Source organism: Magnolia sinica, chromosome 8 (genome assembly GCF_029962835.1).
Source record: "Magnolia sinica isolate HGM2019 chromosome 8, MsV1, whole genome shotgun sequence".
In the NCBI taxonomy this organism is placed as follows: Eukaryota; Viridiplantae; Streptophyta; class Magnoliopsida; order Magnoliales; family Magnoliaceae; genus Magnolia; species Magnolia sinica.
This window is the reverse complement of record NC_080580.1, coordinates 15077852-15222030: the sequence shown is the minus strand read 5'-3', so window position 1 is coordinate 15222030 and position 144179 is coordinate 15077852. Positions and strand designations below refer to the sequence as shown.

The following is a 144179-nucleotide window of genomic DNA, read 5'->3' as shown; positions in this document are numbered from 1 at the left end:
CAAAAAACAGTAGTTATTGATTATTACAGACCTTTTGTGGGCTACAGAAGTTTTGGATCAAGCTTATTTTTGTTCCTTCCTTTCATCTAATTTTATTTCACCTTATCAACAAGTTGGATGGTCAAAAAATATTATGGTGGACCCTAAGTTTTAATGATGGGTGTTTAATAACCACTATTTTATGTGGTGTGGTCCACCTGAAATTTATTAAAATAGATGGATGGCATGGATGTACAATGCATGCATCGAGGTAGGCTCTACCATCAGGTCCCACCCACAGCTGGTTCCAGGGTCGCAGCCAACTCCACAGCAGGTTTTATAAGTTTTCCATTCGTATAGCTGAAGCCATGGTTTGGTAATCTGGACCGTTGGTTTGTTGTCCACTGCTTTGGATGGATGGACCGTGCCTCTAAAAAAATAGCCCAAATCAAAATAAAAAATCCTGGCCGATCTTATTGAAACTTATTTTTCTAATTGAATATGGACCATTGCAATAACCCAATGATGGATCATTGAACCGGCTCACGCAGAGTGAAAACTTGGGTTGTTTTTCTTTTTGTCTTTTTTGGATGTTCTTGGCCTTATGATTCCCTTAAAATAATGAGGATGATCCTTACAACACTGATAGAAAAGGCCTATTTTGATGGACACCCTTTGGCTATTGGGGCTCCCTTTGTGGGGCCCACCATGATTATGTGTTTCATCCACACCGTCTATCCATTTTTTCATATCATTTTATGGCATGAGCTCAAAAATATTTAGATCCAAATCTCAAGTGGACCACATCATGGTTAGTAGTGTTGATTGAACACCCACCATTAAAAACTTCTTGGGGGGCCACAAAAGTTTTCAATCAAGCCGAAATAATTTGTTTTTGATGGTGTGGCCTACCTAGCAATTGCATATACCTAACATTTGCATATACATAAACTCCAAAAATCAGGCCAATCTGATACTCACATGGGCCAAAGATGTGAGTTAATTTGGAAGTTTCTTAGCCGATATGCATTGTTTTCGATGGTGTGGCCTACCTAACAATTGCATATACCTAATTTTCTACAAAATTTATAGACCTAATTTTTACAGTATCCTATCATCATTGTAAGACTAAGTTAACATATCCATACATCTTAGTAGGCCCCACATAAACAATTAAATAACATTTACAATAAGCTGAATGAGAGTTGTAGAAAAGATTTTTTTTTTTTTGATTTTTTAATTTTCTATCTTTCTAAAAGACACCCCTAAATATTAGAGTAAAATACATGAGGATATTAGATTTGAGATCTTTTTGTGATCTAAAGCATTTATTTAATAAAAATTTAAATGAGCAATGCCAAAATATAAAAATCTTAGATTGAGCATTCCGGCCCATATATGAAAGGCTATGATGAATGTCCCCATCCAATGCAAATGAGCCAAATTTTGAAAGACAATAAACAATTCAATCAGGACCTTTTATATCTTATCTACGTAACGTTTAACTTGAATCATTGCCAGACAATCTAATATTTAAAGAGTAAAGTCCCAACATATCTTATTACAATACATCTGATGTATTTGAGAGAACCCTTTAAAATCATTTTCTACAAATATTTGGAGTGAGCAACCAAAAACGTGACATAGTTCCACTTTCTAAACAAAATACATCGTTTATATATAGATATATGAGATAGCTAACCATTTAAAATAGGGACGTGGTTTGGCTAGTGACGCTGCCCTCAGCCTAGTGGCTAGTGGTCGGTGCTATGTGGGCCCCACCATGATCTATGTATTTTATACACACCTTCCATTCATTTTCACACGTCATTTTAAATATTTATCCCATAAATGAGGTAGATCAAAATCTCATGTGGACCACACCATAGGAAAATAGTAGCAATTGAATGTCTACCATTAAAAACCTCCTAGGGCCCACTGTAATGTTTATTTGACATCCAACCTGTATATTAGGTCATATAGACCTGGATGAAGGCAAAAAACAAATATCAGCTTGATCCAAAACTTTTGTAGCCCCAAGAAGTTTTTAATGGTGAGATTTCAATCAACACTGTGTGACCAACTTGAGATTTTGATCTACCTTAGTTTTGGGTTCATGGTATAAAATTATCTGAAAAAATGTATGGAGAGCATGGATGGGACATATACATCATGTTGGGGTCCACAGAGCACCGAGCCATTCCTTAAAATAGAGGTTTTATATGAACCTTTGGCAAATGAGTAATGCACTGGAGGAGTATACACCAACCTCATAGCACGTGTGCCAGCATGGCTCATGTTGCACAAGATCCAAGATTCTGAGTCATGAGGGACTCGGATTGGGTCCCTACTATGTATACGTGAAAAAGCCCTGTAGGCCCCACCATGATGTATGTGTTTTATTCTAGCCGTCCATTTATTTTGTAGGGTAATTTCAAGACATGAACCATAAAAAATAATAATAATAAATACTCTTTCATGGTCAGCCCTTAAAAGTCTTGCTAATCCCACATGCATGTGCAATAAAACTAATTACATGCCATACATGTCTCAACATGGCGCATGAGGGGTTTGAAATCAATCCATTCATTAGGCCAACATTGCTATATTGATACTCTGGACCAAGAGCCATGTTGATCCACTGGTTAAGCAGTTTGCCAAACAACTATACGGCTCGGGACTACTTGGCTATTTTTTGTGAGCCGATTAGGCCGCACCTAGCACTGTGGCCTTGATCGTGGAGCCCAACTTGATGTATGTATTCAGCTATTTTTTCAGCTTATTTTAGGGCATCGGCCCAGAATGAATCATATCCAAATCCCAAGTGAACCACACAACAGTAAACATTAGTGATTGGACTCTCACCATTAAAAACTTCCTAAGGTCCATCATAGTGTTTATTTGCAATCTAACTTGTTGATAAGGTCAAGTAGACCTAGATTAAGGGGAAAATAATAATTTGGTGGTCCACGAGAAGTTTTTAATGGCAAATCACTACTGTTTCCTATGGTGTGGTCCACCCGAAAAAATGGATGGATGATGTGGATATACCATGCATACTTCAAGGTCGGCTCCACAGTTAGAGCCACACTTTGTTGGGTGAGGCCAAGGCACACCTAATTCCCTCCCCATGTTTTCTAACCCATCCACATTCTTCCAATATTGGGCCGCACATGTTCTATTTGGAGAAAACATATATGGTCAATCCAATGTGATGGATGGATTGAATCTTGCACCTGTACATTCTAGCACGTGTGGCATGTATAATAGAAAACCAAATGGAAAAGACAATCCTGTTGGTGCCCATTCAATCCAATTAGGCCACAAGTGTAATGAGGGCTTAGATTGATTGTTTGTCTGAGAGTAATATCCGTGGGCATGTCATAGTTTACTTGACTCAAAAGTTTTGATTGAATTGATGGTGTCCCCTGCGTTGAGATGGATAAGTTAGATATTGGACTATATTATATTGGACTGTAATATAGTTATTGTAACGCTCGTGAAAATTTATTAATAATAATAATAAAAGAAAATTTTTAATCTTATCTCTATCTTATCTAATATTTTATCTTTATTTTATCTCATATTTTATTTCTATCATTAATTCGTCTACTTAATAAATACCCCTAACCCTCCCGTATCTCTCAAGTATCAAACCTTCAAATGATCCTTTCTTTTTATGGAATGTGTCGTAAAAGGAGTTTCACTCAAATTTAGATATTAGCAAAAAGACACCCTGCAACAATTAAGAAAGTGAGAGGATTTTAAAGGATTTAGATCGAGTAAGTTATTATCCGTTCTCTCATTACTCTTTTTTACATTTAATACAATTTGACTCGATTTATGCAATGAATGGTGTGGATCAACCACACGTTCATTGCATTGATCTGTGGGTATATCTGATGTAAAGATTATGGAAGTCTAAAATTAAATGCGAAGTTTCTTATTTCAAATATTAATTGGTGTACAACACAAATATTGATTGGTGTGCATTTAGTCGAATTAGATTAGATCTGTATGGATCATACGATCCATAAGGCCAAAATATACAAGATCCTTAACTCTCAGATTAATTTGACCATCGGATGGGCCACATTGATGAAATTTGAAAATGTTTAATAAGAAAAGCTTAGATTTCTGCAATTAGTATCACTTAGCATAGAAAATCAAAATGAACCATTGGTGTATGTGTGGTTAGATCCAACCACACCATTCATCCAATGCGTAGGTGCAAAATATGTCAAGACCTTAAGAAACTAGATAATCGAATCATCCAGTGGGTCACCTCGATCGATCGTTTGACATTCAATTTCAGAATCTTAAAAAGAAAATCTAAATTTTAATAATTAAATTTAATGAACATATTATATATGAAATTTTAAATTATTTGATCGTTTAAGGTTGGCCACCTAGAATGTTAATCAAAGGTGGGCCCCATCGTGTAATAAAATTAAATGAATAATAATATCGTTGATATAATTGATAAGATCTCTAAATTTAAACCAACCTAATTACCTTGTGGATTCTATACTACCAGACTTAGGTAAGTAACCCAACGTGTCTCATGATTCGTTGGAATTAAAATAAATTATTTATGATGATTTGATTAATTGATATACTGATTTGAGTATTTTGTTACAATATTGTATGACGTGGTAAATTATATGTTAATCTGTGCCAAATTGCATGAAATTATAATTGTACATTGAATTTATTTATCAAGACAAGTTTCTATAATAGTTACGAAAATAATACATTCATACATCATCTATCATTTATTACATTTACATGATGTATGGTCGATCCTAGGGGCCCTCCTGAGAAAAAATGTTGATCCTGGTAGAGCGTTACCAGATGCGGACTATGCCCAAGCTTACTAAAAGGTGGAAGCTTACCCAACGGGTGGATGCGGGTTAACGACCTCCAACCCAAATAGATGGACGATCATCCCATTTGATGCATTTATATGCCATTTGCATTCATATTGTTGTATATACATTTTTATATTTAGTACTTTGTATATTTTAATTGCTATGATTATGAATGATGCTGGGTTATTTTACTAAGCCTAGCCAGTATACCTTTTTATTAATGGAAAAACTATACAGAGCCATTAGCAGACGATGTGGTTGTAACATTCTGAATTTTTGCTATTTTGGATCGTAAAAAATCCTTTTATATATATATATATATATATATATATATATATATATATATATATATATATGGGAAAAGGTACTATGTGCTCGACCTCACGAGTCCGTCCCATAAGGTCGAGCTGTGTGGGCCCCACCGTGATGCGTTTCGAACATCTAACCCATCAGTCAGATGCATCATTCCATCGTGGGCCTAGGTCTCAAAAATCAAGTCAATCCTGACTTTTTGGGCCGCACCACATACAGAAGTGGGGAGGGGTCGTGCACCATTAAAACATTCATAATCAGTTTTTTGGGCCCACAGAGATGTGGTTTGCAAATCCAACCCATCCATTATGTGTGTCCCACTTGCATGAGGGTTTAGACCAAGTTTCAGCAGCATTCAAAACTCGGGTGGGCCCCACCAAGTGCTTTTATATGTTTTAACGATGTTGCACATGATTTTAGATGGTATGGCCCACCTGAGTTCCGTATACGGCTGATTTTTGGGATATCCCATAATTTAGAAGGTACCCATCAAATGCACGGTGTTGATGGTCGACACGCATCACGGTGGGGCCCACACAGCTCGACCTCACGGGAGCTAATCATGAGGTCGAGCGCATAGTACCTTTTCCCTATATATATATATATATATATATATATATATATATATACACACACACACACACACACACACACACACACACACCTAAAAGCCTAAATGGGCCTGCCTGATGGGAACTTCCGGTGAGGTTGAGCTGTGTGGGCCCCACCGTGATGCTTGCGACCATCAACACCGTGCATTTGATGGGTCCCCTTTAAATTATGGGATATCCCAAAAATCAGCCGTATATGGAACTCAGGTGGGCCATATCATCTAAAAGCATGTGAAGACATGCCTAAAACATATAAAAGCACTTGGTGGGGCCCACTTAAAATTTGGATGCGTCTAAAACTTGGTCTTAACCCTCATCCAAGTGGGACAAACATAATGGATGGGCTGGATTTGCAAACCACATCTCGATGGGCCCAACAAATGATTATGAATTTTTTAACGGAGGGTAGCCCCTCTCAACTTTTGTATGCGGTGTGGCCCACACAAGTCACGGATTGACTTGATTTTTGAAACCTAGGCCCACCATGGAATGGTGCATCTGACTGATGAGGTAGATGTTCGACAAGCATCATGGTGGGGCCCACACAGCTCGACCTCATGGGAAGTTCCCATGAGCTCGACCGCATAGTACCTTTTCCCATATATATATATATATATATATATATATATATATATATATATGTAAAACTATCCCACGTCGTCACTTACTGACCCTTGATGCTCGAGGTGAGCCTATACGTAAGTGATACCAATAAAGAACCGCCCAAATTTGATTAACCAAACGTATGAAGCCAACTAATCCACCTTATCACTTAAACCTCAAGTCTAGCATCGTGAATTGTTCATATAGGGTCCAAATCTATTCGACCCATCACTGACTAATCAAGACAACTGTAACTAAATTACAGATCTACCCAAAGCCGAGCCAGCTATGGCCTGGATCTTAAATAATGGACCAAGTCAACCTATTTACTTATTTAGCCTAAGAACCAACGGTTTAAAGTAATCATGACTAAATCATCACTTTCGCTAATTTCGAACAGGCCACACTGTGAACTTAGTTCATCCAAACCGCTCGTTAGTGGCCCGCTAGTTCCGAAATTATAAAATAATGTCCGTCTCTTTAGGCTTGATGTCCATCGCGGGTGGCAAACTAAGAAAGTGCCTAGAACTGCTCAACTTAGGCCAGAAGGCAAGTGCTTGAAACACGTGAATCCCATAGGCTGAAATCTGAAAACTTAAGTGAAATAAACCTTACACTCTTTGGCGAAGTTGTGACATTCCAACCGTTGAATTGTAATCAAACTCGGGCCATGAGCCAGGGATATTTTCCTGCTCATATCCGTATAACTAGGACCCTGATTGAATATGGGTGACCGTTGATCGCAAATCAAGCCCCCCCGGCCAATCGGGTCATCCATTTGCCACCAAACTCGAAACAACCCTTCATCTGATATGGGGCACATGCCCCATGACACAGATGGGCCAGGGGGCCACTGGGATGGCCCCAAAGACCAGAAATCTACCCACTAGGGGTATATATGTTAAAACAAGAGTTTCTAAGGCCAATTAGACAAAACTTCAGAGTATATTAGTCCCAAAATCTCTTTTCCACACTCCCAGACAAATTTTCCTGCAAGTGGGGAGAGAGAGGAGAGAATAAAGAGGGAGTAGAGAAAGAGAGAGCTCTAAGGAGCTGGAAATTGAGGAATTTCCCTCTCCTACCACAACCCCGCTCCGGAACTCACGACTCCACCGCCTAGAAGCGGTCCACCAGCAATCGGAAGATATCTATCCACCAATTTTTCAAGTCTTAGCACATTAATCCACATGCATGCACCCTAACATGTAATTCTATCGGCACGGGGCTTCGGCACACCAACCCGCGGGACCGACGCCCTGAGAGTGGCTTCACAAGCCGTCAACCCATTCCTAGGTGCGGACCATTATCCTTAGGTGACCATTTATCAAACAAATGCTAGAATTAATGATTTTCTATAAGAATTTTGTTATGCATTGTCACGCCCCAAACTCGGTAACCGAATTCACAAGGAACCCGATGGCCGGTTCTGGCCGCAACAGCCTCCGTAGTACCCCATTCTCGGCTCCTGAAGCAGGTTCCGATCCTGGGATCCTACAAGGAGAATTTTCATAATAATATAATCATTTCCAATACGAGCATACCCAAGATCATAACAAGTAAATCTGAGAATAAAAAAGGCACATATCACAAAATCCACTAAGAATTTAAACTTTTACAAGTTTACATGAGGTCTAAAAGGACATACATAAGATAATAGAAGAAAGAAAGGAATGATGCAATACTGGGTCCTCAAGCTCAGCTCTAATCCAAACTCTTCCACTGCGACACCTGCCTAGGATCTCCTGCACGCATCAATCGTGCATAAGCTTATGGAAGCTTAGAGGGTGGTGTAAGTGTGTGATAATAGTGCACAGAAGAATAATAAGAGATACAAGAAGGAGACATGCTCAATGAGAATATCACTAGCCTTACAAAGGCTTATCATGAATATGATGCAATGAGTATTGGACGCCATACCAAGGCAATGCATGAAGGGGCTTACATAACCAATACTAATGCGATGCAAGTAATGCCAGTGCTCATAACCAAACCGTATGTCAAGTATATTTCCAATCATAAGGAAATCACCGGGGTCCATTACACTGCTAGATGACTGCCGCTCTACAGACCCCGCACAGTCAAACGAGCGTAAAAGACCTCACTACCCGCTTGTGGACAACCAATCACCAGCAAGGCCTGACGGTAGCGGACCCATTCACGAGCTGGTTAGACTCAGCCTAGCAATGCCCTCTTACATCAGGCGAGTAAGGCCACACCCCTATCCAACCGACTACACGACAGTGGGAGTCGCGGCCTAATGGTATAAGGCCCTCGTGCGCTCATATATTCCACCCGGTCACGGCGTTGGAGCAGATCCTTGGTACCATGAAAGTTTTAAAAATTTCACCCATGGGCATCCTATGCACCCAGTATGCTCAAGTAACATTTCCGGTGTCCAAACATGGCCATCCATGATGTATCTATGGAGGCTACAACCCTGATGAAGCAAGGGTGATAATGCTCATATTATGCAATGCCAGATGCATGAATCACACAATCAACTATGCATCAATTCTAAGCATCCAACATGCTCAAGAGGGGATATTACGTCCCTCGGGAAGACAGCATGCAATGCCCAATGACACAATCATAACCACACACACAGTGTCATCCAAGCATACAATGATGCACATGGGCCATGAAGATGGGTCTAGGCGCATTATATGGCCATATACAAAGTAAATTACATTCCTCCTATCCAAGAAGGAATCAAGACTAGGTACTTAGACAATACCCATAAGGAATCCCACCTCTAGTGGGGGCCCATTTACCTGGGGTAGCCCATAAGACTAAGCATACAACTACGGGTCTAAGTAATATAGAAATGAGCCTAGCAACTGTCTAAGATAAGTATTCAATCACTTTTAAATACAATCAGACCTAGAGGGGTCCATAATGGGGACATTTAACCACCATTCCTCAAAAAGGCATATCTACCATGAACTATATGTATAAAAGGCTCAAGGCCTACATTTAAGATAAAAATAAAAGTAACCACATACATATATTCCTCATAATAGGCCATAAAAAGATATAATACCACTTTTAACAACATAGCTCTAAGAGGAGAATTAAAGCCCAAGGCCCAATTCCCAATGGCCATAGAATCCATGCATTAAGTTGGACTTGGTGGGCAGCCCGCGTACACAATATACGGCCCAAAAATATGTTTAAGTTTGGATGAAATGGGCCCCACTACATCAGCCCAATAATTAGCAATTTAAGTAGGCAATCGAGGGCCCAATACTATCCTTACCTCAGCCCACAAGTCCATCAAAATGGTGGAAGTCGGCCCAATGTATGGTTGGGCCAAGCTGGGATGTCCCTGCCCAATCTGGGCTCACTGGATGTCCCAAAATTCTGATATTAAGATGGTGGTCCTCATAAGATCACTAAAAGTGACCCAAAAGAATGCACTGATTAAGCCCAAGGATTATAAGAAAGCATAAGCATGTAACACGTACACAAGTTCTCAATATGGTGAGCCCCACAGCCAAATAAAGTTGTAACCATAAAATTGTACATCGAAGGCCCTTTGATAAACTTTTGGCCCATTTGACTTCCTGGGCCTGCTAGGGTCCAGAAATTAGTTGAGTATGTGGAAATAATCTCATGAAGGCCAACTATACTCACTGGGGAACCCCACCAGATGGAGAGTGTGTATATATCATGAAAAAATCAAGTGGGCCTGCTACTGGATTGTGAGTCCAACAGCAACCCAAGGCAGAGAGTGCTTCCACAACCGGGCGATCCAAGACTTGGACGGCCTAGACCAAACATGCATTAAGGTAGATTCCACATACATGCACATTGAGCCTTAAATAAATGGCCTAAGGTCTATGGTGGGCCTTTAACCACCCATAGAGAAACCTATGAGCTTACCTTAGGATCACCCAGGAGGACATCCAACCTCAACTGGTTTCCAAGAGGTAGCTCACCACTACCTATATAATGAAAGATCTAAGGCCTAAGCAATGTGTGGACTAGTAGGCCATACACCAAGCCCAACTCATAAGCCATATAGTGGGCCCTCAAGTAAGGTTTGGGCCCAACCACAAAGGTCATAATTCCACATATTGTGATGGGCTTCAAGGGCAGCCCAGTAATTCATTTACATGGGCAAGTTTCACATTTAACACAAGTGAGTTGGGCCTCACTTTTGGCCTAAGTACAGGGTCAGTTTAATGGGCAGCCAAGGGCCCGACTTCTTGTGTATCATTGCCCCTAAGCCCCTCACAATAGATAGGAGAGTATAGGCTCAAGATCAATGGGCCTATCCAAAAGAACTGAGTCCACAAGGCCTACTTGCTAACACAAACATGCATATACTATATCACATAATGGGCCCTAAAGAAATGGCCCAAAACAAAAGTCATCCAATTCATACATTATGGTGGGCTTGAGGGCAGCCCATAAACCCAAGAATACACATAGGCAAGGCATATACTGACAGTGTAGGCCTTACCACATCAGCCCAAAGACTTAGCAAGGCCCTACACACTATACATTTATGTGGGCCCCGCAAGTCAGCCCATAATTAAGCATTTCATGAGGGCATCACGGCTAATAAATACACACGGTCAGCCTGTAGACGGCCCGTTGGGCCCGTGAAACAATAAGGTCAGGCCCTACACGATCTTGGGCTCAAGAAATAGGTTTCCAGCCCATTGGGTCTACAAACTACCAAAAATCTGGTTAAGGCTAACCCCCAACATTACCACAAAGGTGGGCCTTAAGAGGAACTAATTATGCCCAAAAGTGTCTAAGGAAATAAGGTAAGGAGTGTGTGCAATACTCCCTTAAATCTGGTGGGCCACAACAGCTCCAAAACAATCAACTATGGAGTAAATTTGGGCCCCTTACTGGAATTTCAGCCCACCCACTTCCTGGGCCTGCTGGAATCCAGAAATTTATGTAATTCAGATGGGTTACCAGCCCATGGTGACCCACACATATCATAGTGAGTCCCACCGGATGAGAGGGGAATGCACAACACATATTAGAAGTGGGCCATGCCGCTGGAATACAGGCCCAGCAACAGCCCAAGGTAGGGGCGTCCCGTGATGGGTAGTCCTACGGGCCTGAGTATCTGGCCCAAAACTGACCCATGTTTGCAGGCCACACCACGATCAGTACAGGGGCCCGATGGCCATGAAAATTTACAAGATGGTCCTCCCATAGGTGGACCACGAATCCTCAAAATTTTGTGATTTTTGGACGGTCAGAAGTATTTTAATTAATTTAAATAATACAGACCATCAAGAAAATCTGGTGAATCGGGACACCTGAACGTGGTGAGTCATTCCAGCACTTGTCACGGTGTACACAGGGCTCCGTTGGTCCCAAAAATTTGTAGGTGAGTCCCACCATGGGTGGACCACCTCTCTGTAAATTTTCATAATTTTAGGATACTCAAAAGTATTTAAATTAATTTAAATAATACAATCTATCCAGGGTAAAATATTGCTGGAATATAACTGTCCTGAATTTGGGCCATCCAATGGGTGGGTTCTGGGCCTCCAAAATTCCTGAAATTTGGAACCAAGGTCCCTCATCAAGCCTAAAACAAGTTGGCATCCAGAAATATGGCCCACCTTCTTAGAAATTATTTTTCTAATATTATTTTTATGGGACTATGCTGCTGGACTGCACAGCAGAAATTTCTGGCAGTCCAGTATGTTGGTCCCCCCCTTTTGGATGCCCAAATAGGATTCCTTGGCCCTGAAATTATGTGGATAGGTCCCACCATAGGTGGGACACCTCTCTACAAAAATTTAGGATTTTTGGGATAGTAGAAATATTTTATTTAACTCATGAAATTCATGGACAGCAAGGTCCAGATTTTTATTTTTCTGCTGCAGCAATGCTGCTGTCCCTGACTTTAGCACCCCATTTGAGTGGGCCCAGGTCTATGTAAATTTGGAAAAATGCAAGACCAACCTTCCTATACAAGTATACAGTAAGATGGGGTCCACAAAGGTGGCCCACCATTTCAAAATCAGGCTGATATTTATGAGTTTCCAGCAAACAGTGTAGCTGGACAGTCCAGAAAATCTGGACCGTCCACCCTCCTTGGCCCACCCTTTTGGGTGATCAAATAGGGACATTTGAAGCTGAGGTTTAGCATACTTTTAGGTGGGGTCCATACCTCAAAGAGAAGTCTAAGAAATCAGAAAAAAGGAGACCACAAACAAGGCCTACAACACATACATTACAGCATAAAAAAATTCCAGCAATCTGGACAGCAACATGTTGCTGTCTAGATCAGCCCAAAAATTTAATAAATGGGAAATAAATCATAGATTCCATAAGGTGGAGTCCACCCTGATGTGTCACACAACTCCCAAGCCCAGCACCTCCCCAAGAAAATCCATAAAATCAGGCCCAAAGGCTTTCCAAATCAAGCAGCAAAACTAGGCGGCACAGTTGGGCCTGGGTGTCCAACAACTTGGGCCTGGATGTCCCAAAATTTAAAAATTCTGGTTGCATGGCACATCAGGTGGGCCACATAATCATTACATCCAAACCATAGAAAGTGGAGAAGAGAGGAATAAAGGAAATCTCATCAAGATGGGGTCCATGGAGAATGGCCCCATCAAGATCACATGCATGCAAGTGATGGCTAAAAAAAAAACCTATCCAAGGAGTGGTGGACCTTTACCATTGATGTGGTGAGTCCTACACTCTCCATATGAAGCAACAAAAGATCTATGAAAAATAAGAACCATGCAATCTATCCTACATGCTCACCCACTTGTTGGATCTTCAAGATTCTTCAACCACCATGCTCCTTAAGCTTCAAGGAAGGGGGTTCAATGGTGATGATGGATCTTTGATGGTTAGATCTAGGGGGAAAGAAGAGGAAAGATGGCTGGAAAAGTTCAGCAATGGAGGACATTGGAGAGCATTTGCAAAGAGGAGAAGAGAGAAATGAAGAAAGAGAGAGGGAGATGAGAGAGTTTCTAAGGTTGAAATGATTGCTTTCTTAGAAAAAGATGAGTTTTGAAAAGAGAAAATAATCATTGCTCATGGGATAGGGTGGCTCATCATTGCCTAGAGAAGGTAATCTCATCATGATTTTCTTGAGAAAAGAAGCCATCATTGCTAGGCTAAAGGTGGCTTACATGGGGAATAGTGCACATGGGGAAATGTGCAATCAGGTGGGTCCCAGCAAAAATGCAATCAACAGTCCAAATAATGTGCGGCCCATAACTTTTGATGGACATGCCAGATTTACGCATGAGACACGACGCTGGAACCGCGGCGACGATGCAGTCGCAATGGCATAGGTCTTAGGTCAATCCGAGTTGAGTCTACGTGACCAAACTCGAGGGTGACCGCAATCCCTATCCGAAGGTCGCGGGTCGCCGAAATTTGACCGGTAGGACCGCGGGACCAAAATACATGAGATGCATACTCATACACACACATGCACACATGCGAACTCAGGTCAGGTCTCACATGCATGTTGATTTGTAAGAAGTTTGTGTTGAATGTTATGGTTATTCCCATGCATGCCTAAATTTTCTGCAACTAGGAGTAGTTCACAATCTTTTATAGGATGCTAAGTAATCCATTTTTTTAGGTTGGCCATCAAATTTCAAGGCCTGTACAGGTTGCCCCACTGGTAGGGCCGCCCAATGACCAATCTGACCAATTTAAGTTGAACATGGATAGGCGGTAGTAGTTGGACTACATGGGATGCTTACACCCAATTTCAAGTGTTCCGCAGTTCACTTAAATCGAACGAATTGGCCCACTAATTAACCAATCATATTTTTTAACCATGTATGGTCACGCCTGCCTGAATCTGGAACACCCCCATATCCTAGAAAGGCCTACTGATAACCGTTAGTGATACGATTCCACTAAGACTCATGAGCTGAGCATGGTAAAATGGGATACCATGTCTAAGCTGTCGGCCTACGCTGGGATGACGAGCCTCCCCGTAGTGACTAGTGAGTAGCTAAGTCTTGGGAGCCGGGCATGGTAGAATGGGACACTGTGTCTGTGTTGTCGGCTTACGATGGGATGACGAGCCGTCCCATAGTGACAAGCGAGCACAGGAGGTGATAGGTCCTAGTTCGAACGGCCCCTGTCAAATTACTCGGCCAATAATTTCGTACCAGAGCACCATTCGAACGACCCGTGCATGAATGGAATTGGGTGACGAGCCCCTTTCCTTTGTATTGATTTGGTTTAATGTGACAAGCCTGCACCTTGAAACTGAGTGATCATACTCAGTGTTTGGGTAACGACCCATGCCGAGTTGATCTCTATGCCTTTAGGTATCATGTCTTACCTTTGGAATTATTAATTTATGAGATAGATGGATGATACATAAATTTAGATCATAGATTGCAAGCTCATAGCCGCTACGACTGCCCTGGGCTAAGTGATCTAGATAAGGTCATTAATTAAATAGAGGTGTTTCAGCTTCCCTAATCTTGCTAGATGAATGAACTTAATTAAAAACTCGGCTAACATGAATACATGAATATTCACACATTGCATTAGTTAGGTTTGCAACTCGACAGTCGAGGTCACCTTATGAGGGAGTGTTGGGCATTGCAAACGTTAGATGGTGTCGTTCAAGAGAGTGTTGGATGGCAAGGGCATGCATCATATCATAATAACATGCATATGCATTAATAAGAGTAGCTATGAATGTTGTGTTTGATGTTTTTTATTAATTGTGTTTATGGAATTGATAACATGTGTAACTTTTTGCTAATGGAACCCACTGAGTTGATCACTCACTTCCACTCTGGGACGACGTTTTAAAACATCAAACAGACACTTTCATATATGCAAGTACTAGGAACACAACGCACTGGACAAGGCGTCCATAGAATCAGAGGAGGAGCTCTCCTATTGCCAGCTCCTAGGTGGGCCACTATAGTTACCTTAGGGCCAGCGATGAGGTCATAGGGTAGGTTATTTTGTATATTTTTGCACATTTGTATTTTTTTTGAACTGTAAACTTTTCTCAGTTTTTGTCCTATGCTCTGGATAGACATATTTCACTTGTTAACTGATTTACTTCATTAAAAATTATGTTTATTTCAAGGTACATCGCATAGTCCATTTTAATTCTATGAACCGTTCAAATGTCAAGTGAAACGAATTGTAAAATCTTGCTTCCGCAAAGCATAAGTGGCACTTGAGATGTCGGGAGTCGAGTATCTCCTCGACCCTAGAAATTCAAGGTGTTACAGTAGTGCAAGAACCGGAAGGATCCACCGCACCTAAACATGACCCATGTGAAATATGGTCATACTTGTCTAAAGACAAAGTGACAACATTAAACTATTTCTAATTATTTGATTTATTTGTTAAAATAGTTTGATTAACGTATAATGCATATTGGAATTGATTATGAGATTTTAAGAAATTGTTTGGATTTATCTCATTAAAACAATGTGAGTCTATAATAAACATATTTATATTAGGATGATATAATAAATAAATGATTTTTAAGATTTATGTCATTTTAATGGTTATCAAGATTTATATATGCCTGGTTGATTAGTATTAAGTGTTATGTATATGTGATTAGAATTGGGTGGAACTTACACTGAATGTAATTATCACCTCTGATTAAACTGATCAAGGAATTAAGTTAATACACTTTGTGTACGAATTATGAACTGAAACTCGGGTTTGATGGTGCACACTCTGTATTCGGATTTTGGAGCGTGACAGTTATACTCTCAATAACCGATATGCGTTTCGTTTAGGCAATTTGTGAAAGGATAAGAGTTAACCATTTCGAATGAGTTCATTTTGCCTTGTGACAATAGACGTGTGTCGACGAACTTAAAGACTTATTCTTTTAACGTGATTCACTACTAAAGTTCAACAGTGAAAATAAAGAAAGAAAATATAAGCCGAAAGTAATCTTCTATTTATAATTTTTATAATAATGGTACTCATGATCAGCTTAAAGGGCGATGAACCGTTCGTTGCTCAATTCAAACCAAACTTCGTATTGAGACGATCGTAATGTGCGGAATGGACGTTTGTTCATCGCTTGATCGAAATCGAGCGTTGTGGCAAGACGACCGATGGAGGGCATATTTTCTACAATATGTTTGTCACTCGATAAGAATTAGGCTTCGTGGCGAGATGACTAATAAGGTGATAGTCTGTTCGTGGTCTTGATCGGAATCAAGCATGTTGTGAGATGATCATGAATCGCTTATCCGTTTGACATCTCATGTGGACCAAACTTCGTGGTGTGATCGTCGACAGAATCACCTATCACGTAATAGGAAAGCTTCGCAACCATCCATTTGAAACTGAGTGATCTTTCTTGTAATCTAACGGGATGCCATGGATAAAGGGGGGAGAGATAAGCGAAGAACTAAAATTAATTACGAGCTTCATCCTATGAGCAACGATGGGGCTAAAATAAAAATAAATAGATAAAAAATAAATGTCCATGGTGGACGGAAAATAAAGATGTGATTGATTGTAATGGCATCGGGCTTGGATTTCTTCGTTAATTATTGATTTTATAGGCTTTTGGGAGGCAGTGGCCTTACGTAGTCTTCATCATCGTGAAGGATCTAGATGTTCGACTGTGCAAATTTTCATGATTCTCCCACATAAGAGTAGTTCATCGCATGCAACCATGTATACAAGAAAAAGATTCTCACGTGCGTTAGTTGGAATCCTCACGTCTCTGAACTCTAGAATTGAAAAGTTACTGGAGTCCTTATGTCACTTGGATTTAGTATCTATAGAGAGCTGCTTTTGATAAGATTATGAGATTTAATGCTAATTAGAAATATCTTTTGATGGGATTCTGACATTTAATGTCAAAAGATAAAATCTTGTTTTATTGAGATTCTTTCTTTTTCAAATAGTACTTTTTATAGAAATCTAGCTTTTAATGCTCTCTCATGTGTATGTTTCTAACTCCTTTTAAAGTTGATCTATACTACAAAATAGTTGCCACGTGATTTCTTGTGTAAGTAATAATGAAGGATGTGAGTAGCATTTCCTAACCACGTAAGTGTGTCAAAAATGGTTATCAACAAACCCTAACTTTTTTTTGCCCATGACGCTTATCCGGCAAGTGGTCAATTTTTTTTTATATATATACTCACACACCACACACGCACCCACACACACCACAGTGGGTGTTTGGACCCATGATCTCATGTTGAAAGTCTTGTGAGTCTATCACTGAGCCATAGGGTCACAGGCAAGAGGCCCAAAATTAATTTATAAAGACTCTAGTCCACATTTGCCATGCATAGACAACGAAATGTCCACTTACTAAGAAGAATTAAAAAAAGGACACTGAGCGCGCGATTCTACCCATCGCATGAATGGTTGAAGCCAAATTCAATCCGGGGAAAGTGGAGGTTAGTGTCAAGTAAGTGGTCCAAATCTAATATGCAAAAGTATAAGTTTAAATGCGGTATGATAATGGTGATGTACAACTGTACTGCACTAAGGTGAGTCTTTTTACCTAGGTTACATCTTGTCATGATCAGAACTGTTCATTTTCTCATTCCAACCTTTTATACACACACACACTATGATGTTATAGCTGTGCTTAATTGCTGATCCTGATCTTTGGATATTGGATTGGAATATGAGCCATTAAATATTCATCTTTGTTAAGAATCCTTCGTTCATCAAATGTTTCTTTTCATGGCCCGGAAAACATAGAGCACAGAACATGAACGGTTCAGATCATCACTTTAGTTGCTCTCTGAGGTGGAAACCTGCCGCGTACCAAACTTTGGTGAGGTGAGGCGTACCCGAGACGCCAACTGCTTTCTTAATGGGGTCGCCGGAGCCGCCGTTAAAGACCAAATGAGGAATTGTAGGTACTCAGCCCGGGGCTTTCCATACTCCACCGCACTTTTGAGTTTTCCATTCTTATAACTGGGGCCATGGTTTTGGTAATCTGAACCGTTGGTTTGGTGTGCAATGCTGTGGGTGGATGGACCATGCCTAAAAGATAACACTCGAAATCAAAATCAAGAGATCCTTACCAATCTTAATGAAACTTTTTTTCTAATTGAATATGGACCATTGGTGTATTTCTTTCTTAGTTGCCTATTCAAAGGCCACAAGTTGAAAGGTTCAAAGCCATTTTGAGAGTATGTTTGAAAGGTTAAAAGCCATTTTGAGAGAATCATTGAACTAGTCCATGCAAAATGAAATCTAGAGTGGTTTTTATTTTTTCTTGATATTCTTGGCCTTATGATTCCCTTAAAATAATGAGGATGATCCTTATAATATTAATAGAAAAAGTCTATTTTAGTAACTCTGCATGTTGGTCCCAGTGTGGTTTTTTTTTTACATAATTCAACCTGGCCAGAAAAGCCACCCCACGAAAAAGCCAAATGCTCGGAAAAGATCCAATCCAATAATCACATGGGCTAACCATGTGAATTTGGAAGTTTCTTAGCAAATGCTCATTATTTTCGATGGTGTGGCCCACCTAACATTTATATAAGCCTAATTTTTAGGGCATCCCATCATTATTTTGGAACATGGTTGACACATTACGCATCTTAGAGGACCCTGCATAAATATTTAAATAACATTTACATGCATGTAAATAAGTTCCATGCATGCGAATGGAAGTTGGAAAAAAGAGGTGTGCTAAAATACGTCCCTGAATATCAGTGTAAAATACTCGGATTTGAGCTTTTTTAGTGATCCAATGCATTAATTTAATAAAACTTTAGATGAGAGAATACAAAAATAAAAATCTTATATTTAGTATTCCAACCCATAGATGAAAGGCTATGATGACTGTCTGCATTGGAAAAGCTGCGTGGGCCCCACCATGATTTGTTTGTTTTATCCATTGTTCTTTTATTTTTTCCATCTCATTTTAGGACATGATCTCAAAAATGAGGTAGATCCAAAGCTCAAGTGGACCACATTGTAGGAAGCGTTGGGGATGGTGACACGCAACCTTGAAAGCTTCCTAAGACCTACTTCGATGATTATTAGCCATCCAACCTGTTCATAAAATCACATAAAGCTGGATGAAGGGAAAACACAAAAACCAACTTGATCCAAAAATTTTATGGCCCAGAATAAGATTTCAGCGGTGAGCATTTAATCCCTACTATTTCCTATGGTTTGTAGTACACTTGAGCTTTGGATCTATCTCATTTTTGGGCTCAAGCCCTAAAATAATCCGACAAAATGGATGGATGGCATGGATAAAACACACGCATCATGGTGGGGCCCACGGAGCTTTAACCGGTACCGAGCTCCACAATGGAGGGGTCACTACAGAATCCAAGTCCAATTATCAAAGACCAGAAATAATTCAGTTGGGATCTTTTATATATTATCTACAGAGAGAATAAGCTGTTCACCGTATAAATGATTGCAAGACAATCTAATATTTAAAGGCTAAAGTCCAACATATCTTATTATAATGCATCTGATGTATTTGATCGAACCCTTTAGAAGCATTTTCTACAAATATTTGGAGAGGACCACAAAAAACATGACATAGTTCCACTTTCTGGTATATAAAAAATAACACATTGTTTATAGATAAATGAGATTACTAACCATTTAAAATAGAGGTTTTATATGAAGCTTTGGCAAAGAAACAATGCACTGCAGGAGTATACACCAACCTCTAGCACGTGTGCCAACATGGCACATGTTGCACAAGATCCAAGATTAGGAAGCATGTTATCTATTATTAAAGAATTTATTCATGTAATGTGTGTGGGTGAGGATAACGAATTGGCTACTCCCCTGCCACCAGCCCAATGGCTAGTGCTTTGTGTGCCACAGCATGATGTATGTGCTTCATCCATTCCGTTCATCCATTTTTACAGATCATTTTAGGGTTTGAACCCCAAAAATGATAGGAATATAATGTAAGAACTCTATTTAGTGGGCCTCACTGATCAACAGTCTGGATTGTCATACAGTTGGACTGGATGATTGAGTAGACCAGCGGGCTCCACTTCGTGTGATGCGCTGCGCGGTCTATCTGCGCAACTCTGCATACTAGGGCTGGAATGCTATAGCTGTCTTACGCAGAAAGCAGTTTGAATTGAACTAGGATACTACAATGTGGAGCGTGGGAGAGAGAGAGTTGTGATGGGTTTCAAACTCTCTCTCCATAGACTCTATATAAGAGAGCTGGGTCCCCAATCTTACACCACAGCAGAAATTCGAGTCTCATCTTGTGAATTGCAGAAAGGGTGTGAAGGAGAGAAAGATCCTAAGCTCTACAGGTTTTTTGGTATTCTTATCCGGCTTCCATGGCGGCGTCTCAGCTAGGTAAGCTATCCGACCCCTGATCGCCATGTCCCATGCACAGACAGATCCGTGGGCCTATTCCGTATATAGAGTAAGTCCCACAGTTGGTATTAGAGCCAATGTGCATAGGAATGGATGGTCCAATTCATCTATTTCAGATACAGATTCATTTAGTTAATTAGGGATATTCAAATCCCTGAATACAGAAATATTAAATTAGTGTTTTTCGAATCCCATATCTCAATATTGGGGATTTCAGTCTCATAACCCCAAAATCCAGCTTATATTAGGGATTTCGGATTTCAAACCCAAATTCAGAAATTAGGGAATTTTGGATTTTGATCCCCAAATCAGGATAATTAGGGATTTCAGAATCCAGATCCCCAAAATTAAGAGAATTAGGGTTTTTCAAATTCGAATCCCCAAATCCAGATTTCGAAATTTAGGGATTTCGGTTTTCGAAATTAGGGATTTTGGATTTCGATCCCCAAATCAGATTATTAGGGATTGTCGAAACCTTGAATCCAGTAAACCGATTAGGGATTTAAACCCAAATCCTAAATCTGCTATCATTGGGGACTTCGGTTCTGATTGTCCCCAAATCCAGACAGGGAGTTAAGGTTCTTTGATTCCCAATCCAATTGATACGGCTTTCTTCTCCAAAACTAGGATTGGAAAGAAATTCCTCAAACCTACCTGTGTCTTTGATAGTAGCGGTCATGGATCTCCCATCGACTGGCAACATCTCTCCCTTTCAGCCATGTCATTAGACTAGCAACCCATCGTCAGGGATGGCGTTGCCGACATTGGATCGGCGTCGTCCTTAAAGGAGGCGACTGGTTTTTTCGTCTGGTTGCAGATTCACCTGCGGTGGAGAAGATCTCTCCCTGTAGCAATCCTCATCGTCGCCTGGAGAGATTCTTCTGGCGGATGCTGGCGGCGGAGCTCTACAACCATGCGACTGGATCAGTGTCGTTGCTGGAATAATCCATCTCCCTTCAGCGGCTACTCTCAGACAGTTGAAGGTGACTGTGATTTTGGGAAATTAGGTCGTGAACAACCTCATGTGATAACGGGCACTCAGACCCAATTTCAATTAACAGATCTTGTTTATGGACCCGTATTCTGGACATACTCACTGGGCCTGACGCACATTCTTTTGGGCCCACTTCTAATTAAGGGTCCATTTATTTTCTATGATGGGCCTAACACCTGTTCTAGGCCCATTGCATGTACTCTGAGACAGTTGATCAAGTTTCTTTTTATCACCAGTGGGCCTCATCAATAGATTTTAGCATAGATGTTAGTTGGGCCCATTTCTTTGGACCATATGGTTCATATTAAATTCAGATCATATCCATGAACCTTGAAGTTTAATGGGCCCTATATCCATGGCCCAGTTGGGGTCTATGCCCACTTAAAATTTATTTTAGGTCCATTTTGGCCTCTTGTGTTGATCCTTAATTTAGGCTTGGGGTTAAATTGGGTCTGTCTAGCAATTCATGACAAGGAACCATCTCATGGGCCCACTCCAGTTAATTTTGGGCCCAATTAAGGCCTGATGGTTGACTATATGAAGCCCCTATTTTGGGCTCATACCAATTTTATTCAGCCTAACTCAGGAAATGTTAAATGCACATTTAATGCTTGAGGCTTCCATTTGGACCAATTTTGGAATCCGTTTCCTAGATCTGAAAGGTCTGTTTAGTTTAAAATAGGCATATAATCTGGCTCATTCACTAGATAGGACAATAAAGAATATGAAACTTTCACGTTTGGATCTTAAGTATTGGATCTGATCTGTCCATCTTATGGACACTAATGTAAGGATCTAATCATCCATCTATATCGTTCCATATCAACCGTCTATCGTGTGAATGTCAAAGACTAGACTTGTAATGCTTATTAATGATGACCAGATCATACAGAGTCCTGATTCGGCCCTATTATTAGCCCATCACCCATCCTTAGGAGTTGATATAGACCGTTGGAATATATTGTGTGAAACCTATCCACACGGTTCACTTCAAGGTTCCTTTATTTTCCAAATGGTCAATACCAATTAACTTATGGGCTGCATCGGACTAATATAATCCATTGAGAGGCAGGATTATAATCGCGATCCTAAGTCTATATTTATAGTGTTGGATTTGGTTGTGTTAGCCACCATAGTGACCTCAATCGATGAAAAATATTACAAGTACAGACTCGTAACATTGAGATAAGCGGATTGCATACAGTTGCGTTCACATTTTCATGCATACGGTAACGAAAACATAGACGATTACCGTTTGACAGACATGTGAACGGGTGAAGTAAATGGTGCTGGTAATGTAAAGCTGAAAGACTCATCTCACCCACAGGTGTTGAGTGTCTCAGATTTACATGACTGACATCACTTAACTTCATGTTCGGGAGGATCACTAACATGTTATTATTACCACCCACAGGAAGAATGATAATGATGTAACAGATTCTCACCAGGATGTGATGGCTGGGCCCATCTTCATCTTGGATGATTCAATTGTCGCCTCCCTTAACAACTGAATTGGTTTACTTTGCCTGATATTTAGTTTTATTCATGAATTTTGCTATGTAAAATAATCTGCCAATGTGAATATATTTTGCATTTAATTCCCATTCTAACCGGATACGATTATGTTCAATAAAAGGAGTCCATAAAGATAGTTCTGGGATGGTTACATTTGGAGATCACTTCAGAAAATTCTGAACTATCAAAACCTTTTGAAAACAGTCAGAACATTGATCTTGTAACATCAGGATATGTACCTGGACATAATGGAAATAGAAGAGGAAACATGGTTCTAATGAGGGATCCTCAGGATCTCACAGTCCTCTAAGTTCTTTAGTTGAAAACCAACCTGAGAATGGATCGAGTCGCAAGCGGACTAAAGGAGATACTTGCTTCTTTTACAAGAAGTCGAGCCATCAAAAGAAAGACTGCATAAAGTATAAGGAATGACTCATAAAGAAGAGTAATAATTCTATTCCAGTTTGTTTTAAATTTAATCTAGCTGATGTGTCAGTGGATTCTTGGTGGATAGATTTGGAAACCACTATTCATATATATACTTCTATACAGGACTTACTACAGACCAGGCCACCAACTGATGTAGAACACTCAGTATACGTAGGCAATGGTGTCAAAGTCAACGTTGAGGCAATTAGAGTCTATAAAATTAGGTTAGAGTCTGTTTGTTTATTGGATTTGGTAGATACATTTTGTGTCTTTTATAAAGCGCAATCCAGTCTTTATTTCTTGTTTGAATAAATTGGGATATGCATTCCAATTTGAGAATAAAGGATTTAGTATTTACCTTAATTCGATTAAAGTCAACACAGACTCTATGGTAAAACAACCTATGCTAGCAAGACTTTATTGCCTCACACGTTTATAATGTTAATGACTTGTATGGAAATAAAGTAGGATCCAAGCGAAGACTAAACTATGAGAATTCCTCTATGTTGTGGCACAGGCGGCTATGCCATATATCTCGTGAGAGATTAGACAGGCTTGTGTGAGAAGAAATTTTGCATTCTCTATACTTCTCTGATTATAAAGTATGCATTGATTGCATAAAAGGAAAACAAACTAGAATGAAAAAGAAAGGTGCAACCAGGAGTGTGGATCTATTAGAGGTTATATATACAAGATATCTGCGGACCATTCCCTACAGACTCATGGAGTGGGCACAAATATTTTATTATCTTTATAGATAACTACTCTCGTTTCGGGTACCTATACCTTATCAGTGAGAAATCAGATGCCCTGGATGCTTTTAAAAAATCTATAAGGCCGAGGTTGAAAATCAACTCGATAAGAGAATTAAAGTTGTCAGATCTGACCGTGGTGGTGAATACTATGACAGATATGACGAATCAGGACGCAATCCCGGGCCATTCGCTAAATACCTGCAGGATTGTGGCATTGTTGCTCAATACACTATGCCTGGTACTCTAGAGCAGAATGGATTTGCTGAGCTACGTAATCACACCCTTATGGATATGGTGCTAAGTATAGTCAGCAATTCAACATTACCAGAATCTCTGTGGGGTGATGCGATCAAAACTGCAGTTCATATATTAAACAGGGTTCCCAGCAAAGCAGTAAGTAAAACTCCTTTTGAGTTGTGGAATGGGAGAAAACCAAATCTCCGATATCTACATGTTTAGGATTGTTCTGCTGAGGCCAAAATTTATAACCCGTATGAAAAGAAGCTTGATCCTACAACCATAAGTTGTTTCTTCATTGGATACCCAGAAAGATCAAAAGGCTATCGATTCTACTGTTCTTTTCTCTCCATCAGGATTGTTGAGACTGAGAATGCTAGATTCATTGAGGACACTGAAAACAGTGGGAGCACGAACATCAGAAATTTTGTATTTAAGGAACAAAGGACTGTGACTCCTGTCATAGTCAATCCATATCACGTGGACATTAATGATGCAGTCGATTCTACAGTCACTGTAGAGTACCACGTAAAACCTCATATACAAACCACTGAGGAGGAAAATCAAGATCAGACCCAACAAGCTGAACCATCAAGAAGATCTGAAAGAGAGAGAAGGCCTATAAATCGAGACGATTACATCATATACTTACAGGGACACGACTTTGACATAGGGGTGGTGTAACGTCCTGAAAATTGGGGGTCGTGCATACGCTCGACTCCCGAGTTCCCAGGGTCACTTATAACCGATTTTCATTAATATGCATTTAATCCGTTTTAGTTGCGCAGCCTGGAATTTCCTGGAACATGAAACATAATCACACAAGTCTACCGAAATGAAAGAGATCTATGATATATACAGGTCCAAAAATATAAATGGGTCACACAGGGCGTTGCCCAACAGAAACAACAAAAGAATACTATATCCCAAAAATGATAAGGCCGAGCCCACTACTCAGCAATCCCGATCCTGCCCATCAAGCTGATGGAGAGTCGTCCATCAACTGAAAATAAGATGACTCATCCTCCTCGTCAAAGCTCACCTCGTCAGGCTCCTCCAGTCCTGAGTCACCTGTATCTATGAATGGGTCTAGTTGGTGTTTTAAAACACCGTCCCAGAGTGGGAGTGAGTGATCAACTCAGTGGGTACTATTAGTCTTAAGTTGCAACAAGCATCAATTATAATAAGAATTTAATGAAAAGTAATCAATCATAAACATCTATCAAGTCTTGTTAATGCGCATGCATGCAGGATGATATGATGTATGCCCTCGCCACAACATTCCCTCGAGCGACTCCATCTAACGATCGCGTATGACAACACTCCCTCAGTGCGACCTCGACTGCCGAGTCGCCAACCTAGCTAATGCCATGCAATGATGATGTTAATCGGGTTTTTAGTTAAGTCCATTCATCCAGCAGATTTAGAAATCTGATACACCCCACTTATCAAATGCCCTGAACTAGTTGCGAGGCCAAGGTCCCCAAATGTGTGAGGCAGAGACCCCGCGATCCTTGACCCCGTCGGGTTTTCCCCATCCCCAACTTCAAGCACATGGGGAGTGCTGAATGTGGGGTCGCTCGCGGTCACTATGGGGAGGCACGTCACCCCAGCGTAGGCCGACAGCTCGGACACAGTGTCCCATTCCACCATGCCCGGCTCACGAGACTGTGGATCAATATTCCATCCGGTATCGATGGGCTACAGCGGTGGTAGGGTGTTTCAGTTTTCATATATATGTGAGCAAACAAGGTTAACAAACTAGGTGGGTTAGCCATTGGACTAAACCGCACTAGCCCAGGCAAGTATGTGGCGGAGCGACATCGGGTACAAGCGACCCATGTAGCCTAACTACTGCCGCCCACACGTACTCACCCAAATCCATAGGTTTAGCCTCAAGGTGGTCCTACCAACGGAACCACCTTCGCTCTCCTCATGTTCCTGACCAACCCAAGGGTAGGAATAATGACTCATAGTATACCAACTACCAATGTAACATCAAGCATATTCATCACCATGTTCTCATGTTGCTCAACATACAATTCAAATTTCTCTAGCAAATAAACTATTAATATCATGAATAAGGTGTTTGTGTGTGGTGTAGGTTAGTGAGGAAGTTAAGCACTTCCTACACCTCAAGGGATCAATTACACAAGAACAATAAATCAACACACTAAGAAACAACACATATGAGAGAAAAGAAAATCAAACAAACATGAGCATGTAATCATCCATACACTAGATCATGAGAGGCAAGATTTAACATCAAGGAGAACTAAACATGTCATTCCATACAATCCAACAACATACCATTCCTAGGTTTCACTAGATTCTTCTATACAACATACCAAGCAAACAAAATCATTAAACTCCAACTATAATTGGTGCTAGGCCACCTAAGGATAATAGTCTGCACCTATGGATCGTTGAGATCTTGAAAAATGACCTAGAAATGCCAAACTCGATGTTGATCGGCCGGAATTCTAAGACAATGCACTTGCATGTTAGGATTTCATACAAATTCTAGCTCAACATAAAAGATTACAAAAAGGATGGGTACTTACTTCCCCAATCAGATGAAAATCACTTGTATTTGTGGATGTGGGATTTCTTGAGCAAAGGGAAGAGGAGTTTCTATATCTCACCTCCCTTGGGCCCACCTTTCTCTCTATTCTTCCTTCTCTCCTTCTCTCTTTCTCCTCTTTTCTCCTCTTTCTCTCTTTCTCTCTTTCTTTTCTCTAGGGCAAATTCGTATGGGGAGGGGGGTGCCCCAAATGAGGCCCTTTTATAAAGCTAGATTTGGTGATAATGGCCCTAAGAGTTGGGTTTTTACTATACTAGACCTATGAGGGTGTACAAGCCAATATACACCGTAGGATAGCTAGCCCTAATGATGATCTACGTATGGATATGATCGGCCCGCCATTTGAATGCGCCGATCGACAGATATGATAAGAAGTCTGATCAACGGTCACCGTTTCACGATCGGGTCCTAGATTTTTGTGGGCGGATGTAGAAAAATACATTAGACCCTCATCGTAAATTATGAAGAAATCTGACGGCTGAAATGTCTTACATTTCAGTTTCATTTACACGTGCCAGATTCTAATTTTAGCATTGGTGGAGCGCATCTGGCAAGTGCCAGATTTCACTTCTGAGTGTTCAGTGGGTCCGTGGTCCGCGATGGTTCCCAAGCCCAGTGAGATCTATGCTCCCCTAAATTTTTATAATTTTCTGACCTTCCCATGTCGCGGTATAGCCCGCACGGGCTGTTGCCAAGTGTAAATAGCCATTTGGCTTGACGGCCCGCACTTGGCCCAATCACAACCCGACCGGTCTACTCTAATAGGTCAATCCTAACTTAATTTAGTTGTGGCACCAAACCATGAGTAGTATAAACGAACGCTCCTGCGGCAAATCCTACATGGACGCCCCAGGACTCTGTTCTGGTTGGGCGGGACGTTACACTACACCTGATGTTCAAGTGATCGGGCGGATTCATTGGCTTCCTACGGTTGATTAATTGGACTGGTGCGGCTCTTTACTGGTACCACCCCTATATACACTGACATTGAGTGCTAATGGTTATTAAGTAATATTTAGGTTAATTAAATAAAAATAAAAATTGATGGATTTTAAAAAATCCAAAACAGTGAAAATCCAGGATGTTACAATCTACTCCCCTTAAAAACAATTTCGTCCCCGAAATTGCCTAAGGGTAGTAAGTAAAGGCTTCATTATTTCATTTGCCCAGGTTTGTTGATTTCAAGTTTATATGCATGGTAGGGTGTATACTATTTATGCTAGGCTGACTCATTTTATTTTACCCCCCTTAAAACTTTTTCACCCTGATGGTTTATTAAAATTTATTTATAAAGATTTAGATTCATGACGACGGTTTTCCTCTATCTAGAGTAAAAATATTTGTTTTCAATGGTAGACCAATACGGAGAGACGGTTGTAGTAGGCTTGAACCCGATACGTCGATCATCTACCTGACCAGGGTAGAAAGCTCATCGTATCCTTTCTTCATCCTGGTGGATTCTGGTTTTCTGCTCGACTAAAGCAGTGAGTCCATTAGTAGTCGCCCAGGATTGAAAATTGAGTCAAGTCGCGAATGCTTCACAGGTGTATACTTCCGTAATTCCGTAGTCCGATCAATATAAATGTTTAGGAAACGGCCATTATTGGAATGTTTAAATCTCCATTTATAAAGTTGTCCTTTGGGTCTTGGTCCGAAAGAGTTCTCATTTTAATTCTTGTCTAACTTAATGATTTAAATCTCCCACGGTGCTTATGGTCAAATGATTATCTTAAAAAGGTTTATAGTAGTATAAAATCTTATATGTATATCACCATTTCGATCTCATGTCTAGTGGGTTAAGAGCAGACTGCAATTTAGTTTCATAAATTTCAAGAATGAAGGAATAGTCAAAATTTTTAAAGTATTCTGGTGGTTTGAAGTGTTAATAATATTAATAAGGATGTAGTAAGGCAATCTACATACAAACATTTACCAGGCGACAAGAAAATTTCAAGGCAATCCATACATTCATATTGGATTCAAAGTACCATCATTATGGCCAGTTACATCCTATAGTATGAATTTATATGTATTGCTAAATACTCTAAATATAAAGGAAAAAAGAAAAAAAAACAGACCAATCGAGCAAATGTTCTAACTATCTTCAATACATGGAAGTAGTCCTAATTGATTCAAAACAACTACTAAATTTCTGTAAAGTTATATTACTATTCTTTTGGGTCGGACGAGGACGGGGATACCTTGTCCCCTATGCTGCGGCAAATTAAGGCTCAGGAAGTGATGAGGGTGATTTGGAGAGAGCTAATGGAGTCAATCAAGACTCAACTTCTGCTACAGCTCCAACAGGACAACAAAGGCAACTTATCGGTTGGAACACCTAGCGCAAGCTATTGAAGGGTCAGATCGCACCATCCAGGTCGATGTTTTGGATCCTCATTGGTTATGTGGACTACATAGCATCCTTGGCAACTTTTTTTATCTGGAAAGCTTTGGAGAATGGAAAGAAATTAAGGTTTGTAGCCACAAAACTCAAAGGGTATGGTCGTTTGGTGGCAACAGCACCAGTTGACCTATGAAAGGAAGGGAATGGAAAAGATTAATATTTGGGCTAAAATAAAGTTGAAAATGGACAGTAAAATATTGTCTCTTGATTATTATCAAACCTCATATAAAAATTTCAATTGCAACAATCTAATGATCAATCTAGGCCCAAGTATATAAGATCAAATTTACATATTGTTGACCCGTATTGATTTGCATGGGGATGAAGACGAATTGGTGGCTCATGTTGCTACTGATGAAATATGTTAAACATGAGTTGTTGAGGTTGCACTCAGTCCATTCACTTGAGTAAACCAATACCCAGAACCAGATCCACTAGACATTAGTAGCTATTCTTTCTTGCAATTACTCTTATTAAATCTCCTTCAATATATATATCTGGAAGAAGTACATGACACCCTGGTGCACTTATTCTATTTGTAATCTTTAGGTGGATAAATCTCCAAGCATCGACATATTCCTATACTCAGTTAGCTTTACTCCTTAGACCGTGTGCTTTTGGTATGTAATCACAATCACATTCTCTATTTAAGAGATATATATAGTCACTTGCAACACCTTTCCACCAATCCAAACAGCCCCTCTAGTGTTTTAGAAATAATCATTTCTCATTTCATAGCCAGTTTTGGTCGTGCTCACGTTTCTCCAATGATTAATTTACGTGAGCTCACTGTTATCATGTGTATTTCCAGAATTTATACAAAAGAAAAGACTAATGCCTCCTTTTTACTTGCCCTCTCCCAGGATCCTTCAACAACACTGGGCTGGTAGTCTCTTCTAAGCTGCCAAGGTTCTCTGACATGTATACACCCTCTGTTGCCGGTGCTGATCCGAAACCAATTTATGCTAGAAGGCTAGTCCAGTTCACAAGAGTGTCACCAAGTGGTTTACTTGTGATGGGGTTATTGTGAAAGGTCTATTCTGAAAAGATGTTATAAACCGATTGATGATTTTCCTGAAGACTCTCGAAAAACCAAATGAATCCAAATAGACTATAAGTACTAATATACAAGGCATGATTGGCCGATTAGGTGAAGTGAGGTAGTGGCACCATTGCCTTGAAATTTTTGACAGTTTGAAACCTACCTATTTTTCTGGAGCTCTTTGGAGGTTGCATGATTTACAGTAAGTTATTCTCCAAACATGGTTGAAAAGAAAATTGAATCCATAATTCATTTCTTCCCAAAAAAATATATATATAATGATATTAATAAACAAACACTTCGACACATAAGCAAACAAGGCATTATGATTCTCATCTAGTAAAAGAATAATGACAAAATAGTTGGTACATAAATAGTATTAAGTACAATGCACATCTTCAGTTAAAATTGTATGACAAGACTCATTGAAGATCATATTAAATAGAGGTGTCATAGTTGGAGATGGGTTTTGGAAAATAAAATTTGGAAATGGGTTGGAGGTGATGTTGAGTAAGATGAATTTGGGTTGGATGTGAGAAAGAAGAGATGAGTGTTTGTTGGAGGAAAGGGATTTGAGAGTGAGTTTGAAGAAAGGGAATTTGAGAATGGAGTTTGGAGTGATTGAGTGAATGAGTTTTGAATGGGTTTGAGAGTAAATGAATGAATGGACTGAGATTTTTAGTGAGTGGGTTTTGAGATGGGTATTTTGTGGGTTTTGGGAGTGAAAGAGAGTGTGGGTGAATGGTGTTGGATTTTGTGAATGGGATTTTGTGGATGGACTTGAGAACGGGATTGAGAAAAAAAGAAAATGGTTAAGAATCGGTTTAGGAAGGTGGTTTGGAGGTGAAGAAGAGGAGAGGGGGAGTTTGTAGGAGGAGAAGATGGATTTTGAAGAGATGGGTTTGAGGATGGGAGAGTGAGGATGATGGAGTGGGAGTAGAGGGAAATGGGCTCTACACATTCTTAATTTTTGAAACGTTTCTTATCATTTTAGTAACTGAATTATTTTTAAAATTTTTATAATAATTTATCATTAAGTTTAAAGTCATCTTACAAAATTTCACCTTATTCGGAATTGTAGATAAATTATTAAAATTCTATGAGTAACCACTGTCTGAAATTAATAATTTTTGAATAGTTGATAAAACATCTTAAGTTTAACTATATTATAATTTTTATTTTATTTAATTCTTATTTTTAGATAAAATTAGACTCATTAAGCTTCAATCTGGCTTTTGAATCATCTAAATCGGAGTTATAACAAAAGAGATATGAATTTTTGAATTTGACCTAAAATTGCAGAAATTTTTAGCGGGGCAACTCGGGCCCGGCGGGGTCACGCGGGCTGGGCGGGGTCACGCCGGGCCGGGCGGGGTCACGTGGGCTGGGCGGGGTCACACCGGCCCGCTGGAGAGTTGGGCGGGTCACGCCCGCTTGGGCGGGGTCACGCCAGGCCTCTGAACTGTCGATCTTTCGACGCGCGTATCTCACAAATCGGAATGAGTTATTTGACATGTCATATATGAATTTGGGGTAGGAGAAGCCGATCTACGCAATGAGCTTAGTAGTTTCACGAGATTCTTCTTGGTTAGTAGTCAAAATCTAATTTTTCTATAGTTTTCTCCATTTTCAGTAAATTTTCATTCACCCTTAAGTCTTCGTCCCAGAGCAGGTCGGAATTATCAAATTTGGCCCAGTATTTACTCATTTGGTCTAGAACGATGTTTTCGACCATCAAATCTTTCGATTTTCGACTCGTTCCTACCAATGTACCCGGGAAATTCAAGAATAGGGTGATGTCAGATGAATATTTAAAGAGATATATTGGAAAGAGAGATTTCGACTTATGCCTATTTGGCTAAGGGCATTTAATTGTACTAAATGGGGTTGCAATGCTACTCCCAACTCAAGATTTGGGAATGACATGTGGGGAATGGGTATGGGACAAAATTTAAAACTTATTTCATAGGCTTTGTAGAATGAGTCTTGTGTTGGAAGGTGTGATATGGAATTTTCAAATCCTATGATAATGAATTCTCAAGGGTAATTTGAAAGGAAATCCCAGAATTCACCCTTAATTGAATACATTCTAAGCAGGGTATCGTAAAATATGAGATATACTCATTCCAGGGACAATACCTTACACATGCATTTATCTTTACTCTCACAATTCCCTTCACCCTAATCTCACCTATTTCAGTTGGCCCAATAGTCCCTTAGGAATCAGGTGGACTAGAATAGTTAACTTTCCTAGTTAGTCGAATCGAGTCCTGCCTTCAAGTTCTCAAATTCTTATCTGGGAACAGGCCAAGGCACTATAAGACTCTCGGATCCCCTTCTCTAGCGTTACTACTCCCTCTCGCTACTGAACCCTAACACCTTGGAAGTTTCACCCTATGTCTAAGACTGCCGGTTCAGGGACTGGGGTGGTTCCTAACATTTTGTGGTTCCTACTGTGTTCCCTCTCAAGTCAGTGGACGCATTAGTGAGTTCATAACCCATGGCCCAAGGGATTGCAAACTATTACTCTAATACCATCTTGTAACGCCCTAGAAATTGGGGGTCGTGCATACGCTCGACTCCCGAGTTCCTAGGATCACTTATAACCGATTTTCATTAATATGCATTTAATCCATTTTAGTTGCGCAGCCTGAAATTTCCTGGAACATGAAACATAATCACACAAGTCTACTGAAATGAAAGAGATCTATGATATATACAGGTCCAAAAATATAAATGGGTCGCACAGGGCGTTGCCCAACAGAAACAACAAAAGAATACTATATCCCAAAAATGATAAGGCCGAGCCCACTACTCAGCAATCCCGATCCTGCCCATCAAGCCGATGGAGAGTCGTTCATCAACTGAAAATAAGATGACTCATCCTCCTCGTCAAAGCTCACCTCGCCAGGCTCCTCCAGTCCTGAGTCACCTGCATATATGAACGGGTCTAGTTGGTATTTTAAAACACCGTCCCAGAGTGGGAGTGAGTGATCAACTCAGTGGGTACTATTAATCTTAAGTTGCAACAAGCATCAATTATAATAAGAATTTAATGAAAAGCAATCAATCATAAACATCTATCTAGTCTTGTTAATGCGCATGCATGCAGGATGATATGATGTGTGCCCTCGCCACAACACTCCCTCGAGCAACTCCATCTAACGATCGCGTATGACAACACTCTCTCAGTGCGACCTCGACTGCCGAGTCGCCAACTTAGCTAATGCCATGCAATGATGATGTTAACCGGGTTCTTAGTTAAGTCCATTCATCCAGCAGATTTGGAAATCTGATACACCCCACTTATCAAATGTCCTGAACTAGTTGCGAGGCCAAGGCCCCCAAATGTGTGAGGCCGAGACCCCGCGATCCTTGACCCTGTCGGGTTTTTTCTATCCCCGACTTTAAGCACATGGGGAGTGCTGAATGTGGGGTCGCTCGCGGTCACTATGGGGAGGCGCATCACCCCAGCATAGGCCGACAGCTCGGACACAGTATCCCATTCCACTATGCCCAGCTCACGAAACTGTGGATCAATATTCCATCCGGTATCGATGGGCTATAACGGTGGTAATGTGTTTCAGTTTCCATATATATGTGAGCAAACAAGATTAACAAACCAGGTGGGTCAGCCAGTGGACTAAACCGCATGAGCCCAGGCAAGTATGTGGCGGAGCGACATCGGGTACAAGCGACCCATATAGCTTAACTACTGCCGCCCACACGTACTCGCCCAAACCCATGGGTTTAGCCTTAAGGTGGTCCTACCAACGGAACCACCTTCGCTCTCCTCATGTTCCTGACCAACCCAAGGGTAGGAATAATGACTCATAGCATACCAACTACCAATGTAACATCAAGCATATTCATTATCATGTTCTCATGTTGCTCAACATACAATTGAAATTTTTCTAGCAAGCAAACTATTAATATCATGAATAAGGTGTATGTGTGTGGTGTGGGTTAGTGAGGAAGTTAAGCACTTCCTACACCTCAAGGGATCAATTACACAAGACAATGAATCAACACACTAAGAAACAACACATATAAGAGAAAAGAAAATCAAACAAACATGAGCATGTAATCATCCATACACTAGATCATGAGAGGCAAGATTTAACATCAAGGAGAACTAAACATGTCATTCCATATAATCCAACAACATACCATTCCTAGGTTCCTCTAGATTCTTCCAGACAACATACCAAGCAAATAAAATCATTAAACTCCAACTGTAATTGGTGTTAGGAATTGGTGTTAGGCCACCTAAGGATAATAGTCCGCACCTATGGATCGTTGAGATCTTGGAAAACGACCTAGAAATGCCAAACTTGATGTTGATCGGCCAGAATCCTAAGACAATGCACTTGCATGTTAGGATTTCATACAAATCCTATCTCAACATAAAAGATTGCAAAAAGGATGGATACTTACCTCCCCAATCGGATGAAAATCACTTGTATTTGTAGATGTGGGATTTCTTGAGCAAAGGGAAGAGGGGTTTCTATATCTCACCTCCCTCGGGATGCCCTAAATGAGGCCCTTTTATAATGCCAGATTTGGTGACAATGGCCCCAAATGTTGGGTTTTTACTATACTAGACCTATGAGAGGGTCTTTCTAGCCTCTAGGGCCCACTATGGGGTATACAAGCTAATATACATCGTAGGATAGCTAGCCCTAATGATGATCTACGTATGGATATGATCGGCCCGCCATTTGGATGCGCCGATCGACAGATATGATAAGAAGTCTGATCAACGGTCACCGTTTCACGATCGGGTCCTAGATTTTTGTGGGCGGGTGTAGAAAAATACATTAGACCCTCATCGTAAATTATGAAGAAATCTGACGGCTGAAATGTCTTACATTTCAGTTTTATTTACACGTGCCAGATTCTAATTTTAGCATTGGTGGAGCGCATTTGGCAAGTGTCAGATTCCACTTCTGAGTGTCCACTGGGTCCGTGGTCCGCGATGGTTCCCAAGCCCAGTGAGATCTATGCTCCCCTAAATTTTTATAATTTTCTGACCTTCCCATGTCGCAGTATAGCCCGCACGGGCTGTTGCCAAGTGTAAATAGCCATTTGGCTTGACGGCCCGCACTTGGCCCAATCACAACCCGACCGGTCTACTCTAATGGGCCAATCCTAACTTAATTTAGTTGTGGCACCAAACCATGAGTAGTATAAACCAACGCTCCTGCGGCAAATCCTATGTGGACGCCCTAGGACACTGTTCTGGTTGGGCGGGACGTTTCACTACACCTGATGTTCACGTGATCGGGCGGATTCATTGGCTTCCTACGGTTGATTAATTGAACTGGTGCGGCTCTTTACTGGTACCACCCTTGTATACACTGACATTGAGTGCTAATGGTTATTAAGTAATATTTAGGTTAATTAAATAAAAATAAAAATTGATTGATTTTTGAAAATCCAAAACAGTGAAAATCCAGGATGTTACAGGTGGAAAAGGATCCTGAATCCTTTACACAAGTCAAACAAAGTGCTGATCCTTCTCGTTGGTTTAATGCCATGAAAGATGAGTTGAAATCCATGCAGGACAATAAAGTATGAGATCTTGTAGAGTTATCCACTGGAATAAGGCCGATTGGTTGTAAATGGATATTTAAAACCAAACGGGACTCCAAAGGTAATGTCAAACAATATAAAGCCAGACTTGTTGCCAAGGGTTTTAATCAACGTGAGGGCATTGACCCTAAGGAGACTTTCTCACCAGTATCTAAGAAAGACTCATTCAGGATCATAATGGCTCTTGTAGCTCATATGGATTTAGAGTTCCATCAAATGGATGTAAAGACTACATTTCTCAATGGGGATCTGAATGAGAATGTGTACATGTTGCAGCCCGAAGGTTTTGTAACTACTGGCTCAGAACATTTGGTTTGTAATCTTAAGAAGTCCACCTATGGGTTAAAACAGGCATCGCGACAGTGGTACCTTAAGTTTCATGAAGTAATTTCTTCATATAGCTTTGTAGAAAACACTCATATGAATACATCTACATTAAAACTAGTGGGAGTAAGTTCATAAGTTTGTTATGATGATTTTGTATGTTAATGACATTCTATTAACTAGCAGTGATACTAGGATGTTGAGCGACACTAAGAAATTCGTATCTCAAAGGTTTGAAATGAAAAACCTTAGTGAAGCTTCTTATGTCATCGGCATTGAGATTCGCCGTGACAAAACACTTGGACTGCTCAGCTTGTCACAGAGGGCCTATATTACTATGGTACTCGAAAGGTATGGCATATAAAATTTTACTTCAGGAAAGTTGTCCATTGTGAAGGGCGACAAATTTGGTTTATTTCAGTGTCCAAAGAATGATTTAGAAAAGAATCGAATGAAAGAATTTCTGTACGCATCAGTAATAGGGAGCATCATGTATGCTCAAGTCTGTACGCGACCAGAAATTGCCTTTGTCACTGGAATGTTAGGAAGATATCTATCTAATACAGGAATGCAACATTGGATAGCTGCAAAGAAAGTATTACGGTATCTTCAAATAACGAAAGACTTCGGACTCACATACAGAAGATCTGATCAGTTGGAGTTGATCGGATATTCAGACGCAGACTTCGCAGGCCGTGTTGACACTGAAAAGTCTACTTCATGATATATCTTCATGATAGTGGGAGGAGCTGTGTCGTGGAAAAGCGTAAAACAGTCTACCACAGCTTCATCCATTATGGAAGCTGAATTTATTGCCTGTCATGAGGCATCTAATCAAGCACTATGGTTACAGAGTTTCTTATCAGGTTTGCCGGTACTGGAGCATATCCCGAAACCATTGAGAATATTTTGCGATAATTCAGCTGTCATTTCCTTCTCTAGTAACAACAAGCATTCGTCAAGGTCGAAGCACATCGACATCAAGTATCTTGTTGTAAAGGAAAGGGTTCAGAATCATCAAGTGTCCGTGGAATTCATCGGCATTAAGCAGATGATTGTAGATCCGCTCACTAAAGGGCTCCCTATCACGTCATTTCAGGAGCATGTAACATCCATTGGAGTCATTGATCCCACAGATGTTTTCAATTAGTGGGAGTTGAGTATACTTTGATTTTCACAGACACTTAGAGATCTCGTTTTATACAGTTTGTTTGGATGATTTTGATATAAAGATTTGTTTCTGCTTCTTTATATATATGCGTAAATTTTGAGTAAGTAGAACTACAGTCGTGTCTCATTGGAGACATGTAAAAGTTTCAGGACCTCTTAAGGATAGGCACATAACATCACACTAAAGTGTGTAATCCTTATACCACATTTCCTAGTTCGTGATCTATGTCGTTAAGATTGAAAGTATTTGTGATGAATACCGCGTTTCGATACTCACTTCGCCTAAATGTTGTGATGACTACCGCGTTTCGATACTGACTGTCTTGATGGACCAGATTGAATAGCATTACTCATACTGTCCAATTGTTTTCATTGGTTAACCATTTGGATATTTTCTTAAAAGATCAAAACTTGTTTTTCAAAATAATTCTATATGACTATCATTAATGTTGTTCAATGAGGCCCAAGTGGGAGAATGTAAGAACTCTATTTAGTGGGTCTCACTGATCAACGGTCTGGATTGTCATACAGTTGGACTGGATGATTGAGTAGACCAGTGAGCTCCACTTCGTGTGATGCGCTGCGCAGTCTATCTGCGCAGCTCTGCGTACTAGGGCTGGAATGCTATAGCTGTCTTACGCAGACAGCAGTTTGAATTGAACTAGGATACTACAATGTGCAGCGTGGGAGAGAGAGAGTTGTAATGGGTTTCAAACTCTCTCTCCACAGACTCTATATAAGAGAGTTGGGTCCCCAATCCTACACCACAGCAGAAATTCGAGTCTCATCTTGTAAATTGCGGAAAGGGTGTGAAAGAGAGGAAGATCCTAAGCTCTACAGGTTTTCTGGTATTCTTATCCAGCTTCCATAGCTGCGTCTCAGCTAGGTAAGCTATTCGACCCCTGATCGCCATGTCCCATGCATAGACAGATCCGTGGGCCTATTCCGCATGTAGATTAAGTCCCACATATAAATCTCAGGTGGACTATACCACAGGAAAACAATAGTGATTGGATATCCACCATTAAAATCCTCCTAAGGCCCACTGTACTATTTATTTGACATCCAATCTGTTGATTAGGTCATACAGACCCGGATGAAGGGAAATAATAAAATCAAGTTTATCCAAAACTTTTATGGCTCCCAAAAAGTTTTTAATGGTCGATGTTCATTCAACACTGTTTTATGTAATGTGGTCCAATTTTTGGTCCCATAACATAAAATGATCTAGAAAATTAGATGGACGACGTGGGTGAAACACATACATCCTGGTGGGGCCCACACAGCACCGACCATCAACCATTGGCGGGTGGCAGGGTGAGTAGCCAATCCGTTTCCGTGGGTGAGGGACTCGGATTGCATAGTGTAGAGCACATCCACGAATTGGGTACTGTGTATATGTGGCAAATCTAGGTGGGACCCACCATGATGTATGTGTTTCATCTATATTGTCTATTTATTTTGCCATCATTATGGCACGAGCTTAAAAATGAGGTAGGTATAAAGCTAAATAGGACCACAACACAAGATTCACTAGGAATAATGAGGTATGTAGTTGAAATCTTTCTAGGCATTTATTTGCCATCCAACTTATTCATAAGGTCACATTAATATTAACAGAGAAAACACAAATATCAGCTTGATCCAAAACATATGCGGTCCCTAAATAGTTTTCAATGTTGAGCGTTTAGTCATTTTTGTTTCCTTTGATGTGGTCCACATGAGCTTTGGATCTGCCTCACTTTTTAGCTCATACTTTGAAAGGATCCGCCAAAGTGGATGTACAGTGTGGAGATGTAACATATACATCACTTTTGTTTCCTTTGATGTGGTCCACTGAACTTTTACTCTTGTACACAGTACCACGTGGGTGATGTGCTCTACACTATGGTATACCATCCTATCCGAGTCCTGAGCACTTGGACACTTAACACACCACACATCACTGGCTGGTGTGTGTTGAGGTCACCAAGTTCTGTGGGTCTAATCATGAGGTAGTATTATATCCAAACTGTAAATCCATTTTGCAAGCACGTCGTAAAGCTTGAGCCGAAAAACAATATAGATCCAAATATCAAGTGGACCACACTGCAAAACGTAGTGGGGGATTCAAGGTCTACCATTGAAATCATTTTGGGGGTCCGAGAGGTTTTGTATCAATATGATATTTGTCTTTCCTCTTCATCCAGGTATGTGTGAACTTATAAACCGATTGGATAGAAAATAAACATTATGGTGAGCCCTACAAACATTTTAACTGTGAGAATCATTGTTCCCGTTGCTATCGGTGGAGTAGTCCACTTAAGCTTTAGTAGTCCACTTAAGCTTTAGATATGACTCATTTTTGGGCTCATGATTTTAAATGATCTCTCCAAATGGATGGACGGGTTTGATATATGTCCCAACATGGAGTGATGGGTTTGAGATCCAATCCATCGATTAGAACATTGTTATATTGGTGCCCTAAACTTAAAACCGGATTAATCCATTGGTAGAGGTGTACACGAGTCGAACCGAGTCGAGCTTAGCACAACTTGACTTGGCTTGGCCACTAACTGACCTAAGCTCAAACTTGGCTTGGTTCAGTCCTTGAGCTTGACTGGCCAGCTCGGCTTGGTTTGGTTAGCACCTCAGGCCGATTCAAGCTGAGTTCGAGCCGATCTTGCCGGAGATCGAGCCGAGTTCGCCTATGCAGCATTTTCTCAAACACATGGAGTGCACTTTTAATTTCTCACTGTATGTAAAACAACAGCAGCCATTTTACAAGTTTTTCACCAAATACTTTATAGGCAAAATCAAAATCAAGACACAATGAGATTTGTTTCATATCCATACCTTCCTTGCCACCAACCGGCACTGCGTTGAGTTATTTCATTAAACACTTGGTGAGCAACATCAATATCAAAATAACTGAGTCACCAAACTAATTCAATTCGAGTTGGGTTTTTTTTTTTTTTTTACACACGCACACACACCTCCACACACTCACGCCATAGTGGGATTTGAGTTGGGGTTCGATCCAAGTTGAGTCAAGCTCAGGCAAACACGACCTTAGTTCAAGATGTTTTTGAGCTTAAAAATTCAGCTCAACTTGGCTTGAACTCAATTTCAAGCCAATCCGAATTGAGCTTTTTCGAGTCGAGTCAAGCAAGCTAAAGGAGCTAACTTGGTTTGTGTATAGCTCTATCCACCAGTTAAGTGACGACAATTTGCAAAACAACTACATGGCTTAGAACAACTTGGCTGTGCTTTTTACAGCAAATTAGGTGCCGCTCTGACTGTGGGGCCCACTTTCATGTATGTATTGTACATTCGCATCATCCATCTAGCTTATTTTAAGGTATTAGCCCTAAAATGAAGTAGATCCAAATCTAGACCACACCATAGAAACTAGTACTGAATGAACACCCACTATTAAAACTTTCCTAGGGCCCACCTTAATGCCTGCCGTATTTTATTTGTCATCTAGCTTATTGATAAGATCACGCATACTTCATGGGGGAAAAAACAGCAGCTTGATGCAAAGCTTTTGTGGCCCATAAAAAGTTTTTAATAGTCAACCAACGTTGTTTCATGTGGTGTGGTCCACCCGAGATTTAGATCTGCTTCATTTTTTGGGCTGATGTCCTAAAATGAGCTGTAAAAAATGGATGGTCAGCATGGATATACAATACATACATTAAGGTGGGCCTTACAATCGGGCCATGCCTAATCTGCTTTAGATGTTTTATAACCCATCTACCTTCTTCCAATATTGGGGCCCACATGCTAAGTGGACCAAATTTACTATTTGGAGAAAACATAAAAGGTTAATCCAACCTAGTGGATGGATGGGATCTTGCACGTACGTGCCATGCTGGTACATGTGTAGTGTGTACAGTAGCTTTATTGCAAACTCATGCATGTTTGGCAAATAACCAAATACCAAAGACAATCCAAACTAGTTTCGGCCATGGCTCTTTCATAGCAAGTGGCCCAAAATTAATTTATAAAAATTCTCGTCCACATATTTTCCATGAATGGGACAATTAAATGTCCATTTACTAGGGAGAATAAGAAAAGGACAGATATCCCAAGGAAAAAGACATTGTTTAAGCAATTCTAGCAGTTTAAATTAGTGGACATCCAATCGATGGTTAAAAGAAAAACAGTGAGTGGTCCAGATTCAATCGGCAAAAGTGAAAGTTAGTGTAAAGTGAGTGGTCCAGATTCAGTCGGCAAAAGTGGGAGTTGGTATATTAAAATGCGGTTTGATAAGGTAAGGTGCCACTGTACTGTATTAAGGGCTGCTGGATTCCATTCTGGTCGCATTTTATAATGATCAGAACCGTTCATCTTCTCACTGCTGCCATTTTTATATGAATCTATAATCTTATAGTTGTGCTTAGTTGATTATCCTGACCTTTCAATGTTGGATTTGAATAAGATCCATTAAATATTAATATTTCTTGAGAATCAACCCCTCAAAGAATTCTTCTTCTCATGGATTGGATAGCATATAGAACAGAACATGAACAGTTCAGATTATGTTTTAAGATGCACTCTCGGTTGGAAGTCTGCCGCGAACCATACTTTAAGGTCGCACTGCGGCCTATCATGAAACTCTCCTGACAAATGACTATAAAGCCAAAATACTCCGGTCGGGACGCCGACCAGCTACTGTACCCGACAAGTGAGTCTCTCTACTGAAGTGACGTCACTATGTTGGGTAGCCTTTCGCGACGTATGTGGTATATCCTGTCATTTATTTATTTGGAGAGATCATTTCAGGACTGGAGCTAAAGAATGAGGTAGATCTAAAGTTCAAGTGACCCAATCACAAAAAAGAATAATGCCCACGGTTACACTAATACCCACCATCATGTTTTTTCGATATCCAACTTGTTTATAACTTAACATGGATATGAAATCAGTGAAAATGCAAATATCAGCTTGATTGGAAACCTTTATGACACAGAAATTTTAAATGGTATGCAATCAATCCGCATTATTTTTAATAGTATAATCCGCTTGAGATTTTGATCTACCTCATTTTGTGTCATGCCAGAAAATGATTTCTTCAAATGAGTAGATGGTGTGAATGGAACACATACATCATAATGGGCCTCTATTGTAGTGTCACTTCACTATTAAAGTTAAATAAGCTCTATTATAATGTTTGTGTTATATCTATTCATTTATTCAGTTGTGCATCTATTCATTTTAAAGCATAAGTTAGAGAATAAGCGGATCCAAAGCTAAAATGAACCATGCTCTAGAAATCAATCATGACTGAATGCTGCCATTAAAATCTTCTCTTGGCCACATAAGTTTTCAATTAAGCTGATAATTATCCTGTTTTCCTTTATTTCATGTCTGTATTAACTTATTAATAAGTAGTAAACATTATGGTGGGCCTTAGGAAGGTTTCTTGATGGAAATCAATGCCTCATTGCTGTTTTTTGTGCTGGGTATACTTAAGCTTTAGATCTGTCTCATTTTTCTGCTCATGTATGGATTTACGCTGGGGATACAACACATACATCATGGTGGCCAAAAAAAACGTGGTGACACACGTGTTGAATATTAGGGCCGCTAATTAGGAGTGACCAAAATTTAATCTGGCCCACTTATATCGGCCGCGGTATGAGCATATGGTATAGACCGTTCTTCCTAACTATTCATTTTTCACATGCAACTGCGCCCAGCTGATGAAAGGACCGGCCTATTTATGGATCAGGGAATGTAGTCGGTGGGCCTGACATGATGAACGCCTCAGATGTCTTCATAGGCTTGCCACGTTGGCAGATGTGCTGCGACGCCACTTTTGCTCCTTATCGAGTCATTTCGAGTCGACGGACGGCGCGATGCCCGCCGTCAATGCCAGCGGGAAGTTCCTTTGGGCGTTTACTATATGGGGCCTACCAATATCTCCGTGAGAAATCCACTCCGTCCATCAGTTTCGACAGCACAAGATAAGACAGTGGACCGAAGATGATGTAGATTCAAAATTCAGGTGAGTCACATGACAGGAAACGGTAGAGATTGAACGATCACCGTTGAAAACCTCACAGGGCCATGGAAGTTTCTTATCATGCTAATATTTGTCTTTTCAGTTCATCACAGTGAACGTAACCTTACGAATGGTTTGGATGACATATAAAGGTCATAATAGGATCCATGAAGGTTTCCACGGTGGGCGTTTCCATTCTCACTGGTTGTCATGTGGCCCACCTGATTTAGGGTTGTCATATTTTTGTCAACGGTCCTATTGCCAGCTGTCTAAACTGATGGACGGAGTGGATTTCTCGTGATGTTCATGGTGGGCCCCACATAGGTTTCACCTACAAGAGCTGTCTGTAGGTGATGTATCCTTTTATCCATGCCGTTCATTCCTTCTCTTAGATCATTTTAAGGAATGTGCTCCAAAAAATGAGGCAGATCCAACGTTCAAGTGGACCACATCGCAAGTCATCTGCATTTAATGCAACCCAAGCTTATTATTTGGTGTGGTACATTTGAGCATTGTATCTGCCTCATTTTTGTGCACATACCTTAAAATGATCTGAGAGAAGAGATGGACGGTGTAGATAAATAGATACATCACGGTGGGCCTGACCACAGAACTGCCTGTCCGTGGCTAGGGTCCGGCGGCGTAGGACTCAATCCGCGTCCGTCCGTCCGTCGCTATTCGCCACCCACTGGGCCCACAAGCTGATGTGGTCCAATCATAATGGTGGACCAACCGTGATGTTTGTGTTATATCCACTCAGTCCATTCATTTCACCAGCTTATTTTAGTACATGATCCACGAGACGAGATAGATTCAAAACTCAAGTGGGCCACACCACATGAACTATTAGGGAATGGAAACAGCCGTCATTGAAACCATCATGGGTCCACCATGATGTTTATCTCCCACCAGGGGATGCAGATTGGGTACTATAGGCCGCTGCCAGGACAGACAAAGGACTCTGATAGCCATTTTGCTATATCATTTTAGGGCACAGGTCAAAAAAAAAAAAGTAGATTCAAGGCTCAAGTGGACCTCACCACTTTTGAGTTTTAGACCTCGTGTTTGGTATCATGCTCTAAAATGAGCTGATGAAATGGACGAGGTAGATCGACAGTTCAAGTGGACCACACTGCAGTGTTATGGCTCTCTTGAGTTGTAGATTTCTCTTGTGATGAAACGGACGAACGCAGTGCATATATGACAAATATCATGGTAGGCCCCACCAAGCTTGGGGCAGGCGTCCGAATTAGACTCCTTTGAGTCCACCCATTGGTGACTTGGATTCACCCGTGACCACATGGTACTGAAAAAGCTCTATAGACCCTACCATGATGTGTATGTTTTATCTGTACCGTACATTTTTATTTTTATTTTCCATATCATTTCAAGGCATGGTCCAAAAAATGAGATAGATCCAAATCTCCATTGGATCACACCATAAGAAACAGTGGTGATTGAACGTCTAAAGTGGATCCTTGAAATTTTGTAACGTTAGGCGTCCAATCACCATTGTTTTCTATGGTGTGGTCCACCTGAGATTTAGATATAATTCATTTTTGGGCTCATGCCCTAAATTAAGCTGGTAAAACTAATGAAAGATACATGCATTATGGTGGGGCAGCATTTCCACTCCATCTCTTCCATAGAGAGTGGGCGAAAACTAATTTGTTAAGATACTCGCGTGCCCGGACAAGGAAAAGTATTCCAAGAGAACGAGTGGTCCAAATTCAGTTGGGGAAAGTAGAGGTCAACGTATTAAAATGCGGTTTGATAGGGTGAGGTGTCATCGTACTGCATTAATGTGTACGGGCTTTCACTCCGGTTGCATCTTGTAATGATCAGAACCGTTCATGTTCTCACTTCTACCATAGAAAAAGAAACCATGATCTTATAGTCTTGCTTATTCATGATCCTGAACTTTTTATATTGGGTTTGAATATGAACTATTAAATAGTCATCGCCATTGAGAATCAACCGTTCAATAAGTTCTTCTTGTCACGGCCCGGATATCATATAGCACAGAACATGAACGGTTCAGATCATCGTTTAATATCCACTCTGGGTGGAAACGTGCCGCGTACCATGCTTTGGTGAGACAGAACCGCACCATATCATGAAAACCTACCTCACGCTTCAGTGGCCAAACGTGGTGAAACATGATTGGTTGGAGTCTCACCCTTTACAGTAAATAATAAATGTTACTTCCGTCAAAGCTATGTTATACATCTTTATGCGTTAGATATCTTCCTATTTCAGTAATACTCATGCAAGGGTATTTTAGTAATTTGTAGAGGATGGTTTTTAATTCAAGAGTAGATATGTAGAATGATCCGAACCGTCCATTTGTAAATGGTCCATAAAAAATGGTGTGCAGACACCGCTTATCAGATTCTATGTACCCAAGTGGGCTTTGATGAATGAATGGCCTCTCCTTAAACGGAGAAAAATGAGAGATGGAACGAAACGGTGGTACGTTGGACGTGCATTTGGCTTTAGCGGGGAGTTTGTGTGCTGGGTCCTTATTCTTACTCGGGTGTAGACTCTCAGGAGTTTAGTAATTTGCAGAGGATGGTTTTTAATTCAAGAGTAGATATGCAGAATGATCCAAACCGTCCATATAAAATGGTGTGTAAACACCGCCAATAGATTCTATGTACCCAAGTGGGCTTGATGAATGAATGGCCTCTCCTTAAACGGAGAAAAATGAGAATTAATTAAAAAAAAAAAAAACACAAAAGAAAGTTTGTGTGCTGAAAACTTAGGTGGAACCCACCACGATATTTGTGAGAAATCTACTCCGTCCATCCATCCTGTGAGCTCGTTTTAAGACTTGGAGACAAAAGGTCAGCAGTAGTGAGTGGGGAAATTCCCACCGTTGAAACCTCCCTAGGTTCAACAATAATGTTTAAATGCCATCCATACCGTTCCTAACGTCATTTTTACTGGGAATGAGCTGATAACACAAATATTACCCAGATTCAACACTTCGGTGGCCCCATCAATATTTCAACTGTGGATGTCCAATCCTCATGTTTTTGGCCCACTTGAGTATCAGGTCCGGCTCATTTTTAGTTCCATGTCCTAAAATGAGCTCAAAAAATGAATGGGCTATGTGGATTTCTTAAAAACATCGTAGTGGGCCCCACCTAAGTTTCCCTCGCTGGAACTTCCTAGTAAAGGCTTTTGCAGGAAATCCTTGTAGTTCGGATATGATTGAGTGACGTGGAGATAGGGAACACACTCTGCGCACCCCCAAGTGGGCATGATGAATGATGATTCTTTTTTCTTGCACAAAATGATGACTGATAAGCGGTATTTCCACGCAATTTTATATGGATCATTTATAAATGGACTGTTCAGATCATTCTACATATCCACTCCTGATACGGCATATATTTTAAAGAATTACAAATCTCATTATCTGCAAATTACTAAAATACCCCCAATGAGTATTAAAAATGAAATCGTATTGCGTGCGGAGTTACTCATTATGCTTTTATCGTACCGAGTAAACTTGGTTAGTCCTACAGTGAATGTTTATGGGTTATCCACGCCGTTCATCCGTTTTTCCAGATCATTTTAGTGGTTGAGCCGAAAATTGAACCATGCCCAAATCTCAAGTGGACCACACCACAGGAAACAATGGGAATAATGCTTCTACAGTTGAAACCTTGGTAGGGCCCGCAGTGATGTTTATTTGTCTTCCAACCTGTTCATAAGATCACACAGACATGGATGAAGGGAAAAAACAAATAAGAGATTGATCCAAAACTTCTGTGGCCCCCAAGAAATCTTCAACAGTAGAATTTCAATTCACACTGTTTCCCATGGTGAGGTCTACTTGAGATTTGGATAAACTTCATTTTTAGTCCGGAGCCCTCGAATTATCTGTTAAAATGGATGGACGGAGAGGATAAAATATGTAAATCATGGTGGACCCACTGAGTTTACTCAGTACAATTAGCGTGCTCATGGAATTGGATTAGGTGTGGCCATTACCGTGGGGCCCACCTTGATGCATGTATTCTATATCCACTCCATCCATCCGTTTTTTCAGATCATTTTAGAACATCAGGACAAAAAACAAAACATATTCAATCGTGATTTGGATTTGCCTCATTTTTAGGCTTATGACCTAAAATGATCTCGCAAAATAGATGGACAGTGTGGATATAACACATACATCATGGTTGGGCCACAGAACTTCACCACGTCAACACCACCGTGGTCGTCGCGGTGCACCACGCATTCCGCTCTGTTGAGAGGGCTGCTGATTGCCTGCGACAAAAGTTAGGTGGGCCCGTCGTGGTGTATCCGAGAAATCCACCTCATCCATCCATTTTTTTCAAGATCATGTTAGGACATGGCGCAAAAATGAAGCAGATCCAAAACTCAAGTGAGGCACATGACAGGAAATAGCGAGGATTGAATGTCCACTGTTGAAGCATTTGTAGGGCCACAAAAGCTTTTAATCAGGTTAATAGTTTTTGTGTTTTTGGTTCATCCAAATAGGAATGGCATTATGAACAGTATGGATGGCATATAAACATCACGGTGGACCATAGGGAAGTTTCAACGGTAGCCATTCCTCTACCCACCTTTCCCTGTCGTGCGAACCACTTGAGTTTTGGATCTGCCTCAATTTTTTTTTTGGCCATGTCCTAACACCATCTGACATAATCGGATGGATGGGGTGGATTTCTCACAAATATCATGGTAGGCCCCACCTACCTTCCTGTGGGAGTTCCCATGACAGCCTATATGGGGCATATTGCACAAAACTCAGGTGGGCCACAAGACAGGAAACTGTATGGATTGAACACCCAGCATTGAAACCTGTGTGGGGACACAAAAGTTTATGATCACACTAATATTTGTCTTTTCAGTTCACCTCAATAGAAATACGTTCAACGGTTTGGATGACATATAGAGATCATGATGGGCTCTGTGAGTGTTTCCATTCTCACTGGTTCTATCATGTTGGCTCACCTGAGCTTTGGTCATGTCTCATTTTTGGGCAACAGTCCTATTGTGAGCTTTGGGAAACTGATGAGTGAAATGGATTCGTCAGGAACATCATGGCAGGTGCTCGCCACCCATGGGCTCACATGCTGAGATCAATCACATGATGAGTGAAATGGATTCGTCAGGAACATCAGTTTCATCAGCTCATTTTAGGACGTGATTTAAAATAAGAGAGATCCTAAACTCAAGTGGGCCCCACTGATCCAAAATTAGAAAGTTCTCTCATGGTTATCACTTACAAGCCACACAATAAATTACAAAATAGAAAGATGAGAGAAGAGGTGGCAGACCCATTTGGGAAGTGTGTCCAACTGCTTGATAATCACACTAATGCAATAGGCATAGAAAACTTCAGACCCATTTCCTGAAGAAGAAATTGAAGCCATATAATCTCACCTGGGCCATCGCTCGTATGATGAATCGTGGTCGATGTAAGGCAGTGACTGGTCCACACGGTATAATCATCGCCATGCAAGCTTCCTGATCAACACAAATAAAAAGAATAGGTTGGGGATGTTTTTCGACTACATGAAGTTGTGAGGCATGTACAGGCAAACGTTGAAAGAGAACCAGTACGCAATCCCTCAGCATTGATGGCGACAGTTGGAGATACGTTTGTGGCTGGGGAGAACAAGGACCCACTTTACAATATGGTTTACTCAGAGGACTTGGACAGGACACATCGGCGCTCATTAAAGATAGTACGAGATGCAAAAGACATAGCATTGATGTCAACAACATTATGGTTAAAGAAGTGGGGTCTCAAGATGATTCTTTCAACTCCTTGATAAAGGGCCCGGCGTCTGAAAATGGGGTCCATGGAAAGCAGATGGAGTAATGAGTGAACTCTGTAGGGCCCACTGTGCATGTATGACTTGTCCACACTGTCGATCCGTTTTTCTAGATCATCGTAGGGCATGAACCTAACATTGAAGTCTATCCAAATCTCAAGTGGACCACGCCACAGGAAACAGTTGGGATAATGACAAACCTTCCTGGGGCCCACAGTGATGTTTATTTGTCATCCAACCTGTTCATAAGGTCACAAAACCATAGATGAAGAGAAAACACAAATATCAGTCTCATCCAAAGCTTTTGTGGCCCCCAAGAAGTTTTCAAAGGTAAAGATTCAATTCAGACTGTTTCCTGTGGTGCGGTCCACTTGAGCTTTGGATATGCTTCAATTTTGGCCTCATGCCCTAAAATGAGCTAGTAAAAGTGAAAAACGGATGGATAGCGTGGATAAGTCACATACATCAAGGTAGGCCCCACAGAGTTTACAAAGTACAATACCAGAGTTAGTACACAATCTGCTTCTGGGTCCACGAGGCATAAGGCCACATTGTGGGCTGTGTGGTAGCTTGAGCAATTAAGCAAGCAACAATCGTGGGCTGTATACCCGTCTGATAGAGATGACAACAGGGATAATAGATGATGATGGCATTGGAGATGTTTGTATAGAGTCTCCAATTCAAAGGCATTGTGTCCCATTGCAGAGAGGGACTTTGACCATGTCACACAGGATCCAGACCATGGCGCTCACGCCCCATCACAAGCTTCTAAGCCGAGGCAACAGATCTTGGTTTGTAGGAGATGGGTGACTACAATGAGGCTATTGCACAAAGCACAAAATCTATCAAAGTGATGTTCAAGGAGCTCCACTTCCATTCTGCACTACGGATATGGCTTGTATGCCTATGGGATGAGCAACTCCAATGAATACAGATCCTGCTCAGCTTAGTGGTAGACGAACTCTGTTTCAACACTAAGGTCATGGGATCGAGTGCCCGTGTGGGATGTGTGTGTGTGTGTGGGTGTCTGTGAAATTAAAAAAAAAACTACAATGAATATGACACACTCACAGTTATCCGGCTATGGATATGGGCAGAAATTATAGGTAGATGTATCTAGGATACAGATATGGGTACGGAGGTGCACAGCCACAGGCTCATGATAAAAACGCATTATTGCAAGCCTCGTAATAAAAAAATGCATTGCTATAAGCTCAAAATGTATAAAACCGTAAACACAAAATGCTAACAAAGAGATGAAAAGGACCGTAATAAACATGAAGGAATTGCGCTCTATGAAATAAATCGGAACTAATGCAAGAAAAAAAATAATCATGGCTGACAATAACAATGATTGTATCTACCAATATAGTAAGTCAACTCAAGGAGAAACATACCTCCATCATACATTAATCGAAGCTTAAGTTATTTTCCATGATTTCTATATTCAGCCACTTTGTTACTTGAACTTCAAGAGGATCTAAGTTGGAATGTCCTCGCGCGCACTAATAAGGATACTGCAGAATTACTATTCAATAAAAGATGTCTTGTTTCTGGGTGCGATGCTAGGCTCTGTATAGAAATTCAAACCGAAAAAGGAATTAAATCAGTTGTGTGCAAAAATTCAGAATGAACGAACAGGGAGAATAAAAAGAATAAGGAAAAACTCTAACATCAATAATAAACTCATGAAGCTCCTAGACTACAAGAAAAGGGGGCTTTAGCCTCGGTTCAAAATTGAGGCTAAAAAGGTTAAAAACTGAGGCTAAAGCCTTTAGCCTCAGTTTTGCCTCAGTTATCCAAACCGAGGTTGAAACCCCCGCGGCTAAAGGCTTTAGCCTCAGTTTTAGCAACCGAGGCTAAAATGACTTTCATAGCCTCGGTTCTTCAAGTGAGGCTAAAAGACCTTCTTAGCTTCAGTTTTCTCGAAATGAGGCTAAATCAAAATTTTAGCCTCCATTGTTTCCAATTGAGACTAAATCCAAATTTTAGCCTCGGTTGCCTCCAATTGAAGCTAAACCTATTTTTAACCTCGGTTCTCAACAACCGAGGCTAAAGCCTTTAGCCACAGGAATTTCAGCCTTGGTTCTCAACAACCAAGGCTAAATCCAAGCCTCGGTTACAAAATTGAGGCTAAAAATGTTTAATTTTTTTAAATATTTATTTAAATTACTAATCCATTCATTCAATCCACTCATGAAACAATCAATCATGAAAGCCATAATACCAACAAAATAGTTAACAACTCAATCGAACAATCAATCTCACTTGTTTACTATTTAAAGTTTTCAAAACAAACTCAATCAAACTATTACACAACATTAGGTTCCACAAATAATACAAAGTCACAACGCAAGATTTGGGTATGACTTTTGCTTGGATGATGAATAACTACAACTTGTTCGGTTGTCTGAAAGCATATGCAAAGAAGAAGAACTCACCATTAGCAATAATTTTGTATGCGACTGTCCATGTGTCAAATGAACACAACTCCCCGTGCTATCTTCCCTATTACAACCCGAGAAAGTGACTGAACCCAAAAACAAAAACAGAAATAACTCTTCTTTTAACCTGTTGGAACATCAGGTCAATGGAATCTTGGCAATGGTTAAGTGAGATGTGTGCAGGACCTTCTTGAACACATCTCACTCAAGTTTATTCAATGCACACGCCATGGTTCTTCACAAACTGTTTGATTAGGGACCTAATAGCTGACACTTCAAATGTGCTAGGAAGGTAATTTTTTTTAGTCCATGTATGGTGGAGCATACCAGTTCAATTGTGCTTATAACCATCCAAATCTCAGAGGACATGTAATTTTATGGATACTTGTAGCAGGAGAATAAAAAAAAGATAGATTCTGACATCAAAGGAGAAGCTGGTTGCAAGCCACCACTGTTGGGCATAGTTCCAATCTTCCTGAGAGATATGTTCCAGTCACAGACTCTAAAACATTCAGAGGGAGTGGCTCTAGAAAAGGACAGAGTCATCTACCACTTTTTTTCTATGATAAAGATAGACTCTGGCATACACACGCACACCCAGATTCTCTATGACTTATAAATTCCCAGATAAAACAATACATGCAAAAGTACCATCTAGTTAACTTGTATGACAGTACACCACATCAATTGCAAAATCAAGTGAAAAATTAGCAAAAAATCGCCAGGGATGATTATATAAGCTCTCAAAACAATCTGATTCTTCAAGAAAGTTTAAACTACAAATATGGATCTTGTAAATTAATTTTAATGCCCGCACAGCTTCCCATAAAGCAATATGAAAACCCAAGGATAACAAACATACTGGGAATTCACGAATCTTGTATTACTGGACTGTCCTTCCATCTGCATTCATAATGCCAATCCAATAAGCAAAATGAGAAATGGTATCCAAGATACAACATCCAACTTCGAAAAAGGAAAATGAAAAAAATATCTAAAACACTGCAATGGAAGCATAGTTTTCTTCAAAGCAAAACTACAATAAGGTTGGACATATGAACTTCAACTAAGATAATAAGATGCAGCAGAGTGGAAATAAACAATCGCAACAATTTTCTGATTATAGATGCAGTTTTCTCTCAACATTGCTGCAATTGTCTTTGTTTCAAGTCCAACTTAAAATAAATGCAATTGTAACTTGGAACATATCACTCACTAAATAAAGTGGGAATAATCCAATTTTGGATATCTTACTTGTTGGAATTTAATTTAAATCAACTGCACATCCAAATGTAGCTTAAGTTAAAAGCATGGTTGTAGAAACTGCTATAGCGGCCATTTCTTCAAAAACACCCATCTTAGTAATGGTCATTAATGGAAGAAATTGGAATGGTTGATGTAAAACAGATATTGTAGATTTTGCCGACTTTTCTATGTTTTATTTTCTTCAAATTTAACTGTTATAACAGCCATAACTATCATGTAATGGTAAAGGCTTTTAAATTGGATGTCCAAAGAGATAATAAACAAATGAAGAAAAATGAACTCTGAAAAGGAAAATAATGCAATTGAGGCTTTGTTCCCATTGGCATAAAATTCCTAGGACTTCTTTTGTTTAGTTATCTACAAGTTCATCTGAAACTGGGAAATATTCTAACTGATTTTAGGGTAGCATATGGTATTCTGGTTGGAATTCTGCTGATGGAACAAGCTTTTGAAACATAACCCCAACAAATTCAACTAAGACCATTTATCTACAAGTATCGGTTCACAGGAAAAAGGAAAGCTGACAATTTATAACTACAAAAGACAGAAAGGCAGTGATTTACTTACAAGAATCCAACAGCAATTTGGTTCTCATAGTTCAAACCATCAGACATTCCTAGATCTCCAAGGCGATCACCAAGAAGTAACACATTAGTTCTCTACTTCACTGAGGCATTGCCATCGTTTGGCTCGTCAGTATCTCCTAATTAGTGATGAAGTGCTGCAGCCATATCAAGAGCACGCTCATTTTTGTTCAGGACATGGATCGTCTTCCCTATCACCAAAATCAAATTGCAGAAAATACTTTGTTTAGAAATAAATGGAACAAGGTACCTTTAAAATAATAATAATAATAATAATAATAAGGGAACATGGTTACCTCAAACGTTATCCCATCTAATGCCATTGCATTGCTCACTTCTTCAACATTTCTCATATCCACAAAAGCAAACTTCTTCTCATGCTTGATGTACACATTAACCACAGCATTGCCTATAAAAGGAAATGCCTTAAATCAGTTCCCTTCTATATTGCATGACAAAAAGGTATGATCTCAAAATATGAACAGAAGAAAGAAACTGCAATACTAATACAATATTCCGACCAGGACCAGCACTGTTTCCTCCAATAGCAGACATAACACAGCTAAAAAATGTTGCGATTGTCTGTTACAAAACCAAAAGAAGAAAATGAATAGTTAGAGCATTTTAAAAACTTGGACTAGTTTTTGAAAGTTTGCTGATATCAGAAGTCAACATAATAACCATCAAGAGCACATCCTGTCACCCTTGAGAACCTAACATCCAAATGTATCCTAAAGCAAGGCATGTGGTATGGTATCTTGCAAGAGTTCTTGATGAGGTTTTTACTCTTCTGAACATCTCATTTTTGTTTCACTTGCTAGATATATAAGATTCCCTCTAGAAAACTACAAGTTTCACCAGTTTCCAATTTTAAAAAAAGTACACAATGCCCGATTGAGCAACAGAATGAAAATAAATTCAAACATGAAACTATTTGAATTTCCAAAACAGAAATAACAGAAGAGCTTCACAATAGATAGAATCTTTGGCAACATTCCTACAGCCTATTTAAATACCCAAATGATAAATAAAAATGCTCTTGAAGGACCATAAAAATAAGAGAAGCCTGAACCTCAGCAGTCAACTGAAGCATACCTCAACTGGGTCATGTCCCTCGTATGGTAATTCGCTTGCAGGGACCACCAGCAACTAACATTCCACAACCAGCAACACAAACTATAGTTAACAAAGATAAAATTGGAGCAGTTTAAATAATTCCCACACTTCCCACACTTGGGGATGATATAGCAAACTTCTCCCATGATGCGTGAGTCCAAGCCATATGTTGTCTGCACAGGATAATGGTTTTATTAGCAATAGCATGTCGAAAGCCAAGCAACTGCTCTGGAGCAGAAAAATCAAGAAAACAGGAGCCTGCCCAATGTGTTTCCTGTTTTGTGACCCAATCCAACTGATAAGGTGGATTTGTATGATTGATTCCTCTGAAAAAATCCAAACAAATCCTAATTTCTTTTGAGAGATGTCTAAACAGGCCCTTGTTAAAGAGATCGAAACAGATTTGACCAACCCAAGTTGTAAATCCAGCAGAGAAAGCATGAATTAGTTGAAGTTTCAAAATAAACAAGCATTTTCTGGCTTGTAATGTATAAATAGAAGTTAAAAAGAACTGTTAATTAGAATAGAAGTTCTAATTAAGCCTTCAAAATCAAGCCTCTGTGAGAATCAAACCTTTAATAACCTTTGGCTGAGAATCCATCTTGAAACAGAAGTAACAATCAACAAATTAATTTTCAAATCTATCAAGTGAAATTCATCATTCCATTCCACTTGCATCACAAAACATTGAACAATAAAGCTTCATTTATTATAGGCAAAAAGGTAATAGCATGATGAAACTACTACAGAAGAAAAAACTGAAGCTTCACCATCTAAGAACAGTACAATTCAACAAAGAAGGCTAGTTCCAATAAGAGCTACAAAATAGATCTCTACAAAAACGATTCATTCACTTCGCACGAGTGAGAGATGGAACAGATACTGGGGTGGGAATAGGCAAGTGGTGGTTTGCAAAATAGATGAGAAACAGGATTGCTGATGGGGGAATGAAAAGAAGTTTGAGCGTTCAGACAAGTCCATACAAAAATTGATACATACTCCAAGCTATTTGTACGAGTTTTCAGTCTGAAACTCACCTTGCAAGACGTATAGAAAGAAACAAAGTATGACATAATAACATCAGTTGCAATAAACACCAACAGCGAAAATGTATGCTTAAATTTATAATACAAAGGACAGATGTTCAATAATACATGAGTGTATTTTCCATTATGCATGCAAACATATCAAGATCCCTAAAGGCAAGCCTATAATTATAAAGTGCTGTCAATATCCAATTCTCAATGATTTTCCACAGGATAACAGGGATCACTAACTATTCAATTAATTGAAGGCCCTATGCACCCAGACCTACAGTTAAAGAGCAGAATATTGCAAAAAAAAAAAAAAAAGGAATTCTGAAAGGAATATGGAAAAAAACTTGGAACATGATATAAACTTGGTATTTCAGTCCCCTAATTCGACTGATCGTCCTGTCTTATTTAAATCAGCATTTGGATTTCCATACTAAAGGCTAGATAAATTGGGTCAAATAGATGAAATTCCAAATTGACTGGTAGGTTTCTAAGCGTTGAACTTAAATTACAAAGAAAGACTGATTTTGGCCATAATCAAAATGGAAACCCCAAATAAATGGTTGTTATCTAAATTACCGAAAATGTTCGATTTTGGCCATAATCAAAATGGAAACCCCAAATAAATGGTTGTTATCTAAATTACCGAAAATGTTTAGTTGAAATTTCTTGGACTTTCCAATTCAATCATTGTCATGGGGGGTGCATCAGTGACAAAAGCGCGAGACAGAAAAGGGGAAAAAGGTTGGCACACTATGAAACTACGAAATCATGATGATATCAATCACTATTTTTTTAGAAATATAAGACATTTGTATTATCCATGCCCATGATCAATTGGGACTAGATTTTATCCAGAATTTCTAACCTGAGCAGAACATTCTAGTGACATAAGTTTCAACGACATCCACTGTATTGTGAATGTCCCCACCAACAGCTTTGGAAACGTGATAGGGAGGGGAAAATATTGTCCCCAATGCACATTCTGCAGTTCTTAGCTGATGAAATAGGATCTTAGGATATATATATTTTTTTGTGCATTTTTAACCATCAAATACATGTCCAGAAATCAGATCAGCAGATAATCAAATAAGTATGATAATTGGTTCATGATACACCTAAAACATGTATCCAATTTCTAAGTTTTTTTTTTTAAAGTCCCTGCATATCATCCCTCACGCTCTACCAGAGTATCAAAGTTTTTTCTCATTGCTATCATACAACATTAACTGAGATGATTTCATTAAGTTACACATGACACATCATACATATTGTTCGATGCCTGCCATTGCATATCATTTCAAGGTCATTCGGAATGAATTCCAATAACAAGGTTTCAAAACATAAGCATATTCTTCATGGTAGATGCCAATTCCTCATACTAGGATAAGTATCAAAGACGGTATTATACAATGCTTAGGCCGAGAGTTCTGACAGTAAGCTCGGGTTTTCAGCTCCTACAAGGGGAGCCCCTGTTTTAGTGACCCAAACCATTAACAATGACATTGCAAAATGCACTACTAAGCAACTGTCACAGTATTTATGGAACAATGACATTGCAAAACCACATCACAATTCAAAATCACTATCAAAGCTCAAGCACCCGAGATCAGAATAGTTACCAAAGCCAGGATCAGAGTAGGAAATACAATATATTCAACAGCAGCAAAGATTGGAAACAGCAACCCGGAATGCATTTCTACCTTGTTTTAAGAATTCACATGTTTTACCAAATCTACAGTGAAAAACATTCCTCAAAATTGAGGGGAAAAACAATGCGATTCAACAATTGCTCAAAAAATGACAGCAATGCAATAATGAAAGTTCCTCAGAAAAAATAAATCGAAACGCAACATCACAAAAACAAAATCCCCAAAAAAAAAAAGGCAAATAAACTATGATTTCCCAATCGGCTGAAAAAAAAAAAAAAAAATTGCAGTAAGTACAGCCATTTCCCTAAGAAGACGTTTCGGAAAGAAAGCAAAAAATCGAAATAAATAAGCAATACTCAGATTATGTTTATTTTCCAAAAAGCCACTGCAACTTCAACCAAATGAAGGAAAAAAATAAAAATCCATGAAAATTCAAAGGTTTTTAACTGCAATTTCCAGATCTTATAAAAAAGGCGATTGTTAGAAGAATTTCCATAATAACAGAAGCAATTGTCAATAGCAATAAAATCCAAAAAAAAAAAAATCAAGAAAAAAAATAAAAATTAGGAAAAACTCGTGAAAATTTGTTTATTCTCTAGAAATGTGCAGCTAGTTCCATCAAGAAAAAAAAAAATCAAAATCTTCTAATCAAATGAAAAAAAAAACAGTAATTTGAAAGATTCTGCTCATCCTCCTACTTATTCATGTCAAATCTACACCAGAGCACATCGGGATCCAATCAAAACCCTAACATTTCCTAAAAAACTAATGAAATCAAGCAATTTTCAAAGAACGGATAAATCGAAGGGATCTACTTTAAGAGATCGAAACAAATCACGATCCGAAATTGTATTCCAATAGAATTAGCTTGTTTTTCACATCGATTCATGAGAATGAAGAGATTGATGGAATCAACTCACTCAGAGGCTGACATCTGAGGAAAACCCGACGGTAAACTGGAGTGGAGAGACCGCAGCCGTCGAATCGGCTTTCAGCACACACGAGATCACCAATCAATAGCATGAATTCGAGATTAATAAATACCAATGCCAGGATTGCAGCGCTCCTGAAACCTTATCTCCTTCGATCCTTCTCTCTCTCTCTCTCTCTCTCTCTCTCTCTCTCTCTCTCTCTCTCTCTCTTGGAATCGTCTACTTCTCATTTAACTCTCATTGAGACGGAAGGGGTTAAAAAACTAACCGTGGTTCAAAGACTGAGTTTAAGCTTCAGTGAATACTAATTACAAACACGTCATTTTCAAGCGCCAAAATAAAACGCACTACACATGCCAACATAAAAAACTTGTGTAGGATCAAAGACGTTCACACGGTGAAACATGCTGCTTAAATTCTTATTTATATTCATCAGATTGAAATAACGTATTCAAAAAATGATTAGTTTACAAATAAAAGGTAGACTTTTCGCCTCGGTTCCTATGCAACTAAGGCTAAAAGGTAGACTTTTCGCCTCGGTTCCTATGCAACTGAGGCTAAAAAGTAGACTTTTCGCCTCGGTTCCTATGCAACTGAGGCTAAAAAATAGACTTTTTGCCTTGGTTCCTATGCAATTGAGGCTAAAACGTAGACTTTTCACCTCGGTTCAAATGCAACTGAAGCTAAAAGGTAGACTTTTGGCCTCGGTTCCTATGCAACCGAGGCTAAAAGGTAGACTTTTCGCCTCGGTTCCCATGCAACTGAGGCTAAAAGGTAGACTTTTCACCTTGGCTCCTATGCAACTGAGGCTAAAGGTAGACTTTTCGCCTCGGTTCCTATGCAACTGAGGCTAAAAGGTAGACTTTTCGCCTCGGTTCCTATGCAACTGAGGCTAAAAGGTAGACTTTTCGCCTCGGTTCCTATGCAACTGAGGCTAAAAGGTAGACTTTTCGCCTCGGTTCCTATGCAACTGAGGCTAAAAACTAGACTTTTCGCCTCGGTTCCTATGCAACTGAGGCTAAAAGGTAGACTTTTCGCCTCGGTTCCTATGCAACTGAGGCTAAAAGGTAGACTTTTCGGCTCGATTCCTATGCAACTGAGGCTAAAAGGTAGACTTTTCGCCCCGGTTCCTATGCAACTGAGGCTAAAAGGTAGACTTTTCGCCTCGGTTCCTATGTAACTAAGGCTACTTTTCACCTCAGTTCCTATGTAACTGAGTCTAAAAGGTAGACTTTTCGCCTCGGTTCCTATGCAACTGAGGCTAAAAGGTAGACTTTTCGCCTCGGTTCCTATGCAAATGAGGCGAAAGATGAACTTTTACCCTCAGTTTCTTAGCAACCGAGGCTAAAAGACACATTTAGCCTCCATTTTTTCAACTGAGGCTAAAAAATTGTGGCTAAAGACCTATTTTCTTGTAGTGTAGGAACCCAAGCCAACAGCAATACACGAGAGCGATTCGACACACACACAGTCTTTATAAATAAATCACAAGTCAACAAGAAGTCCAGATGGTTTTAGTTATTTGCTCAAGGAACAAACTCAACAAGAAGCAACAAGATTGTCATGTCGAGGAACTGATATCTAAAAGAAAGGGGGAAGGGCAGGAATAAAACAGCATCTGCATTTGGATGTAAAGGGTCGTTTGGATGCCTGTAACTGGGGCTAACTGTAAATGATTTACAGGTAAAAGGTTTACAGTCTGTGTTTGGACGCTAAAAAATGCCTGTAAATGATTTACCGGCTGTAAATCATTTACAGCTTTCAGCTCCATTTGATTTAAAGACAAAAAGCTGTGATTTCATTTGCAGGCTCTCCATTTACAGCCTAATGGCTATAAATGGAAAGAATGGCTCTCCATTTACAGGACTTAAACAATTTACAGGTTATCTAAACACAGACATCATTTACCTGTAAATCATTTACCACTTAAACCATTTACAGGCATCCAAACAACCCCTAAATCTTGATCACTGAATTTGTTAATCTGAATCGTTGTGCACTATTATGCACCCTAAAGTAATTGAGAATGTCTGCAGTCAACCTGTTTCAGCACGTCTTTCTGATTGACTTGTCGGTTCTGGCATCTGAATTTAGATTTGATCATCAATATCTAGGTCAGATCTTCTACTTGAATATGAATCTAGGCATGTTGTTGTAACTGCCAACTCCTGTTGCAACCCTATCTGCTCGTAACTCATGCTATCAGTCACTATTCATCGCTGCTCAGGCTTCATCACTACTCATCCACCTACTTGCCACTCGTGCTACTCACCACTTCTCATCATTGCTCCAGCCTTCGTTGCCATGAAAGTTTTTCTTTTATTTCTGAACAAATCATCGCTGCTCAGGCTTCATCACTACTCATCCGCCTACTTGCCATTCGTGCTACTCACCATTTCTCATCATTGCTCAGCCTTCGTTGCCATGAAAGTTTTTCTTTTATTTCTGAATAAATGTGTCTTTCAAACTCAAGTTGTTCTCTTGAACCACCTTGAGTTTTGGGGGGAGGATGGAGGGATAGATATGCTAGTAATGGATATGCATGGAAGGCTATATATAGAGAATTAAGTATACTGCTGCATGGATATCATAAGATATACATCTCATTATATATATATATATATATATATATATATATATATATATAGAGAGAGAGAGAGAGAGAGAGAGAGAGAGTACTATGAGGTTGACCTCATGGGAGCTTCCCATGAAGTTGAGCTCTATGGGCCCCACCGTGATGTGTGATGGGCATTCACGCCGTGCATTTGGTAGGTCCCCTTACAGGATGTGCCAAAAATCAGCCATATTCAGAACTCAGGTGGGCCACACTATCTGAAAACATGGAGAAATCATGGAGAAATCATGCCTAAAACATTTAAACGCACTTGGGAGGACCCACCGTTGAAACCATCGTGGGTCCTTTATATGCTATCCAACCCATTCACAAGTTGATTCCCACCTGGATGAAGGGAAAAAAATAAGCATTGGCCTAATCCAAAACATCTATGGCCTCAAAGACCATTTCAATGGTGGGCATTCAATCCCCACTGTTGTCTCCCATTTGAGTTTTGGATCTCTCTGCAAAGAAATCATCGCTGTTGGAAAATGATAATAAAATGAATTTTCATGGTTTCGGAAACCTATTAGTTTTACAGTATTTCTGGAGTTCCTGACATGGAATGCTCTCACTAAGAGGCATAGAAGTTGACAAAGAGCTTTTGCATAAATAATGTATGCTGTTTTTCAGAGACCAAGTTTCCTATTCGTCTTGAATGGGGGACTTACCCATTTTGCAGAGTATGCCACTGGGGGACCGATGGTTGGCTTATCCAAGTAACTAATCTGATGGCCCCATCATGGATGGACCATGCCCAAAAGATTTCTTGAATTGGAAGATCCTAACCATCTTTAATCTTTTCTCCATTGAATGTGGATTGTTGTGGTGCAGTTCTTCTCAACCATTTGATATCAACATAACCATTTGAAGCCCGATTAACAAAATTCAAAGATCCATCATGTTTTAGTCGTATGGATGAGGCTTTGGTGGTTGTACTTCCAACCATTATTGAGAGAGAGAGAGAGAGAGAGAGGATGGCCAAGCCATGGCACTTCTTAGATTGCCTTCCTCCAAAAGAAGGCCAAAAGACTAGCAAATCACTCATGTCAATCAGGGCGGAGAAGACCCATCTTGATCCACCCAACCAATACAGGAATTTACCGGGTTACCTAAAGAGCATCCATCAACATTCAATTTCCACCAATTTGCCAACAGTGGCTACCATACATCGGCCTTTTTGAGGTTCTTTGTGTCAATCATGCATCATTTCTGGTCATTTTGTTAAGAGATCCACAATAGAAACACTTTAAAATCCTTCACAACCAAACTCCAACTTGCCAAATGAAACTTGAAATTTAACTTCACACAGGATAATGGAAGGAAAACACTTTAAATAATTCTTCTATTGTGTTCTTTCCAAATTAGATGCCTATGCATCCCCAATAGGAACCTTCATGGTCGAAACAGACCTACCACCATCCTCCATAGGAACCCTCATGGTCGAAACAGACTACCAACCAACTTGTGCACCGAACCAGGAGAGACAAAGAAAATATCAAACAACTTGGAGGATAGATATTTGCAGTGCAAGAATATATAGTTCACCACCTCTTCATCTTCCAACAAAGAAAGCATACATTTTTCTTTGGGGCACAATTTTATCTCTATTGCTACACTTAAGAATATAAAACATCGAAGTAATCCATTTTTCTATTTATGTGGACTACCTTGTTGCTAAATCTGGAAAAAAAAAAAAAAAAAAGACATGTTCTGTTCATGCGGAATTTTTTCTCCCTTTCTTCTATTTTTTGCTTTAGATTATGTTGATGACAAAATTTCACTTTATTTGGAAAAAAAAATTAGAAGATGGAGGAACTGCTGCTTCCTTGAACAAAATGGAAAGCATAAATTGGATAACATAGGTTGTTGCGTTTTTTTTTTCCTTTGAATATTGAGTAACATTTTATTAATAAAGGTCGCAGCCAAAATATACAAATATACAAGAACAAAATAGAAAAAAGAATTACAACTCAAGCCAACTATCAGGAAAATGATCAATACCCTTCGATGCAAATGGACATTCTTTCACATGCGTCTTTGCCCTGCCGAAGACCTCCGCAACTCACCCAGCCCGATTCCTAAAACACCGATTATTTCTTTCCAGCAATTAAAAAAACCAAATCCCCACAAGAAGACTTAGGCGCCAAACTTTTGACACCATCTTGAAACGCCTCCATGCCACATCATGAAGAATTGACCAATGGAATTTGGCCACACCCACATTACTCCAAACAGATTGAAGAAGTTTTCACATGCGAATGCATAATGAATGAATAAATGATCTGCTGTTTCTTCATCTTGGAAGCACATTAAACATACATTTGGTAGAATCATATTCCTTTTGCGAAGGTTATCAACTGTAAGGTGTAAGCACCTTTTTTCCATCCCAGAAGCTATGCTAGAGTGGCCACCTTTGGGGGCACACCATAGCGCCAAACATAAGCAGATGGACCAACCCCAGCACTTGCCCCTTCACCACTGAACATCTTGAAGAAAGATTTAACAGAAAATTTTCCTTCTCTTTTAACCACACTATCGAGTCTGATTCTGGTAACACTGGCCTCACCTTGGAAAGTAACTTCGATAAATTAACCAACTCCTCCAAATCCTCATCATCTAAGTTCCTTCTACACAGCGGGTCCCAAATAACCTCCTCACCCTACAAGCTAAAGCAACTTGCAACTAATATGTCTACACCCATCGACAACCTCGCTGACCAGTGAAGAACTCACCCAATTTCTGCTCCCCAACCCATATATCCCAAATGTGAAGACCACCAAATAAAGAAAAAGTAGGAGTTTCAAACAATAAAATTGAATCATATTAAATATATTTTTTAACATAATGAGATGCATTAACCTGCCCAAAGCCAAAGCAAAAGATTTAGTACAAATTTGGTTTGGCAAACACATGAACAAAACAGCCTTAAACAGTGGACAGAACACTTGAATTGTCCAGTATACATGTCCCGGTCACCTATTAGGGTACAAGGCTATTTTAATGATCTTCTCTTTTGTTTCCAGACATTACTCACATATGTAAACCTTAATGTACAGAAAGTATTTGAATGCTAAACAATGATATCCTCCCTCTTTTAGTACATGTAGCACACATGTAAAAGGTCCACAATACTCATTTATGAACTGGCATGGTATGTTAGGGAACCATGGAAGCACACAGAGATGAATCAAGCAAAGTACTCCAATCGCACAACCAAGTTCAAACACAATCAAACCGAATTTTACGTGGAAAAACCCTTGCGGGGAAAAAAAAAAAACCATGGCACAAAGTGACAGTAATGCACCATGAAAGCAGAAATTACAAGAGATAGAGATTACCGATTCGAACAAGCCTCGAATCTCCCTCGCAAGCCCAAGCTATGCCCTTGAAACCCCAGGAACGAATTACAAAGCCCTCCATATCTCTCAAATCCCGATTACACCCATATATATATAGCTTGCATGAGAATCACAATCGAAATAGGAAACAAATCCCGCACTTACTGTAACTAGTGAACCAACTCCAATATCCATTCTCCGCCGAAGTACTTGGATTTTGATGCAGTCAGCATATCACTACTGGACATCCCACAATTCCAGCACTTCAAATTTCATTTGCCTTTGCCCTTGGATTTGGACCTCGATCGTGAAGATCCATTGTCCAACTCAGAATTTCGCCCCCTCATAACCAGTGCGCCTGTAGAAGTACCCACATCACCGTTTTTCTTTCTCATCGCCTTCGACTGAAAGGTTGAGATAACATTCTCGACGCTAATGGTCGTTTTACCGGTGCACAGTGAGTCCTTGAACGACTCATATGAAGCCGGGAGAGAATTCATCAGGATGTATGCCTGATCCTCATCTTTCATCGTTTCCTCCACATCCAACAATTTACAAATCAACTTGTTGAAGTTACTAATGTGGGCTTCAACATCAGCCCCCTCCGCCATCTTCAGATTGAGCAACTGAAGCTTCAAGTACAAACAATTTTCAAGAGATTTCTTCGCCCATGTACTTGCTGCAATTTTCTCTCTCATGATATTATAGAGGACCTCATCTGTTAAGCACAATTTGATAGAGGTTCTCGCTTTCTTATTCATTTTGTTCTATTCATCTTCAGTCATAAATTCCGGTCACTTCTCAAGGAGGACATCGTCAAAACCTTGCTGAACTAGGAGACTGGTCATCTTGACCTTCCATGGTTCAAAATTATTTTTCCCGTAATATTTTTCAACATCGAACTTCAGGTTATATGCCATTGTTACTATGCTTTCAGATTCAAACCACTTCCCAACATTAGCTCTGATACCACTTGTTGAGGAACCACGGAAGCACATAGAGATGAATCAAGCAAAGTCCAATTGCACAACCAAGTTCAAACACAAACAAACCGAATTTTACATAGAAAAACCCTTGTAGGAAAAAAAACTACGGCACAAAGTGACAGTAATGCACTATGAAAGAAGAAATTACAAGAGATAGAGATTACCGATTCTAACAAGCCTCGAATCTCCCTCGCAAGCCCAAGTTATGCCCTCGAAACTCTATGAACAAATTAGAAAGCCCTCTATATCTCCCAAATCCCGATTACACCCATATATATAGCTTGCATGAGAATCACAATTGAAATAGGAAACAAATCCCGCACTTACGCAATTCTACGCGTACACTCGAAGACACCTTTGATGGCACTTCAATGGCATCGACGACCTGTCGATGGCATCGAACACCTTCGATGTCATCGAGAACAACACCAAATCGTTCCAGTGACTAAACATGGATTTCCAGATTTTTCCGATGGCATCGAGCAGAACATTACAAAGTGTCTAACAACTAGCATGGGATTTCTGGATTTTCTCGATGGCATCGAATGGTCTGTCGATGACATCGACAGACCCTATTGCCGAAAGATTTAAGACATCGACAACATAACATACCCACAAAACCCGCTCTAAGTGGGTAATCTAAGCAGCTAATTGACTAATCAACCTACGGGGATTGCACAGCTATTAGAAAACTCCATTAGATAGCTACGGATCATTCATGACCAGTGTGATTCATGGCATACGGGTGATCTCTAGGACCTTACAAATGAATGACTCGGATCTCATGCATGTGTGCTCCATGTACTGAGATTAGTTGCTTGATTTAACTTCATAATTAGCATCGGAACCTTTACCCTTGTCTATTTTTATTTACCCAGGAACAAAATCACATGCTTTTATACCTATATGAACTCATGTTTATCTAAGAAGATGTAACTGTACAGATGTGTTCAGCAAGATTTGTTTTGATATCATTGAAGTAAATGCGCAAGCTATCTTTTCAAATGCATAGTTACATATTACAAAACATGCTAAGGTACCATTTAATAGAAATTGAACATTGATGTGTCCAAGCAAAGTAGTGAAGTATTGCAAACCAAAAGAAAACATGACAGAGAAATACATGCATCACAGTCCAAGGATGGGTCCTAGTAGTCCATAACCTTACCGGAAAAAAAAAAAAAAGGGTCCGGCGATCAACTCTAGAAGCAACCCATGCATAGATGGTCAATCAACCTATAAATCAGTCCGTTTGTGGATTGTTTAGTGGCCAACAAAAGTTCCAAACATGGACCATGGATTGATGTGCACACACTACTTTTAATTACATTCATGTTTGTCACTAATAACTAAGATTTTAGTATGCACACGATGTATAATGGCCCGTTGAGTTAGATACTATTTTGACATTAGATATGGTTATGTATTAGCATACAAAAAGGCCGGGATTTAGCTTGGAAATATCAACTAGCACAGGAAATGATCTAGAAAGTGGCAACACTTGCTTTTCCATACTAATTGTTTTGAAAAACCGTGCACTATCATGATCTCCACAAAAGCATATCATTGGATTTGTAATAGCATGTCTTTGATTTGATTCAAAAGTTCAAAACCGTGATGATCATGAAATGATGGTTTTAAATCGAAAATCTAATTTTCTTGTTCATTGAACTAAGAACCGTTCATTGAACTAAGAACCCAAAGATTGGAACACCAGAAAATAGGCGGGGCGATCAAGTCCCCTGGGTTGAAAGTCCCTAAAGCGTAATAGGTAGGGCAGCTTAGACCCTTGGTTTGAAAGTCCCTAAACCCCAAATTGGTACCATTTGGATCTTCATTGATTGGGGGCAGTTGGGTGAGCACATTGGAAAGTGCAACAAACAAACCACGTGAGCCAGGTGGAGTAGTAGTCTGATTAGCTAACGTACAAATCGGTCCCCACATTGATCAAGGCCAGGTGGGTGAGCACATCTAGATGCAACAAACCACCTAGTATCAAGGTGTTCCGTAACGGTAACGGTGGCCATAATGGCCACCACCGTTACCTTTACGATATGGGTCGTAACGGCTATTACGGCCCTCATAACAGCCGTTACAGTTTCTTTTTTTATTGAAAAAAAAAATCCTGAAAAACTTGTATTTGCTCCGTAATGTTGATTAAAAAGTATGAAAAACCTATATCTGCCCCATAACAGACAATTATGAGATTGTTATGGCCTTTATAAGGGACGTAACGTGCCATTAACGGCAATTACGGGTCATTTTTTCCCATAACTGCTGTTACAGCCGTTACAACGCCGTAACGCGTAACGGTTGCCACTGTTACCTTTACGTAACGGCCTTTACGGCACACCACGCCTAGTATAGGCCAGGTGAGGTGTTAAGATAGTTGAGGCTAGCTGTAGTAAAGTGGTCCTGGTGTTCAACAAAAACAACCGTATTGATTGTTGTGGCAAACCCCTGGTGCATTTTAACATTCATTCATGCATCGGTTTATTTAGCTTCTTGCATACACATTTTTTAAAATCTCTTGCATTTGTATTTACCATTGTTTTTGGAAAAAGGTAAGTAGAAGTTTACTCATTGGGCTTCACAACTCACCCTATTGGGACTTTAAATTTCAGGTCAAGGATCACATTAGCGCCTTAGAAGATGGAGCCATTCTTATCTATTTTTATTTCTTGCAAGTTGAATAGTTATGTAATAAAGTTTAGACGGGATGTAATTGGAATTTATCTCAGACTCGTTCTGGAATGAATGTAGTCAATATTTCATTAATATGGATGTTTACGATGGCTTTATCATAAGAAAGTGAATGAGAATGGTAGAACTACTGAGTTGCACTCTCATGTGTGGCATCAGGATTGAGTATACCTGAGTGCCGAGTTTGGGGCGTGACACAAATTGCAATCCATAGTTTTTAAAACTGCTTTAAAAATTGCTCGTTTGACTCATAACTCAACCCAATCAACTCGACTCCGCAAGATTCCGAGCTACAACACTGGGAAACTCACTCATGAGGAGCAACTCAACAATACTCGTCAAGTTCACTCTCAGACTCAGTTGATTCGACGCGACTAGTTGTGACTCAAGCTGAGTCGTTTGCTGGGTCAAGCTGTTTACAAGAAGAAGAAGACTCAAGGATTGTGGCTGTGAGACAATCTCATGCAACAGTGCATTTTGGTTGACAAAGTTGCTCAAGAGTCGCTCATAGCGACATCTAACTCCCCGCTGTTGGATTAAAGCTCACACTGATGTACCTTGCAGCACATATGGCAGGCAAGTATCGTTACTGGGCTACCACAGCACCATTGATTCTCATACCACCTGTGTCATTGGCCTCATGGGCATCATGAAGTGGGGGGGGGAGAGCAGATCGTATGGAGTAAAAAAGGACCTGTTGAAGATAGAAAGATGCTTGTCGTTTTGGTCAACAATAGGATCAAGGCATAGTGACAAATTCGGCAGCTAAACATTCCTGGACTCCCTCCTTCCCTTCCCTCCATAGGAAGTACTTGTGTTAATCAGCCAGCTCCAGGATGAGGACCACCGTCAAAACTTGAATTGACTGATAATGAAATTACATATCTCCCTACCAACAGAACCTATCTATGGATAAAGAGTCGTTTACACGTATATATATAGCTCTGAAAGCAAAAGAAACTCTTAGTTAATCCTAATCATTCATTAACTCTAATCCCAACAATCTATTTTTAAAAAATATTTGAAATGACTAAAATATCCCTAAACTCCATATCGACCATGCATGCCTTCTGTCAGTGGGTCATAACTCAATTCATGTTAAAATCAAGTGATCTTGAAATTGCGTGAAAGATAATGAAATAGGCCAATTTCCCATCATTTGGATATCATTTGGCACCCAAAAGGTATAAAACAAAATAACTGATGAAAATAGTGAAGTTTGTTCAACATGTGAGTGTGACTAACCAATTATAAGTCTGTCACTGCTCGAAAACAAATTGATGCAAGGAGACAAAAGACTAAACCCAATGGACCTGTAAAACCAACCATATCACGCATGTGGAGCCCACTAATTGGCCCATTAACTCTATGGAGGCTGAGCCTTCTTGCATGCCTCTAGAATATTTGGGGTGAACACAACGCTTGCTGCTTTGACAACAAACTGAAACCATGGGAGCAGATATTATGGAAGATAAAAGGAGATGTATTAGAATGGGCTATCAATATTCTTCATGTTGACATCAATGTAGCTCGCTCTACATTACATCCTTAATCTCCTTTCTATTGTATTTTTTGTCAGTTGACAAGCTGTTATCTAATTAAAATTATTCATAGCTATTCGGAAAAAAAAGTACAGCATGCATATCATCAGATCGAACATCATATAATCCCACTTTACACAAACAAGTCGAGAATACCAGAACCCCATCTACCTTAGATACTTTCAACCATAAGGTGTTTGATTGATTCCAAGTCTGTAGTCTAGTCTCCTTCCCTAACAATTTGAACAACTCTGCAAAAGCAAACAATCAATGACACAAATTAGTAAATAATCTTGAAGAAGATAAACTAGAATAGAAATAAGGAAAATGAGCAATTGTATTGCTGCTCAAGTAACAATCTGAATACAACTCTTCCCACGTGCGCCAATGTGGCCCATGTGTGTTTGATCAAGGCCATTCAAGTGCAGTCTCAGTGATCAGAACATTCAATTACCTCTTTCACTGGCACCATTCGCGAGCATTCTGGAACATCCGCAACCATGGACTAGGGCCCTTCCTATCAACATCCCATTCCTTTGGATACCACGGAAACTGCCACATCATGAAACAACGCTCCGGATGAGGCATCATGGCTAGATGCCTCCCATCTGGTGAACAAAGGCTTGCCACCCCCAACGGCGAACCATTTGGATTGAATGGGTAAACCTCTGTCACACTCCCATCATCATCACAGTATCTCAACGGTGCCAAATTTGACTCCAAAACGCGATCCAAAACGCCCTTTTCAGGGAAATACGCCCTCCCCTCACCATGAGCGGCCCACACACCCAACTTGCTACCCTCCATGCCTTTGAACATTATTGATGGGGATTCTCCTATTGTCACACTTGTAAAACGGCACTCGAAGCGGCCCGATTCATTGTGAACAAACCTTGGTTGAGACATGTCCCCACCTGCACCAAGGACACCCCCGACCTGCGATCCAGGCACCCATCCCAACAATGCCATGAGCTGACACCCATTGCAGACCCCGAGGCTGAAAGTGTTGGGCCGATCATAGAACTCTTGGAATTCATTCAGGAGCATCTTATTGAATCTTATGGAAGCAGACCAACCTTTAGCAGAATCCAATACATCTGCATAGCTGAAACCTCCAACAAATACCAACCCACGGAACTCACGAAGAGAAGCATGCCCGCTTAGAAGGTCCGACATTGCAATATCCCAAGGCTCGAAACCAGCAGCATAAAGTGCAGCCGACATTTCTCTGTCCCCATTGCTCCCTTCCTCACGAATCACGGCCACCTTCGGCTTTGAAGACACAGCCATCCATTTCTCGTCTGTAAATCGAGGGGTAAAGGACAGCACCCAAGAAGGCACATGCCGACTCTTCAACCCCGTTTTCTCCAAATCCACACAAGAAGCTAATCTTTGAAAGCCCTCAAGCTGAAAACTAGTATCCTCCCACATGTCCCGAAGATGGGTGGTCTCCCCCTTCAACTGAGGCAATCCATCGACATGTATTTCTATGATGGGTGATTTGGTGACATGTCCAATGATGTCAGCAGAGACATGGGCTGCATGAAGTTTTTCCATGACTGTATCAACATCTCGTTTGCTAACCTCAAGAACGAGACCAAGCTCTTCTGCAAAAAGAGCTTGGAAGAGGCCTTTTCCCCGTGATGCCAAGTCCAACTGCAAACCACAGTTTCCAGCAAATGCCATCTCAAGAATGCAAACAATAAACCCACCATCACTGATGTCATGGCCTGCTGAAATCAGGCCTTCTGAAAGGAGTTCTTGAATGGACTCAAAGACACTTTTGAGATAAGGAACATCATCAAGATCAGGGCATTCGTTGCCAACCTGGTCAAAAACCTGGGCAAGAGCAGAACCACCCAACCGTCTTTTCCCTTTCGCTAGATCAATGTGTAGCAAAACACCATCATCTCCGAGCTTCAAGTCTGGAGTCACCGTCATTGTTATATCTGGGCATGTGACGTACACACTGATTACAAGACTTCCAGGGGCCTTGACGACCTCGCCTGAGGCATGAGCAGCCATTGAAAGACTGTCCTTCCCACCATCTATTGCAATACCCAATTCGATCATCGATTCTGCAAGAGCGGTAGCTGCATCATACATATCTGCTCCTTCTCCATCAAGCTTGGCAGCATACATCCAATTCCCGCTTGCTTTAACATCGCAGAGAGATGTCACCTTTGCCCATACAAGATTTGTAAGTGCTTCCCCGACAGCCAATCTTGCCATTGCTTTCAGATTTAACAAGCCCTTGATGGGCTGCTCTCCAATTGCACAAGCACCACCCGTGATAGCTGTATATGTCTGAGCGATCACAGCAACATCAGAAAGAGGAAGTTGCAAGGGCCCGACTGTCTGCTGCTGTGCTACTAGACCTGTTACACACCTATCAACTTTTGTTGTCAAGAAGCGTTTCGAACATACAGATGGAAGCCTCAAGACCCTCTTCAGGCAATCAAACAATGAGATTCCAGGAGCAATATCAAGCGGCTCACGTGCTTGGGCAGACCGTTTGAATTCAAAAATTTTCTGAGGCATGTCTCCAAGCACTCTTTCAAGCTCGAGGTCCACTGCAGGAGGGGGGAGAGGGAGACCACTCGACTGGCAATGTTCCATAGCTAAGCTATCAACTAATACAACCCGTCCATCGCCGCTGATGGTCCCAATCACAGCCATAGACACCCTTTCTCTTTCACAAATCGAGTGTAACAAGCTTCGGCTTTCAGGCTTCACTAATATCGCATCCTGCTCCTGGTATTCGGCACCCCATATCTCTAGCACTGACATCGTCTGATCACCAACGACTATGGCCCGGATATCAATTTCAGCTCCCTTTGGATAGATTATTTCCTTAACGACATTACAATTCCCGCCCGCACCTTGATCGTGAATGCTGATAATAGGATTTTCCTCCCCCATCTCAACACAGGCACGGACGACCCTGTACAGCTTTTGCGACATCTCTGCATCCCCTCTCTGAACAGCATTGAAATCCAGCTCCGCATCATTCTGACCACTCACCATGCTCGATGCAGCTCCACCTCCCATTCCAATCCGATATGCAGGGCCACCAATCTTTACCACTAGCATTCCAATGTCAGGCTCCCCTTTTGATATATGCACATGATCAATCTGCCCAATTCCTGCGCTGAACATGATTGGCTTTAACCACTCCCTCCTCTCCCCACTCGGGAGCCTCATTCCAAATGTTCTTGTATATCCTTGAATCAAAGGCTCTCCAAATTTGTTCCCGTAATCCGAGGCGCCATTGCTCGCATCAATTAGGATTTGCAAAGGTGAAGCCAAGTTCGATGGATAAGCAAAAGACGGGTCTTCCCATGGAGCATAAGACCCTTCCATCTGAAGGTTCCCAACACAATAACCAGCCGTTGAAGCAACCACAAAAGACCCCCGGCCTGTTGCATGAGTGTCCCTGATGCGGCCTCCCGCACCAGTTTCAGCACCAGGGTAAGGTGCCACAGCACACGGGAAGTTGTGGGTCTCTGCTGTAAACAGAATATCAAGATCACGCGTCAAACTGCACAAAGGAGATGTCGAACCAGGCGTCACCGGCCGCAATGTATTCACCGAAAACCCCTTTATAGCACTCGAGTTATCCTTAAATCCTATAACCGAGTTGTTGGGGTTCGCCTTCAAAGTACTCTTGACAATCTGAAAAAGCGTATTATCCATTGGTTTTCCATCAATAACAAGCTTCCCATTGAAAAACCAATGCCGACTGTGCTCACTGTTAGACTGTGCGATGTCGAAGAGTTCAACAGTCGTCGGATTCCGCTTGATATCGTCCCTAAAAAGCCTTGTGTAGTACTGCAGATCCTGTTCATCGAAAGCAAGGCCCATCTTCTCATTGATCTCTTCCAATGCCTCCCTCCCTCTCTCGATGACAGGCACCTGCCTAACAGCCTCAGGAACCATTGTCGTCTCAAATGACATGAGCTTGGACGGGTAGATGCATTCTGTCATCCGATCGTGGACCATTGCCGCGAACTCCCTAACAAGATTCTCCCTTGATACCCCCTTTCCGGCCTTGAGAAACAGCAAATACCGCCGTGATCGCTCCAAGCGGGTCACTTCTGTCAGCGTGCACGAATGGCAGATCGAGACCGCATTCGCAGACCAGGCTGTCGTGAAGGACAGACGCGGCCCCACCTCAACCAATACAGTGCTAACGCCTTCCCGCCCCTCCTCATTGAGAAAGCTCTCTGTAAGCAGATTCTGTGGCTCATATGTCTCCCCAAGAAGCCATTTCAAAATTCCAAGCTTTTCGCTAGACAGAACAGAACTCAATCCGATATTGAAACATTGCTCCGTCTTTAAATCAACGATCTGATTAGAAATCTTCCTCTGGGCCAGCTTCAGCAGCTCTTCTGTCGCGCTCTCTCGAATCAACGGAATCCGGTAAAAATGCACGACCCCGCCAATGCTTTCCAACAGACTGGCTTCTTCATCTACTGTATTGGGGATTCCTCCTGAAACCACAGCTCTGGCCTTCAATACGAGTGAGGCCCTCGTTGCAAGATGGCCATTTGAAGACGAAGACTGCCGATTCAGAAAGCTGCCGCGAATCACACGGCGCTTCTGCTTACTACTCCAGCTTCGATTCAAGATCATACTCTGCCTCTGTGATCCTTGCAGAAATTCCGCCACCGCAATCTCGCCGAAGGCAGCCATTGTCTGATGACTGCGAACAACCAAAACGATTTTGCTACTGATCGATGATCAAAAAATATTCTAAAAATTAATTTAAATTTTTAAATAATCTTTCAAAAAATATTTATCTCACATCAAGGGAGAAGGAAAGAACGGATGTTACCGGAGATGTCAGATTCCGTCAAAGAATTCCAGCGCAACTTGATTCCGGTCAGCGAGTCGGGAGGGAAACGGTAGGGTTTTCGAAGCGAGAGAAGATTTTATTCCGGGGACGCGGACTGCCTTTGTGCGCGCAGGCACAGGAAGTTATTGTAGTTGGAAGATGTGTGGGGCCCACAGAGATTTCTGTGAATAATCTACTCCGTCCATCCGTTTTTCTAGACTACAGAAGGACGGGAATATAAAAATCAGGAAGATCAGAAACTCATGTGGGCCATAACATACGAAACAGAGGGGATTGAACGTCCACCATTGGAAGATTTTTGGGGACGACAGAGGTTTTATATAAGCATAATATTTGGACTTTCATTTTATCTGAATGTTCAATAACCCTATGAACGGTTTGGATGGCATATAAACATCATGGTCAGCTCTAGAAAGGTTTCAACGGTGGATGTTTCCTTTACCACTGTTTCGTTTGGTGTGTCCCACATGAGTTTTGGATCTGTCTGATTCGTAAACTTATATCTTATCGAGGTCTTGCGTAACTGATAGACGGAGTGGATTTGACTCGCGAAAGTCTTTGTTTCCCACACAGCTTCCAACTATAGGAACTTCCACTACTCTGAAACCTCAATGATACGTGGTCAGATGAATTCCCTGCAACCTCAAGATCCGTTGGGCCCACCGTGATGTTTGTGTTGTATCCACTCCGTCCATCCGTTTCATCAGCTCAATTTAGTACATGATATATATATATATATATATATAAGTAGAGAACTCAAGCGGACCACCCACAGGAAATAGTAGCGATGGAAACGTCCACCATTGTAACCATCATGGGTCCCACCATGCGGTTTATATGCCATCCAATCCGTTGATGAGTTGTTCGCAGTGGATGAATGGAAAAAATAAATATTAACCTTATGCAAAACCTACGTGGCCCCAATGACAGTTTCAATGGTGGAATTTCAATCCCCACGATCGTGGCCCACTTTAGTTTTCTAACTTTCTTGTGTTGGGTGTCATATCCTAAAATCATCTGTTGAAACGGATGGACGGTGTGGATATAACACAAACATCACATTGGGCGTGATGGAGCCTGGGGTCAGAAGGAATCCTTTAGCCGAAGGTATAGCAAGTCTACGTATGAGTGAGATTTCGTGAGTACTGCTATGTTTGTTCACACCATCCTTCGCACGCACACGTGTCGTCATCTTGTTATGTTTATAGTATATCCGAGCAGTCCAAGTGGAGCATCATCGTGTGGCCCACCATGAATATGATTTTAATCCACTAAATATGTCTTTCCAATCATCAGAGAGTCTGAGCCGTCCGTTTTATTCTTTCTTGTGTGGCCCACTTAACGAGTTCACTAGAACGATTTGGAGCATATATCTACAAGGTGGTAATGGCGCGATGTATAGATACGATCTCCAACAGAGTTGTCATCCCCACATGCTCTGGCGTGTGGAAGTGAATATCCACGGTCAGCTCCGATGGTCCACTCCAACTCAGATTTCGTTTTGAACGCAAATGGGCCGTCCCTATGGAACTTCGTGTACGGAAGCCATTTGAGGCCCACCGTGATGTCTGTCAGAAATCTAATCCGTTCACCAGTTTTGGAAGCTCTCAAAAGGACAGAAAGCTTAATCTAATTAGGCAGATTGAGGAATCAAATGGGCCACACGACAGGAGACTGAGAATGAAAACGTGCACCGTTGAAACTTCCTGAAGCCCACCATGATGTTTATACACCATCCGTACTGTTCATAAGGTTATTTCCATTGAGATGAACTGAAAACACAAGTATTAGTCTGATCTGAGTTTTTGTGACCCTATGAAATTTTTAATGGTAGCCGTTTAATCCCCACTCTTTCCTATTGTGTGGCCCACTTGTGGTTTGGATCTACCTAATTATTGAGTCTGTCCTGTTGTCAGCTCCCGTTATTGATGGACAGTTTGATTTCTTATTGAGACCACGGTGGCCCCACATAGCTTCTGCGTACAGGAGCCTGATCAACTAGCCAAGTTAGGGCCGGGCGAATCTTTCCTTAAAAGCCTAAATCCACCCCGGGCCCATCATAGCCAACATAATCTAAGCTCATACTTATCGTGGTCTAAGTTAAAGTTGATTCTTAAAACAAGAAAGAGAGAGAGAAAATGAATTTTTAAAAGGTGCTTAGGCTCGTTATCGGGTCTTGAAAATATTTTCGAAATAAATTATCTATTTTCTTAGATAATCAGATGTACGGATTTTGAGTGAATAAAAAGTTTCATAGTATTCAATTATGATAAAGTGATGTCGACGGGATTAGTTATTTAGTCTATTGGAACATAAATCCAATCTGTTCATTTTCTTTGTTTATTTTCTTTGTAACCCTTTTATTTATATGTGAATATATTAACTTCTTGTTGACATGATATTTGTGTGGCGCACAAAACCTGATAACTTATAACGGTATTCGTTCAATACAAACTATTTTCCCATGATGTGGTCAATGTAACTGACGAATGTTGATCATTCTTCCAACCATGGTCTTCCATGAAATTTGAGGTTAATAAATGGAGTGGATTACATACATATGCAATGGTCGACAACACAGACAGTGTACGAACGCCCTTGAAAAAATTTGAGCTTTGTTTTTTTATTCTTTATATAGAGGTCCTTCTTTATTAGAAAAGAGAAGATCATGGAATCCACCACCACATTCCCCACGTCGTTTCTCTCCGGCATTTCTCTCCTCCGAAAATTCTTCTTTGAAGTCATTCATTTCTTTTCGTCATTTCTCTTATCTGCCATCTATCTAGCATTCATCCAAGAACTCTTATTTGTTGAAGCTTCATCTACCACTCCCACCACCATGATTGTACAATTCTCCAGTGTCGCTGCTATCATAATAAACTAATAGTGTTAGTCATTTGTCAAGGTAAATAAAACCTTAAATCATTGTCGATGCTATTTTTTCAAGGGATCGGGTTGTGATATGTTTTGCATTGTGTTAAGGTGAAAGTGCATAAGCGGTAATAGTATAGAATGTCATTCAATAAGTGTCGTCGTTATTATCAAATAAGGGTTGAGGCTATTATCCACTGAGAGTCGAGCTTGGTAGTAAAAAATTGAACCTCAACCCTTAATGTTTGACAACCACGACCCTTAACAGTTAACAACCTCAACCCCTAATGGATGACAACCACGACCCTTCACCTTGTTTTGTTCACCTCGACCCTTAACGAATGACAACATAAACCTTTCACCTTTGACAATCTCGACCCTTCATCATTGAAAATTTGTACATGCCCATTTTTATTATAGATTAACCCGTATTAGAATTATTATGGCTCTCTGTCCTATCATAATCTATTATGATGAGGAGGGTATATATGATAGGGGGACTTTCTCGTACATGGGTGGGGATTCGAAAACTATTGTTACGAGGGATGATATTACGCATCAAAAGCTCAAATATAAAATGCATCAGATTACGAAGACAACACCAAATAAATTTGATTTGAAAATAAATGTTGTTTACAGTGAGGCAATACGTGGATTACTCCCTCCACACACGGTCAAATACAATGAAGATCTTGAGACATATATGCTCTTCTACAGAAAGAATCAACATACTCAAATACCACCGTATATAGAGAACGTTGCACGTACAACTCTTGTGCAATAAAGGAGTGCACACTTCACATTACATTCGAACACATGGTCCACTAATACACAGCCTTTAAGAAACGATCGACGACTCGACGATTAGGATATACCTAACACTTCAAGGAATGATACATGTCATGATCGACGAGTTAACGATTACGATATACCATCGTTTTGGTTGCTGGGTAGTGAGTACGATACTGATATTTATGACCCTTTGACCAATGATCAACATCAAGATGAAAGAGTTAATCCATCTTTTTAGTTTAATTTGTAGGCTATAAACTTAATTTTAAGCTACCAGTTAATGAAGAATATTGAGATGTTAATTACTTAATCATCAACTCATCTAATACAATCTCCACTATGTACTTTCGTTTTCTCCATTTGGTATCATTCCACTTGATATATGTATAGCTGATGCAGCTTTTGTTAATGCATATTATCAAGGATTTCCATAAATGGTGGACGAACCCAATTAAATACATATTTGACAAATGTTAAGGGACAAAGGCCGATTACTGAATTTTCTCAACAAGTATGTGATGCGTCATAAAATTCGATATAAGATCCTTCAATCAAACAAGAAGATATGTACGATTAAGTGCATTATAGAAATATATAGTTGGATGATGTACGTATCGATAGTGGACGGTATAGGGATATTTAAAATAAAATAAAAATACAACTTCAAGCACACATATAGCATGTTGTCTAAGGCGATACGCCACTGTGAGGCAACTATCGAGGAGAGTATACAGTAACTTCGAAGAGAAATATAAGAGATCATCAACAAGCCACTGGTCTGATAAGTAGTGAATACGATGCTAGTCTCATAAGTTTGAGACTGATCTGCACACCAAAATAAATTCAACATCGAATAAATGAGATATTCAGGATCGAAATCAATTACAAGAAAGCATGAAAAGTAAGGAGATAGCAAGAGAAAAAGTCATGGGATCTTACGAGGAGTCTTATAATGATCTTCCGGCATATCTTCATCAATTGAAAATGACAAATTTAGGGATTATGACGAATTTACAGGCGAATGAAGAAATAAGCAGCTTCGAAAGATGCTTCATCGCAATTGGACAATGCATCCGAAGCTTCCTTGTGTTAATGTAGCACATTTGACATGAATATACAAGGGCGTTCTCTTCTTAGTTGTGGTAATTAATGGAAGTAATCACGTCCTCCCAGTAGCATACGGGATCGGGGAATCAGAGAATAATAGTAGTTGGAGGTGGTTCATCCACAATTTATACAAAACAATCGAGATCATTCCAGAACTTATTATCACATCAAATCGTCACAAATGACTAGTTAGTGAAGTTCCTATTATGTTTCCTTATGAAATACATGGATATTATGTGCACCATATTTTGGAGCTTAGATAATTTAGTGAAGGATTACTTATGGGGTGTTGTTAAGACATACATGATATTAACTTTTTGTGATATGATGCGATGCATTTAAATGACAAATCTCATTGCATATCAATTTCTTAATGGTATAGATAAGGAAAGATGACCGTCTGCATTCTTTCTCACCAAAAGATATAATATTGTAATCACCAATATCGTCGAGAGCATGAATGCATTTTTCGTATATGCACGAGAATACCCCGCGACTAAACTTCTTGAAGTGGTAAGGACTAAAATCCAACAATTCTTTATGTGTAGAAGATATGAGGCATCGACATGTAAAGGAACTTTAACTATTTGGGCAAAAAAAAAAAGGATCGAGCGAAATTTATCACTCAGAAGTGCGAAATACACGATGTACCGTTGGATTTGCAAATGAGTTTCATGTGATATCTGTTGGACGTAGGCCGGTGGGGCCCACTGGTGAGCAATCACTAGTGGGTGGGTCCCATCAGTTTAGGAATCTTCCGGCCTTTCTCCTTTTCGTTATATTTCAAATTCAAAATTGAATTTGATTTATGATAGGAGATAGGAATAAGACCGGATGATATGGTCTCATCCAAACTCCATTCCTTTTCCATAAAAAGGCATGCGCTCTCTCTCGCAAAAAAGAGATATACAAAATACTGAGAGTATACGGAGACAAAAACATTGTGCACGAGAGTCTGTCCATCTTAGCTTGTCCTTGGGACGATCTGATCCATAGATCGCAATCCGGGACCACTATATACCGTAGGATCAGAGGTGTGAATAGTTCCATCTGCTCCAGTAGTAGATAGGCGGGCCGTTGGAGCACCGTTCTTCTACTTTGTAAAGGTTCCAAACATCGTGTAGACCGTCAGATCTTGAGGGCTCACCTTCCGCGCTACCCAACAGTGGTATCAGAGCGTATTTAACGGCGGATCTCCGATTATATTCATCTAAAAAGGTAAGTGACCCAACCTTTTTTTTGGATTGGAATCTATAACTTACGAATGGTATTGGATCAGTATGGGTACGGTGGATTAGATTATGGATACACGCATGAGGATACATGTAGTATATGCATGTATCCTGGCTTTAAATATAATCGGCATACATGTATACACGTATGCCATTTGCCTGTAAGCCCGATTAAGTTTCCATACACATTATGCATCATACCACATGCGTGTACATCATAGTCATGCCACATGCGTGTACATCATAAATATGCATCACAGATATGCATCATACCACATGTGTGTGCATCTTATAATAAAATAAAATAAAATAAAATAAAAACATACAGCAATAGTTGTTGTTGTATTGAAATATACCACTAAAAATATAGCAGGTGACGTATCTCACCATACATGAATGATTGGTTGATGTACATGCACGTGTGTTGGCTTCTGTACATATACATGTCACGTGTCACGTGTGTTGGCTGACATGTCACATGTGATGGTTGATGTACATGCACGTGTGTTGGCTTCTGTACATATACGTGTCACGAGTGTTGGCTGACGTGTCACATGTGATGGCTGATCTACATGTACATGTGTTGGCTCATGTGCACGTAATGTGAATGGCTGGTGTACAGCATGCCATAAATGATTGCACACTTGGGAATCAGATTGGCTAGTGTACATCAGTGACGTACACAACTAAGACACGTTATGTGCTTTATTTAGGTTGACAGAAATAGAAGTTGTATTCACATGGGTTACTTGATATGTACCATGATATGTACTGTATCCAATCTGACCATCCAATTAGAACCACAACATTATGTTGGTGGCCCATTGAATAAGATGACCCATTCACGTTAATATGTGCATTGAAGTGCATTCACAAGTGCTTGTGAATGTGGGCCCTATGGACCATGATCATAGCACATTAACGTGTCCTTTTTTTTGAGTCTTTAAAAGAAACATATATATTATTGCATGGACCATGATCAGACCGACAGGATACAAAAGCATAGCTACTGCGGATTGGCTGATGTGAATAAAACCAGCCATGTAGTTATTGTATTCAAATACACTGCTAAAATATAGCTGCCGTATGAAGAAGAAGCGGATTGTCTAATGTTCAAACACACCAGCTATATTAACGTCAGCAACAAATGTAGGTCTGATCACATGGTATGAGTAGTATCCAAACCGTCTATCCAACAGGCGAGCTTGGATATAAGATAAAACAGGCATTTTATAATTATAAAATGGGCCACACTGTACAATGAACATCTACCATTGTGGTGATGAGGGCGGCTGACTTGGATCCGTAGGATAGAGTCCTGTCAGTGTTGCTGGCTCGGCTGTTCTATAATGAGCGGTTGAGTCATGTAACTTGAGCGAAAGCCTAGGCTACTTGGTTCCTAGTGTGGACGGTACTACGTTAACCTGGGCTACGGGTCTGTGCTGGCTCTGGCCTAAAACGCCCAACGGTTTTTGATCAGGTGTACCACCATTTTTTTTAAAGATGGTCCTGACCCATATAAGCCAGAATGGTGTGGCCCACCTGAACTTTAAATTTATTTATTTATTTTATTATTTCATGCTGCTACTTTATACTTGATTTTTAGATTTGATCAATTATACATGCAAATGAATGTTGTTTCTTTTATATAATTTTCTTCATTGTTGATCAAGAGTTCATTGGTGATCGATATGATCATCAACCATGATGATCAATGTTGATGAAAGGATCCATCATCAACAATGATCATTAACGGTGAAGATCAAATCCATCACTAAGGATCATGATCACAGGTGAAGAAAGAACTCTTCTGATATCTTAACACTTCATTTTTTCTTCTGATGATGATGTTTATATATGAGAAAATATTTGGCTTGATGTGTTTAGATCTAAGCTCCATATTTATTTATTTTGTTTTCATTGGAAAATGTAAAACTAAGTGCTTAGATACTCCCTATACACAAATAAAGGTTGTGCATAACCTGAGTGGGAGTTTATTCTCCTACACCAAATGATGCATGCAACCATGTAATGGAAGGTTGCACGTTATATAAATTTATTTTTATAAAAGCATTAAATCTCATCTTAATTAGAGAACTTGATTGTTCTACACCGCCCATACGGGTATGTGGACTTTCAGATCTCATTAAGATGTGTTAACTGCTTTTATACTTTGAAATTTTATATAACACGTAGAAATGCTGATGATTAGTGTCAATACCTTAGATCATAGCTAAGTAGTGATACTCATGCAATGTAGATATGGCCACCAAAGCGTTAATCGCTGAACAACTAAAAGGACAACATTTCGACGGCAACAACTACGAAGACTGGTCTCGCGCGGTGCGATGCCTTCTGGACGAGGACGACATATCTCACACACTCGATGTAGTTCAAGAGGAACCCATCCTATTTGAAAATGAAAATTTACAAGAACATATGGTTGCGATGACTCGCTATAATAAGTGGCGAAAATAAAATCGATCAGCCCGTAATGTCCTTCTTAGCACTATGCACAAAGAACTCATACCTACGTATGAAGTGCATGAAACCGCTAAGGAAATCTGTGAAGCACTAACAGATGCCTATGCGCAGAAGTCAGATGCGAGAGTTAGGGCAATGGAATTGGAATTCCAGGAGTATAGGATGCCTGTCGGTTGTCCCATCAAAGATCATATTTGTAAGATGGAGTAAATGATAGGTGCCCTTAGGAATGTTGGGTGCAAATTGACTGAAAATCAGAAGATTATAGCCATGCACCATTCCTTGCCTGAATCTTGGGCCCAAATCAAAAGAATTCTGAACCATACTGATTCTATCACAACGTTCAGAGACTTTTGTGGCCACTTGGTACGTGAAGTTGAAATGAATGCAATTCAGCCAGGTTCGGCCAAGGCCTTTATAGCAGAGACCCATAAGCGAAAAGCTAATAATAAACGGTCCAAAGCTCGTAAGAAGGCGAAGAAGAATAATCAAGAACAGAAGACCACAACACCTGCTCCAAATCTCAAGAAGGGGAATGGAAAGAAGAAGCAGAAAAAGACAAATTTAATCTGCTTTGTCTGTGGAAATTCCGGCCATTATGCTCGGCAGTGTGCCCACAAAAAGACGGTAATTTCTCAGTCACAAGATACTTTGTATGTAGGCGTTTGTTCTGAAATCCTTTCCGTTGATACTATATCTAACGAGTGGATTTTGGATTCAGGCGCAACAAAGCACGTGACACAGAGTCGTCGAGGACTCGAGGAATTCCAGCCTGTAGCTAAAGGAAGTTACAAGCTGTACATGGGCAATAACGCTGTTGAAGACGTACTAGGGATTGGCGTTCTCCATCTCCGTACGTGCATAGGGCAAACAATAATCCTTTGTGATACTCTTTTTGCACCGGGGATGCGTCGGAATTTAATTTCTGTTTCTAGGTTATTATATAATGGTTTTGATATTCGATTTTCTAGGACTAGAGTTTCTTTGAGACAGAATAACCTCATCTTTGCATGGGGAAATTTAATTTCAGATTTATTTATTCTAGACGTAGATAGTGATAATGCCCATCTTACTTTATCTGCTATGTCGAATAAAAATGTAGTATCTGAATCTCAAAAATGGCACGCGAGGTTAGGTCACATCGGAAAGGATCGTATGACAAGACTAGTACGTTCTGGTCTGTTAGACTCCTTATCCAAAGTTGATTTGTCATTTTGTGAACATTGTGTGTCCGGGAAGACATCGAAGAAACCATTTTCCAAAGCGGCTAGGTCTAAGGGCACACTTGAGATAATCCATTCAGATATCTGTGGATCATTTAATGTACATGCCAGAAACGGATGTCAATACTTTGTCACTTTCATTAACGATTACTCGCGTTATGGATATGTGTATCTCATCTCACACAAATCTGAGGTTTTTGATTGTTTTCTTAAATATAAAGCTGAGGTGGAAAATCAGCTTTAGAAAAAGATTAAAACCCTTCGATCTGATAGAGGTGGCGAGTATACATCTGAAACGTTTAAATCATATTGTGAAAACGTTGGAATTGTTCGGCAGTACACAATGGCTTACACTCCACAACAAAACGGTGTTGCAGAAAGAAGGAATAGGACACTATTGGACATGGTTAGATCGATGATGGCACAAGCTAATCTCTCTACCATATTCTGGGGAGACGCATTGATAACAGCTGTCTACATCCTTAATAGAGTCCCATCTAAAACCATTCCTAAGACTCCATATGAGATGTGGTCTGGGAGGACTCCTTCTTTAGCCCACCTACGCCCTTGGGGATCATTGGCATATGTTTTGCTACCTACTCAACATAGAGGTAAACTCGATAGTAAAACCATTGAATGCGTGTTCATTAGGTACCCTATGCATTCAAAGGGATACGTTCTAGTTTATGAGGACCATGGACGATGGATTGAGATAGAATCCCGAGACGTGACCTTCGTTGAAGATAGATACCCAAGCCGAATGAAGCAAAAGGTTCCAATAAAATTTTTTGAAATACCCGATGTATCTCAGGAGAGTGGGAGTTCTGCTCCTCAAGATAAAGATGCTCCTATAGTTCACCAGGACAGTGGGAGGATATCTCAACAGGCTCCTGAGTTACGTCGAAGCGAAAGATGATTGATTCCCCGAAGATACTTCGATATTGAGGGGTAAACATTCTCTTGCATTGCAGTTGATGATGATGAACCTGATTCATATCAGGATGCATTATTATCTTCTAACTCGGCCGATTGAGTAAATGTTATGGACGAAGAGATCGCCTCCATGGAGAAGAATAAAGTCTGGGAACTTGTTGATCTGCCTTCCAATCGCAAAGCGATAGGTAATAAATGGGTACTTAAGATCAAAAGAAAGGCAGATGGTACAGTGGACAAGTATAAAGCACGATTAGTTGCTAAAGGTTTTACACAGCAAGAAGGCATTGATTACGAGGAGACCTTTTCACCTGTTGCAAAGTTCTCCTCAATCCGCATGATCTTGTCCATTGTCGCAAGTTTAGACTTAGAGTTGTATCAGATGGATGTAAAGACCGCATTCTTAAATGGTGACTTGAAAGAAGAGATATACATGCAACAACCCATGGGTTATGTGGACAAAAAGCATCCGAAGAAAGTCTGCAAGTTGCTAAAATCTATCTATGGGCTGAAGCAATCTTCAAGACAGTGGTACATGAGGTTCCACTTGGCCATCACCACTTTTGGATTCACGATGAGTGAAGAAGATCATTGTGTATATATAAAACGGTCTGGAAGATCTTTTCTGATACTATCTCTATATGTAGACGATATCCTGTTAGCTGGTAATGACATGCAATTGTTAATATTGACTAAAGATTGGCTATTCTCGAACTTTGAGATGAAAGACCTCGGTGAAGCCAACTTTATTCTTGGGGTAAAAATCATCAGGGATCGCCCTAAAAAATTTTTAGGCTTGTCTCAAGCAACCTATATACAAAAGATCTTAGAGCGGTTCAGGATGGAAAATTCAAAAGCTGTTGAAACCCCTATGGATAAAGCTACCAAGCTAGACAGGAAATCGTGTCCCCAGATTGAAGCCGAGAAATTGGCTATGTCCTCAGTACCTTATGCAAGTGCAGTAGGGAGCTTAATGTATGCTATGCTTTGCACTAGACCGGATATTAGCTATGCAGTTGGCATAGTCAGCCGTTATCAGAGTAACCCGGGACAGTCTCATTGGCAAGCCGTCAAACGTATATTCCGCTATCTCAGAGGAACAAAAGACCTAATGTTGTGTTATGATGGAAAAAGCCTCGAGCTCAAAGGATATTCAGATGCTGCTTGGGGTAATGACGCCGACGAGAGAAAGTCTACTTCAGGATATGTATTCTTACTCGGAGAAGGAGCTATCTCATGGTCGAGTAAGAAACAGACATCCACAGCTCTTTCATCTATGGAGGCCGAGTACATTGCATGTTGTGCTGCAGTTCAGGAGTGTGTATGGGTTCGCAGATTTCTATTGAGTCTGGGTGTTGTACCGAGTATTCGTCAGCCTATATTGCTGAAGATAGACAATACTTCTGTCATTGACTTGGCAAAGGACCCTAAACACCACCAGAAATCTAAGCACATTGAGATCAAGTATCATTACGTCCGTGATCAAGTGAGAGATAAGAAGGTCGCCCTCAGCTACATTCCTACTAAGGAGATGATGGCTGATCCCATGACGAAACCTATAGCTAGAGATCTATTTCAGGTTCACGTCAGACAGATGGGATTGAAGAAAGCTTGACTGATGTACTTGTTTTGTAGTACCTTTGATCTTTCATTAATGAATAATATATTCCTTTTTATTCAGTATTGAACACTAATATTACTAGGTATGAAGATCATCAGCATTTACCTTGAAATCATGAAGGATTTCTATTTTTGTCGGCAGGCCGGTCACCCACTCGCATGGGTTGACCAACCTTGAATGTACAAGAGAGGTACATTTAGGGCTATGTTTATACATTGAGATATGAACTTCCCTTTATTGTGAATAATAAAGGATGAGGATATGAGTGAGTCGTATCCGCCTACAATCTTATAAAGATTGAAGATGAGATTGATAAAGTCGAATAACATAATCGCAACATTCTGTTACATGCGATCAATGTTATGGCCTGAAATTAAAGCCAGGTTATGAGGTTATGAGATGAATCGTACCTTATGTAGAATGACCTGCGTATTGTAGACCCGACATTCACCTAGTATTGTATACTTTACGACTTGGATTGTAGCCACGTGCTGGGACCTATTACCTACAGATTGCTTTGATTCGATCTAATCATTGCAACGTGTGAGTAGCCAGTCCCGTAGGTGACTCTTTGTGTCCTTAGCTACCCTCCTCTTGTGTATATGAGGATGAGATTGAGTGTTGCTACTTTAGTGTACGATGACGAAAGGTCCTTGATTGGCCAGACTCAGTTACGCCAGGAAAGCAGCTTGATTAATTCCAAATTACACATTTGCGTGGGGAAGATCCCGTGACAGCTACACCAAGTTTCTAGAACTATAAATACGCACTTGAAGACTTATCCGCCGGCAGTATCGAGTTGTTTTTATTAGACTTTTGCAAACAGTATTTTTCTTTAAAAAAGCATATATATATAAGTATTGCTTTGAATTGGTTTTATTCGAAGTTTGTGAAAAATCAAGTTTTCATAATAACTCGATAAGTTGGATAAGTGCGTATGTTGGCCGAGTACTCCAGGTCGGGAGTTAACTCCATCCGGTGTGGTCATGCGGACTAGGACAGGCAATGCAAAGCTTGGGTTATTGAGTACTAGTCAGGTGGTCACTTAGTACTTAAGCGCCTGTGAGAAGATTATGGTGATCCAGCTGGTCCCACGCCTCTGATTCTTTTGATCGCGATGTTTGATCTTTGATTGTTATTAGGCGAGTTAAATGGACAAATTTATGTGCCTATCCCACAATGTGATTGAGTGGGAAATGTTGGACGTAGGCCGGTGGGGCCCACTGGTGAGCAATCACTAGTGGGTGGGTCCCATAAGTTTAGGAATCTTCCGGCCTTTCTCCTTTTCCGTTATATTTCAAATTCAAAATTGAATTTGATTTATGATAGGAGATAGGGATAAGACCGGATGATATGGTCTCATCCAAACTCTATTCCTTTTCCATAAAAAGGCATGCGCTCTCTCTCGCAAAAAAGAGATATACAAAATACTGAGAGTATACGGAGACAGAAACATTGTGCACGAGAGTCTGTCCATCTTAGCTTGTCCTTGGGACGATCTGATCCATAGGTCGCAATCCGGGACCACTATATACCGTAGGATCAGAGGTGTGAATAGTTCCATCTGCTCCAGTAGTAGATAGGCGGGCCGTTGGAGCACCGTTCTTCTACTTTGTAAAGGTTCCAAACATCGTGTAGACCGTCAGATCTTGAGGGCTCACCTTCCGCGCTACCCAACAATATCGAGGGGCATTATTGATGTAGCGAAGCTAAGAGAGATAAAGTGTACGTGTGGTGAGTCCAATTGTATATTGTTACCTTGTGTGCATGTGATAGCAGCTTGCGATAACTATCCGCTTAATATTTATAAATATTGCTCCCCATACTATATAAATGAATTGTACCAAAGAATACACCAAGAGTCAATTTTATCCATTGCTTAACAAAACTCAATTGAATATTTCAGACGAATTGAAAGTATTGTGTGAGAATATTAAACCCACACAAACAAGAATAGCTACCGGAAGACAAAAAAATCAAATTACATCTCAATGAGAAGATAAACGAACAATTAAATGCCTGATATGTAAGCGAACAAGTCACAATCGGCACCGACGGACCTTCGTCCCTATAGGATGACATAATGTTATTATTATTATTTATTTTTTTGAGACATTGGGAAATATTAGCCATAGTTGTGGTGTTCTGGCTTTAACAATACTGTTTTTCGAATACGGAATACTAAAAGTTTGGCAATCATATATACATCATATAGGTGTTATTAGATGTCTGTTTGTTCATCGAGAACCCCAGAGTATTACTTGACCCTTTGCACATACATCGATTCGATGAGAGTCATGATAGTAGATGAGCAAGCCCCACTATGTTACTATTCCATAACATAATATTTGCATGCATTAATCAATTAATTAATGAAAGCTATTTGCGATGTTTTGCTTCATTAACTGATTTTGATAGCTTCGATATTATGTATAGTTTAGGGAATAATAATATTGAGTTAGCTCCTCACTCTTTCCTGGAACAGTGTTTTAAAACACAAACCTAATCTCATGTATGCAGGTGTTACCAAGGCAGATGTGATTAATGACCAAAAATAACTTGATAAGCCTTTACTTTAGAGTTACCATTGGAGCATTTGTAGAGTATTTTAAAACCTGCATACACTTTGGACATGCACTTTGAGACCACAACTGAGTGGATTCATATAGCTGTTTATGAATGATCGAATGAATGTTATTGTGAACATCTGTAACACCACTTTACTTTTATAGATATATACATAGTTTGGTTTAGTTTTTCACTAATATTTTGATACCATTTGATTTAGCAATTAAACCACATTTCCACATGCATTGGTTCCCAACCCTTGAGTTTCGAGGCGTTACATATACATAAGTCCATGCCATAGTTTGGTAATCCAAACCATTGGTTTGATGAGCCCAATGCGGACATTCCAACTTAGAAGTTCCCAACCCTCGATTTACAGGTACATTTCTCCAAGACACTCTAATAAAAATATTTGCAATCTGGTCATTTTCACTCCACATAACTAATTGGTGCAATTGAATTCACTACTCTAAAGCACTTGGAAAAGGACCCAAATGGGCATTCACCACATACCTTTTGTAAGGTAACACCTGTTTGAGAAGAGAAAAGATTGTCATAAACAATAGTTGAATGAGCTTTACCCATCAAATTTGCTCAACATGGCAATTGAGATTGCTCTCCGTATTACAATAAATGAATAGACTTTGGGTAACAACCATTTTGACTAATGGAAATTTACGGGCCTGTTTGGAACGCAGGGTAAGGTGGCATGGAATTGCATTTAGTCCAATTGTAAATTCTATCCTACATTTGAAATTGATGGGAAGGATTGATTAATATAGGAATCATATCATCCAACCATTTTGACTGATGATAATTAAAGGCCTGTTTACAACGTGGGCTTAGGTGGTATGGAATTGCATTTAATCCAATTATAAATTATATTATGCATTTGGAATTAATGGGAAAGATTAATCATATTATCTAGTTCTAGTAGAGATTAATTGGGCCATATTTATGGTAGAATTTGAAATCCACTACATCTGTAGGCCCCACATTGATACATGTGTTTTGCACACGTTGTTCATCACCTTTTACACTTGACATACGAGTTACATATGTACAGTCCACTAAACAGTCGCTTCATTCAATGAAGTGCTCTTCTGAATGGAAGAATTTGATCCCAAATATATGATTGGATGGTCAAAACTCCATGGTATTTACAAACATATAATCATTGTTATAGTGTTAATTCCACTTGATACAAATCAATAACACCTAATCCAACATTCCAAACAAGCCCTAAAATTTCTCCTAAATGAGCCCAAACCCAACTAAATGTGTAGAAATTATAATTAAGTTTTTACACTGACAATGTTCCAAAACATTCAACCGACGATATCAATTTTGACGGTAAAAAGCATACTAACCAATAGTCCAAATTCGACAAATAAGATGTTTATGCTAGTTAAATTAGTGTGATTTTTGATATTTTTTCTATAGACAATGAGCCCACAATTTATATGGTTTAAATTATCACAAGTAGAGCGTGGGCCACCAAAAAGATAATAACCCACTGTAGTCTAACTAAAGAGAATAAAACCCACACTGTCAATTAACTATTTATGCCGTTTGTGTTGGGCCTCGATGATCCTTTTGGAAATTGGGTCTATGTTAACTTGGGTTAGGCTTTGAGAGGACACAAGCCCACCATATTTAGAAATAAGAGTTGAACGTTTGGACCTAGCCCCACCCCATGAGTCTAAATTTCGGACCCAGGCTAGGGCTAATGATGAATAGCTCATTCTGCCTACTGGCCCGGTGGAATCACTAAGTGGGTCACCACCCTACCAAAAATAGTACCATTTAAACGCATCATACATTTGTAAAATAAAATAAAATAAATACATTTGATTTTGGGTCATGTTATTACAATAAAAACCATTTAAAGCCTATTTGGATGCGTAAATATCATGGTAACATAGAAAACACACATCATTACATCTTACCTTATCATTGATTGGATACAACCCGCTATCAAATTATGATAATTCTACCAATTAACCAGAGCCTGCAAGGTGCATTAACATAGCATAGTTCCTTAGGCCCCACCATGATGTATGTGTTATATCCACACTGTCTATCTATCTCGCGAGTTTAGAAAAAATTAGTGAGGCAAATCCAAGGTTGGAAATGGACCGCACATAGAAAGCAAGAGGGACAAAGTGCCTGTGGTTGAAAACTTCTTGCAAGCCGCATAAATGTTAGATGAAGTTGATATTTGTGTTTTCCTTTCATCGCGGTCTGTGTGACCTTGTAAACAAGTTGGATGGCACATAAACATTCTGAAGGGCATTAGGTAAGTCTCAATGATGAGCATCATTGACCAATTGCTTTGTGTGGTGTGGTCCGCTTGGAATTTGTTTGTGTATCCAAGGTTGGAATTGCAACCGTGGGATTAATATTATGTAACCGTGACTAAGGTGGTAATAATAATTATTACCTATTTACAACACATTAGGGCTGTAGTTAGAGTGGCATACGAATTGAGTTAGCTTGGTTAATTTGCTTGACTGGGCTGGAAAAAGTTTGATTTTACCGGGCTCAAAATTGGATTCAAGCCAAGTTGAGTTAGTATTTTCAGCTCAAAAAATTTTCGAGCCGAGTACAACCTAAACTGATCTCGACTCAGCTTGGCTTGGTTTGAATTGATTCGTCTCAGATTGAGTTTACTTAATATAATTATTATATATATATATTAAAAATCTTAAAACTTAAACTCAAAACTGAGCTGGCTAGTCAGGCCAAGCTGAGCCGAGTTTACTCTGGGTAGCCTGCTTGTCTATCCAAGGTGAGCTGGCCAAGCTCGACTCGGTTTGGCTCATGTACAGCTCTAGCTGTGATCGCTGATCCAAACAGGCCCCTTGCATGGACAAGAGGAATACTGCAGAAAACGTTCTCACGTTAGGACCACCTGAGGGAGGTGACAACGCAGGTAGCCATGTTGCCATTGGATGGTGCTTCGTGGGCTATAAAATGATGTATGTGTTTTATCCATAGTCGTTAATCCATTTTGGGTGATTGCTTTAGGGTACGAGTAAAAAGAAATGAGACAGATTCAAATCTCAGGTGGACCACACAACAGAAAACATTGGTGATTGAACGTCCACCGTTAAAACTTTGTAAAGCCCATTGTAATGTTTATTTGTTACGTGTTGATTAGGTCAGAGATAATACCAATACCATCTTGATGCAAAACTATTGTGACCCTGGTCCACCTTAGATTTGTATCTGTGTAGTTTTTGGGCTCATGATCCAGTAGGAGCTGGAAAAATGGATGGACGGTGTAGATAAAACACATACATTATGGTAGGGCCCACATGTCCAGGCTTGACTGTGTTGCTTACCTTGATGTACGTGCTTCACATCCTTGCCGTCCATCCATTTAAAAAGCTTGTTTTAACAGGATCCACCGTTAAAAATTTCTTAGAGCCACGAGAATGTTTATTAGCCATCCAACTTGTTGACGACGGACCACACAAAGGATTTTTTAAAGGTCAATCACAACCGTTTCCTATAGTGTGGTCTACTTGAGATTCGGATCTACTTCATTTCTAGGATCAAACTATAAAACGAGCTGTTAAAACGGATGGAAGGCGTAGATATAAGCCACGTACATCAGGTGGACCCCACAGTAGGGCCAGGACCCATCTAGTAGGGCGAGTGTCCAGGGCAACCTCGGCCCGCCAGGCCCATTTGCGAGCCTTATATACAAGCTCGTCCAATTCCCTCAGCGACGAAAGAAGAGAGAAGAGGAGAACAGAAGGATAGAAAGAGAGAATAGAGATGCCGAGGTTCGATCCGTGGCCCGTCTTCTTCAAGCGCGAGTGGAAACGCAACTGGCCGTTCCTTATCGGCTTTGCCGTCACCGGCACTCTCATTACCAAATTCACCCTCAGCCTCACCGGTACGTATTTTTCCCTATTTCCCCTTTTACCCCTCTCTCTTTCTTTATATTACCTTTTACCCTCATCTAACCCTATCTTCCCTTTCAATTCCCTTTTCCCAGACGAGGATGCCAAGAACTCCCCCTTCGTGCAGAGGCACAAGAGGTAAAAGAAAAAATCTCTTTAGTTTTCCCAAACTACCCTTGTAACCCTACAATCGAGATCTCTTGCTGTTTGATTCTCATTTCATCGCGTATCTTTTCCGATTGGATTCGTAGGAAGCTACGATCGGAGACCGTGATTCTGAACAGCAATTAATTTCGATGGATGTTCCTTGAATGGAAATGTTGAGTAGTTTTTGGTGTTTTTAGAGGCGTAGATCGAAGCTTGGATCTTGAGAATCCATACAGATGGGATGGTTCAGTTAACAAGACCGTTGATCTGGTGGCCCATTTGCAGAAATTTTGACTATTTGCTTGGCCTGGATGGTTGATGGAGAAAAAGGGCCAAAGATTGGAAAGGTTGGATTTCTGGTCCAGGATATCTTTTAGGGCATGGTCTGTCCATGTGGTACCTGTCAGATCAATGGTCTGGATCACAGCTATGGGTCCCACCTGGATGTTCTCGATGACTGAGGATCATGTAATTCTTCAAATACTAGGGTATTAACGAGATTGTATATTATTGGGAAAATGGAAATTGCTTTGTATGCTGTCTAGACTTGAAATAAATGGAGTTGAAATGTTTCATGCCTTTTTCTATAATTCTGTTTGCTAATGATTTTCTTTGTCGGCTGTGTTTATAGATTTTTTACGGTATTATTAGTCTTTGGCTGAATATACTTTATTTTATATTCTGTTGAGGACTTGAGGTTTTGGTGCATCACAATAACTACATTTGTAGTTTACTCTTTTAAGCATTGTAAATTATCTTGTTTGTGTCAATCCGAGGAAAAAGAACGCTTGTATTCTCATTCATCTAGCATGTATGTATACAACACTATACATGTTTTGTATGCTTCTGACAGCCATTTAATCATACAATACCTTGTAATATATTCATGGGTTCCGTGTAGGATAATCGTTTTGAAACTTTTTAAGAGAAAGGTTTCTTGTGTGTGGAAATTTTAGATTTTTTTTTTTTTTTCTTCTGAATTTCACAGGAATTTTGGGAAGCATCCATGTCATATACTAAATGCTGCATGTATCAATCGATGCTGCTTAGTTTTTATGAGGGAAGGTGTATGATATATTGTGATAAAAATTATTCATGCTATTCTTGTGTCAATACAAGGGATTTTTACAAATCCCCCTGTATATCGTGTCGGTCAGGTGCAATACTGATAGTATTTGACAGATACTAGCAATACACATCACTCAAGCGGTGATTCACTGCCTATTGCCTTTACATCTTGTGAAGTCACCTACTGGAGTTGGTCCTCTCAATGGATGGTCCAGGTCATCTTCCACGCTTCCAAATGCGATGACCATGGCTGTCAAAATCCTACAATTTATGATTTACAATTTAAGTCAAATCTTAGGAAAAACAATTTGACCTCCACATCGAATCCCTTTCTAAATGTATCTTACGATTTTATGATTTGAATCCTATCATTTATGGTTCAAGTGTGGATTTACAATTCAAAATAAACTTGCTCTCTTCTTTTTCAGAGTTTATTCGGCTTTTATTTTATGTTTTGAAAGTGGTGGGGGGCTTTAAGAATCTTTTAAAACAGGTCAATTGTTTTACTTTATTTTTTCTAAGAGATTAAATGATGGATCTTCCTTCCAACCTTAAAATATTGAGCTTTTGTTTCTGATTTCTTACCTCTTAACCAGTTGAGACACCAAATTAATTTATGACTTATATAAAATATTTTAGCTACATTTGTGATCATGTTGACTTATGAGTATTTTGGTATTGTTTGACCTTTACTTTTTCCTTTTTATTTTTTCGTCATGTATCTGGATTTCAAAGTTTGCTGTGGTTGTTCGGATTTCATTATGTGATTTTAAATTCAAAGGTTTGTTTGATTCTGTATGTAATAATGAGAAACTTGTTAAAAGATTTCTTTTGAAGTCTTTATTAGCTATGTTATCAAAATCATACATCATCATCATCATCATCTAAGCCCTATCCCAACTAATTGGGGTTAGCTATGTTGTCAAAATCATACGATTTATGATTTGGCTGCAAATTTACATGAATTGTACGATTATTGTGGATTGTATAATGGGGCCTAAAAAATACATAAAAAGTAAAATTTCTTCATCCGTTATAAAAAATTTCTTCTTGTTTTTGACCCTTTGCTTTTAAAACATGTAAAAGGCTCTCCTCTTTTGAGATACACACTCACGCAAGCACAGCACGCACATGCAACACATGCATATGCACGCGCACACACAAGCAGACAGACAGACAAAGATTTGAGGATTTTGATATTCCAAAACTCTAAACGAAGAAATCAAGATGTCTTTTTCGTTGGTCAATAGAATTGAATGCTACTTCTACACTCAAGGAAGGTTCAAAGAACATAAATTACTAACGGACACTAGTTTGTGTATAAATTTTATTGAAAAGAGAAGGTCCAAAGACTGAAGGTACAAACCAAAACTTGTATGTTTTTTATGGTAACTTTTTTGAAAGACAAAAAGTAAAGGAAACCCTTTAATACTATCGCGGTATGTATACAATATGCAAGTTCTCGATTGCTATCATCATCATCATCATCTAAGCCTTCTCCCAACTATTGGGATCGGATACACGAATCTTGTTCCATCATTCCACTCTACCAAGGGCCCATATGTTCAGGTAGGCCATAGGTCATCAAGTTTCTTACTACTTTCACCACATCCTTTTGGTCCCTTCACCCTTTTAGAGCCTTCAACTTGCACCAACTCTCTCCTAGCCAATGTAATTCTTGGTCTTTTTGCACATAACCAAACCATCTAAGTCTACATTCCCTCATCTTATTTTCAATCTGCTATTCATAAGTTCTCTCAAATGCATTCATTTCTAATTCTATCCTTACTCGTCTTGCAATTCATCCATCTCAACATCCTTATTTTAGCTATTATCATCCTGGGAACATGATGTTCCTTAACTACTCAACATCCTCACCCATAAGGCATGGTTGGTCTTATAGCCATCCTATAGAATTTCCCCTTCAGTTTAATTGGTACACAACGATCACATAAGATTCCAGAGGCACATCTCCATTTCTTTCACCCTGCTTGAATTTTTATGGGCAACATTCTTCTCATTCTCTCCACAATGAATTATCGACCCAAGATATCAACAGTGGCTGTCTTGGGATACTTCTTGTTCGACAATCTTAAGTAATTCCTTGTTTCCACTTCCACTATTACTAAAATTGCACTCCATACTACTCCAACTTATTTTAAATCCTTTAGATTCTAAAGCATCCATCCATAAAAGTCTAGCTGTGTGTTTATGGTCCTCATGGCTCCCTTATCTTATCAATCAAAACTATGTCATTTGCAAACAACATACACCATGGGATCTCTTCCTACAATTGCCTTATTAAATCATCCATAAACAATGCAAAAGATTACAGGTGCAATGCCTACAATAATTGGGAGCTCATTTGTCTCTCTACTAGTGGTCCTCCATCCCTGCATTTGTTATTGCTTCCTCATACACATCCTTAATCATGTCAGTATATCCTCTTGAAGCTCCTTTTTTTTCCTTACACCAAATTAACTCTTTAGGAACCCGATCATATTCTCTTTCTAAATCGGTAAGGACATAAAAGACCATTTGGAGATCCTTCCTCTCCCAATATTTCTCCATTAATTGTCTAGGTAGGAAAATAGCTTTAGGGATCCCTCTAGCATGAAACCAAACCATTAAAAAATGGAACCAATATTTTACTTTTCTTGGCGTGTATTACTTTTCTTGGTACATATTGATGGGAAATGGATGATTGATGGGTCTTTATTTTTTTCGTTTTATTTATATTTCAGTTTATTTATATTTATTTTTAGGAAAATTGGAAAAATCTTACGATTTACAATACGATTTGCGTTTCGACCCCTGTTTCGATTCGAGATACAGTAACAATTTTAAGTACATTGGCATGGCAAACAACATCCTAGAGGTGTCATTATTGACAGTAGATTGCATTGCAACAAGTATGTGCTTCACATGCATGGACAACATGAGGGAGGCTACAGTTTCTCCCCAATTTTGCTAGCACCTGCACAACACATTATACCCTGAGTATTGTCATCGTGAATTCATGATGGCTATGGGTTTTTTTTTTTTTTGTGAAAGTTAAGACTATTATTAGAGAGAAGAACAAAGAGAAACAAAGGGACACAGCCCTAAACAAGGCATAGGCTGACAGGGACAGAGAGAGAAACAAGGAAACAAAATAGTTGCAGGGCAACAGATTTAATAGAGTTGAAACCTAGTGAGTTTTTTAGGAAACTGGTTGGGTTCATGTATTATCGGCCAATACTATTGCTATCACATCTGGTTGCACGATATACTAGGGAATTTGTAAAAATCTCCCTAATCGATGAAAGTATCACACGTATCTCGCAAAATATCGAGATAATTCTGATACCGCAATATATCGCACCCTTGGCTTATAAACTGCACGGTGTCAATCAGTAAGTGTGACATTTTGCACACATATCGTTGATATTACCCAAAAAATCATGTGAAATGTAGATGAGAAAAAGAAGAAGAAGCAGACTCTGAAGAATCCCTTTCTCTTAGTTTTTAAGTAGAAATTGTTTATAGCTGTATTCTGACAACTCCATTCAAGTTTGTTTCGCAATAAAACTCGATTTTGGTGGAGAAGTTGTGATCCAAAAGCCAAAAAAAATTACAATCCATTAGATGAGAAAAGTTGGATTATATGCTTGCTACTTGTGGGCTGTGATTTACAGATTGACCACAGTTTTTTTTTTTTTTTTTCAGGAAAAAATAATTTATTAATAAAAAAATTATGAAATTATTTATTTATTTATTATTATTTTGATTAAGTGAAATTGGTCGATCTATAGATATATTGATGTGTGTAGGCTGATTTACAAATTGCCCTCTCTTTTGTGTTTTTTGAAAAGAATGATCGTTCCCCAATGTTTGCATCAGAATGTGATACATTTCCCAATACATGTGATATTTCCCATGTTACTGCTATGTTTCCATACCCTAAGGCTTCTATATGAGGTGTGTTGCCAACACAAAACGTTGGTTGGGTTGGAGTAATGACTTACTGGGAGGCTTCTTCATTTGTCGATTAGTTGTATCAACTACAACATGAGTGATCATATATTAGCCAGAAACAGAATACAGGTAATGTGAAGTAAACCGTTTTGGTACATGTCATATTGGCACTAGTGCCTTTCAACAAAAAAAAAAGAAGCACTAGTATAATTAAATAGTTTTTTGAAACCTTAATCAGGCTGGGGTCATGATCGCTAAGTAATTCCAAATGCTCAAAAGCGAAACACAGATTGGAAATAATTTGTGGGGATACGAATTTTGGAATCGGAGTAATTTCATGTATAGCTGCAAGCATGCATAAAAAGGAAGAACTTGGCATGATCAATCCGTCACAAGGGATGAAAGGGGGTCTTTCAAAAACGGGAATACCTTCTGTTGTTGAGAAGGGAAGAGAGAAAAATCTAAAGCCATTTGGTTGAATGAGGTACACTTTACAAGATGGCAAATGCATGGAAGTGAAATAATTCAATTCTTAAGTTGCAAGCTAATAGGTCTTTAGTGGAAGACATGGACATGGGCCATATTAAGAGTGAGGTTGTTGCTCTCTATGGAAAGCTCTTCTTTAAGGAGGTGTTTATTAGGCCAAAACTTGATTGCGACTTTTAGGAGGCTCCCTGCAGATCGTCGTGTACTACTCAAAACTGAAAGGGAAAATTTATAAGATAGCTATAAGACCAGTCATGCTTTATGGAACAGAATGATGGGCAGTTAAGGAACAACATTTTTCTGGATGAGCATAGCTGAAAGAGGATGCTGAGATGGATGAGTGACATCGAGGAAGGTTAGAATTAGAAATGAATGCATTCTTTGTTGATTATTTAGGCTGAAAGAAATAATCACTGCTTCTGCAATAAGTGTCTTGTCCTTTGGGGTTCTTTGTGTTGTATTTCATAATCTCAAAGAGTGGTTCTCCTGAGCTTTTCCTGGGTGGGGTCTGCCAGCCATGGGGCTGTTTTGTTCCCGAGTTTGTGTTGTTTTGTTTCTTTTCCTGTTTCATTTTTCTTTTTCTGGCTTCAGCCTAGTAATATTTCTCATCTTTCATAAAATAAAATAAAAAATAAAAAAAATAAAAAAAAAAAAGAAAGAAAGAAAGAAAGAAAGAAAAGAAAAAAAGAAAAGGAAAGAAGATAAATGGATGCATTTAAGGGAACCTTTGTTTGGTCATGTGCAATAGAGATCCAGAACTGCTCTGGTTAGGAGTAAGTTGGTACAAGTTGAAGGCTCTAAAAGGGCAAGAGGAAGGCCCAAAAAGTATGTGGGTAGAGGTAGTAAGCAAAGACTTACCTATGGTCTGATAGAAGGTCGAGTCCTTGATAAAGTGGAATTGCAGAACAAGATTCATGTAGCCGATTCCAATTAAGTGGAATAAGGCTTAGATGATGGCAATGACGATGATGAGGGTGATGATATTAAAATGAATTTATTTAAAAAATTGTGCTGGAATCTCCAGGTGTGTGCATAAGCACACCTAGGTGTTTCAGGTGCTCAAGGGGCAGTCGCACCTACAGTGTCTTGTGCCTTCAAGTAAACTGCCAAAAGGTTGACCTAATGGACCTTAACATAGATGAGGGATACTGCAAAGGTCTCCTATATTGATATTTGGCATTTTCTCCATTGAACTTGGATCATCACTGTACCCAGTGTTAACTAGACGCTTCTACTTTCTGGGTTTTTGTTGGGCCGACACTTTGGACACGACACGGCACTCCAGGATCTGTAGGATGAAGTGTCTTAGTGACATCATCGGAAAGCACCGAGTGTCAGAATCTTTAAGTGAGGTGTCCAAACATATTCTTCAAAAAGTTTTCCTTTCGTTTTTCTCAATTATTTTAATGCGAATTTCTTGTATCAGCTCAAAAGATGTTTCATTCCTAGCCCTTAAGATTTTCTCTATTCTCTTGTTGCTGAAGAAACTGCTCATAAGAACTTCCTCCCAGTCTCTGGGTTTTAGTTCATTTTTTTACCATACCCATGACCCATATAACAAAAAAGCATAAGCGTTGTTGTTCTTTTTGCTTTTCTGTTCTTTTGTTGTGGTTCTCTAATCTTTTAAGAGAGTGAGTAATCTTCATACGATGTAACATTTTTTGAGGTGATTATAAATGATTTTCAGTGCTTTGTTAATCGAAGCTTTTAGTTTAGATTACTAGAAATTGGTTTTTATTCGAGCCGTTTTAAACATTCATTTCTTCTTCTTCTTCTTTTTTAAATCTTTTTTTTTTTTTTCGACATTCTATTCTATTTTATTTTTATTTAGTAAAATAAATATTATTTGCCTGAGTACACTTAACCACAATTAGTTGGGATAAAGGCTTTGATTATGATGATGATTTGCCTGTGCACGTAATTGTCCCCATGCCTAGATCTTTGAGGTTCCCATGCCAGGTACTTTAAGGCACTTTGACACTTGGCACCCCTGCCACTTGTCCAGGTAACACTGGCTGTACCTTTTCCCTGAATCAGCTAATGACGGTTAACCAGTAGAAATGTCACAATTGTACAATCTGGAAGATTTCAGTGCATACCTTATCTATTGCAAGGGACATCAGACGAACAGTTTTGGTACTTTGGGTCCCACATGCAGGGAATCTATACATCTGAAAACAAAAGTTGTTGTCATGTGGGACCCTGTAATTCCACTGTAACCATAATTTTTGAACATATGGTAAGGATGAAATTCTGCCATCTACTAGAAATTAGGAGAATCCAGATACTAGGGCTGGACCCCTTGAATGGGTGAATAGTGACAATGTCCCTGTCTATAGATTCAATGGAGGGAGACAAATTCTGTGGTACTTAGCTTAACAAAATTTTCTTTTTGACACACTGAATGTTTACTGAAATTGGTAGCTATCCTTCAAAAGGAAAAAACAAAAAACTGTAATCGGCCGCTCACAAGTACAATGGAACATGCTAGAAGATCATGTATTCTACTTATTTTTCTAATATTTTGTTTTGTTTGAATTTAAAAAAAGAAATGTCTTGTTGAGATTTTAATAGAACATTGGGTATTGTAAGGTGGCAAGTTTTTCTTGCATTCCATGGTGTTTTATCTGCTTTGTTCATTTGTATCTGTATCTCTATAGTGCTTTGTGGATCATATAACAAAAGGTTTAGTCAATGCACGTTGGATGCCATTCAGGAAATAGCACCAACCCTGCAAATCGTTGATTAGTGCACATAGCATTGGATCTGGATCATAACCGTATCTGGAATGAGCCATAGCTTGACAATAATGCTGTCACTGACTCACTGGTGATTCATAACTATTTGCATTTTGGGTGACCAACATGGTTTAGAGCAATGGTCCAGAAAAGGGTCTATAAGTAAAATGTTTAGAAACACACATTCACTACAATTTTTTATTGGCAACCATCCATAAGGTGGCCCATCTAGTGGTATGTGTTGATCGGTTGATGTATTTGCTAGTTTAGCGAGTTATATGGGGTATACCTTCGTTTATTTATTTGTTCTTTTCTTTTTGCAGGTGAACTTCCATGTGCCTGATTTTGTTGCCCGTCAACATTCTCTTCTCATCTTGAGGTTTGGATGATTGTTCTTATGTTCTGAAGAAAGATTGAGATGGAAACGATATACTCAAATTGCTTCTTTTCCTTTCCTGGTTTTTTAGTTGAATAAAAAGATTGTTGGGTGTTTGAACTAGATCCCCAGCTTTTGAACTCTCCAGCTTACTCTACCTGCTATCTATTTTATGACTATGAGGTATTATGCACAGTACTATTCAGGGTTTTTTTTTTTAAATTTTTGGGTACTAGTGGGGCCTACTGTAGGGATCCCACATTGATGCTGTGGGCCCCACCCACTTTGAATGATCGATGCACCAAAAATCTCTAGATGGGAAGATGCTACAACCTTTCAATAGGTGGTGAACAAAAACACTGTTTAGAAATAAAAGCAGCATGGGTTATCATTCTACCAAAAACTAAATATTCTATAACTAGGATCTTCCAATCTGGATTTTTAAAAATGCCTGGGCCATACTCAGGTGAGTTCCATTCTGACGCTTTTGATCTATGGGCCCACTTTTACAAACTTAAAAAAAAAAAAAAAAAAACCTTGAGATCAAGTGTTCAATCTTCTGACCGGAGTATTAATAATACCTCAATACGCTACCTTAGGGCTTGCTTTGGTATTCTTCCGTTTGCTGCAGAAGTTTCAGCTTCTGGGGCCCAAATTAATTATTTGGGGATGGAAAAGGTGGGAAAGCGCTGCTGGTCCCATCTTTAACGGCTCACAAACGTGGCCAACTGATTGGTGAAGTGACCTGATTTTCATCTGAGGATGCAACACGGCGGTACCGCTGGGTGCAACCGATATTGCACACTGTTTTGGTAGCTAGCGTGGCCAGGTTCTAATTAGATACTGATTAGGAATTTATTGGCCTGAGGAAGCTGGGCAATGGGCATGTCTGTGATTATCCACTTCCGATTAAGCCATGGATGGATGATCTAGATCATTGATCAGTTGCATTCGACTATGGATGGACAATGCTCCAAAAATTTCCTCAAAAAGACAGTCGCATCCTTCAGATTAATGGTTTGGATTCATGAATAATCCACATTTGAGTGAAAATGGTTCCAGGATTTGTGGCCATAGGGCATGGCTGAGGATCGCCCGTCTTGGCTGCAAGCCCGGAACCAGCGTTGTGGGTTGGACCCTGACCATAGTGCCCAGTAAGCATTGTATGTGCAAGCTGTCCATCTGTTTCGCCATCATATTTTAGGGCGTGGTCCAAAAATTGAAGCAGATACAAATTTTAGGTGGACCATACCACAGGAAACAATACTTCCTGACCATTAAAAGCCAGAAGTGTTGGATCAACAGTGACATTATCAACAGGTTGGATGGCCAATAAACAATATGGTGGACCCTAGGAAGTTTTTAATGCATACATCGAGGTGGGCCCTATGGTCGGTATACCACCTTGGGAAGTTTTTTAATGGTGAAAGTTCAGTGATCACTAGGGCTGAAAGTCAGGCTGGTTAGTATTCAAACCTAGCCCAACCCAAGGTTCCTATACCTCAACCTTATCCCAACCCAACCTCTGGTTAGGAATTCTTAACCCAAGTCCAACCCAAGCGGGCTTGGTCAGGTTGGGTTGATGCATGCTAATGCTTTCGTTAGTACATTAGTCTATTATATTTTCAATAAATGTCTTATTTTTTATACTTATGATTTTATTAATTATATATAGTAAAGAACATTATTTTTTCTAAACAAACAAGCTAAGATACAGGACAACTACTCTTTTAAAAGTCGTATTGTGTAGCATGACGTGGACCACTGAAATCCTATGGCATTAGAATTTCTTGTGCCTTCAACACAGATAATCCACACTCAATTATAATTTATAAGTAACTTATATATCGATGGGGTTGGGTTGGGCAACCCAAGACCTCAACCTGAGCCCTACCCAAGTTTTATCTGGCTGATGTTTGTATATCCCAAGCCTGAGACCAAACCTAATACATCCTGCCTAAGCCCAACCCAATGTCAGGTCGGACGGGTTCAACCCGACCCACTTTCACCCCTAGTCATCACTGTTTCTTGTGGTGTCGTCCACCTAAGACTTGGATATGCTTCGTTTTTGGGGCCGTATCTTAAAATGGGCTGTAAAGACGGATGGACAGAGTGGATATACAACATATGATTAAGGTGGGCCCTTCGGTTAGGGTAACGCACCCCTGTTTTGACACGCTATTGGTGGGACCCTTGTCGACCGTCCCAAAATGAGCACTGTGGATCGTTGATGTCACAGATATCCTTCAAATTGGACGGTCCCTTTCCCATTGAAATGGTGACCCAATAATCGACGGCTGACAGGCCAATAGAGCCTTCTGTCACAGGCGTGAGGTTCACAGCTGACTTAGCCAGTTTTGGCTATATATGGGAACGGATTGGCTACTCCCCCTGCCACCAGCAAATGGCTGATGATCGGTGCTCTGTGGGTCCCACCATGATGTATATATTTCATCCATTCCGTCCATCTATTTTTCCAGATCATTTTATAATATGAGACCAAAAATGAGGTATATCCCAATATCAAGTGGACCACATTACAGGAAACAGTGTTTAATGAGCGTAGACCCAATCAAGCTGGTATTTGTTTTTTCCTTCACCTGGGCCTGTATGACCCAATCAACATATTGGATGTCAAATAAAAAGTACAGTGGGGCCTTAGGAGGATTTTAATGGTGGATATCCAATCACTATTGTTTTCCTGTGGTGTGGTCCACCTGAGATTTATATCCATCTCATTTTTGGGTTCAAACCCTAAAATGATCTATAACAATGTATGAACGGAATGGATGAAACACATACATCACAGGGGGGCCCACAGAGCACCGACCACCAGCCACCGGGCTGATGGCAGGGGGAGTAGCCAATCCGTTTCCGCTGTATAGACCTCTACAAGTGCAAAGGAACCCCTTTTAAACGGCACATGGGGTAGCCAATGGGCGATCTGAACCGTTCATTCATTAATAGAACTGGATCAAGACATGATATAAGGAATCACGTCGATCGGATCATCCTAACCCTTTGAATGGGGTCAATTCATTACAACTGTTCATTGTTTGCAAGCCATATAACAAATACACAGTGGGATCATCGAATGGTTGTTTCAAAGATCATGATTGGACTTATTCTGTTCCTCCGCTCAATCTTGACCGTCCATTTCTAGGTTCTTTTTATCAGATGATCCTAAACATCCGATTGGCTTGATCATCGAATGGTTGTTTCAAGATCATGATTGGACTTATTTTGTTCCTCCACTCAATCTTGACCGTCCATTTCCAGGTTCTTTTTATCAGATGATCCTAAACATCTGATAGGCTTGATTTTGCACCATGGCGGTGCTTCTAGTTGTATGGATGAATGAACGGTTTAGATATACAATAGGATATCACATGTGTCACTTAGGGACGTTCCTAAATGTCTCCATGAAGGTGGGAAATTTTGCTATATATAGATATATACAGACACATATGGGAAATAGTATGTAATTACGATTAAAATACTGATCATCAACTAAAATGTTTTGCACGCCCCCTCACACGTGCCAGCATGGCACGTAGGTCTGAGATCCAATCTGTCCATTAGGTTGGTCTGGCATTTTAGATGATTTCACAAGAATAAATCTGGCCCACCCAGCAAGTGGGCCCACATACCGAAACCATGTGAATGTTTCTGAAAATTTCAGCCAAGTTTTTCACAACCGTACATTTTTTAAAAGAAACTGTGGCCCACCTGACCAGTGTATTATCCGAGGCGTCAATGACCCTTCTGATGGATGGATTGGATCTAGGAACTACATGCCATACTGACATGTGTGGCATGTACATGAGCTGTCGTACACCTGGCCGTGGGCTTAGCAAAGCTCAACTTTGAACATGCATGAGTAATACAATTTCAAAGAAGGTGAAAAAAAATTGTGTATAAATGAATAGACAAGAAGACCTACTATATATAAAAATGCACACCCAGATCCATAGCTCCAGTGGTAGACTAAGTGAAAAATACCTCGTTTCAACACTGAGGTTACCGATTCCTTAGTGGGGGTGGCTAATGGTGAAGTGTGAACCGACAGTGGGTGTACTACAACAAGCTAACAAATATATATATATATATATATATATATATATATGTGTGTGTGTGTGTGTGTGTGTGTGTGTGTGTGTGTGATTTAATAGAAGAGAAGAAATTTCAAAGTAAATGGGGTGAAATGTGTTTTTAGGCTTCCTTGAAAAGTCGCACGAGTAAACAAAGGTAGTACATTGCTTACACATGTGTCTATTGTGTACATTGCTCACACTCGATCTATTATGGCTAACTCTAATAGATGGGATGTAAATGGGGTGAAATGTGTTTTTCGGCTCCCTTGAAAAGTCGCACAAGTCAACCAAGGTAGTACATTGCTTACACATGTGTCCATCGTGTACATTGCTCACACTTGATCTATCACGGCCAACTCTAATAGATGGGATGTCACCATGTATTGGCATATTTCTACGGAAGTCGGAAAAAGTATTCACTATGCTAGAAAAGAGATCGGAAGAATCTAAAATACACATATACTACAAATGTGTGTCACCCCAGAAATGCTATAAACGTATGCACAACCGAAACCGGCAATCATCCTCTTGGTGACATGTGGTAAGAAAATGCAGGCTGCAAATATACAAAGCGCCCAAAGAGCACTCATAACTCATGTTGAGATTTAATTGGCCACGCATAACAATAAATCTTTAAGCGATGCACCAAGAAGAGAATGTTGTCTCGAGATAGGAACATAGATACACACGACAATGCAATGGTTGGCTGGCCCCTTCCCTAAATAGAAACGTACAAAGCCAAGGTCGCTAACTGATTAGACTGTCCATCCTAAAAGCTAATGGACCATAAGCAAGGCCACCACTTAACCCAAGTATACAAAAGCAGCAAAAAATGAAGAGCTTTGGGCCCTCGCTAATCTAATCAAACAAACCTTTATTTATGCTCAACGCTGCCTAATAAATCTTTCATTTCATATGGATGCACATCTTATCTAAGTTTAGTCTAGTTTAACCTCTCCACTTATGTCTAGTACTATGTTATAAAAAGTCCAGATTGATTGACATAGACTAATTTGGTCTCTCTACTTCGATTTGGCACAACACAACAATAAGTTAATTTAATTTAGCTCATCCATGACCCTATCTTTGGACTCCAAATTCTTAAGTTCTTACATATTGATTTTCTTGGCCACAACTTGTTAGCCAAACCATAACTATATTGCAACTGTCTAAGTTTAGACGATTGTGTCCCCGACTGTAAGTCCAGTTGGCATCCAACTATTCACAATTGTTTCACTCGAATTGCAGTCATTAATTTCTTCAGCTTTATTTACTTTTCTACCGATCATATAGTATTCGCATTCAATTTAATAAAATCAGTGCGTAGTCTTATGTTTAATGTTCTTCTTTAAGAGTTATCCTCGTTAGCAAACGCAACACCATAGGAAACAGTGGGATTCAAGCACATATACATGTTTGTGTGACCTTATGAGCAGGTTAGATGACAAATAAACATCAATGTCGGCCCAGTGAAGAAAATAACTTTCAACCTTAGATGTACTAAGGCCACTGTTTCATTTGGTGTGGGCCAGCCACTTGAGCCTTGAATTTGCCTTATTATTCAGCTCATGCCCAAAAAGTTATGGTAAAATGGATGGATGGCACAAATAGGTCATATACATCATGGTGGGGCCCACAAATTTAAGTCAGTACTTTTAGACTGGTTTTCAAAGTGAAAATAATCATGTGTTTTCAAACGAGGTGAAAGAGTAATAAGTACTTATTTACAAGGTATTTACAGAGGACATGGAAAATCAAACAGGCCCTTGTCCAAAATTGAGGAAATTTCTAGTCTTGGGTATGCCACAAACCCAAGGATCATATGGTCCTCACTCATGCCTCGATAGTAGATTCACAAGAGTTTTAACGTGAGTTCATGGGATTGAGTACCCATTACGGTGAAATTCCACTGTGGTGAGAGTGCGAGCATGGGGTATAAGTGTCTGTGTAAAATAAAATAAATTTTAAAAAACCTAAGGATCATAAACAAGCAACTTGCCAACATCTTTTAATCATCTATTTAAATGGCCAACATTTGGATGGTTTGGATCATTTTATTAGTGTGATTTTAGTGAGTAACTGATAATTAAATTGTTTTGGAGTATTATCAACGTGCCACATGTGTTGGGCTTCAATTAGAACATCCGTCCACACGTGTAGTAGATGACCTGATTTAGATTGTGTGTGTGCGGGTATGTATGTGTCAGACATGCCAAAGTTGTATTCATCTAATCAAATCGAACACGCTGTGACCTTAGGCACAAAAATAGCCAGATTAAGACTGGATCTGTGAAGATTGGCCTAAGAACTCAGTCACTGATTGACAAGCAATTAGACAATTTGTGAAATGACGGTTAGTTTTTCGGTTTAGATCTTTTTTCCTCGAAGATAAGAACTTTTAACCCACATATATCATAGTGGGCCCCACATTTATCTCATAGCGTTCTCGTTTTAGTGTTAAAAAAATAGGTTGTCACTATCAACATTGGGAACAATACAACAGTTACTTAAGTAAATAATTATTACCTATTTACAGGGTATTTATCAATGACATAAGAAATCAAACACGCCTTAAAAGTATATATTTCAATGGGCTTATTACTATCATTCTATCAAATATCTCATACTTATCAATGACATGAGAAATCAAACAATCCTTAAAGTATATATTTCAATGGGCTTATTACTATCATTCTATCAAATATATCATACGTACATTAATTTGAGATACTATAGTTGATTTAGGATATTACATACGTTCCTATGAATATATTGAAAAATTCCAATGTATTCCAGTTCCTCTTATTTATTCTCATTCAAATAGAATATTTGGATTTCAAATGCATTTCATTTACTTGCATCTAACGTAATTGAGTTAAGTCATTTACACTTGAAATGAGAGTAAATGTGAATGGATCCTATTTACCTCAATTTATTAGTTCCCAATACCGGTAAATTGAGAGTAAATGGGACTGATTTGACCTTTTGGAATCCTAAGGAATGTAAGAGATTTGGGAGTAAATGGGGTGAAATGACTTTTTGGGCTCCCTTGGAGAGTCACACCAGTATACAAAGATGCCACTATGCACGTGTCTGCCATACACATGGCATGCTAATGATACTATGAAATAATCCAATTAGTGGCTACATTGCTAAAATCACACTATTAGAATGATCTAAACCATCCAAACGTTGGCAATCTAAATAGACAGTTAAAAAATGTTAGCAAGTTGCTTGTTAATGATACTTATGTTTGTAGCACACCTAAGGATAAGAATTTGCGTATTTGTAGCTAAAAGATATATATTTCAATGAGCTTATTACAATCATTCTATCAAATGTCACATACATACTTTAATTTGGGATATTAAAGTTGATTTGAAATATCACATATGTTTCCATGAATATATTAAAAATTTTCAATGCACTCTAGTTCCTCTCATTTATTTCCATCCAAGCAGAATATTTGGATTTCATTGCATTAAACACAACTGAGTAAATCATTTACACTTAAAATGAGAGTGAATGTGAAATAGATTCCATTTACCTCAGTTTACAAGCTCCCAAACAACCCCTTATAACTTCAACTAAAATGGGATAAGTTTTGGTATACATGAGTAATAATGTACATAGCTAATCAAATATTGGGTTTGTATCCTCGGTGGCCTCCCTTTTGATCATTCATTTTCAAGTAACCCAATACATAAATCGATGTTTCCATTGAAAATTTCACCTCCTACTCATCTCAAATAATAAAAAGAAACCATACAAGTTTTGAATAATTGCCTTTACAATTTTCTTAAATATTCCTTTTTTAATCAATGTTCTTTATTTATTTATTTATTCTTCTTTTTCCCCCCAACTCCTATTAGTTAGTATTAATGCTTAGATGGTGAAGATGAATTATGCTGAGTTCATTCCTTTTCCCCCCCAAAACAGTTCAAAACTCGGTTTTACCATCCATGTTGACAGGAAGCTGCAAGGCACAATTAGAAATAAGACTAGCCCAACTAGCCCAAACCTCAAACCCAACTCATGAGTAAATGGCTCAGGTTTGAATCTCTTAGTGTAGGCTAGATGCAAGCTCCATATTTGGATCTCTATGGTGAATGAAAACCATTGGCAAGTGTCTTTAAACCATTATTCTTTTTGTATGATGGTGATGATTGGACCAGCCCAGGCTGGCCTAGATGCAACCCTTGGGGTCAAGCCGCCCAGCCCATTGCCACCTCTAGCTACAAAGAAAGATGTGTCAAAACTCTAGACTCAGGTCCAACCCACAGGTCGTGAGAGAGGTTGAAGAAACATGAGGCAGGCCCTTTGGTGGAGATATTGAAGAAACCCGACACATCCATTTCATTTAAATAAAAAGGGGTATGATAGCAATCATCCCCTGAAACAACAAGCATCCAAAGGCAAGATCTCAGCAAAAACAATCCTCCAACGTTCCAATAAACCCATAAACACCATCACCACCACCACATTTATTATAAGGGGCAGGCGAAATGCGGTGGGCCATACAGGCAGCAAGCTACCTTGCAGCCATTGAATGCGCAAAGGCTAACGTGGGTCCCTTTTATGGAGCCCCATTTAACAGTCTCCACATGGAACGCTGACGCATGTATGGCATTGCCACATTTTCACCTTTTCCTTATTATAAGTGTATGCTTATATATAAAAGAAGGAAACACACATGGTAGCATAAACATGTCGGGACCTGACTGCAACTCTGCAAAATTTCGAACTTCTCCTATGTGTAGAAAATCCAGCCAGGCAGCAGCAATCCTCACTTCTTGGGGACTCCAAGTCGCTCCCTGAAGTCATTTTCCATAAGCGGTAGGCCCTCTCGCAAAGTGACCGTGGGCTCCCACCCTAACAATTCCTTGGCTTTCGTGATGTCGGGCTTCCTCTGGCGTGGATCGTCTGGCGTGTTATCCACAACCTTGATTGTAACGGTGGGATCGATTAACTGCATTCACAGACTAGAATAAGTTTTATTCATCTCCCTCAAAGAAGAAAAAATAAGTTTCCATGAATCAATCAAAATTTACAGTAGCACAAACGATGACAGATCTACAAACTTACATTTTTGCTTCCTTACATAGGGTGCTTTTAGGTTTTTGCCTGTATAAGGATGATATTTGTTCCATATCATAGTTCTATAAATCTGGGATTTATCAGTTTGTGGTCAATGAAAGACGAATCTATCCTCTCCTAAGAAAAGCTGAGAGACATGGATGGAAGGCTAGGCTTCTCTCACAGACAGGCAATGTTACCCTCATTGAATCCAATTATGGCTGGAATCCTAAAATACCTTTTTGTTGTGTAGGAACTAGGAATGCCGAAGTTGACTATCAGCTAGGTGGAAAGAGTATGCAGATAGCTGGTCTGGAACAACTGGAAGAGGAACCATGGGAAACATCTGGTCTCCTGGCATTAGGTATGTAAAAACAAAGCTGGCTAGGGTCCGGGCATAAGGAATATCAATCAAATGAGTGGGCCTTCATGGCTAAATTGGCATGGAGAATAGTTATCTGGCAAACGGATGATCGGATGCAATGCCATCTCCCACAGATACTCAAGGAATAAGAGCATATTCGAGATATCCCCAAAGCCATGCGACTCCAAGATCCAGAAGAACATCCTGTAGGTTCGACAAATCCTAAATGAAGGAATTCTCCATGTGTTGAGCTGTGGGGAGTTCATAAATATATGTACAGATAAATGGGTGCCTAACCATCCCCTGCCCCTTCTGACCATGCTAGAACCAAGGACATCAACAATGCCTGAAGACTCATGCTGGTAGGAGTTACATGGTTTGGCCGAATTACATAGCTTTAAAAAAAAAAAAAAAAAAAAAGACTACTAAAAATCACCTCACCATGAGGCCAACAAGATATGGTGATCAGGATATTAGAAACTAATGACACCTTATCAATAAAGAATGTTTTAAGGTGCTAGTTCCTAAAAGAAAGAGATGACAGTTACAGTGGCGTATTTCCACGGAGGGCTGACAGTGATGCATTTGCCACCTCAATGTCAAAATATTCCTATTGGGGAGACTTCCAACCTTAAGCAGAGCATCGGATAGTGGCAACGCCATGTGCCAAAATCTAAGATGATGGAAGAAACAAGCAATGATGTCCTCTTGAAATGCCTTGTGGTAAAAGAAGCCCGGGGGAGAATATCTAACTTTAGGAATTGGTCCTCAACCCCCTGGATTCAAGTGATAGAAGTGTATTTTTTTTTTTTTAAAAAAAAAAAAAAAAATATTTACACATGCACACACACCCCACACACTCACGCTAGTGGAATTTCACCAGATGACAGACACAAGCTGAAGTCTGTTGCATACGAATGAAGGAATGCATGTGTGCACTATTGGATTAGTGCTCTCATTCCTCTCTTCAATAAACTTTTGATTATCTTGCATAAAACCAAATAATAATAATAATAATAATCATAATAAAGAATGAATGGGTATATAGGGGAAATTGAACTTCAGTGGAATCCCCATCAGTGGAAGGTTACATGTCTGGGATCATATGTGATGATAGAAGGGAGTTCAATGCGAACTTTCTGGTTGCAAGGGAAAGGTTGGCCCTGAAAGGCATCTTGAGCTTACAAGAAAATTGAAACCCAACGAATCATCATTGAAGGACACTCTCCTAGTTATGAAAGCATTAAGAGGCAGGGAACCCCAAACAAAATCATGTGACTGATGGACATTTTTCTGGACTCAGTTTACTTTCCTGGTACCAGTTCGCAGCACCAAATACAATTTGTTTTAGAAAACCATTTATCAAAAAAGAAATGGAAGAAAGAAGAAAAAAAAAGAAAAGAAAAAAGAAAGTCCTAACATATGGGTACTGATTAAAAAAATTAGCACTTCTAACAACCAAAGACACTCAGGACCCATGGTTTTAAAAATCTAGAATCCACAGACCATATGCACAAACATGCAGAGCAGAAGAAAATACATGTGTACATGTCCACAGCAATTATAATAAAAAAATAAAATAAAAAAAATAAAAAATAAAAAAAAATACAAACCTCCTTAACGGTTTCAGCAAGCTCCATCATTGTGAATTCACCTACATAACACAAATAAAGCAAGTTTTTAGCAGCTATTCAAGAACAAACATGAAAAATAGCATGATAGCAGATCATCTGACCAGTAACTTCCTGTGCATAATGAAGCTTGACTGGAAACAAACCTGGGTTCCCAATGTTAATCGGGCCGGTGTTATCTCCTCCCATTAGTTTGATAAGGCCATCAACCTTTGACATTAAAGAAAAGATGAGAGAAAAATGATCACAAAGGCAACAACATAGCATGTTAGAAACTCTGTGACAAAGAAAGCATCTACAACATACCATGTCAGAAACATAACAGAAACTTCGGGTTTGTGTTCCTGGAGCTTGGACCGTCAAGGATTCACCCCTGCATAAAGTCCGAGCTGAATGATAAGTTAAATTAGATGTGTGTGCAAATGAATACCAAATGGCTCCTCCATTCCAGGAGACTACGAATAATGCATTAAAGCAATAACATAATGGAAAGACATGAAAAGACAAATTAGGAATTAAAGGCATGGGCTCTTAGAGAAGGTTTAAGGATTTATTCTAGAAATTTATTGGGGCCAGTAACTGTTGAAGGGGCCTCTACAAATATTGTTTCTTGAGTGACCAATGGCCATTCAGAGCCACCTCTAGAAACAAACAAATCTTTTTTGTATGATGAAATCTAACAGACAGCCTCTAAGGTAATGATTTCATTTATCCATGCACAGAGGTAATGACTTGGTGGATGCATTGAATGACGTATCTCAAGGAAAAAAGAAAGAATTAGGAATACCGAAGTGCTTGAGCTATGAAATTGCTGACAACTCTCCCATCATCAATATTCATGCGTGGCCCGTAAGTATTGAAAATCCTAGCAATGCGGATTTCTGTTACAGAACAAACCCAAACATCAAGGGCATACATGAGGATTAAAGTCACATTCTTCACATAACCAATACATTGGTTTATATATCAACAGAGAAATATCATTTCACAAACAACTTAACAGAAGCATCAGAGCTTTTTTGCAGAAACACAAGGAACAGTGATATCTTTTACCTATGCCATGTTGCCTGTGATAATCAAACATCAGAGTCTCTGCTACACGCTTCCCTTCATCATAGCAACTCCTAACTCCTGCAATGCATGCAACATCATTCAACACGAGAGTGTTACATCCCGAATTCTAATAATTAATCATTAAAGAATTAACAAGGAAAGGCATCCACATAAAAAATAATAATAATAATAATAATAAAATAAATAAATAACCAGAAAATTGATTGCTAGAAAGAAGAGTAAACATACCAATTGGGTTAACATTTCCCCAATACTCCTCCTTTTGGGGATGTTCAAGAGGATCGCCATACACCTCTGAAGTAGATGTCAGCAAAATCCTGTTGAAATTAAAAAGTTTTTTTTTCATAAGAAACAAGCATACTTAAAAAATCACAAATGAAATTAAAAGACAAATGCAATCATACTATCCAACCTCGCTCCAACTCGCTTTGCAAGACCCAACATATTTAGTGTGCCAATTACATTTGTCTTTATTGTCTGTTGAAAACAACATTTCCAGATTAGACACATTCTTAAGCTCAACGAGCATTAAAATCACAAGCAAGCAACTATTAAAAAATTACTTGGAAAATAACCAGTAAAAAAAATAACAAGAATGCATGTGGGAACTAAAAGAGACTAGAAAACCTATAGTTCATTTACATGAACCATACGACCAGAAAAGGTTCTGGCAGTACTTCATGGCATTAAGCATAAAAAATGCAATGCAAACAGCTTCTGGCAGTACTTCATGGTTCCCTGACATTAATGACATTGTTTGAGAAGGGTCCCACAGATTCCTTGCTTGCATGTTCAAGCATTTTGGTTTATCTCGACTGGGTTTCAAGTGCCAACTTCACAGCTTCAATCTGTTAAGGCTGATGATAGCAAAAAAAAAGAATCTGAGGGAAACTGAACCTCACCCATTCAGAAGGAAAAGCAGGAACAAAAAAACAGGTATTCTTTCAAAATATTCAGGGATTCAACTATCCTGGAGCAACCATCAGAGCAGTAAAAGCCTGGCCTGCACGTATCTTCAAGGTATAGAGCACTTGCCAAATTAGAGATGGCCAAGAGGTATTTATCAAGGTCTAGAGCAGTGTCAGATTCCTCATGTTCTAAGCCCAGTCCTAGATTTGGGCTTTTGTTAATTATTGAATTCTGGCTCATGTCAGAGTTCAGTCAAATGCAGGGCAAGAAAACTTGCATTCGTACCCTAGGGTGCTAAGGGAATCTCCTAAAGGGGGCAGACCAAGATATAAACACGAAACCAAGAATTCTTTTTTAATCAATAACAAAAATAAAATGATGGCTGCTGCCACTTTTGAAATCGAGACCAGTTTCCACTTTCTTTGAGCATGGATTATCCTGAAACTACTGTTTTCCTTAATGGTCAACAAAAACCCATTTGGCAGTTAAGGCAATCCAAAGAAGGAAAAAGAGACTCAGTGCACCATAGGCTGTCTACCATAAAGCTCCAAGAAGTAACTTCACAGAACATGTGGTATATGCTAAAATAGCTTCTGAAGCTAGACAGAGTGTTGGACATACGAGAAACAATTATACTGAAGATCACTAGTAAGAAGATGCCATGCATAAGCACTCAAAGGTACTCGCATGATCACTTTGAAACATAAATTCAAAGATAAAATGATAAACAGAAATTCATAATTCATAAATGAGGTGTAGAGTCATATTCACCTTAACAGGATTGTATTTGTAGAAGATTGGAGAAGCTGGGCAAGCTAAATGATATATCTGATCAACCTCAATCAACAATGGTTCTGTCACATCTGCATGAGAGCGAATGCCATAGGTTCAGGGATTCTATAAATCATTGAATATGTGACTTTCAGAACAATTGATGGATCCACAGAATATAACAAATAAAATATCAACAGAATTGATACTCAGTTTTTAGATAGCAACAAGCTGAATTTGATGGTCTAAGTAACTAATAGGGAAAAAGAAGAACACAGGATCTGCATACAGTAAAATACTTGTCATCAACAAAATCATATTCAGCAACCTTGATGCGACTCTCTTATCCCACAGTTTATAAGAATGTTAACAAATCCTGATGTTATTTTCCTGACAAATGCCAAAACTCCCACTTCTCACAAACACCACGGAAGTCAAGAGTATAAACATGTTTTAACTATCTCGACCTTCACAAGCAAAACCTAAGATAGACATACTATTCTCCTCTATCCATCTTTCTGAACAGTTTCCTAACAGGGAAAAGGAAAGAGAGATTTCTTGGTAATGACCGATTGTCTTCGCTAGGATTAAATATAAATATAACTCGCTAAACGACATAGCAGCCATCAAACCAAAGATGAAAGCATATAAATTTAAATAAAGATATGATTTGACCAAAGAGCAGAAAACCTGTTTATATGCATAATAGACAACATATCAACATGATGCAAAAGAGAAACCTCTGCATCGCATAGTGAGGAAGAAAGATATTGAATAAGAAACTCAGAGGACCATAAAGTTATTCAAATTATAACTCGATGGAAGCGTATTCTTAACAGTGTTATAATGTATAAATTTGAATTTAATCAAGTAAAAGAAATTCCAAAGTGGAAATACCGTGACGGATAAGCTCAAATCTTGGGTGTCCGATCCATTTCCTGAGGTTTTCTTTTGAACCAGTGAAAAAATTGTCAGCAACAATCACCTGCCCAATATAAACCGCGTCAGTCAAGATATATCATTCTAACTAAAATAGCCTACTTCATTTTGTACTTGAACTAAGAATTTGGTTCATCCATTAGTATCATTGAGAAAACATTTGTAAAGCCAGATCCAGGAGGCTGTAACAGATGTATGAGACTGATCTTAAAAGCTTGAGTCACACAAACAGGCCAGGCTGGGCCAGCCCTATGCTTTGCAATTTTTTTTCTATCGATGCCGGACTTGAACTCAAGAATAGGCCCTTATACGATGTTGAGGGGTTGGGCCTGAAATCAAAAGCCAATTACTAAACAACCCAGCCTTGGGCCTGGCTTTTAGCCTTGATTACTAAACAGGTCAGGGCTCGGGCTGACCCTGAGCAGGACCAGACCCGTCCCACTCTCACTTACCACATCCATTGGAAACTCTTACATTTGCCAGGATTAAAATGACAGTTAGAACTGAAATCATTTTGCACTTCTGTCTTCTTCTTTTTTTTTTTCTTTTTTTGGGGGGGATCCAAGTACCATATCTTGAGAGCGACAAGACAGAATAGAATCCCATGTTATTGGCGATAGTAAACAATTGTGTACAGCGGATACAAAATCATGCTTGGAGTACAATAGGCCATAAAATATCATTCCAAACTTTAGATGATGGGCTTTGAACAAAGAAATCAGCGTGACAATTCAAAACCCAGATAAAACAGTTTCTTATCATTCACAGGAATTATTAATGGCTTTCAAGATAAATCATTGAGAATAGGAGGAAATTAACAACCATCCATTAGGGACAGCATGTGAGAGAGAAAACTAGATTACCTCATTTTTTTCATTTTCCATCAACTTATCCACTAGATGAGAGCCAATGAATCCAGCACCCCCAGAAATCAAAATCCGCATATTGGCCTATCAAAGGGAGTAGAAAAGGAAAATAAAAAACATATTGCTTAAGATATAATTGAGAGCAATACAACAACCAACATGCTAAATGTCAAAGAGCCCTGTGAAACCCTCTCTCTCTCTACCAAATGACGTTTGAGAAGCAAATTTTACCATCATGTAACTACGAAAGGTTAAGAGAAAGAAAGAGTAGTATTATCTGTTAACGATTTGTGAAAATAGCAAACCAAAGTTGCAGAGTGCAATGATATGTAATGTAATATAATAGCATGAATGCCATATGGATGAATGATTTCAGCAGAGCATCTTAGATGCCAAAAGCACAGGTTTGAAAGAACTCCAGCAACAAAGAACTCAGAAAGCAGTATCTCATGTTTCCTTTATGCAACCATATGCAACCAAAAAAAAAAAAAAAAAAAGAGAAGAAGAAGAAGAAGAAGAAGAAGAAGATCATATCGTACGTGTTTGACTACACAATAGCTTTCTTTATTTCTTTCTTCCTTTTCTCTTTTCTGATCGGTAACAACATTTTAATAAGAAATCCAGAGGGGAAAGAAAGCAAAGGAAACAAGATCCATCAAGGCAATGGATGCGAATCCGTATACAAAGCAGAGACCTATGGGCCCATCCTTTGCCAAAGAATCAGTCACAAATTTGATGCACGACTGATTTGTTTAAACACACTTTCCATGGACCGAGATAACATTTTCAGTTCATTAAAAATGAAAGTTAGATTCCATGGAAGAGGTCAAATCCCCAAGGCCTAAGCAAAGAAGATGACACATGAGTGAAATTTTGAAAAAGAAAATAAATAAATTCAAAATTGGGCTTTTGTGGGCATATCGGCTGATACGGGTCAGTTTTTTCATATCCGGCTGAAACAACCACATATCGCATAGTCTTGGTGCCGATACAGATACGATATGGCCGAATTGGCCAATATGATACCAATATTCATATCTATGGTCACTGCAATCCACTGTATTAACTTAATTTAATTTTTTATTTTTTTAAAGGTGTTGACAAGTTCATCCGTTTTTAGTTATTTGTGACAGTGTTCCATTTATTGGGAAACTGGGGAAATCTTCATGGCACTATAAAAGGACAAGGGCTTTTAATTGGATCTCGTGCCTGGGAGAAGTTGAAAACTGCAGGTAGTAGATAGATGAAAAGCTCAGGAAGATCTTGTCAAGTAGATAGTCCTACAGCCAGCTGCAAGATCCCAACATTATAAAATGTCAACTGAAAGCGAATTTTCCTTTGTTTTATTGTATAGTGTTTTCTATTTTATGATGTCTACGATATTTTTCATGCTGGCTACACAAATCCAGATACTCATAACAACGACTCATCAGAGTTCAAATCTCAGGCAATTACCCTGAATGGCTGACAAAATATCTAAATGGAATTTGAGTCTGGGCTTTTGGGCATCAGTTTCCTCTTTCTGTTTTAACAAAACTTAGTGAGCTTTGCTCTACACACACATTCAAGTCAAATGCACATGCCACCACATATGCAGCGTTACAACACAGGGATTTCCAAGCCATCCATCATGTGGCCTCACTGTGCAGATGCTGCAGCCGAAAAATAAAGGTGGGCCGCTCAATAGTGTGACATGATATTAGAAATGAGTGGATGGGTTAGAAAACTTTGGCTGCTTTTTTTTCACAAATGCACAATCTTTCAGTTAATTGTGCGGCCCACCTGACTAGTGGACTGACCTGATTCTTGAATTATGCAATCTACGTAGTCGTACCCTTCTGATGGATGGCTTGAATATTGCAACAGTGTCAGTGCCACACTGGCATATGTGGTGCGTGTGCATTAGGTGGCTTTTAAATGCATGAGGGCTTAACAAAACTCAAACTTAGTTACTTTTCAGAAAATGAAAATGTGAACAGAATATGAAGATAGTGACAAAATTCTTATTCCAACAAACTGAAGACAATGAATAATCTTAAAATCGAAGAAAAAACATGGAAGAAACCAATCCATAATTCGAATACCAAAAAAAATCTTATCTAGCACATAAAAGCAAAAATACCAATGGCAATATCAAAATTACAGGCACAAGGAGGAAATCTTGAATTAGAACCTCTGTACATTTTCAGAAACAAAAAGATCTCACTTTACCTGAAAAAATTTGGAATTTCTCAAGGGAGACGGGGTCGGAGGTGGCTTCGTTGCTGAATTCTGCTCACCATTGGAAGCCATTGTTCAGATTCTTCTCCTACTAGCAACCTACAAGCGTTTCCAAAACCAAATCTGTCAAGATCTAAATGCCGTTTATTTATTGGCAACAAAAACCAAACTGTCATTTCGATCAAAGAAACTTATAACACTACCCAAGGAAAAAAAATCTTTTCAATTCGAAAAAGTAAATATCAATAACAGATCCAGTAATTTGAAGGTTGAAAGTTGAAATAAAACTACAGTTTAAAGGACTTTTTTTCCCCAAACAGATCTATAAAAACATATTTGAAAGATATCCAAATTCTCCAATTTCCAGACAAGCGCTCCGAAATTCTTTCTTTCGCAAATTTCATAACCCCAATAAAAATAAATAATAAATAATAAATAAAAACCACAAGAGATGCCATTTTCAACAAGAGGAATTACACAATGCTCATCCCAATTTTACAGCAACAATCATGTTTTTGGTTTGTGCATGCGAGGCGTATAATTCAGTTATCCAAACTGTCAATATAAATTATGGGCCCCGTGCAGTTATCCCCCAGATGAATATTTCCTAACCCTTCACAAATTGAAAAGGCCAAATGTTCAATGTAGCTAAGACATCCAATCTAACATACATCAGTGCATACGATGTCCAAAGAAAGGTCCATTGCATCAAAGGTCTGGATCACCAAACCATGGTCCCAACTTGTAAGAACTGAAGTCCCCAAGCATACAGTACAAACTCTCAGCCCAGAGCATTGTATAGTAGTACATTTCAGTTCTACACAATCAAATGCTTCAATCTACAACGCATGGCAGTAACTATTCATATTCACAGCGAAAACCTAAAGACCATCAGCTAAATAAAAATTTAAAAAAACCTAATTTTTTTGACATGCTTCGATCTGAATCGCAGTATTCAAAAGCTCATCAGCCAAATCAAAGAAAAATTCGAACTTCCACATGCTTTGATTCACGACGCACTGCAGTAACCATCAGATTCATATAGAAATCGAAAGATCATCCACCAAAACAAAGAAAGATGAGTCCTTTCAACGACAAGGATTCAAATCACTGAATTCGATTCAAAAGAAAGGGAAAAGAAAAAATGAAGAAGATCTGAGATTACCTGACAGAGAGAGCTTCGAGAAGAACCTCGAAAACCGAAGAAAGAGAAAAGGAAGCTCTCTTCTCTTCCTTTCTCTGATCTCAAAAACCCTAATAAGAAAACCTTCAAGATCTAGGGCTTATATATATAGCCGATTGAAAGCAAGAACTCTCTCACCGACCGATGCAAATTTTTTTTTTTAAAAATAAAATTAAAAATTAAAAAAGTGAGGACATGAAAATGCTTCAAAACCACGCAAAGGAAGGTAATGAAAGCGCCTGGCTAACGGAAACTACACTCTTCCAGATCTGGGAAATCTGGTTTCGGAAAGAGGACGAAAAGAGAATGAGAATTTAAGCCGTTTGTGTACTGTAATCCAGTGAGATCGTGATTTGGGGTAATCGCGATTCTGGGTAGGCGGATATCCGGTGTAGGGAGCACGGGCAACAAGATGCTCTGTGGGGCCCACTGTAAATGTTTTTGTTCCATCCACTCCAACCATCATTTTCTTATGGTCGTTATAGTTTCTAGGAACAGAAATCATACTGATCCAAAACTCAAGTGGACCACACCAGATGGAACTTGGGGTAGCAGATGCCTACCGTTGATACATTCCTGGGGCCCACCGTAATGTTTATATGCCATCCAACCCGTTCTTTAGGTGATTCCCATCAAGATGGACGTGAAAAACAAACCAAATATCAGCATAACACGAAACTTTTGTGGGCCCAGGAAGGTTTAAATGGCAGACATCCCCAGACGTAATGTATGAGTCTTATCCACGCCGTCCATCTGTTTTTTCGGGTCATTTTAGGATATGAGAGTAAAATTGAAGCTTATTAAAATCTCGAGTGGACCACACTAAGGGAAACAGTGTGAATTGAAGACCTACCGTTGAAAACTCCGTGGGGTCCGCAGAAATTTTCGATGAAGCTGATATTTGTCTTTACCCTCTCATACATATCTTTGTGACCTTACGAGGAGTTTAGATGACAAATAAATATCAACGTGGGCCCCAGTAAGACTTCTAGGGTGGATGTCGTTATCTCCACTTTTTTTCAGTGGTGTGGCTCACTTGGATGTTTGATATGCTTAAATTTTGAGTCCATGAAATAGGCGGAGTAGATAAGATATATACATCCACAGTGGATCCACAGAGTTTACTCAGTACGCTCACCTATCCCCTATTTTGGCCCACGTGATTTCTAGATCTGAGCTCACGAAGGCGGATTCGGTGAGACCTAGAAACATCGACTTTGGTGAGGTTGTGGGGCTATCTTTGATGTATTTGTTGTATATTCACGCCGTCCATCTGTTTTTACAGGCATGATCCAAAAAAATAAGTAATTCAAATCTAAGGTAGACTACATCATAGAAAACAATGGTGATATGTCTACCATTAAAAACTTAGTGTGTAATATTTATAAGAAGTGTACATGAGTTCAATCCTCAAGCTTGAGCAGCTAGCTCAGCTCTATTCGATCAACAACTCAAGCCAATTCAAGTCAAATTTAAGCCAAGATCGAGCCTCCATAGCATTTTCTCTAATATATGGAGTACATCTTCAATTTCTCTTAGTATGTGAAACAACAACATTGGTTTATATGTTTTTCACCAAACACTCAAACGGCAACAAAAAATATCAAAATACACTGGTATTTGTCTCATATTCATACTTTCCTCTCATCAGCCCACACTTCTTTTAGTCACTTCATCAATTACTTGTCGGGCAACATCAATATTAAAATAATAGAATCATTAAACTAATTTGATATGACTTTGTTTTGAATTGGTATTCAATCCGAGTCGAGTTGAGTGCAAGAAAACTCGAACTCAGCTCAAAAATTTTTTGAGTTCAAAAAAACAGCTCAATGCGATTTGAACTTAGTTTTGATTCGACTCAAATCAAGCTATTTTGAGACAAGTAAGCTAACCAAGCTAGCTCGTTCATGTACAACTCTAATATTTATTTGCCATCTAAGATAAGATTGCATGGAAACAAAAGGAAAAACACATATATCAGCTTAATTTTTTAAGGATAAGCATTCAATCACCACTGTTTCATGTGGTGTCATCTACTTGATAATTGGGTCGGCTTCCATTTTGAGACAATGCTTCAAAATTAGCTAGCAAAATAAATAAACGGCGTGGATATAGAACACATACACCAAGGTGGACCCCACGGTGACCGGCCTCACGGAATTCAGTGTTTCCCGGGCCCCACATAATCCGTTTTCGCTCATAACCGGTCACGTCCTAACATGAGCTGGCTCCATGATGGGTGGAGAAGATGTCACACTCACATACGTTGCAGTGTGCCCTGCAGAATCTTTTGCACTGGCTCTCGACAATAGATTTTGGACGCCGATTCCCTATGAAAGCCTTTGGGAAGAAGTTGCTATGCTAGGATGATATGTGGGGGCTACCGTGATATTTATGAAAAATCCACTCCGTCCATCCGTTTTTAGAGATTATTTTAGGACAATGTGGATCCAAAGCTCTAGTGGCCCGCACAAGAAAACAGTGGGGATTCAATGGCCACCGTTGAAATACTTTTATGGCCACAAAAGTTTGTATCAGGATAAGTTTTTCATTTTTTCGCTTATCTCAGTGGTAGTAACCTTATAAACGGTTTAGATGGCATATCAATATCAAGGTGGAGCCCAAGAAGTTGTTAACGGTAGAAAAATCTTTCCCCACTTTTCCTTCTCGTATGGCCCACTTGAATTTTATATCCACCTCATTTTCGGTCTCACTTACTAAAATGAGCTCCAAAAACGGATGAACGTGATAGATTTACCACAAATAACACGGTGGGCCCTCTAGCATCCCAAGGAACTTCCCTGCAAAGCCTTTAGCAGGAAATCCGCGTCCAGGATTAAATCGGATCGCGTGCGTACGATCTTAACGTACTGAGTAAAATCTGTATGGGAGTGGATTGGCTCGTGTACCTCACGCCGTTTATATAGCTGCTGTACTTACGTGTCGTGCGAAGACGGGCACTGACGCTCCTCGAGCTCCCAGTTGTACGAACGGTTCAAAGGAGATCAAAGTTACGTAGGCTCCACAGTGATGTATTTATTATATCTATACCGTGCATCTATTTTTAGAGATCATTTTAGAGTAGTATGCAAAAAATAAATTACATCCAAAAATCATCGGGAGCACACCACAAATAGCAGTGGAGATAAAAACTTTTACCGTTAAACAATTTACAGGGCCCACCATAACGTTTATTTTCCATCCAATCTGTTCATAAGGTCACAAGGACCTTAATTAAGAATAAAAACAAATTTCATATTGATCCGAAACTTATGTGACACTAAAAAGGGTTTCAATGGTAGACATTCAATCCCCTACTGATTTTTGCGGTGTGGTCCACTCGATACTTAGATCCGCCGTTTTTTTAGTCTCAATCCGTAAGAGGAGCTCACCAAATGTACGAACGATTTAGATATAACATATACCTTATTATCGGACCCATAAAATTTGCTGAGGTCAATATAGCAGCTACATAGCTGGCGTGAGATGCACCATCCACATCGTGCATGTATGTATATCATGGTGGGCCCTACGGACTTTACCCAGTACGCTCGGTACACGTGCTGAGTTACCGGGTTACGCGGATTTGCCACCGAAAGGTTGAGTATCGGAACTCGCGTCACCAAATTATGTTGGGCCACCGTAATAATGTATGCATTGCATCCACACCGTCTATTCACTTGGAGTGATAATAGTAGGACATGATCCAAAGAATGATTCATATCCAAAGATCGAGTGGACCCCACCATAGAAAAGTGGGGAGAGTGACACCGACCATTAAAACTTCTAAGGGCCACAAAGGTTCGATCAAACTGATAACTGTGTTTTCCCTTCTTTCATGTCTGAGTTAACACATGAACAGCTTGGATCTCAAATTAACATCAAGTGGACCTTACGAAGGTTTCAACGGTAGGCATCACTCTCTCCATTGTTTTTTATTGTGGGGTCCACTCTAGCTTTGGATCTGCCTCATTCTCTGGATCATTCCCTAAAATGATCTCTCTAAATGGATGGACGGTGTGGATAGAACAAATACATCATGGTGGAGCTCATAGAATTTGATGACGTCACTTCAGCAGCGAATCTCCCTACTCATACTGTCAGCAGCGAATCCGCGTCCCCGTCCGGGATGGCGTGGTGAACCGGACACCACAGAACTACGTGGTGTAATGACTTTGTAGGAACCAACTTGATGTTTTTATTTTATCCACGCCATCCATCTAGTTTTTCAGATAATTTCATAGGATGATATTAAAATTGAAGAATATTCAAATCTCAAGTAGGCAACTCCGCCGCAAAGAGTGGGGATTGAATGGTAGTAGTTAATCATTAAGTACATCCGGTAAATAACATATTTGTACGGGGATTGAATGGTAGTAGTTAATCATTAAGTATATCCGGTAAATAACATATTTGTATGGGTTTCTGTTTAATCATTAAGTATATTTGATAAATAACATACTTATCATCTAAATAATAGAAAAGCATATTTGGTTTCTAATGTCATGACTCATAGTACTTACCAAGAAAGTTTGTTTGATCTCCCTCACATCCACCATCCATCCAGTGGGGCTAACCTTTATTATGGATAGTTCATTACGTAGTCCTCACTTTTAACGTGGGTCATCTATAATGTAAGACTCACTTTCGTTATGGGTCATTGATCATTAGGGGTTGACTTTTAACATTGATGTTATTGTCCATCATGTGGAGCCCATCTTCAATATCCATTGCCCATCACGTAGAACCCACATTTAATGTGGAGCGTTCATCACGTGGACCCACCTCTGAATGGATCATCCATCATGCGAGACCCACCTTATAAATGGGTTAGTCATCATTAGGCCAACCTTTGATGTGGATTGTCAGTATGTGGGGCTCACCTTCCATCGTGTAGGGCCCCACCATTATTAATTGCCCATTATGTAGAGCCCACTTTTGACGTGGGTTACCCATCATGTAGGCTTCACCTTCAATGTGGGTTGCCAATCATGTGAGGCTTGCCTTGGATGTAAGCATTGCATTATTAAGGGCAGGCTTTTGATGCGGAACGCCCATAATGTGGGACCACCTCTATAGGGGCCATTATCATGAGGCCATCTACTCATTCATTGATTGATTTTTTAATCTCATGAATTTAAAAGGTATTCACAGCTAGTTAGAGCATATTTTCTAAAATAATTTTCTAAACCATGTGTCACCAGTAAAATGAAGAAAATAAGTTACTATTTAAATTTAATAAGCAAACTAATTTATTAACTTATGTAAGTTAAAAAAGTTATTTACTTGGTACTATACAAATTAGACTTTAGATAATATCAAATAAGTTGCTTTATATATATATATATAAAGAATTTATGCAAGTTAATAAATCACTTTTTTAAATTAAGTTATAATTTGATTATTAGACTTAAATAATTGGCTCTCAAGGAAACATAACATATTTATTTCAAGCTTATTTTTTTCATTATTTATGGCTTTCATAAGTAATTTATTTTCTTTATTTTTTAACATATTTATTTCAAGCTTATTTTTTTCATTATTTATGACTTTCAAAAGTAACTTATTTTCTTTATTTTTTGGTGACACGGCGGCTTAGGAATATTTTAAAGGAAATATGCTTGGGAACTCCTCCATGACATTAGAATCATTCATTTAATAGAATGGTAGATGATAAGATTTTTTTTAAAAGGGAATATGCTATATGTGATTATGACCCCCTCCATGATATCCATTCATTCAATGGATGGGTAGATGATGGCATGTGTATATGATCTGGTGAGAATAACCATTGCCAACAAGGATGATAGGGTCAAGAGGGTCACACGGTCATCTGATCAATGCAAACTTGAACTCCCTAGTGGGGAAAATTTTGCATGGTGAGTACCACAAAGTTCTAAGGAGAAAATCTTGCATGTGGCATATGCATGAGCTAATTAGAATCATTTATCTAGAGGACCATCACGTGGATGTGCTATGGGCTCAAAATAAAGGCAATCGAACTATGTTTACTATCCAACCTATGAGAACTGTAATTGGATAGTTGACACAATTTGAATAAAAATAGAGCAACAGTCAATACTAACATTGAAAACACACCAATGGACACTACATCCTATCTACATACGGCACATTAGATTCATGACCCAAAATAAAGGTGGTACTTTCACCGAGTGGCCCACACGTGTGCATTGATGTGGGTAGTGGACCAGGCTGATCTTTTGGACCAAGGCACATGATGGGGCCTGCTTAATGAATGGCGAGGATCTTGCACCTCCGGGTTGAGTCTCACCCAAATTTCAGACAGATGAATGATTTCTCTATTTGTGCCATGTTGGCACTTTGTCACGATGCAAATTTACAGTTGAAAAATCCAATGAAATAAATAATGAATAGCCAACATCGAAGGTGGGGCTCACATGATGGACAATCCACATCAAAGGTGGGCTCCATATGATGGTTGGTGGATATTGAAGGTGGACCCCTCTTGATGGATAATAATATTGATTGTAGGCCCCACATGATAGATGACCAACATCAAAGGTGGGCCGTGCATAATAGACAGTGCACATTAAAGGTCGACCCCTAATGATGAATGACCCACATCAAAAGTGGACCCTGCATGATGGGGCCCCACACAATCAATGAACGATCGACATCAAAGGTTGGCCCCATATAATGGACAATAGATGTTAGGGGGACCAATCATTCTTGAGAGATAAATACCTATGATGTTGGAAACCAAATATGCTTTTTCTACTTTTTGTCCAATGAGTATGTTGTTTACCAAATATACGTATCTTCTTCATAAGTATAAACCTAGACAAGTTACTTGTGGCATAAGTGGCTTATCGAAAATAACTTACAATCCAAATGCCCCCAAGGGCCTATTTGAAACGTGAGATTAAGTGGTATGAAATTACATTTGATACAATGTAAATTTCATCCAATTTTTGGAAAAGATGGAAGGGTTGGATTTATCCAAATATCTTATTGAGTCCCGTAAGGAGATGGGGTGAGATTTTTTAGGGTTTTTGAAATTCATTACATCTATGGGACTCATGTTGATGCACCTATTTTATCCACACTATTTGTTCATATGCACCATTTACACATGACAATCGAGTTGCATATGCATCCGGGCAACCATAATCAATTGTGAAATCTAGTTTATTGATTACATATTCACAATCCACCGAACACAAGGATTACTAAATACAATATTTTTTCCTAAAGTAAGAATTTGACCCCAAACATGGAATTGGTCAGTCAAAATACCATATTACATCTGAACATATAATCGTTGTGCCATAATGGTATTAATTTCACCCAACACAATTCAATATCATTTAATCCCGGCATTCATCCATTTTTCAAATATAATTTTGGGAAGCAAGCAAAAAAATAAAAGTCTCGAAAACTTATCGAGAATTGAACACCTACAATTGAAAACTTATCAGGAGCTATGAGAGTTTTGAACAAGTTGAAAGTTGAAATTTGTCTCCCCTTCATCCATGTTTGTATATTATGAATAGATTGAATGACAAATAAATATCACTATGGGGCCAAAGAAGGTTTCAACAGTAGGCGTCATTATCTCCACTGTATCTTATAGTATGGCCAACAGGAGCCTTCGTTCTACCTCATTCTTTTTTATCCCATCTTAAAATGATCTAAAAAAATGGATGAACGGCATGGAAAAATACATGCATCACAGCAGGCTCCACGGAGCCCCTGCCTGGACCGACTTCCCATCTGCATTAGACCCACCCAATGGTTTAAATCCAGCCACTAAACACCTTCACAGGCAGCAGATGTACCAACTTGGCTGACTAGTGCATGTGGTAGCTTCTTAAAGAAGACCATGTGCAAAAATCAGGTATGTCTACTCTTCAGGTGGGCCATCCCTGTATGAAAAGAAAGATGCTTTAAAAAGAGTTGCCAAACACTCCACAGTCTGTTTAAGGAAGACTGGATGGTTGGCCCTTTTGCACGGATTAGATATCTCTCAATGTTAGCTTTTCATGAAAAGGCCATCCTATCCTACCTAACCCTGGTAACTGTTGTCCCAGCTGGCTTGTAAAATTGCTTGACTGACTCTTTTTTTTGAAAAAAAAAAGAAGAAAGAAGAAGGGTGGGTAGGGTGCAGCCTTTACTGTGGGCCCACCTTGATATATGTATTTTATATCCACCTTGTCCATCCCTTTTGCCATATCATTTTAGCATATGAGCCCCAAAATGAAGAAGATCCGATTCTCAAGTGGACCATACAATAAAAAAAAATAGTAGTTATTGAAGGCACTATAATTAAAAACTTCCTTGGGCCTACCGTGATGTTTGTTTACCAAATAAATATCTAGATCTAAAACTTTTGTAGCTGGTAATGGCCAATGATCACCACCGTTTGCTTATAGTATGGTCCACTTGAGAATTCGATTTTCTTTATTTTTTAGATCATGCTCTAAATTAATATGGTAGAATGGATTAATAGCATATGATGTAGAGCGGGTCGTAGACACTTTCATAGCATAGATGGACCAGAGAAGGTTCAATCAGAGGCAAAAATGATCTAGACCATCAGGACATTAAATTAGTCGTACTTTGCAAATCGGGATTAGTTTTTCGACATATTATATATGATTTTGGGGTAAGATAACCTACTTAAGCCAACCAACCAACCCCCCTACGCTAAGTTGCCCATGTTAGATTTGTAAGATTCCATCAAATCGATGATCAAAAGTCTCATTTAATTTTATTTTTACTATAAATAGTAAGTTTTAACTCAAGTATAATTTATGATCCTTTGAGTTGTAAGAGTTGTGCCCAACATGAAAGGGCTTAGAAAAGTTCGAAGAATGACATGGTTGGATCTAATTGGACATTATTTTTTGTAGAAAACTACAATAGAGGCCTTCTATAAATAGTAAGTTTACTTTTAAGGTGTTTGAGTCTAAATCTCCATCCTAGGTTTGAGCTCGTTATTTAAAGGATTGTAATTTCATTTTTTCCACCAAGCAAGTTATTACAAATTTATTAGGAATTATATTTGAGAAAGCTCTATAAGTAGTCCAAAGGGCTACATGGATTTGGAGTAGATATTCCCGAGGAAGACAAATATACCCAGAGGAAGCCGGTGATCAACCTCATGACGTCCCTCCCTATGTCAGCATGGATACCAAATACATGCATCAAGGTGGGCCACACTTAATCAGCTTCCATCCTAACCTACTTAACCTTGGTAAGTACAACTTGGCTTAGCCGAAACCCAAAACCAGCAATTTGGGTAGGACCTGACCGTGGGGCGCACCCTGATGTATATCCACATTCTCCATCTATGTTGCCAGCTTATTTGAGGGCATGGTCCCAAAAATGAAACAGATGGACCATGGTACAATAAACCGTGGTTGTTGAACGCCCACCGCTATAAAATTCCTAGGTCCACTAAAAAGGCAAAAAGCTTGAAGCCAGCTGGCTTCTAAAATTGCTTGGCTAACTCTTTCTTGAGATCGTTGTTTGGATGACGGGTTTTGCTATGGTACGGTGGGCCATTCCACAGAACGGTACGTTGCAGGTTTTCGCAAGGAGATTGCAATTTTAAATGATGATCTGAACCGTTCATGTTATGAATTCTTTCGTAATCAGGCCATGGTAAGAAACAGTTGCCGAATGGTTGATTATGCATGAAGATGAATATTTATAAAAAAAAAAAAAAAATTCTTTTTCACACACGCGCACACACCGCCCACACAATCACGCTAGTGGAATTTCACCGTGAATGAGTACTGAAACCTTGACCAGGTGTTGAAACTCCTAATAGTCTACCACCGGACAAAGAGCAAGGACCCATTTGTGACCCGGGACTCACCCAAGACGGTGAGGCCCTTGCCATGGGCCCACCTTGATGTAGTATATCAATGCCGTCCATTCATTTTGTTAGATCTGTTTAAAGCATGAGCCCAAAATTATCCAAATCTCAGGAGGATCAACTTGATTGATCATCCCACCATTAAAAACTTCATAGGGCTAATTTTAATGTTTATGTAATGTCTATTTTCCATCCAGCATGTTGATAAGGTCACAAATGCCGGGATGAAGAGGAAAAACAAATATCAGCTTAATCCAAAACTTACCTGGCCCACAAAAAGTTTTTAATAGCCAATAATCACTGTTTCCAATAGCATGGTCCATCTGAGATTTGGATCTACTTCATTTTTCGGCTTATGCCCTAAACAGATATGCCAAAACAGATCAACAACACGGATATACAATACATACATCAAAGTGGGCCCCATGTAAGCACTGCACTGCCTTGGGTGAGGCCGGGTGATGTAGAGAGGGTCGTAGACACTTTCATGTCTAAGATGGATCAGAGAAGGCCCGATCAGAGACAGAAATCATCAAGACCGTCAGAACCATAAAATTAGCATATCTCGCAAACCGGAATGAGTTACTCGACGTACCATATATGATTTTGGGGTAGAACGAGCTAATTTAGCCAACCAACCTGGCTTTGCCAGGTTGCCCATGCCGAAATTTACGAGATTCCGTCCTATTGACGGTGAAATTCCATGTTTAGTTCCGTTTTTACTATAAATAGTAAGTTTTAGTTTGATTATAACTCTTCATTCGTTGGGTTTTAGGAGTTGTGTCCAACATGAAAAGTGCTTAGAATAATTAGGAGAATAACGTGGTTAAGCCACTTATGAAACTTACTATAAAAAGTAAATTTACTATTTATAGTAAGTTACGAATTTATAGGAGTTTTAATTTTAGTTTGCTTCTGATTTCTTTCTTATTGCTTATGAACCAAAATCCTATGGACGGTGATCCAGGGATTTATTATCTTTTGGAAAGAATGAAAGCTTTCCACCCGGAGAGTCAGTTGACTATGCAAGGGCTGTAGGCAACTCTCAACCGTATTGCGGATGCGCTAATTCCACCCCGAGCTCAAAGTGATGCTCAACCGCCCGTGGCCGCTGTACGACACAATCCCAATTTCTGTGAAGCACCATCAGATGATAGTAAATCAAAAGCCACCACTTCGATCATAAGGAAGCCGTTATACATGCCAAAGGTAGAAATAGAATTACAGCGAAACAACATCTTTCAAACAAGGTGTACTGCATACAAAAAAGTCTGCAATGTGATCATCGATGTCAGGAGCGATGAGAATTTCGTGTAAAAAATAATGGTGGAAAAGTTACAACTGAAAACAGAAAGACACCCATCTCCATACACGATTGGATGGATCAAGGAGGTCAACAAAACAGTGGTAACTGAACGATGTCGTATATCCTTTTCCATTGGTAAATATTATAAGGATGAAGTAATGTGTGACGTGGTCGACATGGAAGCTTGCCACATGTTACTTCGTCAACCCTGGCAAAATAATATTAATGCTATATATAGGGATCGAGATAACCTATTTATCTTTATTAAAGATGGTAAAAAGATTATCCTCGCTCCTATGGGAAGGGAGAACCAACCTAAGACTTCTAAAGTGGAGGGACAATCTCTCACAACTGAACAGACTTTTGTTAGACAATTTGAGGAAACAAGAGATATATATCCATTAGTTGAAAAGAAAAAATATGTGGAGCCTGTGAATATCCCAGAAGATTTGAAACCAGTGTTGCAGGAGTTCAAGACGAATGTGCTCGATGAACTCCCTAATAAATTGTCTCCCATACGAGATATACAAAACCACATTGATCTTGTCACAGGAATAAGTCTGCCTAATTGTCCACATGGTCAGAAGGAATGTGAAATCTTAAAGGCAGAAGTGAAGGAACTGATTCATACTAGCCAAGTCAAGGAGAGTATGAGTACATGTATTGTGTCAACTCAAAAGCCTAATGTCATGTACAAGAAAATGGCTAATAAACATTGGCATCAAAAGTTATCTCAGAATCATGAACCAAGTCTCTTGAGTAACTCGAGGACGAGGTTTTTCCAAGCAGAGGGGTCTGATGTAGGACGTGTCATAAATACATTCCTAGCATGGTTGGACCAAAGGAAGGTGGACTATAAATTGATCGTAACTTTTGATCCAGGTATCTTTACTGCGCACCAGACCGAGTATTATAAACCGAAGCAACACGATAACTCGAGGATGAGTTCTTTTGAAGTGGAGGAGACTGATGTAGAGAGGGTCATAGACACTTTCATGTCTAAGATGGATCAGAGAAGGCCCGATCAGAGACAGAAATCATCAAGACCGTCAGAACTATAAAATAAGCATATCTTGCAAACCGGAATGAGTTACTCGACGTACCATATATGATTTTGGGGTAGAACGAGCTAATTTAGCCAACCAACCTAGCTATGCCAGGTTGCCTATGCCGAAATTTGCGAGATTCCATCCTATTGACGGTGAAATTCCATGTTTAGTTCTGTTTTTACTATAAATAGTAAGTTTTAGTTTAATTATAACTCTTCATTCGTTGGGTTTTAGGAGTTGTGTCCAACATGAAAAGTGCTTAGAATAATTAGGAGAATAACGTGGTTAAGCCGCATATGAAACTTACTATAAAAAGTAAATTTACTATTTATAGTAAGTTACGAATTTATAAGAGTTTTAATTTTAGTTTGCTTCTGATTTTTTTCTTATTGCTTAGTACCCCTATTTAAAGGGTTGTGAACTCGTTTTTATTGATCAATTAATCAATTTCGAATTTATTAGAATTTATTTCTATTTTCTGCTTTCTTTCCTCGTAGATTCGAGAAGTCTCTGTGAGGAGTCCAGAGAAGCTACGTGGATTCGGAGTAGTTATCCTCATCACGTTCATCCCTGCGTCACTGGGCTCCCTATAAAGTATAATATCTATACAGTGGCATTGAGAATATGAACGGCCACTGTACCATAAGAGATCTACACAGGCTGGACCGAGTTGAGCTCAGACCTCGACTCAGCTCAACTTAGTCCTCGAGCCTGACTAGCCAGCGCGGCTCAATTAGCAGCTCAAGGCTGAGCTTGAGCTCAATCTTATGAGGCGAGTTAGCCTACAAGCTGAGTTCGAAATTACGTTTCAGGGCTTTTAACACACACACACATAAAACATTTATATTAAGTAAACCTGAGTCGAATCAATTTGAATCAAGTCAGTTCGAGTCAAGTTTCGAGCCAAGTCGAGTCAAGCTCGGTTTAGCTCCGACTTGCCTTGAAATTTTTTTGAGCTTAAAAAATCAACTCGACTTTGCTCGAACTCAGTTTCAAGTCAAGTTGAGCCGACCTTTTCCCAGTCTAAGTCAAACAAGTTAACCGAGCTAACTCAGTTCGTGCACAGGTCTGCTATATCATACTATGGTAGAAAACCCTCATTAAGTTATTGGGAAAAAAGGAATCCACCAAGGCTGGGTGATCAAAACTATGCAATTAGGGATGAGATTGGTCCACATCATAGCTGTGCTTATCAGACCCAGCATATAACCCACAATCTAAAAATGTATATAAATCATTAATCTAGGCCATCCATCATGTGGTCCCATGTTTGTTTCTCATGACCCCAATAATCACTTTAATAGACTATTTTAACAATTCCATTGGTGGAAGAAAATGAATAGTCATGATTTACCATATTATGGAAAGGTCTAATCAACAAATGTACCATTCATCATATGGGTCCCACCTTTACTCCGTGATCCCTCAAAACCCTTTTGGATTAGACGATCTACATCTAATTAATGCAAAAAAAAATAAAAATAAAAAAATGGATGGTCTGAATTGGTTAAGGGTCATTTGGCACCATGGATTTGGAAGGATTTGAGAAGATTTCATATCCTCTAATATGTTTGGCACCATAAAGTAACTGGAGTGAAGCTTGAATTACATCTAAAGTCCTTCCAAGAGTTACATGTATAACATAGGTGTCACTAGGCTAATAATCTATTGGACACATGGCCCACTAATGATATCCCAAAACAATCGTAGTAACAGCTGCATCATTATAATTACTTTAATAGGATAATTTGCGCTGTCCAAACACTATCTATATAAATCAACGGTTAAAACTAGTTGGTTAGTCATTCGTATGCGATTATGTACTTGTGGCCCATCCAAGATTTAGAATTTCATCATTTTTTGAAAAACGTATATATTTCAATGGCCTTATTACCACCATTGTGTCAAACATTACATACGTATGCTAGTTAAAGATATTAAAGTGGATTTAGTAAATCAATTCAAACTCTTGTAAATATACCATGCAGAGCTACTTTTAAATTACAGGGGATTATGAATCTAGTGTGCCAAACACGATGGGAAGGATTCCAAATTCGAGGGGTTCCAAATCGCAGGCTCCCAAACAGCCCTTATATTAGAGGTCCAGATTGTCAATGGTGTAGGTTCCACTTTGGGTGGTCCTTCCCTCTCAAAAATCATTTTGATTGGATGATTTGATCATCCAATTTATTGCTAAGAAGGTGAATGGTCCATTTGATTATAAGACAAATCAATGATCTAGACCACCCATCATATGAGATCACCATTGATATTGTTTACAAGTGACCTTACCCATCTAATCAATGGCTTGAAAAATGGGATAGATATTGTTTAAGTTTAAAAGGTCAAATCTTTATTCTTGAGTGCAGCCCATCAAACTTTTATAGACCACTGTACAAAATCACACCCATGTGGCTATTCTAACCATCCTATCAATATCTTATAAAAATGGTTGGTCAAGATTGTTTATGCACAAATACTATCACTGAATGATTTTGAACCATCTATTTGTGATGGATCACTTTGGATGATTTTAAATACACAAGAGAAATGATATACTATGATACAATAAAATCTTTGGTTATGGTAATAAAATAAAATAAAAAGAAAAAAGAAAAAAGAAAAACAGATCGGAACTTAAAATAATAATTAATTTTAGTTTTGACAAAATTGTAACCTAGTTCACCAAAATCAGTTAATATGGAACCACCTTTCTAATGTTTTTATATTTTCTACTTTTTTATGATTATATTTACAAATATTAAGTTTTCTTGAGGGCTTCTTTGGGAGCTTGTATTTGAAATATATCATAATCCAAATCACATTACATCAAAATCATGGTGATTTTGAATCCTCAATTGTTTTTGGCCGCTTGTAATTGAAATGCATTGTAATCTAAAAATAAAAATGCATTGAAATTTTGTATTATATTTATGGGACCTTAATTTGATTACTAATCCAACATTAATATTCTAAAATAACATACATGTGTTATTTGATAAAATGATGGCAACAAGCCTATTGAAATATATACTTATGCCAAACATGATGAAATTTCAAGCCCCAAATGAGCCACGAGCATAAAGATCACAAATGAATGATGAAATTTCAAGCCCCAAATGAGCCACAAGCATATAGATCACAAATGAGTGACGAATTAGCAACCCATAGACACTTTTGTTACATTTACAACTCTTTAACCATTAAAAGAGAGCAAAAATTGTATTTCACTCCTAGTAAAACGACAAAATCTAAAAACACATAAGAGTTATATATTTCATTTACTTCTATTTCCATTTCTAAATCCATCCTACCAAATGACTTTTGGAATTCCAGTGCACTCAAATACACCTATGTGGGTTTTGCCTAACCACCTTGACAATGGTCAGCCATCTCTTTTTGAGAAAATGACAAAGATGCTCTTGCCATTGCAAAAAGACAAAAGTACCCTCCTCTTCCTCCCCTTTTCTAATCACCCATTTATAAGTTGAATGAGCATACCTAAGTTATCATTGTTACTCTAGCATGAAACAAACTCACATATTTCAAATCCATGTCATTCATCAAGTGGGACCCACTAGGATAATGTAATGGATTAAAAATTAGAGTTGTACATGAGTCAAGTTAGCTCGATCAACTCGCTCGACTTGAAAAAGCTCAACTCATCTCAGCTCAAAATTGGATTTGGATCGAGTTGAGCCGGTTTTTGGATCTTGAAAAAATTTAGAGTTGAGTTCGAGGTTGCACGAGCTCGACTCGACTCGAATTGGACCTCAACTCAAATGGACTTAGATCAAATCAGCTCGGTGACTCAGTTATTTTGATATTGACGCTGCTCACCAAGTGTTTGATGAAATGACTCAACGAAGTGTTATTTCAGGTGCATATATTTTCCGCGGGATCAACTGATGGCGAGGAAGGAATGGATACAAAACAAATCACTACAAAAAATGAAAACTTTACATTATAAAACTACCCTCATATCTTGATTTTGATGCTGTCCACTAAGTGTTCGATGAAATACTTGTAAATTGTTGTTATTGTTTTGCATTCTATGAAAAACTGAAAATACACTCTATGCATGTGAGAAAATGTTGCACTTGCTTGAACTGTCCCGAGCTACTCACCAAACTGAGCCAAGCTGGCCAATCAGGAGGCTCAAGGACCGAGCTGAGCTGAGTTTGAGCTGGGGTTGAGCCGTGCGAAGCACGACTCTACTAGGCTCGTGTATAGCTCTACAATCAAAACATATTGGTCTCGTTGATAAGCAAGACACCAAATGAACAAGTTCCAACAAGCAACATTTAACCTAAATGTTGGGATCTTTTGACAAGCGTACCACCTGAAATTTGTTTTCAGGCATCTTGACAGTGTGCCCAAATTGATGGACGGATCAGATCTTAAAACATGTTGGCATGCACAAATTCCCAGCACGTGTGCTACTGCTTCCATTGATCACACAGCTCTCTCTCTCTCTCTCTCAGGTTGTCTCCACTAGTGTGGCCCAACTGAGCTATGGATCATGCTGGATTTTGGGTCAAATGGACAGTTGAATGGGACTACTAGTGGTTGAGATCTGTGCCTTTCATTGAGTAGGGCTCATTTTAACCATGCCATGTAACAAAAATTAGGGCAACTCATCAAGCGTCCACACGCGTGTGTTGATGAATAGTGGCTCTGGACATTTTCAATTAAATGGCCATTTTTCATCCTACAAGTTTCACGTGATTGATCAGATGACTAAAATTATATGCATTGTCAAGTCCCCTCGATTGTTATATACCCTGCCTGATGAATGGTCTGGATCTCTTATGCGAGTTATGCATACAGAGATGGATGTTTGGCACGTGTGCCATCACATGTGAGGGCCTTTACTGGTCAAGGGAATGAGAATTGATCGATATTGCCTTTTCTCGTGTGAGGGTATTTTAGTCATTTTTCTTTTAAGTAATGACATTTGCTGGTAAAAGTTACAATGGCTGACATAAAGGGGCGTTTGTACCGTTATTTTACATGAAAACAGGAGATAAGTATACTGAGTAAATAACGTACTTGTCAGTCAAAGCATTAAAAAAAAAAAAGAAAAAAAAGAAAAAATAAACAAGGGGCATATTTAGTTTCCTACATCATAAGTATTTATTTCCCAAATCTGAGTGGCCCACTTCCATACACCGTGCATCACGTGGGGATAACCTTGACGTTGATAGTTCATTACGTGGGCTCCACCTTTGATGTGCGGCATCCATCACGTGGGGTCCACTGTCAATGTTATTGTCCATCATGTGGGGCCCACTTTAGTATCCACCACCCATCATATGGAGCCCACCTTTGATGTGGACCGTCCATCATGTGGCCCCACCGCCAACATGGGTGATCCATCATGTGGCGCCCGCCTTGTAAATGGGCCACTATCATAAAGGCTGACCTTTGATGTCAACCCTCCATCATGTAGTGCCCATCTTAATGTAGATCATCCATCATGTGGGCCCACCATTATTAATTGCCTTATGTGGAGCCCACCCTTTGATGTGGATTGTCCATCATGTGGGCCCCACCTTCAATGTGGGTTGCCATTCATTATTATGGACCAACCTTTGACGTGGACCATCCATCATATGGAGCCACCTCTGTAACGTCTTAGATTCTCACTGTTTTGGATTTTCAAAGATTTTTGAAATTTTTTTACTATAATTAGCTTATGTTGTCACTAACTAACCCTTAATACTCGATGTGAGCCTATATGCTGGTGATATCGGTAAGAAACCATACAAATCCAATTAATTAACCGTAAGAAGCCAACGAATCTACCCGATGACTTAAACATTGATTTTAGCCACGTGATTTATTCGCATAGAGTCCAAATCTAATCAACATATCACTAAGTAATCAAGACAATCGTAATTAAATAAAGACCTACCAAAAGCTGAGACAACTGAGGCTGATATTAAGTAACAAACCAAACTGACCCAGTATTCTTTATGGTGATTATGATCGAATCATTATTTTCACTAGTTACGAATAGATCACACTATGAACTTAGTTAATCCAAACCTAATCATAGTGTACAAGAAATTTCGATACTAAATTCATTTCAAAAATACTCTAAATATCCAAATAGGCTGTATACCACTCGTTAGTAGACCATTAAACTCGAGACTATAGAAAGACATTAATCTTAGTGGGCTTTACATCTATCGTGGGACATCAAGGCAAGATCTTGTCTCGAATTGCTCAACTTGAACTCGAGAGATAAGTGCATGAGATGTGCGAATATTCTTAAAATCAATCCAAAACTTAAGTTTTTTTTTTTTTTAAACACACCCCCACATACTCACACTGCAGTGGGATTTCACCACCTATGGATACTTGAACCCTTGACCGGGTGTTGAAACTCATAAGAGTCTACCACCCAAGCTTGCCGAAGTTATGGCTTTCAAACCGTTAAATTGTAACCAAATTTAGGGCATCAACCTAAAGTAATGTCCTACACAAATCTATATAGTCGCGGCCCGATCGACCATTGGTGACCGTCAAACTGACTTTTAATCATCCTCGTCGATCGGCGCATCCAAATGGCGATCTGATCATACCCATACGTAGATCATTATTAGGGTCAACTATCATATGGTGTATATTGACCCTTACACCAAATAATGGACTTCAAATATTAGAAACAGCTCCTCATATGGCTAATATAATGAAAACATAGGCCTTAAGGCCATTTACACAACATCTAGTACTATAAATACCCATTTATTTCACTCCCCTTCTCTCATATGAATTTTTCCTAGCAAATGAAAGAAAGAGAGGAAGAGAAGAAGAGGAGGGAAGGGAGAAATAGTTGAGAGCGGTGCTAGATCTTGTCATCCAATCGCCATGATAGTCGAATCTTATAAGGTCTCGCTTCTACGCTCAGTTTCACATTTTCCACAACTGGAATCCGACGACTTCAGGATAGATTCTTCACCCCCTTGGTAGGTAAGAGGTTTTCTACTCGTCTTTTCGTCTCTTTCTGTAAGGCCGGTATCCTACACCATACCGTTCCATAGGCTTCTGCGGTACTCCCGGTCGAATTCCGGCAACCCTCGACCTGTTACAGACATTTGTGCGCGGTCCTGAGTCGTGTCTCGTATTTCTGATTGGACTCGACCCGAGAATTGTATCCTTGCGACCGCGCCGTCGCCACGGTTCCGATGCCGTGTCTCACACGTCGAGGCGATACTCGGGTTAGGAGATGTGGACCCGCGTTCAGTTCGAGGAAAACGCCGTCCATTTGCAAACCCAAGAGAATGTCTCATCAATCACATCAATCAAGTACACATAAATCACTTTACATGTCAAGTACAAGCAACCCTAAGTCAACTCTCTCTCTCTCCACCTATACCTAGTCAAGTACACCCATCACTCCATCATTCACTCACACCCATCACACCCATCTCTCTCTGTCTCTTACACCTCTCTCTCTTTCATCTCTCTCTCTCTCTCATTCTCCCAAGCAACCCCATGAAGGTCCATCGTTCAAGCTCCATGAGAGAAGCTTGGCATGGCCCACTCCCTACCACCCAATCTCACCCTCAAGAATCAATCTCGACTGTTGAATTGCACCCTTTGGAGCTCTAAGATGTGTTGATGAAAGAAGAAGTCCAAGAAGATCAAATGGTGGGTGATCTTGTATTTATTTTTTGTGATTTAGGGGCCCACATTGGTGGGACCCATCTTGATGTATGCATTGTAGCTCCTAGAGGGAGCTCATAGTGGCGGAGCTCCCTCCATCATCCGATCTCTCTCTCTCTCTCTCTCTCTCTCTCTCTCTCTCTCTCTTTGGTTGGTGATGATGCAGCCCATCTGATCAGTAAGTCCAGGACATCCAGTCCCTTGACGTGGGTTGTGGACCCCACAACAATGTATGTGCATCATCCTCACCGTCCAGACCTTGGACGGTGGGATACAGCTAATGTATTGACGACTGCAAGTTCTGTGGGGCCCTTGATGTATATGATTCGTCCAAAACCGTCCATCTGCCAGGGATGGTGGGCCCCTTTGATGTTTGTATTCAATCCAGCCGTTCAGCCCAGCTGGGACTGGCCATGATGCTTGTGTTGTATATCTATGCTGTTCACCTGATGTGGCCCCCCATCTACATGGCCCACCTTGATAATGTGTTGTATCCACCGTCCAACCCATGGACGGTGGGTCCCACCTTAATGGCACGTGTGGCCCACACCTACGTGGGGCCCACACGTGATGCATATGTGACGGCCTAGACGCTGACGCTGGAGCCCCCCTCTTTTCTATATACATATATATTATATATATTATAATATATAATTTAATATTATTTTATGGTGGGGCCCACGTGGGACCCACCTGATGAGGAATGGATCGGAGGGTTTATCGCCCACCAGTTATACAGCTGAGTAGCTAAGGTCCGATGATCCAGACCGTCCGTCCGTTTGAGGACGTGAGACCCAGCACCGTCTACCTACTTTTGTCATATGGGCCATCCCACACGTGTGGCATGTGTGGGATGGGACCCACTTTGATGTACATGCCTTACATCCTAGGCATTCGTCTGTTTGAAAACGGTGGACCCTACAGTGACGTATGTATTTCATACATTCCATCCATCTATTTTTGGACGTGGCCCTGCCCCACATGTGTGACATGTGTGGGCAGGAGGGACCCACCTTGATAATGTATTTTATGTCTCCACCGTCCAGAGATTTCTAGATGGTGCTGTGGGACCAAATGTGATGTATCTGTTTCCATCCACTCCATCCGTCCATTTTAAAATGGGACGTGGCCCACCATCATGCACGTGTGTAGAATCCACGCCGTCCATATCTGAGGGATGCACCGTGATGTAGGTGTTTCATCACCATGGTGTAGGCCACACGTGTGTGGGACCACAGTGATATATGTATTTATCCCACCATCCATCTGGACGGTGGGGACCACGCAGCGATGCTGCTGTGTTCACGTCAAAAGCTCTGGGGCTGATCATGAGCCATGTGTTATATCCATTTGTTCATTTGTGTGGGGACCACACGTGTGGACTCACCTTGATGATTCGTGGATCCACACCGTCCGTCCATTGAGCAGGATGGCGGGTCCCAGCAGCCTCAGCTGCCCATTGATGTCCGCAGGTTCCATGGGACCTACCATATATGTATGTGTTTGATCTGCACCGTTCATCTGGACGGAGCTGTGTACTGCCCCATTATGATGCAGTATTGGATCCGCACCGTCTGTGCAGTGGCCCACCTTGATGCTTGAGTCTACCACGCTGTCCATCCATTTTTCTGGGACGAGGCCCACCTGTGTGTGTGTTGTGGGGCGCACCATGATGAATGTGTTTCAACCACGCTGTCCATCTGTTTGGTTAAACCTTGGGCTGCCCCATTAGGCCCACTTGATATATATGAGGCCCACCTGTTGTATGAGGTTTGCTTTGATGTATTTGTAGCCCATCTGTGGGGCCCACCTTGATGTAATTGTTGCCCATTGTGACGTATATTGGCCCATTAGTGTGGCCCATTGATGCAGCCCACTTTATGTGTATGAGGGCCATTAGTGTGGCCCATTGATGCGGCCCACTTGGCGTGTATGAGGCCCATTGATGAGGCCCGATTTAATGTACATGAGGCCCATTATGATGTGTATTAGGCCCTTATCATGCGGCCCATTGTGACGTGTATTAGGCCCATGACGCATGGCCCATTTGATGTATTCGAGACACAGATACATGGCCCATTTGATGGATACGAGACCCAGGTGTAGGGCCCACTTATTGTGTATTTGAGGCGTTGTGGCCCATTGTGATGTATTTGAGGCTTATGGGTGAGGCCCGATGTAATGTATATGTGACCGTTACGTTGTGTATAAATCCCTTATGTTGGTCACTCCTTGGGAGCAATGTTAGTTAAATGTCCACATTGATAGGTGATGATGGTTAGATGTCCTCATTGTGACCTTCCCTTAGGCCTTGTTAAGCTCATTATTACCGATTTCGATTGTCATGACCGATTGCCGATTCTAATTGGTGTAACCGATTTGCCGATTCTTATTATCAACCAATTCCGATTGTCATGACCGATTGTCGATTCTGATTGACATAACCGATTTGCCGATTCTGATTGACGTAACCGATTTGTTGATTCTAATTATCGATCAATTCCGATTGTCATGACTGATTACCGATTCTGATTGACGTAACCGATTTGCCAATTCTGATTATCGATCGATTCCGATTGTCGTGAACGATTGTCGATTCTGATTGACGTAACTGATTTATCGATTCTGATTGTCATGACCAATTGCTAATTCTGATTGACATAAGCGATTTGCTGATTTCGATTATCGATTGATTTCGATTGTCATGACTGATTGCCGATTTTGATTATTAATTGATTCCTATTATCGCGATCGATTGCCGATTCCGATTGACGTGACCGATTAGCCGATTCTGATTATTGATCGATTCCGATTGTCCTGACTGATTGTTGATTCCATTGACGTGACCGATTTACTGATTTTGATTATCGATTGATCCTGATTATCGTGACCGATTGATGATTCCGATTGACGTGACCAATTTGCCGATTCTGATTATTAATTTATTCCAATTGTCGTGACCGATTGTCGTGGCCGATTGCCGATTAGCGATCGAGGCTGATTATTATGACCGATTTGCCG

At 39.6% G+C, this 144179-nt stretch overlaps 3 protein-coding genes across 7 annotated transcripts; 1 reads left to right on the top strand and 2 right to left on the bottom strand.

Annotated features, from left to right (window-relative positions):
* Window positions 1-49216: 49216 nt before the first annotated feature.
* On the bottom strand, window positions 49217-74695 carry LOC131252960 (probable phosphoribosylformylglycinamidine synthase, chloroplastic/mitochondrial). Of its 4 annotated transcripts, none has more exons than XR_009174778.1 (4): window positions 74597-74656; window positions 70214-74488; window positions 69931-70010; window positions 49217-49235 (listed from the first exon to the last, which is right to left on the bottom strand). XR_009174778.1 is itself a non-coding variant. In XM_058253758.1 (3 exons), the coding sequence occupies exon 2, from the start codon at window positions 74452-74454 to the stop codon at window positions 70219-70221; it is 4236 nt and encodes a 1411-aa protein (XP_058109741.1). In that variant the 5' UTR covers window positions 74455-74464; window positions 74597-74695; the 3' UTR covers window positions 69846-70010; window positions 70214-70218. The 4 variants fall into 4 exon arrangements, 2 of the variants coding, with proteins under 2 accessions (XP_058109741.1, XP_058109740.1); XR_009174777.1 differs by lacking the exon at window positions 49217-49235 and adding an exon at window positions 50832-51118; XM_058253758.1 differs by lacking the exon at window positions 49217-49235 and having other exon boundaries at window positions 69846-70010; window positions 70214-74464; window positions 74597-74695.
* An 18478-nt stretch (window positions 74696-93173) lies between these two features.
* On the top strand, window positions 93174-102274 carry LOC131252959 (ATP synthase small subunit 6-A, mitochondrial-like). 2 transcript variants are annotated; one of them, XR_009174776.1, is made up of 3 exons: window positions 93259-93355; window positions 93458-93500; window positions 102082-102274. XR_009174776.1 is itself a non-coding variant. In XM_058253756.1 (2 exons), the coding sequence occupies exons 1-2, from the start codon at window positions 93235-93237 to the stop codon at window positions 93502-93504; spliced, it is 168 nt and encodes a 55-aa protein (XP_058109739.1). In that variant the 5' UTR covers window positions 93174-93234. The 2 variants fall into 2 exon arrangements, 1 of the variants encoding a protein (XP_058109739.1); XM_058253756.1 differs by lacking the exon at window positions 102082-102274 and having other exon boundaries at window positions 93174-93355; window positions 93458-93504.
* Window positions 102275-110560: 8286 nt separating this feature from the next.
* LOC131252958 (UDP-glucuronic acid decarboxylase 3) lies at window positions 110561-121607 on the bottom strand. The gene is made up of 13 exons (XM_058253755.1): window positions 121244-121607; window positions 120070-120177; window positions 117856-117942; window positions 116951-117038; window positions 116054-116145; window positions 114786-114850; window positions 114602-114690; window positions 114353-114430; window positions 114087-114180; window positions 113606-113672; window positions 113446-113509; window positions 113282-113322; window positions 110561-111197 (listed from the first exon to the last, which is right to left on the bottom strand). The coding sequence occupies exons 2-13, from the start codon at window positions 120148-120150 to the stop codon at window positions 111015-111017; spliced, it is 1029 nt and encodes a 342-aa protein (XP_058109738.1). The 5' UTR covers window positions 120151-120177; window positions 121244-121607; the 3' UTR covers window positions 110561-111014.
* Window positions 121608-144179: the final 22572 nt, after the last annotated feature.

Bases quoted from the DNA above. Each gene is read 5' to 3' on its own strand.
- LOC131252960 (XM_058253758.1), bottom strand. From the start codon at position 74,454: ATGGCTGCCTTCGGCGAGATTGCGGTGGCGGAATTTCTGCAAGGATCA.
- LOC131252959 (XM_058253756.1), top strand. From the start codon at position 93,235: ATGCCGAGGTTCGATCCGTGGCCCGTCTTCTTCAAGCGCGAGTGGAAA. The intron at 93,356-93,457 runs GTACGTATTTTT...CCCTTTTCCCAG, and splicing joins ATTCACCCTCAGCCTCACCG to ACGAGGATGCCAAGAACTCC.
- LOC131252958 (XM_058253755.1), bottom strand. From the start codon at position 120,150: ATGGCTTCCAATGGTGAGCAGAATTCAGCAACGAAGCCACCTCCGACC. The intron at 117,943-120,069 runs GTAAAGTGAGAT...TCCCTTTGATAG, and splicing joins GAAATTCCAAATTTTTTCAG to GCCAATATGCGGATTTTGAT. The intron at 114,691-114,785 runs GTTGGATAGTAT...TAATTTCAACAG, and splicing joins GCAAAGCGAGTTGGAGCGAG to GATTTTGCTGACATCTACTT.